This window comes from Dermacentor albipictus, chromosome 4, assembly GCF_038994185.2.
Source record: "Dermacentor albipictus isolate Rhodes 1998 colony chromosome 4, USDA_Dalb.pri_finalv2, whole genome shotgun sequence".
In the NCBI taxonomy this organism is placed as follows: Eukaryota; Metazoa; Arthropoda; class Arachnida; order Ixodida; family Ixodidae; genus Dermacentor; species Dermacentor albipictus.
Genome location: NC_091824.1, coordinates 132184051 through 132328229, shown reverse-complemented (window position 1 = coordinate 132328229; position 144179 = coordinate 132184051). Strand labels below are relative to the sequence as shown.

General features: G+C 46.4%; 1 protein-coding gene across 1 annotated transcript; it reads left to right on the top strand.

Annotated features, from left to right (window-relative positions):
- Window positions 1-31063: 31063 nt before the first annotated feature.
- On the top strand, window positions 31064-138148 carry LOC135898412 (uncharacterized). The gene is made up of 6 exons (XM_065427331.2): window positions 31064-31804; window positions 111268-111624; window positions 128840-129253; window positions 131831-131848; window positions 135883-135987; window positions 137665-138148. The coding sequence occupies exons 1-5, from the start codon at window positions 31708-31710 to the stop codon at window positions 135972-135974; spliced, it is 978 nt and encodes a 325-aa protein (XP_065283403.1). The 5' UTR covers window positions 31064-31707; the 3' UTR covers window positions 135975-135987; window positions 137665-138148.
- Window positions 138149-144179: the final 6031 nt, after the last annotated feature.

Sequence of the window (144179 nt, the reverse complement as noted above, 5' to 3'; positions counted from 1 at the left end):
ATGAGGAGGCGCACTGGGTAGCCCGAGGTCTAATCAACCGGGAGATGTGCCCCTCAGACTCGGATCCCATTGATGAGGCACCGACGACATACCACGAAATAACAAGCTATTACAAGCAAAAAAGGCGAATCTACCCGCCTCCAAACGCAAGCCTCACGCGAGCGCAAGCCTCGATCCTGCGTCGAATCCAAACTAAATCGTTCCCCAGCCCACATTGCCTAGCCATAATTACCAACGGGCAATGGAACCCCATATGTCAAAATTGCACAAATCAAACATTGGCTACCCAAAATCACATTCTATGGGGGTGCGAGGGCTCACCCCATCCCAGGTCGCTCCTGCCAGCTCCCTCACAACAGACGAGGGAAGAGTTGCTCAGAACGCCGGACGTAAAAGTACAAGAAGCCCTCGTTGCCTGGGCCGAAAGGGTCGCTCCTCGTGAGGGGCCATCCTAGGACTCGGGCCTGCCAGAACATAACTGAGCAGAATCTCAAGTTGTTACCACCACCTGAAGCCGGCTACTCTATGATGTGACGAACTTGGCAACAGAAGCAGCCGCTTGAGAAGAAAGAAGTGAGCAAAACTGAACAAAAAAATAATATTATGGGGGTTTTCGTGATAAAACCATCATCTATTTATGAGGCACGCCGTAGTGGAGGACTCTGAAATTATTTGGACCACCTGGGACTTTTTAGCATGCACCTAAACCTAAGTGCGCGGGTGTTTTCGCATTTTGCCGCCATCCAAATTTTGGCCGCCGTGTCCGGGATTCAATCCTGCAACCTCGTGCTTACCAGCCCAACACTATAACCATTAAACAACCACGGCGGGTGAGAACTCAACAATAATCCTAACGAAAACGCGTGCTGAAATGACCTGCTTGTTGGCCAATCCTCCGAAGTGGGTATGAACCAGCGTTTCGGCACAAGAACAAGAAAGAACCCTATAGTGGCGATTGGATGAGAAGCGTAGAGGTGTGCGCACAATTCAAGAAGTAGAACTGAAGACATTTCAATAAATATCAAAAAATTATTCACTTACAACTTATTCCCTCATATGCATGGGATACGCAGAAATTTCCCTTTTCTTTGTTAATTTCCTTTTCTCGTTCTTTTTTTTTATTTTTTGAAGACTCGGAGGCATGACTTTTTTCCGCACATGACGCTTTTATATTTCGCTTCGATCCCTAAGGCGTTTCGACGAGGGCGTTGCGAAACTACTCATCAAAGAGGCACTTATTCATCGAACATATCCATACGCTGGCGCTGGTAGCTTAGGCAGTAGCGTTGCGTGCACGGGGCTTTCGGGCCCATTCGCCCCTTCTATTCGCTCACTCTTCGCCCAATGCGTAACCGCTCCATTCGCAGAGTGCTCGTTTAATCCATCTGGGATAAAGTGGTCCGTGTCTCTCCTTTGAGAGCGCGTCCTTTCGCGTTCACCGCCTCTTCGCTGCTTTTGAAAGCGCACTGCCGCACCGCACCCTTGGCACTTGCGCAAGTCGCTAAAGGTTTCCTTCGGGCCTATATATAGACGTCTGATGTAGAACTGCGCTTTACAGCCACCCGCCAAAACTACCGAGTGACTTTGGCCTAATGTGTGACATAGTTTTGACATTTGAGACGACTCGAAAGCAAGCGTTCGTCGAGTAACCCGAACTAAGAGAGTGCTGCTAAAGATATGCAAGTTTTGGCTTCCAAGCATAGTCAGCCCGATGCCCGTATCAGGCACCAGGGATACACATTTTACCGTTACATCCTGCATATATGTATATATATAATAAAGGAGCCATCCTGGCGATTTAGTTTTCTGGAAGGGCGGTAGAATGGTGATGCGGCTTGAGACGCTGAACATGAACGACTTCGCGGCTACGACGCCGCATGTCGGACGGCGGCGTTAGCGGTTCAATCAGGTAATTCACGGGTGATGTTCTCTCGAGAACGTGGTATGGCCCGTCGTACTTCGGAAGGAGTTTTGAAGCTAGCCCAGGCGTGCGGTGGGGCACTAACAACCAGACGAAAGCGCCCGGGAGAAAAGTGGGAGTCGAGTTCTGGGCATCGTGAACGGCTTTTTGACGGTTCTGGTGGTCCGAGGTGAATCGACGGGCAAGCTGGCGACATTCCTCGGCGTGTCTGGCGGCTTCCGAGATCGGCAGGCATTCGGATGGGTCTGGCCGGTAGGGCAGAATGGTGTCGATTGTGTGCGAAGGAGGACGGCCGTAAAGAAGGTAAAAGGGTGAGAATCTGGTAGTGGCCTGAGTCGCGGTGTTGTAGGCATAGGTGACAAACGGAAGAACCGGGTCCCAATTAGAGTGATCAGGTGAAACATACATGGCAAGCATGTCACCAAGAGTTCGATTAAAGCGTTCCGTGGTACCGTTAGTCTGTGGGTGATAAGCAGTGCATTTACGATGAACAATAGCGCATTCAGCAAGCAGTTGTTCGATGACTTCAGATATGAAGGCGTGGCCTCTGTCGCTTAAAAGTTCACGTGGACCACCATGACGAAGGAGAAAGCGGTGAAGTATGAAATTGGCGACCTCCTGCGCTGTAGCATTTGGTAGAGCAGCGGTCTCCGAATAACGGGTTAAGTGGTCTACCGCAACCATTATCCACCTGTTGCCGGTAGGAGTCAACGGAAGCGGCCCGTAGAGATCTATGCCCACGCGATCAAAGGGTCGGGATGGGCATTGTAAAGGCTGGAGTTCACCGGCGGAGTTGTGCGGTGGCGCTTTCCGGCGTTGGCACTCATGACAAGAGCGGACGAATGTTCGAACGAAATTATACATTCCCCGCCAGTAATAGCGGTGTCGAAGTCTTTCGTAGGTCTTGAAGACTCCCGCATGGCCACACTGAGGGTCGACGTGGAATGAGGAGCAGAGCTCTGCTCGCAAGATTCTCGGAATGACGAGTAACCAGGTGCGTCCCTCTGGGGCATAGTTGCGTCGATACAGTAGCTGGTCGCGAATCGCAAAATGAGGCACTTGAGCACTGGCTGTGCGGAGGGACAGTCCAGAAAGAGGCGTCGTGGCTTTCCGAAGTAAGCTGCAATACTTAGTGTTCATAACATATTCGGCAGTGCCAGTGTCTACGAGTGCAGATGTGCGAACACCGTCAACAAACACTTCGATTACGTTCGAGGGACTGCAGCGAGAATTCACATTTCGACGTTGTCGCAGCGCTTGCCTCTTGGACTGCGACGATTAGTTTTCTTTGTCCCGAGTTACGGGGCCAGTACGCATCGGCGACAGTGAGCGACGGCGTCGAGAAGGTGAACGGAGGGTAGCTGCGGTCGGGCGCAATGTCGGCGGCTCAGCCGACGGGGGACCGCAATATGGACGGTTGGATTGGCTTGTCACGGACATTGCGGCGCTAAGCGGCTGCACACGATTAACAAAACGTACGACGTAACCGGCGTAACCGCACGCAAAGCATATTGGCGGGTTGTCGGGAGTACGCCAACGACTCACCGGGGCAGCTGACGTACATGCCACAGGACGCGTTGTACGGGGCGGCTGCTGACAATACTGCAAGGCGGGTGGCAGTCGGGGTCTAGGCACGAATCGGCAGGACGGAGAGGCACACTTGAAGGGAGTGGCTGGGTCCTTGCGACGACTTCAGCGTAGCTGAGTGGTGCAGTCGTTGGGACCTGTTGGGGCGACGCAACAACGTCAGCTTGGCTTCGTGGTGCAGCCGCACAAAGATGTTGGCTCTGGCCTAGCAAGACCTCGGCGATTTCCTGCTCGATTGCGCGACGGAGCACAGGCATAAAATTCGATGCGGGCTGTTGGAGATGCGACGGCTGAGCGAAGGATATCAAGGAGAGCTGGCGTGCAACTTCCTCCCTAACGAACGCTTTCCCATAGAGAAAGGAATATGGCTTTCCTTTCTGCAAGCAACGCCGACTGGTCGGAGATGGTAGCCAAACCAGCCATGAGGTGGTCACGCGAGGAATGGCGGCGTGTCAACGAACGCTGCCTGCGTCGCTTCTCGTAGCTTGGGCATAGAGTGATAATGTCTGTCACGGACTGAGGATTCTTGGCCAGTGGCATGCTGAAAGAATCGTCGTCTATCCCTTTTAAGACATCTCTGATCTTGTCGGACTCCTACATAGTCGCATTGACTTTCTTACAAAAGTCTAGTACATCTTCATTGTATCTAGTAAATGATTCAGTGGGCTGCTGTGCACGTTCTCGCAAACGCGATTCCACTCGTAGCTTGCGTGCAGCAGGGCGACCAAACACATCCATTAAAAAGGTCTTGAATGAGGATCACGTCAGAAAGTCGGTCTCGTGGTTGTTGTACCAGCGACTGGCGATACCCGCGATAGAAGAGCACGTTGCTCAGTTTGGTGGATCGTGCCATTTGTCATGGGCGCTTGCCCTTTCATATCTCGTCAGCCAGTCCTCGGCGTTGGTGTCGTCCGCACCGCTGAAAACGGCAGTGTTCCTGTGGCGAGGCACACCAGAGCACAGGACGGACTGAGGAGCCGCTTGATTGGATGGAGTAGGAGGCCTTTGCTGGGATGCGTCTTCAGGCATGGTTGAGCGTAGGGTGCCGGATCAAAGTTTCAGGGTTGATGTTGTAGGCCGAAGCAACCTCCATCACTTGCAAAGGCGTTGCTTATTCGCCGGCGTTTGGGATTGACCGTTAGCGCAGAGGACGAACTCTCAGCACGGGCGACATTCACGAGCAAAAAAGCACTGAAGAGGACGACTTGCTATATCGTTCCAATCCTCTACAATAGAAAGACTTGTTTGCGTTTCCCAGTGAGGTTCACCACTTGCCGTCCCGGGGATGTTGAATTCAACTGAATCGTGGGGTATCATATGCCAAAACCAGTTTCATTACGAGGCACGCCGTAGTGGGGGACTGCGGATTAATTTTGACCATCATATTTAATAGGCCCCTAATTCACGGGACACGGGCGTTTCTGAATTTGGCCCCATTTAAATGCGGTCGCCGCGGCTGGGATTTGATCGTGCGACCTTGTGCTTAGTAGCGCAACACCATAGCCGCTAAGCCACTTGGCAGATCGTCCCAGGGACGTTAGTTCCCTTGCTTATGTCTCTATGGCGACACTTCATCTGCACTTGATACTTGTGTTTTGAGTGTCTATTGTTTCTTGCTACTTCAGTCTTGCCTTTTCTTGCTTTGTGGGTACTTTATTTGAAATTCTGTAGTGGCTGACTCCTAAAAAGCCTACCTTCGCGTCTTCTTTCATTTAAATAAGAAAGCATAATCAAGAGCTCAAAAAGAAAAAAATACCGCAGTGGTGCGGTTATTGTAGCCTATATCTATCGAAAGAAACACTCTAGCGCCCCCTAGATTGCGCCAGGTCTATGAAGAAATAGTACCCTACAGCTGAACCATGTCACACAGGGCTGACAGCGTGTCAACCATCTCCGAGGTACAAGATTTTTTTTTATGGAACACCACTGCATGTTGAGCACAATAGCGACCGCTTCGATGAAGCCGTAAAATTCACCAGCAGCCGAAGTTGACCAGAGGCGCTTAAGAAAAACGCGCAGGCGAAACTAAACGGCTGACGTGATTCTTATTCAAGCGCTATCATTTTATTACAATGGTTATTATTATTTTTTGTTGTTGTGGCGGTGGTAGTCGTGGTCGTCGTAGTAGTAGTAGTATAAGCTGCAGTCATCATCGTCATGAATTTTCCTCATTGCCGAGATTTACGCTCACATATCATTCCTTCCAAGACACACAATCCGTCGTTAGGCCGAGTGTTTGGGAATGGAAAAAAATGTTTGGCGCGATTATTGGAGTGGGGATGGACGTGGTTCTCATTATCGCATACGGTGCTCACTCGACTCACTCGAGTCGCATCGACAAAAGAACAATCCAAATTCCCGTTGAGTTACGGATGACAACGTGGGTGCGAACGTGGGTACGTCGGAGAGGGTACGTAAGCGGGCGGTTCTGTACGGAACTGGGAGAAGGCGAGGGGTTATTTCTTGTGTTTTTTTTTAGAAGGAAAGCGATGGAGCCTTAATAGGATTAAAGCTCTGGAATGACCCGCCGTTAAGCTGACGGCTGCGGATAGTTGCAGCAGTCATTCCTATAACATTTGGCCCTGCTGTAAGCTGTATGTGTGCGTGTTTTTTGTATCTCTGCGTTTGTAGCGCGCCACCATTGTAAAGAAAGTGACGTAGAATGCACCATGGAAGCAGCCCAGGAGAATGGCGGCACCTAATCGAATTATGCTATGTATTGCCGCAGGGCACGAGACGAGGTCTGGAGTTTGGACATCGCTGTTCAAAGATTCAACTGTTTTTGTTTTGTTTTGCTTTTTACTTTCTGCTCACCATGGCATCGGGGCAGATACGTAGCGTTTAGAAAGGGCCGTGAATTGCTGGCCACTGGAAAACGTTATGGCCTATTGTGAGAATCTGATCGATGTCGCCCTAAGTCAAGCGCATCAGGATGACGAGAAGTAAAACAACAAAGACAAACATAGGCCCATATTATTCGCCAGTTAGGCATGGGCTCTTCCGCTAGTCTAATGAATGGCTTCAGAGCTTATTAGCTAGGAGCCATCGGGTGGGCTTTGGCCCATGGCCAACAGACACGTTACAAAGACGATTGCCACTGTCACTTAAAAGATTTATGGAGCGGAGCAATGTTGTTGGGGATTATTTGTTACAGTTTGTATAATGACGTGCAATCTGTGTGGGAATCTTTTTATTATGTGTTCCTCTCTGCGCTTAAATTCATGTACCTTGCCTTTCTCCCAGATGAGTTCTTTCTTTTTATCTATGCTTTGTGGATGCGAGCTGGCTTTAGGTTCCAGTGTGTTTAATGTGACCTGTGTTGTGAGCTTTCTTTAGTGCGTTATGTCACCTGGCTTTAGGAGTGAACATATACGTTAGTGAACGTTCATCTGCGGGTGCGCGCACTATGACTATCTTTCTCTTCTCCTTAAATTTCTTTCATCCTTTCCCCTTCTTCAAGTGTAGGGTAGCCAACCAGGCGAAACCTTGCCCTGCCTTTCCATCTTCTCTCTCTCTCTCTCTCTCTCTCTCTCTCTCTCCGGCTTCAAGTTTGATTTTTTTTCATTGTTTTCACCTTTTTGTTGTTCACTCGTGGCTTGTTCTATCATTCTTAGTATGAACTTTGTGTATATGAAAAGTAGTTGGCAGTGCTTAAAGGCCCTACCATCTTCGAAATATCACACATTAAAAAGAAAGGGCTCATCATCGTGACTTGCCATGCCATTCTATTCTAGTATTTTCAGACGGTGTAATGATTTCAAACATTCAGCTTGAGATATCTGACGAAGGCTGGCATGCGCAATGTAGTGATACATGTAACAATGCGCTCGAGCCGCATTGTTGCCATGTGGCTTGAGCATAGAGTATCCGTCAAACAAATCAGCGATCTAAGTTTTCAAGTTGTTCAGCTGTATAACTACAGTTTATGTGTTGTAGGGGCTTTTATACTTGCTGCAAAATACCAGAACGGCGAATACAAGTTTTACTAATGTACGTGGCAGAATTTTCGGCTCATGAAAACAGAAGTGCCATAAACAACGACCACTCCAGTGAGGATCTATTCATTTATTTATTTATTTATTTATTTATTTATTTATTTTACCCTCAGCGTTTACACATTACTGAGGGGAGGGGCACATCACAAACCAAAATTGGAAAGAACAACTGTTGATACAATAACAACGAGGAGCAGGAACAATCGACAAATAAATACAATATATGTACAGTTGCAAATAAGAAAAAACAGAGTAATTTCAAGATATAAAAATTAAAGAAAGACAGGCTAAACAGAAAGAACAATTTGAATACAAATAATTAGCCAATGTTAAGCATGTTATTCAAAACAGTCTTAAAGCGTGATGTATCCGTAATAGCAGCAGCTACTTCTGGCAGCTGATTCCATTCGGAGGTGGTCTGAGGTAAAAATGCATGTGAATAGGTCACAGTTCTGCAACAAGGAACATCAACTTTTTGCAGATGGTCAGTTCTAGCTGATATGAAAGGAGGAGTTTTAATGAACTGTTCACGAAGATGATGAGGCGACGAATGTGAGTACGAATTATACCGTACAATGTTAGGAAAGTTGAAATAACCTAACAGAATGACCGGCGCTCCGGGAAACATGATGTTCACTTGATTAAGGCAATCATGAAGGTCGCCACAAAAATTGTAACACCCAGAAGGTGGTCGATAACATACACAATTGATTATATTTTACACTGTGTTGGCTCCAAACTAGACTTTATAACAACAACGTAGCTTCGTAGCTTTCAATTTCCATGTTTATAGCAAGAAGAGCACCACCACCACATCAATTAGGTATATCACAGCGAAGTATTTTATGTTTCATTTTACAGCAAAACAGCTCTTCGTTTAGTATTTTATCAGAGAGCCAGTTTTCGGTTAACTCGACAATATCAGCGTTAAAATCGTTAATCACTGCCCACACGTCATGTTTCTTTGACAAAAGGCTGCGAACGCTTGTGGTGGCATGCCCTGCTGAAACGCGATGCCATCGTAAGACATTACTTTCTGGAGTGTATTGACTGCACACAAAATGCAAAAGCAATTTAGCAATGCTGCGATTATCGTGATTTTACCAAATTTATATCATCATCATCATCATCATCATCATTATCAGCCTGGTTACGCCCATTGCAGGACAAAGGCCTCTCCCATATTTCTCCAACAACCCCGGTCATGTACTAATTGTGGCCATGCCATCCCTGCAAACTTCTTAATTTCATCCGCCCACCTAACTTTCTGCTGCCCCCTGTTACGCTTCCCTTCCCTTGGAATCCAGTCCGTAACCCTTAATGACCATCGGTTATCTTCCCTCCTCATTATATGTCCTGCCCATGCTCATTTCTTTTTCTTGATTTCAACTAAGATATTATTAACTCGCGTTTGTTCCCTCAGCCAATCTGCTCTTTTCTTATCCCTTAACGTTACACCTATCATTCTTCTTTCCATAGTTCGTTGCGTCGCCCTCAATTTGAGTACAACCCTTTTCGTAAGCCTCCAGGTTTCTGCCCCGTAAGTGAGTACTGGTAAGACACAGCTATCATACACTTTTCTCTTGAGGGATAATGGCAACCTGCTGTTCATGATCTGAGAATGCCGGCCAAACGCACCCCAGCCCATTCTTATTCTTCTGATTATTTCCGTCACATGATCCGGATCCGCAGTGACTACCTGCCCTAAGTACATGTTTTCCCTTACGACTTCCAGTCCCTCGCTGCCTATTGTAAATTGCAGTTCTCTTCCGAGACTGTTAAACATTACTTTAGTTTTCTGTAGATTACTTTTTAGAACCACTCTTCTGCTTTGCCTCTCCAGGTCAGTGAGCATGCATTGCAGTTGGTCCCCTGAGTTACTAAGCAAGGCAATATCATCAGCGAATCGCAAGTTACTAAGGTATTCTCCATTAACTTTTATCCCCATTTCTTCCCAATCCAGGTCTCTGAATACCTCCTGTAAACACGCTGTGAATAGCATTGGAGAGATCGTATCTCCCTGCCTGACGCTGTTCTTTATTGGGATTTTGTTACTTTCTTTATGGAGGACTATGGTGGCTGTGGAGCCGCTATAGATATCTTTCAGTATTTTTACATACGGCTCGTCTACACCCTGATTCCGTAATGCCTCCATGACTGCTGAGGTTTCGACAGAATCAAATGTTTTCTCGTAATCAATGAAAGCTATATATAAGGGTTGGTTATATTCCGCACATTTCTCTATCACCTGATTGATAGTGTGAATATGATCTATGGTTGAGTACCCTTTACGGAATCCTGCCTGGTCCTTTGCTTGACAGAAGGCTAAGGTGTTCCTGATTCTATTTGCGATTACCTTAGTAAATAGTTTGTAGGCAATGGACAGTAAGCTGATCGGTCTAAAATTTTTTCAAGTCTTTGGCGTCCCCTTTCTTATGGATTAGGATTATGTTTAGGATTATGTTAGCGTTTTTCCAAGATTCCGGTACGCTCGACGTTACGAGGCATTGCGTATACAGGGTGGCCAGTTTCTCTAGAGCAATTTGCCCACCATCCTTCAACAAATCTGCTGTTACCTGATCCTCCCCAGCTGCCTTCCCCCTTTGCATATCTCCCAAGGCTTTATTTACTTATTCCGGCGTTACCTGTGGGATTTCAAATTCCTCTAGACTATTTTCTCTTCCATTGTCGTCGTGGGTGCCACTGGTACTGTATAAATCTCTATAGAACTCCTCAGCCACTTGAACTATCTCATCCATATTAGTAATGATATTGCCGGCTTTGTCTCTTAACGCATACATCTGATTCTTGCCAATTCCTAGTTTCTTCTTCACTGTTTTTAGGCTTCCTCCGTTCCTGAGAGCATGTTCAATTCTATCCATATTATACTTCCTTATGTCAGCTGTCTTACGCTTGTTGATTAACTTCGAAAGTTCTGCCAGTTCTAATCTAGCTGTAGGGTTGGAGGCTTTCATACATTGGCGTTTCTTGATCAGATCTTTCGTCTCCTGTGATAGTTTACTGGTATCCTGCCTAACAGAGTTGCCACACTTCCACTGCACACTCCTTAATGATGCCCACAAGATTGTCGTTCATTGCTTCAACTCTAAGGTCCTTTTCCTGAGTTAAAGGCGAATACCTGTTCTGTAGCTTGATCTGGAATTCCTCTATTTTCCCTCTTACCACTAACTCATTGATCGGCTTCTTTTGTACCGGTATCTTCCGTTCCCTTCTCAGGTCTAGGCTAATTCGAGTTCTTACCATCCTGTGGTCACTGCAGCGCACCTTGCCGAGCACGTCCACATCTTGTATGATGCCAGGGTTAGCGCAGAGTATGAAGTCTATTTCATTTCTAGTCTCGCCGTTCGGGCTCCTCCACGTCCACTTTCGGCTATCCCGCTTGCGGAAGAAGGTATTCATTATCCTCATATTATTCTGTTCCGCAAACTCTACTAATAACTCTCCCCTGATATTCCTAGTGCCTATGCCATATTCCCCACTGCCTTGTCTCCAGCCTGCTTCTTGCCTACCTTGGCATTAAAGTCGCCCATTAGTATAGTGTATTTAGTTTTCACTCTACTCATCGCCGATTCCACGTCTTCATAGAAGTTTTCGACTTCCTGGTCATCATGACTGGATGTAGGAGCGTACACCTGTACAATCTTCATTTTGTACCTCTTATTAAGTTTCACAACAAGACCTGCCACCCTCTCGTTAATGCTGTAGAATTCCTGTATATTACCTGCTATATTCTTATTAATCAGGAATCCAACGCCTAGTTCTCTTCTCTCCGCTAAGCCCCGGCAGCACAGGACGTGCCCGCTTTTTAGCACTGTATATGCTTCTTTTGGCCTCCTAACTTCACTGAGCCCTATTCTATCCCATTTACTACCCTCTAATTCCTCCAATAGCACTGCTAGATTTACAATGCACTGCAAATTTATAATGAGGCCTCAAATAATCTGTTCGCGGGACTGCGAAGGTCGTGCAGACATCTGTAATCCTGTGAGGGCCAGTACGCGGAATGATGCGGTATCCACGGGATTCACTGTTCACACAGCACTGTGGTCTGTTCGCAAGACTGAATCATGCCTTTCGTTTTTTTTTTCCCTCGTATTTATTTTGATTGCCTGGTGGGCGCTCCTATATTAGCCAGTACATTTGCAGTGTGGTATGCACTGGACGGACCCTAGCAGAGTGGGTCCTGTGAGGGTTCCCTCTTTCTCTCTCTCCCTCTCTCGCTCTCTCACTCAGACACCGGAGTCTTCGAGAGGCACTTCCGCTCGATGGCGCAATGGCTGATATGTCTGTCAGGGCCCCGCCGAATCTGTCGTCTCCACTGCCCAATACAGCAGAAAGGTGCCATAGTCTAGTGGTTGGGGACCCGCATTAGGCGTGGGTGCTTTTCCTGCTCTCCATCATCCAATATTGGGAAAAGCAGGGATACCCGGTCGTTCAGAACCATTATCATCGCACCATTAGCTGAAGGATGACTTAAAGCAAGATAATGCAAGCAAAAATGTCACTTCGAATGCTTAGTGTTTTGTGTGTGTCAATTCGGGGGATTTGCGCTGAGTATTTGAAGCTATGTTTGTATAAACAAAAGTGTAGCGGTTGCGGTTTGCTAGTGTTAGAGGGACCAAGATGAATAAATGATGAAATTAAAGAGAAAGGTCATTCTAGAGTGGGGTTTGGGACTTTAGAATGGCCAGCCATAAAGAGGCCTGTCTTCCCGATTTTATGTCAGCCGAATCTGACATGAAATTTATTACTTCCCGCTTTGACGTGTGTCCTATCACAGAGAAATTCATGCCAGTATGTAAGTTCGAGGGACATAAGACCAGTCCATAGAAATGCATATGATTGTTTAGGCTGCCTTTACCGGGCGACAATGGTTAAGTGTTATGCACCGCTAGCCTACAGCCTCAAATTTTAGCAACAAGCAGGAACTTCCCCAATCATCCACAACCTTTTCACTGAGTGTAGACAGCGGGAAGCTGAAAGCTTGCAATGAGTTGCCACGCTGGCACGTCCTCGGAAAGTAATAACTTCCACTCTGAAAGTGCGCTGCTGAAGGAAACATAATGCATTTTTCTTTTATTTTCATACAGCTACTTAAACTGATGGCAATAACGCTCCGCGCCTACAGATCGTTGTTGGACACCATTTCCAATTTCATGTTCAACTATATGAACGCTTCTCATGTAAACGGGTCCCGACATCACATTCCTGACTCTTTATATTTTATAGCGTTAAATGAAGGTCTTAGGTCTCTAAACCCTATAAAAACCGTGACAAGCCTCAGAGAGCCTAAATAATGTAATATGATAGCTTTTCTGCAGCCGGTTTCGGTATCACTTCCCACGGGGATACTCCGTGGTGACGTCACGACATAGTATGTGGTCACGTGGGACCAGGACATCACGAGGTTTCGACACTTGCTCTGACTCGCTCGATCTTCTGTTATGCTGCTACATTGGCGCTCACAACGAGTAGCAGAATACGAGGCGACAGAGAGAGCCGAAGTGAGCGTCAAAAAGTCCCAATGTTGAGCTCCCATATACTGTGTCGTGACGTTACAACAGAGTATCCTTCTAGAAACGAAATCGACACTGGCTGTAGTATAGCTGCCATCTTAGTTACGGCGCTGTGAGGCATGTCACTATTTTGGTAACATTTAGAGGTCCAAGACTTTCATTCGTTGCATCAAATAAATAGTCAAAAATATCACGTCCGCACCCCTTCAAGTTTAGCCCAATGTTGAATACCGCTTTCATTCGAAAACGTTAATTTTCTTACGATTATTCTGGTGAAAAGAGTAGTCAGCAGTTGCGTTCGCTATTAGAGAAGAGTAATTATTTTCACAACTAATCTTTGAATTGAGGATGCCACTACAAGTTCTCGGCAATGCCCCACGACATTACCCTGATCTTTGCTTAACTATATGATGCAGCAAAATTCAGTGTTTACTCTCAGGGCAACTCCGCATGCATTTGATTGGTCGTGATTCAAGAAACCTTTCATATGTGGTTCTATGGCACAGAAACCCTGCCAATTGCGGATGGCGCCCCGCTTCCGTGCTATCAAAAGGCGACGCTATTTTAGGCGAAATCTTCACATTCAACGCATGGCATGCAGGATGGATGAGGTCTGAAAGAACGGTGCCGTCAATTTCTCATTTTCATTTGGGATGGCACGTACGCTGTCGATACTGCATTTGATTCGCCAACGTCTACTCAAGGGGAAAGCTTCTTCCATTAGTCATCCACTGTTCGAGCTTCCGAAAAGAAAGGAGTGGATGTGAAACGAATTGCTAACTGCTATCCTTTAGTCCAGCTGTACTTGAATCCAGATGACATTTCTTTAGCGTGAGACGTATATGCGCCGAACACGTTGCATCTATAACTCAGTCTTCCCACTTTTTCATAGTTCTTGTTGGTGTGATATGCGACGCTCGAAGGACGCAAGCGAGGCCATAAAATGTGCTTATTTTAAAGTGGCCCTTATCGTGGCAATTCTTTTTTCCTTTTAAGTGACAGAAACACATTTACGACGCCTGTTGGATCTGACTTCGTCCGGAATCGACACGTCCATTCTGCGCCGCGAGATCACCACGCTCTTATTTCCGGCCATTTGTTGCATCGAGTTACCAATTAAGAGCCGCGATACACCATGAAGCCAATGGTATCGAGTGCTTCAAGGATGCCTCCACACAAGCCGGGACACACGACGCCGAGAAGGATTAAGGAATGCGTTCCATGTGGTGGCCACTTCAAGCATAGCCAGCGCACTACTTTTCATTAAAAGGCTATAGTATCCAATATGAGCGCACACTGACAGCTAATATCGCGGCTGTGAGGCGCGATACCTAGCATCTTTACCAATATGTTACGGAGGTGAAGATATATATTTACAGTATATTTACAGGCTATGTACGTCTGTACTGTACTCAAGATTCGAGTTCCAGGCCGTGTCCTAGATCGACCTCTCCTTCTTTCAGTGAGCGCAGAATATAATATAATATAATGTTCTACAATCGCAACTTCACCACACTCTATATATAGGCGTACGTTGAATATCAAAGCGTTCAACGCAGCCTGTACTTAATTTCACGAACTCTCTCGGGCGATCACGTTTCATTTTTCATCTCTCTTGTGCGAGTTGACTGGCTAATTTCATGCCGGGAGAACGAACGTCTACGATGAGACTGACCACACCAACGACACGGTCAGCGAGCTTTCTGACCTTGTTCCTCGCTAATACAATCAGGCGTTGCACAGAAACATAAGCAGGTTATTAAACTAGACCGGCGCATTACTCATCTGTGCCTGAGGTAAACGCGTAACAAGAGAGGCTCCTTTCACCAATGCTTTAGAGGTTTCGCATAGCGCTTGCTTGCATCAAGCCAACGACGTCAGAAATCTAATCCACCAATCATGCGCCAGTCGTGCGCATTAGCAGTCAAGGTACAATGTCTTCGTTACAACAGGCCCTCTCTAAGCCCACATACACGGCGTATCGTTCACATAAGAAAAGTATTGTGAGCATAGATTCGACCATCATCAGCCCAGAAAGCTACCAGGCCCCTGTTGATTTTTTTAAAAGACGATTGAGCCATGTGACCACCTTACAATGAACAGCGAACACTGTTATGTGTGCGCTCGCGTCGCTTCTCCTTTATTCGCATTTTCCTCTTTTTTTTCTTTTTGTCTTATCCCCCTCCCTCAGTGTAGGATGCCAAACCACGTGCTACCTGTTTACTCACACATGCCTTTTCTACTCTTTATCTCTCTCTCTCAAGGTACGATCGTTTCTGCATGTGTCGTTTCTCTACTACGACCGTCACACCATGCGATGTTGTTTATGTTCCTTGAAGAAATAGTGGCAAAGTAAAAATGCCTCGTGCATACAGACTTCATGTCCAAAGTCACGCTGGCCACGGTCGTTATAAATGATGCAAGTAAGCGTGTTTCACCGCAGGCGGCGCCAAACCGTGGTTGTAGAAAACAGTGCTACGCCGAATACTTTGCAAGGCGCTGCACGAAAAGAAGTATTATAAGAAGTCTTCCATTAATTTGATGCTGTTTACTCCCTTGTGTATATTGCGATGGCAAAACCATTCATATGTCAGTAACGGCCTTTGTCTTAATTATGTGACCTGTATAAACCGGTACTACCATTCAAAGCCAGCAATGGGAGTTACGTGGCTTCACTCAGGCTCTGAGCACTCCATTCGTCTTTTTTTTCTGTCGTGTTGTTTTTTTCGCGCTGCTTGCCTCAAGTAGAGGTTCTCGATCTTCCCGTTTGACAACACGGCTCAAAATGTGCCAGCCCTTTAATATCTAGGACCTGGTGATCTGACATGACGCGACTGACACGACATTCAGAGAAGGCGGGAGTGGTAGGCAGCAACCTTCACGCCTTGCCGCAGCGCCTTTCACCAGCTGTCTACTGACAAGCCGCAAGCTTACAGAGTGAATGAAGCTAACACAGCCTACCACTGCTGAAGGAAACATTTTCTAACTTCTTGATACTCGTGTTCAAAGGATCCTAGTTACCGATCTGTCGTAGAAAGCAGACGTGCAATAAGCAAGGAGCTTGAAAAGATGACGCACCGAAGTTCGATAGGAATATATAGAAAAAAGAGCAATTCATGCACTTTATAGCCAAACGAAATTTATATAACAAAACGGACACATATTTCAAAATCATAGCAGATGAAAGGGTGCTAAACCAAAATGAGATTTTTTTTTAACGCTGCTTCTTGTTCTAAATAGAGTAGGTATATATAATGAATGCGAAAAACGATGTGTGCAAAAGCAGAACGTGTAAATAAACCACCAGTTTAGTAGCTTGCACGTCAATGTGAGAGGAATGAAACACTCCGTCCAGCGTGTCTCCCTGATTTCGAATCCCTTGACAAGGGCGTAGCAAAATAAAACAAGAAACAGAAAACTGAGACCACTGCGTTGTTCCCCGCACGTCAGATAGAGGCATCCTTGTTGAGCGAAGCGAGCCACCCAGCTGGATGTCCCGACGAATGCTCCCGGCAGGGTGACGACGAAATCAGTGGTGGTTGTGAAGGAGGGCTGTGGTAGATGGAATAAGTTGCCTTAGTGTTCTTTTCTTTTTCCTTAATCTCTATTAGGCTTGAGCGCATGCTCCCCCACTACAGACAGGGGTCACTTCATTTTAGCTTGAATTCTTGTTTTTCCCGGCACCGTCTTGAATCTTTTGTCTTTCCTTCTTTGTTTCTCTTGCTCAATGGCCCAATGCCACTGATGTCCAACAGGGGATGGGGAGGACATAATCGGGGTGAGAGGAGAGTAAGTGTGTCCGGGTCGAGGAGAACTTATTCATCTGCGAAAGTGAACCACGGGGTGCAGGGCCGCTTCCTCGATTACGAGACCGCTCGGCGACCAACGAGTCTGCACCCAGCCTTCTCTCATAGAATACTTTATTCTCTCTCTTTTTCTTTATTTTTGATTATGTATTGCGCAGTGTGACTTCCGGGAGTGTCAAAATTACTTTCTCTATCTGGCTCCCCGTTATAGCTAAGGCCAGTAACGAAAATGACGTGCAGGAGCATTTCGAAATCTCGTGTGCAAAAGTTGTTTGCTCCACCAGTTACATGTAGCAGCTAAAAAGAAAGAAGAAAACAAAAACAAGACATCCGCATCAACAAAAAATAATAACAGCAGCAGAAGAACAAGACGCAATGGACAATATCGCGTCTGGTTTCTATTTCGCGCCTGTCGTGGTTGGTGAATTTAATAGTGATTTTCTCGTCGGTACCCGTACATCCTTAATTCTTTCTCTTTGGACCTTCCTTTTTCTACCAAGAAGTACAGAGTTTATTATGAACATAAGGGTCAGTTGGCATAGCCAGCCCTTCCCATTTCTCTCGCTTAATCATAGATAATATGAAGTTCAGCAGAACTCACAGGACTTGAAAATCAGCGGGAGAACAAAGAAAAACAATAGGGAGCACAGGCATATTTTAAAATTTCTATTTCAGGCATGTCAAGACGCTAAAACTCAAAGAATCTGATCGCTTAGTCCGAAGCACATGTAATATTGGGACTCGCTCAATTATCATGCTGAATGCCTTGCACTAAAAATAGATAGGCAGCTATGACGTGTATAAACGTTCCTGTACGTGCTTCGAGCTTTTTATTCACAAACTTTGCACATGAAATCTTGTTTGAATCACTTAACGATTACTCACGCACAAGCACTCTAGAAAGAACACTTAACTAAAAACGTTCACGCTCTTGCTTGGCGAATATCCGGCTACACTTTACTCTCATCTTTTGACGGCGCCACTTTAAGCCATCGGGCGTTGTAACAAATAAGAGGAAAGGTCATGGCATAGCTGAAGTTAATCCAGCGGATTAACTATATCAAGTGGTTAGGGGAAGGAAAGAAAACGGAGACGTACAAAAGCAAAGTTCGCAATATGTGGTCAGAAAATTTGGGTGTGGGAGTTCATACTGGATTTTTTTTCTTTTATTTCTTTTTTAACCTAGGTAGGATATTAGGCAGTATAATAGCAAGAGCTTGGTGGCGCAACCCACCGCCCCGTTCCAATGGGGACGCTCATAACATCCGTCCATCCATCCACCCATCCATCCATTAGCACATTCCAGTATCCGAAGTGCAAGATATTGGTATAATCGGAGTAAGGGCAATAAATCATCGAGTGAGACTATGCTAATGGCCTTACACTGTGCAACAACCTTTTTATATTTCGAACGTCCACCCATCTATTTCCGTTTAATGTAATTGTTAGTGCGGCCCGCTTGCATGCACGCTTATGTTCGATTTGCACCAATGCACTCGCGTCGGTGTGCCAGAGTATAGTGACTGATGCCTCATAGATATCTCACTATATTTGACAGCGAGTACGGGCTCTTGGCAGAATACGGTGAAACATTTAAGGTAAACCGCCTGAGCAACTCTCGGAAAGGCATATGTAGACACCTATTTGGCTAAGTTCAGTTAATGGTGACGTGAAAGGAAATAGGCCAGTATGCCTTTCTAGCGTGTCAGTTACTTGACCGCAAAAACTAGGGACGCAGGCCTGGCTGGTGACCTCTAAACGCAGTGACGTCATATATGCGTGCTGCATGGGTGAAGCGATGCCCACTCTGGGCTCTTGCTTATTTTCTAAAAACGCTGAGAAAGGGCAAATGAGCAGTAAAAAAAACTGCTACACCTTTGCGACATTATGTTCTTTTATTCCTCACTAGCTATTGCGTCCTCATTGCCCTAGTTTACCATGCAACCACACGCATATTTCGTTTATCCATTGCCCAACATACATGCTGTTTTATAATTGTACGCCACTCAGTGGTGCCCTGTAAGTGCTGCCAATCATTCAAAACATACATGTGCCAGACGGACAAATACATGTGTCCGTCCGTCAAGTGCCCCTCTATGCAAAAGTATTCTCTGCTCAGTATTTAACAGCGTCTCGAAAACAGTGCCTAGCACAAGTGCACGTCTCATAGCTGGCGCTCTGGCGCAATGGAATTCTGGAATAGTGTAGAAGCATCTGCAGCTCTTAGAGCCTGCATATTGGTCAGACATGGCCGAATTATTAATTCATTTTCAGTTCATAAAATCATTGCCGTGAGCACGTTTCCTATCTCTTACATGTCATCAGAATACTGAATTCATAATCAAAAAATATACATAACGTTTTAAGCACATTCAGAAACATAGTCAGCAATAAGTCTGTAGGAACGACGCCAAAAACAAAACAACCAAAAGAAAACTTCAGATTCGGTATTGCAGTTGTGGTGTTTGAGGAATAGAATAGAGTTATATATAAACCAAACCTAGAATGAAGAAGAGTGAATTTTAGTTGAAGAAATTTTTTTAGGGCGGAGAAAGAAATGACAGTCAATTGACCAGTGACAGTGAGTTGGGAGCCACATCAAGGAAGATTTATGGTCAGTCTGGTAAAATAAACTCTGGATCTGCAATCGTCAAAAAACCTTCCAAAAATTTTAACTGGCTGTTTCCCTTAAGGACGCTCATAATCTTCCAGCGTCGCTTCGGCTCAAGCGCTAAGTACATTCCAATGCACTCGCATGCCGTCTTTACGAGAAGCAACTCTTTCTCTGTTTACGTCGTCTCCTACATCAGCATTATTGTGTACCCCATCCCTGCATTCCGTGAGCAATGAAACAATGTGGCATTTACTACATCACACCCCTCATTCTTTGGACGGTTTCGAGTTTCCAAGGTATTGTCTTCCTTGTACAGTAAGCACAAATTTTACGAAGTGTCTAAGAGTATGCATCCCTGCTCCCTCCCCTCCACCCCCCCCCCCCCCCCCCACCTCGACGCGCGAACATTTTTGATGCGAAATCATCAAGTGGCCCATTGAGCTGAACAGCCGGCGTCTGTCGCCTTGGGCTGTGAAACGGCACATAAATTCTCATTGGCTGAGATTTCACGTCACGTGCGCGCCTCGATAGAGCAGAGCAGGCGGAAGAGAACACCTGCTGCCGCGCTGGCGCACCAGGTGTTGAGCGAAGGGAAATGGCATCGCCGCGACGCCACGTCACCCTCGCTCTCGGAAGCCCATGTTGCTTGAGCGTTCGTTGTCCGTGCAAGCTCTAGCCGGCATTCTAACTTCGCCTTGGTAATCGCTAATCAGAAATTAATGTATAAAAATTGAATGAATTCGAAAACAATATCATTGGCAATAGTGAGTTTCAAATCTGCAACCCTACGCTGAGAAGCCGAGTGTCTTACCCACTGGGCTAAATCAGCGCCTCCTAGGCAGCAGGCCTGTGCACTGTGCTTTATCAAATCGTGCTACTTGGACCGAAATTTGCATTACCAAGCCGGACGTGGCGAAACCTGCGACGTCAAAATCACCGCGGCTTGCTAAGGAGTGTCCCCATTAGGGTAACTGGCAATCGGGCAAGGTAACATGACGTCAAGAGGGAAGTGCACCCGCCTTGTGCTCTCTAGAGGCGTTGGCCAAGAGTCTCAACGCGCTTGATTGCTCGCGAGGAGTTCATAACTCTAAGAACAGCTCAGCGGCGTTCAATTGGACATTAATGGTTTCGCATTCGCAATTCACAAGTGCTTAGGTGCGCTCAAAATTATTTTAAACATATGTCCTACTATCCATTAATATTGCTTTTTGGCTATTTCCGGCGTGTTCAGTTGATCTTCCTAACGATACGGTGTATCCCTAAGGAAGCTCTCCTCAAAGCTGAATCTCGCAAAGCTTCGCATTAGCTTCAGAGTGCAGTGCTCAGAAATCGTACAGAGCTATCTGTCTGTATTTATGTGCACGTTTGCACGGGCGCGTGCGTATGACTCATTGGCATGACGTATGCCCTCACGCGTTGCTGTCATCGCATGTGCTAGGTATAATTCTGCGCAAACAAGAAGGAGAATCTGTAGTACGCGCAATAGCTCACTTCGATGGCAGTCAGTACGAGGGACGTGAATCCCATACTTAGCCTTCATTTCATTTCTCTCTCTCTCTCTCTCTCTCTCTCTGTACGCACGTACGTGCGTATGTGTGGGCACTTGCCGATGCTGACCAGTTTAGTTACCATTGAAGTTTCTCTCTCTCTCTCTCCCTCTCTCTCTCTCTCTCTCTCTCTCTATCTCATTAACTTATTTTTGTAAGCTGAAGGAGTGACATATGCTATAGGAGTGAATATGTGAATGAAGGTGTGAATACACTATAGGATTAAGCAATCTAACATTACAGTTTTAGTATGCTGCACGCTACGGAAGGGGGGTTAGAAACAACATTAAACAATACAGGTTGGCTTGTGTTAATAATGTTAACGTTAAGGTAGTACAAACCACCGGTTCGATGTCAAGGGTAGTTTTGTAAGTTTCCTGAAATTCTTGACATCAGAGCAAATTCTCGTCTATTGAAAGAATGCAAAATATCGTGCCATCCAGTATTTAAATATGGCGGTGAGAACCTTGTTCAAACTGCTGCTCAATTTCAATAATTGTTAAGATGCCGGAACGCATAATGACACCTCGTTTTTATTATATAATAACGTTTTAGTCACCAGAATAGTCAAGAAACGTTTCTCTCATGCCATATAAAACGAAAACACCAGAACTCCATAGGGAACTGACGTGCGCATTACTACATATGACAACCTTTATATGAAATTTTTATTTCTCAATTTACCACAAGCTTTAGACCATGCATGCAGTCCAGCTTCACGTTATCTCGAAATTATCGACTAACATTACAGTCTTGCACCATATATTGGCTCCGTAAGTTTTGAACTCATGATCAGTAATTCATGGTAAATAACGTATTTTACTTCCCCCTACCCTATGCTGCACCCCTTCCCATAACATAGGACAGTGTTTCGTGCTTGTTTCTTTTCCCACTGCGAAATTTTGACCTACGCAGCAACATAGTGTATGCAAGGCATTGCTGACCATTAACACCCAGACAATTAACAGCCTTCTGATTCTACACAGTGGCATTTAACACATTATTAATTTAACAATTCGAAATAGGAAGGCTCAAGGACTCGAGGAGTCAAAGAGACAAGGGCGCAGTAATGCTAAAAACACGACGGCCATGGCTAACCTCTTTACACAGCCGTTTTGTCTTCATTTGTTTTACAAGGGATTGCCCCCACTTTCTATTTCTTTGTCTCGCCATCTTTCATTTGTTGTCATCGTAGCACAACACACTTACCGCTATACCACTGCTGGTTTGCATTGTTATCCACTTTCCACAGAATTGCGCAGTTACTACGTCCCACGCACTTTTCAATATTGCTCCATGAATGTCAGTCGTAAAATGAGGTTCATGAAACTTGGCACTAGAGCCTTTGGCTCCTTTTCCGACTGAAAGGAGCTCTGCAGCATGAATTACTGAGATGTCAATTTCAAATTTATTATGAAAGTTTTTCTTCGTCCGCTCCTACGCTAGACGTTCAACGCCCTCTGGTTTTTATTATTTCTAAACTATGTATTAGCTCTAAAAGCTCTATTTAACGTATTAGTGCATAAAGGCGCAAAATTAGCCTGAAAGTTTTATATTAAGAATTTATTAAAATACGCATCTAATGGCACTTAATTAACCAAAGCCACAAGTAAAGTCCTTTGTGGGTAAATATTTACTCTACCTTCCATTCTTATTAGATAAACAAGGATCTTGTGTATCAGTGATCATTATACAGGTACGTGTTTGTTGTTGTTTTGCTAACCATTTACTACGTGTTTAGAATAGGCACCATACGTGCCACCGCTTGTGAATAATTCGGATATTATTCCTGAAAGTTACGTAATTCCTCATGTAGTATCCTCAGAATGGCATTACTAACAGTTTTCATTCGCATCTCGAGTTTACTTCCCCGATGTAGTCCCCTCTATGACTACTTATTCGACATGTTTCAAGCAAGTGAAATGAGAACCGGTTCGTTCACTGCTCAAAAACCCAACTCGTTGTCAAACATAACTCAAATCAAGCTCCATCTTACACTTTAACAATCGTCACCTTGACAAAGCACACCAGGGGATCTTCCTTAACCCCCCAATACGCAGCATTCTCGCCCCGACGGCTTAATGACCACTTCAGCTTCATACACCTCTATGCTAACACGGACTGATTTAATTACTCCGCCGTTCCACGTGTGATTCGCATGTGCCCGATGCGCTTCCCGACAATACCACCGAAGGGTTGAACAAAAGATCCTTCCAGCTCATAAACTATGATAATTTTGCCTTTCCCATTACTTCGTTTTTTCTGAAGCATTATTTCCCATAAACCTGAGCGGGTGTTCTTTGTAGCTTCGTGCATGATGCGGTCGGATGGCAATTCCTTTCATTGGACCTCCTGCGCCTTGTGGATTTTAGGAAAATTCATTTGCTTATTCAACGTCCACGTTTAGGAGCACTCTACTCAAATAACACAAAAAAGAAACGATAACAAGAAAACAAAATGCATTAGGGCTGGAATACGCAATCTAAGGACGACGGGAGACGAGCTAAACGCACTCTGAACCCGACGAAAGAAAGCGTGCCCGATCGCAAACATCTGCCCAGCATACGTTAATGTGAAATTACAGATGCTTGTTTTACGACTCATATACTTTATGTCGTGTCCTCTTTTAAGGCAAAAGCCTTAAGTGGCTCATTGCAGTGCCTCACACCTGATAAAAATCAGCGTCTAGCCCAGTGATGCAAAAAATCAGTGATGCAAAAAATAACATAAGTATTGGCTCATACCCCCTTAAGCAAGAAAAGATGCAATGGCTGAATATGAATGAAGAAACAAAAGAAAGAAAAAACGAAATAAAGAAAGAACTAACGAAATAACAAAGAAAAATGAAGAATTAGAGAAGGAACGAGAGAAAGAAAGTAAGAAGAAAAAGAGATTGAAAGAACGAAAGAAACTTTAGGTGGAGCATTAGGTACTCGCATGTGTCGTTGAAGAGATCGACCTATAGCGCTATATGTTTACTTCACACTGCGGCTCGTTGTGTCTTGCGAGAAGTATGACCCCATCTACCGTATAACTTAATGCATTACCATGAGTACAGCAGGCTTTGGCCTTCACGTGTTTCAGGACTGTAACATGCTGCCGAATTTTCATTATCCCACCCACCCGCCTCCCTCCCCACTTTTCTCTTTTATTTCCTATTTCTCGCTTCTCCCGCTGGCAGCATTCCCTTGTCCAAGTATACATGTGTACGTACAGTCTAGAGACCACAGAATTCTGCTCATGACTGCACATACCCTTTGACGGTGTTCCTAACGGCTCCCTCGTCCGAGCTTTTGGTGTTTTCCAGCTATACCACTCTGAGCTATCTTGTATCAGAACCGAGCAATATGAAGAAATCAGAACAAAAAAAGAACGAAGCCGGGAACTAATGGCACTTCACTGGAGTTGGTAAGCTTTCATGTCAGCCCCATAATACTAGACGGTCAACCAACTCAGACGTAACTTATGCCCTTCGAGCACACGCATCGAGTCGAGAAAAAAGTTATATTAGACATTTATCTGGCAACTTCTAACGTCAGCTTCTAGGGACAATACGAAGCAGGCATTGATACGCCTACAGAAATGCCTCCTCCGGGAACCATGGTCGGTCTTTTACAGATGGCTGGTGTCACCCGGGCAACGACATCGCTGCTATATAAATCAGCATCACAACGGCTTTAAAGCAGACGTTAGTGAGCCGTACTTTGATCGTTGTTCTGTCTTTGCTGAGCAGACATAATGTGGCTGCGTCTGTCTTTTTTTTTAAGCGAAATGCGCACCAAAGTAATGGAGGGAAAAAAAAGCGCGACGTTTGATCCCTTTCCAGATGAAAGCTACGTCGTCTGGTTCTGAGACAGTTCCCAGGAAACGTATATGAGGTCACGCACTTTAAAACATCGAGAGCAGAAGATCCGAACAGAATGTGTTCCTTTTGTGTGCGTGCGTGCGTGCGTGTGTGCTTGTGTGCGTGTGTGCGTGTGTGTGAGCGTGTGTGCGTGTGCGTGCGTGCGTGCGCGCGTGCGTGTTATCTCTACGAATCACGTTCATATCTACAAACAGCTGTCTGCCGTCGGGAAGGTTTTGGTATGAGCTCTTGACGGCAAAAACAAATTAAACAGATGAAGCTATTTTTGAAATGTCAAACTAAGGTACTGGATTAGGGTGGGTACGCTGGGAGTGAAGAAGACAACGAATACAGCTAATTTTCGCAGCAGCGTCATGGCGACGAAAGTGCATGACTTGAGAAGCGCAGGAATTGTGTCATGTGTTAGCTTTGTCGCATGTGAGATCCAGTGAACAACAATACGACGGCAAACGGAGACGGTACGCACTTCGCGGGACATATTGTTTACAGGCTTCTCGCACATTGTTCCGCATTGCGCTTATTGCCTTATAGGCACAAAACCTCTCAGTTCATTTGCTATCGGGGAATATTTGCAAGAAAAAAATAGGGAGCACAACATTTTTGCAGCAAACTTATTTGGTCTAGAATCACACTTACATACAGTGTTCAGTACACCATCTACATTTCATGGAGATTTTAAGCCTGTGGGATGCACGCTTCAAAGGCTCATGGCACTCCGAAATAACCCTTTCGAACATACCTTGTGAATACCGCACCTGCGTCCCAACATCTCCGTAAATCCTATACCTTCCTTTGTAACAGTTACGCACGCTACCGTATACGTCCGTGCGTCTCCTGGCCATGTTGTTTCACGCAAAAGCAAACTGTGGAACTTAGTTGGGACTCTGTCAATATTACGAGCTTGTAAGCAAACGTACTGGCTCAGTAATTAGGAAAGCACAGAGAACGCGCGCTGTTTACTTGAGCAAACCATCACTACTCACACAGAGACTGTACGGGCGTGCAAGTTTATTCAACGCGAACGCTAATTATACCAGAGTATAGAAGCACGCGTGAGGCCTGACTCGCCACATCTATAGGTGCGTGGCGTAATCAGAAGTTTCGAAATCAGACTCCCGCCCGCGCGCAGAGTCCGAGTTGAAATCACGCAGTAAAAAGCACCGCATGCCGCGGCAAATTGCCGGCCGTGCGTCGCGAAGTCTCCAGTCGGATGGCATAGAACATTTAAACCTGACAATCCTATAGCAAGAGTCAGGTTCCCTGAACGTGATTCGTCAATGCTATTGAAATCACGTCCTTTATACGTTTCTCTTTACTAGAAAAGAAATTTAAAAAGAAAAAGGATGAAGACTGGGCCGCTGTCGGCTTTCGAAGCGCGGTCTGCTGGAATACGACGCGGGAGCTTAACTCACCTCACGTTTTTAAAAATTGTTTCCAAGGTGAAAGGACCACTAACGTACAGAGCATGCCCGTTTGGGATTTTCTCTGCGTCTGCAGTGAAGAGAAATATTGGACGGCGAGTGCTATTTAATTTGCTGAAGATAAATATAGAGAACGCCGAAAAAAATGTGTCTTGGCAGAGAGAGTGACATTGTGAAAAAGACAAACGGCCTCTCGCCGCTAACTGTACATAGGGATGAAATTTCAGTTTTAAAAGCGGCCGCACCTCGAATTACATTTGCTTTCTTTCTTCCTTACTTTCTTTTCTTTTCTGTCTCTTTTTTTTTTCTGCTTTCCAGTGAAAGGGCGCAGAGCAGAACGGAAAGACAAATGTCTCACGGAGCCTTTCCCCATTTTTTTCGGGCGCGACGCGCTACCGCTCGCCTCGCAGATTCAAATATCTCCAAATCCGCCTCCCTGCTGTGCCATAGGTGCCGAAACGATGCCGAGGGGAGGGAGCGGTGAAAACTATGCGACGTAGTTGCCACCAATGTACTGAGAGCACCGCAGTTGCATCTGCAGCAACTCGCGCGATATTTCTCTCTCTCTCTCTCTCTCTCTCTCTCTCGACGCCGGTGGTGAGAAATCGTCTCTCAAACAACCTTGTCGCCACCAACACCTTCACGGCACGCGCAATCGGAAATGCTTTTGGTGTTTCAACGGGTCGGAAGAAATGGCATCCTACCCTCTTTTCTCTTTTTCCGAAAAGGCGAGAGAGGCATACTGGGAAGTAAGGAAGAAGGGGAAAAAAAGGAATGACAAGACAGGTAGTACGAGCACACGAACAAACAAAGATTCTATAGAAGATTGGAGACGAAGGAACGAAGCCCTCGCGCAAGTGGCTTATGGCGTGACTCGCATGATGAGAGGCTGCGCGCTTTTCGAGCGGCTTAAGGAGCTCAGAAATCGCGGCGCGCGCGCCAAATTAAGGCGACCCGAAAGCGCGCACTTCCTCTGCTTCCTGCTCTTCCTCGATGCTCTTCGAATTCTCGCCCGCCGTGTCATATTATACGCCGTATGCGCCGTCTCTTGTCGTAAGACGTAAAAGAAAAAGAGCGGTATTGAAAATTACCGCCGCGCGACAAATATATGAGCAAGAGGCTGGTGAATGCCGAAACGCGGTGGCGTAAAGACTTGATGAAAAGTCGCGCTCCCGGCGAGACTCTCGGGTTGCACAGGCAGGAAGGCAGGCAGGCGTGCCATTGCCGTTTCGCTTCACAGACGCTGCTTTGCTTTGTCGGGGAGCGGCGTCTCAGGTTTCGGTCGTCCCCTGCGATTCGGCGCATAGCGGAGGATGCAAATGACAGCGAAAAGGAAATGGAATACATGGACGAAAGCATCGAAGACACACACACGCACATACACACTGCACAGTTGTTCGGGCCCGCAAATTGAGAACGCGAAATCGGAGACGCGGAGAACGCACGAAAACCCAAGAGCGGGAAAGGAAGCGCGGGTGCATTGTACGAGATGCGTGGATGGGGTTGTAGTGGTGTAAAGGGAAATGGAACGGGGAGATTACAGGGGTGGGGGGGAAAGCGCTCATAGGCACATGGGTGTATACAAATGTGCACACATACCGCGTAGTAAAGTTTTGCTTTTATTTTTCACTTCCTTTTTGCGGAAGCGAAAGTAATCATTCTGCCGGCATGTGACAGCCCCGAAAACGTGCAGAGCCGCTGGCCAAAAAAAAAAAAGAAAGGAGACAAACGAGAGTCGGCAAAATAAAATGTAGTGAAAGAAAGATCTGAAGCTAGATGGGAAGAAATGCGGTGGGAGGCTTCATCGAAAGAAAAAGAAAACGCACAAATGAAATGTTTAAAAAAAAACTGTCACTTAGGTCTCCGAGCGCGTCTGCCTCTGTGCCCGGCTACAAAACTACGGCAGCCTTCTCCTGTATCCTGGGCCCTGTATTCGTCATCGTCATCGCAGTCGCATCGCTTCAAGAGAGACTTTCGTTTTCCGTTCCAGATGGCGTACCCCCGCCTTGCGGTGCGCGATGTTTCTTTGGCCTCCCCGTACCGTCGCAGCGCTGAAAAATCTTCGCTGTCGCGCGCACTGCAACCCAGAGGATTTATCGATTCCGAAACGCTCTGGGACAAAACAAAAAGTGCGTTGGAACAAACTCTGGAAACGAAGAAATGCCAGGAGCTATAGATGGGGAAGCTTAGTCCTTCGGAGAAGAGCTGCGGTGCGTGCATATATGTAGGGAAGAGGAAGAATAACGTGAAAGTACGTAGACCAAAGTGTACATGCAAGCGACGTGCGCGAAGTAAACTTGTAAAACGGGTGCGCGGTAATATAAAGGGACTGATACCGAAGTTCGCGGTACAAGGTGACCCTTCGAGGAATGCAGCAAATAGGCATGCTTCTTCGGGCAACACACGGAAGACCATCTGGGGACACGTAAAAAGAAGACGGTAGGCCGCAGGCCTCGACACAAAAGACTAATTGTGGGGTTTTACGCGGAAGAAACCGAAGGCTCGACTTGTTGAGGTTGAAGTTCATGTACAGCCACATGAGGAATCATGATTGTGATTTCACTGTAGCTAAATACGAAATACGCTTATCAGTCGTCTTTCTGGGCTCGTATCTCTACGAGCACAGTGAGCGAGCGAGCAACAGCAGAATAATTGTTATTTCTTTTTACTTCAAGAACGTTATTTTCTTTTTTAAAGAAAAAGCATACAAAAATTAGTCGAATCACGTGAAACAGTATATTTATGTGCCCAAGGAGACATAATTTGCAAGAAAAACCAAAGCACTTACATCACTAATTAAAATAATTTGGTTAACTTATTCGTTGCAAGAATTACCGCACGTGTTTGTATTGCAAAGTTGAAGGAAATCGTCATCAATATCTGGTCCCGTGTTTCGAAATTTTAGAACGTTCACGTACGCAAAATAAATTGGGCTCAAATTATTTGTCGAATTCTCCCGATTACGCAGGCAGCATTGCGAAGTTCGGGTCGCGGAGCAACCCTCCTCTGACGTAGCAGACGGGCATGAATCGAAAAACCGCGAACAATTAATTTGAGGCCAATTATTTCGGTTTACGTGGTCTTGTTGAAATGTTGAAACACGAAACTAGACGTTCGTGACGATATCGTTCAGCTTTCCAATATAAGCACGTGCTCTATAGTTTGCAACTATTAAGTAATTAATGATAATCAGTTTAATTACTGATGTGATGGCTTTCGCTTTTCTTGCAAGTTATGCTCGCCTGGGCCAATATTTAATCTGTAGCGGCATAATTCGAGAAACTTTTGTGGGCTTCTTAAAAAGACGTCTTCGATAAATAAAAGCACACTCTATATGAATGACATTAATATCATGGCAGATATATTGCTCTGTATAAGAGCAGTTTCAGCCGGAAAATCTTTAGCAATCGAAACAATGCTTCACTACATATACTGCAAAAAGGATGAGTAGGCAGTTTCATGTGTTTTACGAGATAAAAAAAGAATTATTGTGCCTCTGTTAACGTGCATTCCGGTCTGATTTGTATTAAGGCCGGCTGATTCGAACTTCTCAATGGCTGGCGTGTGGCGATAAGTGGCGAAAGAGATAGCAGCGGTCCGCCAGTTGGCCTCAGCGGAGTAGCTGTCCTAAGGAGCAATTGATCAGTGGGGGTCGGGTTGCAACGCTTTATGAAAATTAAGCGATCTGAAGGAAGGATTCATCTCACTTGCGGTGAAGTGTAAGGTGCGGGGTTATATTTCATCCGGGAAATAAGAAGACCGCCGGAGGTTCCACATTTATTTTGATCTCTGTTCCAAGCTTCGGTCCGAGAAGTGTAGCTAGGGGCTTTGATTTCTTTGCGTTTAGCGCAAGTATAAACCTAAAGCGCCCACACTGTCCACGTAAACGCAACCATTATTGCGCAGTCATACAAGACGTCTTTGTAACAGCTAAGGAAGGGATACTTCATAGCTGTCAGCAGCAGCGAAAATCAATAGGTTAAAAATATAACTTACATTTAGAGGAAAAAATTTATTTTATGATACCTTCTAGTTCATTTTACCTCTGCACGTCTAGACACGTCTAGAAATATACAGATTATTCTATATTTTTCTTTAGCCAGTACTGCAGGTCTACGTTTAAAAAGAAAAGGCCTCTAGAGCTAGCACTTTTTATTAAAAACATTTATCGCATTTTAAAGAAACAACGCTTGCGATTGCTGCTGCGCCGACAGCCCTTCATCATTCTTTATAATTTCATAATTTTCTAAACAGTTCTTTATGGATTTTCTTTTTACTTTGGTATATAATTAACGCGCGGAGTCGTCGAAAGAATACAACCAATGCTGTTCTCTGGGTAGCTACATTCTCCCTGTACCAAAGTAACTAAGGTCATCTTTCGGAACGAAATTGGTGGTTTGTGCAGCACGTAGCCCTTGCCCTCCCGTAGATGGCGCCAGGCGCCGGCGTGATCGGCTTTCTCTTCGCGTCCTTTACCCTCCTCAACTCAGCCCCGTGTCAGCTCGCGGCGCCAACGGCCGACGCTAACGGATTTCGCTGGCGGCGTTCGGCGGCCTACCATCTCAACGGAGCAGTCGGAGCGAAAAGCCCTTGGTCGAAGCGCGCTGCTCCGGAAACTTAGCTGCCGACGCGATGCCTCCTTTCGCATCTCCCGACGACGACGCTTTCACTGAAGTCGGCGTTGGTTCGGCCATGCTCTGTCCTCGGCGCTCGCTCGCAGCCTGAAATTCACGCGCGTTCAAGTTTTGCTGCCAAAAAAACGTTTCTAGTCAGCCCTTCGAACTCACTAAACCGGTGCATTGACTTTTTTTTTCTTCTCCTGCCTCAGCTTTTCTCGCTGCTGAAATACTACGCGCAAACTATTCAGTAATCGGGTGTTGCCGGAAGACATTCCGTGAAGCTTGACAGATCCAGGCGTCGGAGTTTCGACACTTCATCGAAGGGCACATCGTGCCATAATTTTTCTTCCCTTTCCGGTTGGTGTTTCTTCTACAATAGGAACACTTCCTTTAGTGCATCACCGGACCTTGTGGACGGTTCAAGGCTTTCTTCCGCTACGTTCCCACCACTAAACGCGCACTCTTACTACGTTTTCGGAAGCAACGCTGTATCTCCTGCTGATCACCGTGATTTTCTTTTGTTCTTGGTGAACGAGTACTTGAAATCGAAACTGCTTCCTCAGTTCGTTCCCCGCGATCATCGATTTCGGACGTGACGCTTCGTTGAACAACATTGTGAAGTGAGCCTTTCCTTCGCGCGGATACCCCTGCGCGGCTGTGTTGTGCCCTTGCAGTCGAACCTCGTGCGAGCCGTTGTTCCACGTGGACTGTCGCCGCAGCGTGGAGCTTTAGTCACCGTGTCGAGGATATTGCGCTCTGTGCAGTCACTGGAGTGGTGTGCGTTGTTCTGCGTAGATGCAAAAGACCTCCACCTGTGCACGGCAGGTTATGTCCGAGTCAAGGGCACTCTGGTGGCTTCTTTGCTGGACTATCAGCTGCTTGTCGCTCCAAGGTAAGAGCCTTTACGCGACTCGGTCGCGGTGTTCGCTTTCAACCCAAGGCGAAGCGGTACGGAGTAGTCGCCGTATTTTTGTACTTTGGTGATTTCAAGTTCAAACGGAGAGAAAACATATTCCGTTTCAAGTTATTCATGAGAAAACAATTAGAAGCAGCAAATCGCATACCGCATGATCCTGCATTATGTTGTTAAAACAGATGGTAAAATATCAGCTGCAGGAAAGTGTAATTTCATTCGTTGTTTTACCGCGAGTGAGGGGTAACCTCGGGCGCTGGAGGAGCGGAACTTCCCCCACGTTCCATCTTCTGGGACGCACACATTCACGCTGTATGAAGGAGCGCTTGCAGTCGCGCCCTATGTTGTAACCAATGCAAGAAAGAGCTTCGGTGATTACATGCCAAATTACTTTTTTTCGCCCTTGTTGCACTTTCTTCCCCTCCTTTTAAGACTCTTTTTCATACTTTCAGACTCCTCGTAGATGCGCATTTGCTGCTCCATAGTACGCTGTTCGGAAAACGCTTACCGAGGAGTTACATTGAGAGTCGTGCCCTGTGATTGCTTCGATTGCTCGCTGTCTCCTTTTATGCACTCATTTATTATTTTATCTGCGCTTAAACACGCGAACTTCGATTTCTTTCGGCACATGCAGTTCAGCAGAAAAGGCTGATTCCTGCTGGGCACTCATAGTGTGATTCCTTCTTTTTTCTTTGCCTGGCATTACCACTTTGATTTCAACCAGTTAGCATTCGAGTACGATATAGTGCTTCCTGCAGCGAGTAAAAGTTATTCATCTGTGTCTTTCTTTTTTCCTGCTCTTTCTCATTGAGATTCACTATACATGGTACATATGCTGATAAAGAGGAAACAGTGACAGAATCGTCGCTATTTGAATACCGCTGAAATACCAGCGCACGTGTCGAATTGAGCTCGTTTGTATGTTTCGATATATAAGTGAACTGCTTTAAACAGTATCACGTAAAACAAAAGCACAAGAAGGCCAGCGATGATGTTCAACTGAAATTCCATGCGCACTGCACACACTAAATACAAGCGGAAGTGCATTGGTGCCAAACTATTTTGTGAACTCCTCAGAATACCTGAAAATTGTTCAAATACAACACAGGACACGCACAAAGCGAGCGGACATACTTGCTTCGAAGTCTGTGTTTCCCACTGCAATTCCTAAACAGCGGAGCTTGAGATGTGACACTTACTTTGGACACCATCTTCTATGGCGGCTATGGAATCGTCGCTTAATTTGGTTGCTGCACTCACCACAAATGAAGCACAATGACCTATCCTCAACTATCCTCAACAGCGACTGTGCACGAAACCAGTCTCCCAATTACAGTAATTTCATCCGGTCGTAAAACAAAACCAATCGTGTTGCTTTGCTACCAGGCTGAAGATGAAATAATTTATTCTCATTACAATGATCTCGCTCTACGGTCCCAGGGTCGCCATTAACATCTCAAGTTTATCTGTCGTGATATACTCCGCATGGGGCCGCAAAGTACGAGAATGCGGTGTGATTCTTAATTAACAAAAGGATCCCGAGACATGAATGTATTGCGCGTGAAGGAGTTTCCGTAAACTTTTTGTCTATGTCAGAATGACTGAAGGCAACTCCAGCTAATGGGTTACGTATGAATGAACGACATCTGTCGCCGTACGGCACGATTAACGAGCTTTCCTTATTTAGCTTTTCGGGAACTTCTACAACGGCCAGTCGTCGTCATTCGAATCCAGTGGCCCACGCTTACTGCACTCGCTGCCACGAGTGGTCCTGTGGTGGCTGCGTTGCGGAAACCATGAAAACGTTGTCACCCACGGTGCTTCTGCTAACACTTTGTCGGACTCCTGCGCGAGGTCGACGCCCCGGGCAGTGAGCGCTCAGCGACACTCAGACAGGAAGGCAGAGGCCAAGCAAGAAGGCATGCAGCCTTGCTGGAGAACGGTGCGCCTAAAAAAACTTTCGTGATCCTCACGTGACTTTTTCTCGCTTGTCAATCACGATCGTATCAAACCAGCGGTCACTGAAACCATATGGATAATTTCCTTTGGTTAAAATAGAAATTTAGAGTATAATGAAGAAAAGGGGAAACTAAAGTGGATGAAAGGATGCCTTGTCACTTTTTTTATGCTCCTTTTAGACGAAGTCCATTGGAGCTTCGCCTGCTATTGAACCATATATGTATACTTGTGAACTAATTTTAAGAAATCGTGCAGGAAGCAAATCTATAGAGAAGCGCACTTTGCCTGCAAAGGATCACTCGATATTTTGTTGTCAGCTCCCAGTACTGTCAAAGTTAAATAAGGCTCGATGTGCCGCCGAAGAAGGTGTTAGAGTTCAAGCTCAAGTGCAGGAATCACCAGCATTCCTTTTACATTCTTCTTTCCTTATTTTTGGAAGGTTACATCCGCACGTACGAGTAACGTCCTCCTCTTCCTATTCACGCCGCAGCGTAGGATGAAAATGCGGCAGAACATTCTTATGCGCTTGAATTGCACTGGAGATCTGTCCATACAGTGTGACTGCTCTTTTGTGTCAAACCGACAGGCTCATAAAGTGAAGGTAGGTTTCCTGAATACGAAGACCTTCAGCCGTAGGCTCACTTGCTGCGCCTAATGACAGTGCTGAAGTGTTTGCGTGGCATAGCAAGCATTAAACTGTGCGATATTCTTGTAGTCGAGCGTTGGCAGCATTCCAACGCTATATCGCTTATCGAGCAACACCCGCGCATTTATCCTTTGCATGCATGGTAATCGTACTTAAAAAAAAAAGACAGAAACAGAAAAATTTTCTTGAGATGAAATTCCATGTTTCCTGTGCAGCTACACCCAGCATTTTGTTATCCATGCGTCATGTAAGTCTAGTATCTTAGTGCACAACCAGAACCGTATTTGCATGTTATTAAAGCACACGGAGTCGCTGTAAAGGGCTGAAAAATGAATAACATAAATATAAAAACACGGTGACTGAGCTGACGTACTGAACGTATGTGAAGTATTTTCAAAGCCATCACAAGGTCTCTTTGGTTACACGGTCAAATTGACGTCTCCACGGGCTCAACTCAAGCGGCTGGTGTTGACATAGTGGTACGCTCAATACAAGACGTTCTCACACTAATGGAGACGGGCGTGCCTATATCGCAGTAACTACCGCTGTCGCTCTCATTTACAGTCACTGATACCATGAAAACATTTACATGGAATTTCACTCGGCACGAATGCAATACAGTGTGGATGTTCTAGGAAACATTTCTAAGCAGATGTAGGAACCTCTTTAACCAGTACTTTAATTTAGTCTGCTTAACTTGTGCCAGTTCCCCGAAATATGTATGCTAGGATATCTAAGAGGTCTATGCTGAACTCTCGAAAGAGCTATTTTGAGCAGTATTCAGAAACACGCTACACTTCAAAGACTCCCGATTGCGTCAGCCTCTGCTATAGCAAGAAGTTAGCTGCAAGGTGCGTGATATCATGCAACGTGGTGGCGAACCCTTCGCACTGTTCGTTATTGCCATATTTGATGGTTAAAAATGAATACAACAATGTGAGGTTTGGACATTGAACGACAATGAGTGTCCTTAAACTTGTGTGGTTGTCACTGTTCTTGTCGCTTACCACTCTGCGCTGCTTGAAACTGAGCACAAAAGGTTATTTTTTTTCTTTAATCCCTGATATTTGGACCCTTATATACCTATCCAAATACACTGCGCTACAACGGCGTCGTGCTTGAGAAAACACTTTTGCTTTACAGTTAGAAGAGGATGAGTATTGAATATGGTGAACACAGTGTAACGGCGCGCTGCCTGCTCTGAAGGAGTTGAGGGAGGTTAGCAACTATGTTGATAACCTCCCTGAACTCCTTCAGCAACATACATGGCTAGCAACATAGCAACATACATGGCTAGACTCGTAAAACTCTTTCAAGATGGTATGCGAATTCATTGAACGTAACGGTATGGGTGTGTGAAAGAAGTGAGATCAAAGTTACATTGTAGGCTTTCTTTTTCGTATTGGGAATACTGATACTTCATGAGGATTTTTCCTTTTCTCTGTTGCATTTTCCATATTTATTGATGTTTTAACTCTTGTTAGTAATTGTCGAGCACCTGTAGTATATTTCCATTTTTGCCATCGCCCGCCGTGGTTGCTTAGTGAATTTGCTGTTGCGCTGCTAATCCCGAGGCCACGGGATCGAATCCTGGCCATGGTGTGTGCATTTCGATAGGTGCGAAATGCGAGAACGCCAGTGTACCGTGCATTCGGTGCACTATAAAAAACCCCAGGTAGTCAAAATTATTCCTGAGACCCCCAATACACTGTGCCTCGTGATCATATCGCTTTTTTGGCAAGTAAAACCCCAGAATTTATTTTTTAAATATTAATTTTTGCCTTCTGACACGTAATACCCAGCACCGTTTTTTGCTAAGTTTTCTGGTATATTTGTGTCATAAAATAATAGGAGCTATTGAGTACGACGCCAGCGTTTCGACCCGAGAACTGGTCTTCGAAGTAAGGAAGGAGCTATTACGGATGAAAACACTCATGCATAATAAATGTTAGCCCTCGCCGCTGACTATATACAAGATTATCCAGATCTCACATATGCTTTCAACGAAACGTATTTCTCAAAACAAATTTGGTGGCTATATCAAGTACGCGCCAGGACTTGATGCATTCAGTGGGCAAGATAATGCTAGCTACACCGAGCGTGGCGCACTGACCATCGCGGGCAATAAATTGTGCACACCGACACAGAACGACTTCAGCGGGACGCAAAGAAGGATATGCAAAATGGCGTGTTGTTCAGCCTTGCGTTGCGGAAAATGCAGCTGGAGTGCTCTGCAAATCGTTCCGGCTAAAGCGACTCAGCAGCTCTATCGGTGCGCTCCACGTGATGCCCCGCTGGGAGACAGGAGCGACGTGACTTCACCAGGTACCAGAAAGCGTGCAGTGGGTGCTGAGCGTAAAGTCAGCTGCGCATATCAGGCGCGCCTGGCTGACGCTCGCCAGTGATAAATTGTATGTGCCGACACGAAACGTTTCCAACGCCCCTAAGCCCAGAGGAGACTGGACAGAAAAGCGAGTTGTGGAACCCTTTGTCGCGAAAAAAGATTGAAGAAATGCTGGAATGTACTACAGACTTAAAATATCAAACAGTGCCAGCCCCGCCTCCCTTTAACACTCTCTCATCAATCCCTTGAGTGACAGCCTGGATCAACAGTGATAAAAAAAGTGTAATAATGGCTGTCATTTTAGCGCAAGGTAGTCGTCAGGCTCTTCAATACGGCTGATAAATGTTGACGCTGCTATTCACCAGAGGTACTACGCGTGAAGCTGAAAATTCTTGCTTTATTTAGTGAAATGTCCGAATCGCAGAATATGAGTCGACATCATAGTTTGGATGCCACTTCCCACTCCTGTTGATGGCGGTGGTATCAGGGTGAAGGACACTAAACGTGAACAATAATTTTTAAAATTCTAACATGCAATTAGCTGTTGATGTGGGCGTTTTGTCATTTGGTACAACTGAAAAAACAAGAAAGTCGTCAACGTATATAAACACTTTTAAAGCATGTATATTTTTTTCTCAAGTTCTGGTTGCAGCTGGCAGCCACTTTGGCTAGGCTTAAAGAATCTCGCAAAGCAGCTAATATCAGCAGCTAATAGCGTGCTAGAATGTTTTAATTGTTTTTCACGTTCATTGTCTTTTACTCTTGAACTTCCCGCCAATGACGTGTTGCAGTTCTTAGACATTGCTTTGTACTATAAATGGGAAGACCTTTTTTATTAGGGATACTTACCACGCTCTAAGAAAATCCTTTTGCCATATGACTCTTCACAGATAAAGCTCGTCGAGCGAGCGATAGCTCTGCCATGCCACAATTTGACATTGAGAAAGTCTTGTTTGCACAAGGTAGAGCACAGCTTTAGAGTGTAGGTGTCACGTCTAGAAAGCTCGGGTTTCCCTTCCAGTCTGTTAGTGGCCGTAGGAGGTTCGCTTTTAAAGAAGCGCGAAAACCGAAAAAGGTTGTGGGGATGCGAAACACACTCGCAGTTTCGCACAACCTGAAGAAAGTCGAACGTAAGCATGGGGTGGACATAGCTTTCACAGCCCCTTGTAAACTCTATAGGTTGTGCTCAAGCGCAAAAAAAAAGAGGCACCTGAGAAGAGACATGGAAAGCCCTTTGTGACTTGCGCCACTGAGGTCGTTTAGAAGATTCCACTAATCTGCGGTAAAGTTCGCATTGGCCAAACGGGTTGATGTATAAACGGACTCTCTGAGAGCACTCATCGTCTTTGAAGGCGGTAGCAGGTGGTATGCACCTACCAGCGCACATCAGTGAATGCAGTTGCCCACCGCTCTTCAACGACGCAACGTTTCTGAAAAGGTCTAATGACAGACTGGTGAGATAAATTATTGAGGCCGACCAGATATGTGCACAATCAGCCACGTGTGTTAGTATCGCGTGAGTGGCGCTGATGGAAAAAGAAATTAGTTTTCCCGATAGGCAATAATATTTTTACAGCTTTTTCACGTAAATATGTATGAGCCCTGTACCTTCCTTCTAAGTGTGCGTGCGCGCCCCCTCCGCTTCCTTGGAAACTATTCATTAAACTTAAGTTGTAAGTGAGCGTCTGTGTGTCCCACATCGTTTCTTCCCGCCCTCATTCCGATCAACGACACTACATCTTCTTTTTCTCGTTCTGAAGTTCATCATCTTTCAGACGTGCTTCATTTCGCAATTATCTTTTACTTATACATCATAATTTTACGAAGCGGCTCTAATTAACATCCTCCTTGTCGACAGTGCCAGCTCAAAGAAAATAAACTACCTCAAGTTTTTTTTTTTTTTGCATCCCCAAGGTTTATATCTTGCCTCTTGGCTGGAAGCGGCTCATTTTTCAGTGAGACAGTTGTGCGGATGACGCGTAATGAAAAATTAAATAAAAGCAGGGGGTGTTAGGAGCCTTACTTCTGATCAGAATGAAGTTTAAGACTTGAAGAGCGAGCGCGCCCATTTGAGTCTTATGTTAGGCGCCCCCTAAAGTAGGGCAGCCACTCTGCTATAGCCCTGTTATCGATCGTCGCTTTTCACCGAGCCCTGTGTTATTCATGCCGTCCCATCTTTATATTGGTCAATATTAGTTTTGTTTCGGCGCGACGGCAAAGAAAATGATCTCCGCGATCTTTATGCGTTGCTCCCGCGCTACTCCCAAAGCAATCTTCATGACAGGAGCCATTGATGCGAAACTGTCGCCTGCGCCTCTCATTTTTATCTTTCTCCTTTCTTTCTTTATTTTCTTTATTCTTGTACTTGCTGCGCGCGCACTCGCATTTCATTGCTCTCTGTACTTCTTTTTTTCGATTTTTATTGTTTTACGCTTGTGCCACGTTTACCAGCTGCCTGGGGTGCCTTTATGTACTATGAACAAGACCAGGATGTTTTTTACGTTGAGACCTCGTAATGTGCTAAAAGTTTCTGCGGTATATTTTATAGGCTAAATAAACATTAAACTTGTGACTTCTTTTTGTTTTTGTCTTTTCCACCGACCCTCACATGCTCGTCAAGTAATCTAATGTCATACTTAACTTTTATGCTCTTTTTAAAAGAAGAGAGAGAGAGAAAGAGATTTACAAAAAGGCAGGGAGGTCGGCCTGAGCTATAATTTACTCTGGCCTGCTTGCTATTCTAGACTGGGTGAAAGGAATGCGGAGGAAAAGGGCTGAGGAATGATGATGATAATGATATGAAGAAGAGACGCGTACATGCAAGTTCACAGAGTTGTAGCATCTCTAAAGCCGTGCGTCCAGCCCAGTGGCTTGGAGAAAGGCTATAGCGGCACTTTTTATCAGGGCTGCGCTGTTTGCATTAGGCCAAGGAACTAAAAGAAACTCGTCTGATAGCGGCCTCTTATCGACGTTTGCAATTGAAGTGACCAGTTGCTGTCGTTCTTGAGCGCACGCGGAACAAACGCAAATAAATAAAAAAAGAAGCAATAGGTTTTGCATAAGTAGAGAGGTAAGTAGGGTTTGATATAGTAGTACGTTGCCCCTTTTTGTGAATTCATGAACATGTGAACTCAAACTGCCACCTTTCCTTTCTTTCAAGTTGCGCTGCATCTTCATGCTTTTTATAAATTCTACCAATCTGCTCTGAATTTATTAATTACGTCTTCGACGGCTCACTCTGTTAGAGCAGTAGGCCTGAAGTGTATTTATTTATTTATTTATTTATTTATTTATTTATTTATTTATTTATTTATTTATTTATTGTATTCGTGAGTGCGTAAACTCGTCTGGCTAATAACAAGGCAGATTCACTGCTCTCAGGCAATTTTTGCAGCCGTAATCCCTTAGCACCACTCCAGTAACAGTGCATGATGTGAAAACTATGTAAATGCGACGTCTCGTGTCTTAATTCCATCTTAATTCCATCTTAATTCCAGTCTTAATTCCTTTAAAATCCATAATTTGTTAATAAACAACAATGATGAATGCATTCGCATTCTATACCTTGTTTGGCGAAATGCCATGAAGCCATCAAATCATACTGCGACACAAACATGCTGACCGTGGGCGCCCTTCTCATTATTTTCGAGCATAGAGGGTACGCAGGTGCATTTAAAATACCAAGCAGATTTGCGTTTTGCTCATTTTATACAAGGTTTTAGTCGTAAGGATGTTACGATACATTCTCGATAGATTTTGCCTTGCACAGGTACAATACTTGTCGGCGCCCACTGAAATCGGTCCGTACGCATCAAATAAATTGCTTTTGTAATTTCCATAGATGCACTTCATTATTACGCAGGCTAAATCTGGGCCTGCATAAGTGTTCTTGAAGAAAATGTTTTGAATTCAATGGTAATGCCTGCCAGCTCTGCACGCTGAACAATGAATAGCTAAGACTTATTTTACTTAAGTTGTAGCAGTTCAACCTCCACATAAAGGATGCAGGGAGGAAGAAAGCGAAGAAAAGATCCAGAGAGCACTTTTATCTAAAGAACTATATTTATGAGACAGTCTTCAAGAAGGCGACGTTAGCCAAAGCTGGCGGTGTCATCGGTATGACATTCAAAAACAGATGTTTACTGCTACGACAAAGCTGAGGAGCCGCTTTGTTGCTTTCTCTACCATGAGCAGAAAAGAGCCGCTGAATTAGCGGAAACTGTATGCGATAATGTGCTAGCCGGTTGGTGTCAACACTCCATCGCTTCGTGCATTATCACTTCAGCTGCTTGTTAGTATTTTATTCTGTCGAGGAGTGAGAGACTTCACAAGCTATATTGAAACTCTCGTTGCACCATGAATAACAAATACCACCTATAACATGCGCGATAATTGCCGTAACCATGATGTATTGCTCATGGCGCCGATATGAATGTCCTGTTGCATGTCATGACGCCCCTAATTTTTTGCAGTGAGATGTCACAGGCGAATTAAATCAGTTTTGTGGAAGCAATCCGGGTCGCACTTGCGCGCTTCCATGGGACTTAGCAGCCATCGGGGTTGTAATATAACTTTGCAGATTCAAGTTTAACTAAAAATTTCTTTCCGTCGGACTACTTTCTTGGTTCGTTGGGTGCTTCTTCTCCCTGCTGGTTACCGTTGTTACCATCCTTGTTCTTTTCCTGCCTTGTTGCCTACTCACGGTTTCTCTTCTCGGTAAGTATACTTCAACATATACTTGGACTTGTCACGAAACGATTCAGCCGCGGTGGTGGCTAAGGGGCTATGACGTTCCGCTGCTAAGCACGATACCACAGGCTCGAATCCAGGCTTCAGTGGCCGCATTCTTGCGGATTGCGACAAGCAAAACACACGTAACCTTAGATTTAAGTGTGCTCTAAAAAAAAATAAGTAGTCAAATTTAATGCGGAGTCCCCCACTACTACGTGCATAGTAATCAGATCATGTGTTTGCGCGTAAAATATTATCGTTCATTTATATGTTGTCAAACATGATCTTTCAGCACGTTATTGGAGCTCATACAGGCGCTGATGAACACTCATGCAGTCTTTACAGCGCTCAATAGGAACCATGAACTTATTGTTTGTTTTCCAGGTCGGCCAGCTATGCAGGCCAAAATTTATTTGCATTATATATCAACACGGGTTACGTTACAAATTGGTTAGAGCACGTCTAACTCTGTGATACCTGCGACACTGAGTGAGATTGTGTTAAGTAGGGTGCTTTGCTGGGCGAGTTGGGGCACAGTGAAAGTATGATGGTGTCAGTAAAAGCAAAAGACGCGACCGCAAGTAGAAGGAGTAGTCCTCGCGTCTTTTCACCTTGCTGAAACCATCCTACTTTGATGGAGTCAAAGCTCGTTCGTTGCAACCTGTTCTATGCAGCCTGTAAGCCTTGCATTCTTAATAATCCACTCGCACATCGCAAACGGGCTTTGCTGCAATTGGTAAATGCTTGCGGTGGAGCCAGCTTGCAGGTCGCGCAAGCTAGGTGCATTAGTGAAGCATGCCCGCATCTATACTCCGTATCGCAATAATTTGGGGATGAAGTGGAAGCTTTCAAGCACGCTCTGACTTTCGAGGTGCTGCGTTCGAAACTCAACTGTCGAATTCAACGTTTCCCGCGGAGAACAATATGCTAATTAGCTTGTTCATTTTGCTGATTCACGGACGCCAGCAGTAACTTACGCTACCGTTGCGCAGTCTTGTAAACCGAGCGCGCGCTTAACTTATCGAACCTTGTCCTTTTTGATGTGAATACGTTTAATGGCTCATTAAACAAAAAAAATCTGCGTCCCGCGTCTGTAGCAGTGAAACGGCACCTAAATTCCCATTGGCTACGACGACAGGGCACAAGCACGCCTCGACGGAGCAGAGCGGGTGAAATCGAACACCTGCTGCCACAGTCTTATGCCAGATGGGGAGAGGGCATCGACGTGACGTCGAATCCTCCTCGCTCTCGCTCTCGGAAGCTTGTGTTATCCGCGCGTTCCTTCTCCGCGCAAGCTATTGCCTGCGTTCTAACTGCGCCTCAGTAAGGCCAAATCAGAAGTCTTCAAGTGCTTGAACGCGCTCGCTTGCCAGTGAAAAGCTCATAACTCAAAGAACCGCTCAGGGGTGTGCAAATGGAAATTAATGCTTTCGCGTCCACAACTAGTACGAAGTGCGCATGGGTCCTCGGATATTTCTTTTCTCTCTCTCTCTCTCTCTCTCTCTCTTGAAACTAAGTAGAAGATAAGGGCCGAGAACAAAAACACACTCGGCAGGACTAGGACTGCAGGGATAGCAGAAAATTTTGTTATTACGCTGAATTCAGCAGTGAGGAACAATGAAAACTGAGAGATGGTTGAATACTGCTTGAGAGCCGGCTTCCATGTAGTATGTGCGGAAACGAAAGGAGTAGATTGTGGTCGATGCGCGAAGGACTAAATGTCACAATGTACATCTTCCTTTCATGGGGGACCTGTAACAAGCATATGCGGACGTTTCCAAAGTTTAAAACGTACAAGCACATATATAAGTTTCCATTGATGTTCATGAAAAAGAGGGGGGGGGGGGGGGGGGCGAGTGACAGGGAGTCCAAGAATGAGCCCGGTTGGCAAGCGACAGTCATGGCAATAACGCGCCTTGTGGGCTGAAGCATGTCTGTTGGTTGTGCAGACATCGGTTGTGCAGACAGTAGCTAGTACACTGAGGCATTTATACGTAATGTTTGGGTAACCAAGACCTTTACCTATACACAGACAACGTTCTCTGTAAATAAATAAATGAGCTAGTTATGGCACTTAAGGAAGGACAAAAGCTTCGCCCTTTGGTTTCTGGAGCTGATACTCAAGTGACTGCGTCACCAACGCATCAGCTATCTGCTTGCGCTTAATGTAATACGTTATGTTAAGTTAAGTATGCTTCCTTAAGTTAAGGAAGCAGTTTCACCTTTCGCTCGTTTCATGCTGAATGCTCAAGGCAAGAGAGGTAAATTAGATGCCAAAGGCAGCGAGATTAATTGAAAGGTAGAGATCCAGTTTGCTACCCTGCACTGGGGAAGGGGTAAGGAGAGAAATAAATATAAAGGAGAAATACTCACACAGAGAAAGAGAGGGAGGCAAAACATTATTTGTACTGTCCATTATTAAGGTGGTGGTCCGAGAAATTGGACCCACGGAATGCATTGCAAGCAATGCAATAAGTTATGATAAGACAAGGTATTCAAAGGGTATGTAACACATGTAAATTAGTGCGGAGAAAAGTAAAAGGAGTGTCTGATGTGCTAATTTGCGCTTCAGACCAACGGAAACAAATTGGAATCCTTACGAAAATGAAATGATGGGGCAGGCGAGGAAATTATTGAAACACCGGAAGAGACCACCAATGTGCACGGCCAGCTGCTGCGAAGTTTGAAAAAGTTGTTGAATCAGCGGTGTTTCATATCGCAATGTTTTACGGAGAAGTCCAAGACACTTCTAACTTTTCGTTAGAATTGTTTGTGTAAGACTTCACTCGTAACGCGAACTTGGACGGCTTAACCTGCTCCATCCGCAACTCTTGGTCATACGTTTCTGGTGTTTCACAATTCAGCCTTATGCATATGGTTTGTGTTCTACCGAACACAGGAACTGAACAATGCTTTCGACGCAGCTTTACGCAGCTGAGAGAAGCCCGCAACAGCTGCTTGCGCTTAATGTGGGGCGAAAAGTGATAGTTGGCGGAAAGGAAGAGAACTTCAGAGCTAGACACGCTACACGGACGTGAAAACATGGCACTGTTAAGCGAACGCGTAGAAACTGTAACGCGCTAAACTTGTTTTGTATGTGTGAGCTTGCAGAGCGCCAGCACGGAGTGGGCAACTCTCCTGCAGCTCTTAAACTCCTGCAGGTCATTTTTGGTTAAAACATACAAACCAAAAACTTTAGGACGAACTTTAGACTTTCCTCACTAGGAACCATACGTTACAGTGCGAAGTACCAGAACGCGATGTATGGCAAACTTCTACTCTCTGAAAACACGATGATGAACGATGCATATTATACGCTCCCAAAAATCACTTCAGCACGCCGACCAGTAAGGACAGTATTCTACAAGGTGCGCTTAAAGATTGCAAATCACCGGCTTTGTAATGGAAATTATGCATGTCATGATAGGTATCACTGTATGGAAGGCGAGAAAGTAGCGAGGCAATTGATGACTGCCTGGTTATATGTTTATCTTAGATAATTCGAAATCATGGTTCTTAAATGTATTTTTTGACAATTTCTCCAAATAATTAGCATGTACATAGTAGGTCTTGACGCAAGACTATCTCAGCCTAGATATATTTAGTATAGATGTAGTTGCAGGGGTAAAGATTTAGTGATCTCTAAACTAAAATAGTTCTTCTCCTGGTTTGGTGTGTTTTGTTTTTGCACTTATTCGAGCATTTACGCACACTGTAGGGAAAGCAGACAACAGTGGGTAAATGTTTCCTTAAATGTCGAAAGCAGCTGCTTTAACATATATGGCTTTAATAGCAGATCAGCTCAAAACTAGCAAGCAAACTTGTAGTTTCAAAGTTTTATGCATGGCACATACATTCACGGATTTCAACGTCATCACCATTTGACTTCCCACCCAACCACATTTCTTATTGCGTCATATTTTGGAGATGTAGCTTCAGTTCCCGCTTGTGGCAAGTTTTCTTTTCGTCCACTTTCATTTTATGCCTTATTATTTCTACATTGCAATTAAACATTACAATCAACTTCCCCTATGCTTTCTGTTAGTTCATTTACTCTCACTTTGTATCTGTGGCTCACAACAGAGATCGCACAAAGCACACTTAGTAAAGAAGAAAAACTAGCTAGATTTGTAGTCCGAAAATATTCTGTTATTCTCTCTTTTACGGATCTCAACCATACCACCACCTCCCGCCACCCTTATTAGAAAGAACTATTATTCCTTTCAGTCTCTGCCTTTATGAGCAGACGTTGCAGACACAATCACAGGCGCAAGGAAAATAGCACGCCGCTCGAAGAAGTCAGTCGCGGCGTCTTATAGATTTGATTCTAGCCAAACGTATTTCTGCATCGTCATCGTCATCAGCCTGGTTGCGCTCACTGCAGGGCAAAGGCCCCTCCCATAATTCTCCAACTACTTCGGTATTTCTGCATTTTTCCTATTATAAAGCCTAGATATGCAATGTGATAGCAAATTATTGCTCTACCTCGTAGCTCTGCCATAGTTTGTCCGCCAAAGACGCGTAAGATGTTTCCGTCTTTGCGCTACACGATTTTGGACCCTTGATAGAGAATTCTTGTCTCTTTTCTGTACTCAGGATGCCTCCGAATGTTGTAATGGCGCAAACATTTCACTAGATGTCAGATGTCTTTCAAGGTTATAACAGCGGACGAAAAGGAGCTACATCAAAAATGCAGCAAGAGGGAACAGCGAGAAATGAACGGCTGTTTATCTTTTACTTGGTGCGTGCGCTTTCCCAGTGGCACTCCCCGCGGAGCGCTCAGCTGTCGTGGAAATGGCACCGCCAAAGGGAAGAGCGGGAACGCGAACGAAAAAGAACCACAAGCAGAGGTACCCATATGCTTCCGGCTTATTTCTTAGACGAGGTTTTCCAAGGCGCGCATAGGGGGCACCATGGGTCGAGGGCGCCTCGGGGCTTTCCGCTCGTCTTTGAAAGCCGCTGGAACAAAACAGCCAAGCACAACAGCGGGGTCAACCTCTCTCTCTCTCTCTCTCTCTCTCTCTCTCTCTCTCTCTCTCTCTCTCATTATTTCTCTTTCTCCCTCTCATACGACTCAATATCTGGTACTTGCTCAGTCTTCTCGCGGGCGCAGCCACCGCCTCGCCATTCGTAAGAGCCGCAAAACAAAATCAACGATACGAGCAAGGCCTGAAGCTGTGCACTACGAGGCCAACTTTTTCGCGTGCAGCTTTTAACAAAGCTCTGATTTCGGAAGCGCTTACACGGATAAATCTGCGTGAAAGCATCAACGTTAGCCGTACAAGCTTAACGAGTGAAAGGGAAGCGTACAAGGTTGCTGCAGCGACAAGGTGGATGCGGGTGGATGGAAGGCAGGATGTTTCGGGAAAGAATAGTTCCCTTTACCATGACAGTGGTGGAAGAGGGGCATGCACAGCCGTCTAGTCTGTGCCTCAGGGAACGTTGTTCATGACATCAAAAACAAGGTCATGTATTCGGCAACGCCCTTTGACCGGTCCGTCAAAATACGTGGCCTTTTCGAATGGCTGTCCTTTGAAGTAAAAAAAAACTGTCCGGTCAAAGCACTGCACTGTTCTCTAACCTATACCCCTCGAGCATCTCAGTTGCATTCGCGTTGGTGTTCAACAGCAACTACCAGATGTTCTAGGATTTCTCAAAACAACCACACTTAAGGAGCTAACGTATATAGAGTTATCAAACGTGTGATCTTCTTAATTTAGTTGACTTCTGCTTCGTCTGTTCCTTTGCAACATCATGTTCTACATGTGTTTTTCACATTGAATTGTCTAACTTGACCTGTAGACGCAGAGTAAGTTACTGCTAAATTTTGCATATTCATAGTCATTGTGGCCCAGTGCTTAGTGTTTTTTTCTCCATATTTTGAAGCCGCTTGAATTGTACATTACCGAAAAATAAATTTAGCCCTGTCCTTTTTTTGTTTACCTTCCTTCTTTTTTCTGAATCAATATTCAAAAGCTAATTTTACATTCTGCACGAATTTTGCAAATTATTGCCAGAAACCTTGTTTCCCAAAGCTCTAAGTGCTGCTTTCCGTGCATCTCACAATGCTTGGCATAATTTCCGATCTTTCGAGCACTGTCGTGTCTTTATTGCACTCATTTTAACTTGGCATTCGGCGCATTTGACAAACGACGGAGTGCATTTCATTTGCAGCGCTCCGTGCACTTTAGTTGCGGCCACATTGATGTCCTCAGGTTCGTCAATACGGTGGTAATTTCCATCACACGGAGTTTTCTCTTTTGTAAACCAGCCAGCGACCGTTCAGAGGACGAATGGCATCAAAAAATGACGGGTGATACGAAAAGCATGGGTATACTACCACTACAAGGAGCTGCGAGATTGCTTGGAGTGAAAGGCCATCAAAGACAAACATTTGCAAAAAAAAAAGGAGGGGAAGGGTGGAGGAGGGGAGGGGTTAGTATTGAATGTGCACGGTTCGGAGACAAAAGCACCGACTACTAGAGAGGGATCTTGAGAAACACTCCGCCGTGACTTCACATTTTCTTTCTCTTTTCATGGACAGGCGTGCAGCAGCGATCAATCTCGAACCCCGCAAACGCACTGTTCGACCGTCTTTCGCCGTTTGTGCAGTTGCATGTTTTTCGTTCTTCTTTCTCCCCATAGTACTGCAGTTTAGCATGTGTGGCGAATTCGTCGGCAAGATTTCTTTTCGCTCCCAGCCCTATATATTTTATTAAGGAAAGCGTAACGAACGACCAGAGGGGAGATAAGCGCAAACACGTGACTGTAAAGCGAATAGCACGCGTCGAACGGGGTCTAGGTGTTCGCCGTCTTTTCTAAGAGTACAACACAATGTCGCAGCTATGGCTTTAATGGGGTAACGTCGACGAAGGCAATGTCTAATGGCTGGGGCGTAGCGAACGCTTTATTGATGGCTTCTTTTTCTTTTTCTTTTGGAGCGGGGAGGAGTTGGTCTGTTATCTTCCACCTCTCCTTGCTCATTCCGGCTGTCTTGCGTAACGGACAATGTGAAAGAAAGGTCAGCGCATGACAGTGTTTGTGTACCTATATATGTATTTGTTCTGTAGATTTATAAGACGGGCGGGCAAACGGTCGATGATCGCGCCCTCCTACAGATTTCTAGAGACTGTTGGAGGCACGCGAATGCTCCATCGTGTCCGACAAAGAAAGCATTAAACGGCAAGGCTTTCCAATGAGACAAAGTAAAGTACGACAACGGTGAACATGCGCATGAACTAATAATACAAAAGCACTAGAAGTAGGAAGAAGGCCCACGAAAAGCACACGCACAACTGTTTTGTCAATATTAGTGGCTTGTTTTTTTTTTTCTGTGTGGTACGTGCTAGAGTTCTAGGACTCGATGATATTATTTTTGTTCGCGCCGTTGCTTTAAGTTATTTTTTGACATAGTTATCTTGTTTTGACTGTTACATTGGGATGTAGTTGTGTCCTGTGTTGATTGCGAGAAAGTCGTCCTTCTGTGTAAAATGCATAGGAGTATATAAAAGTATTCTTGCCGATGGAATGGCACTTTCTTTGCAAAAGTCGTAAGGAATTTCATGCGGCACTTTGATTTAGCTTTCGTTTTGTTCAGTATATTTCTCGCTGAAATGCAGTTGAACGCCATGCATTATTTTTATAAGTGTTCCTGCTTGTACGGCAATGAATACTCGCTGCCGCATTCGTAAGTTAGCACACCCTTATAGTTTCAACAAACAAAACAGAAACAAGAGAAAGAGAGACATGATAAGGAAGAGGCTATGGGAGTAGGCGGGGGGGGGGGGAGGGGGGGGTCTGCGTTGATAAGGCTGAGCCTGGTTAGCTAACCAGTGCTGGGGAATGGGGAAAGGAGACTGAAAGCTGCGAAGGAGAGAAGTTCATGCTATGCACAGACACACACACAAAGTAAAGCGTTTATCGTTGAGTTATTTACAAACGACCACACAGGCTAGTGTATATTGAAGCTGCGCAGCAGTGCTTTTGTGGCTTTGCAAGTCGCATACGCTCCAGGCGACGGTCTCAGAATCTTTCCTTTCATAAAAGGCCTGTCATCTAATCGCCCTAAAGCTGTTCGAAGGGAAAGCCCGAGCAAAGAACGCATTCGGTAATGTGTCATTTTTTTTTCGCTTTTGTTGCCGTCGTTCCCGCGTTGCTAACCATTTCGTTATGTAGTACCAGCTCATCAGTATATGCCCGTCCTGTATAGAAAGAAAGCTCAAGTCGCGTGGCAGCCAGACGCTTTCCTCGTCTCTTCCTACAGATCCGACGCCACTCTCTTCTCTCCGACACGTCCGTCTATACATTCGCCTTTCCTTAGTTTTTTATTCGTCTTCTTCGGGACAAAAGAAGTACCAGCGCGACAGGGAGGATATGGGCACTGAGGCGTGCCTTCCTTCATATATATACGGCTGGCACGATCGAAGGGATCTGCCTCGATACGCGACCGACGTAGGCAATTTTGCTCATCGATTAATCCCTCATTCCCTCGTTCTTTCTCTTCTCGCACGCACCCGCCCGCAAGCGCTTCTTGCTTTCCGCATGTGCTTTTGTGAACAATGGAATGCCGCTGTGCACGGTGCAACATGCAGAACGGTGTATCGGAAAAGAAGAAGGGCGTGGTTGTGTATGTGTGGGGTGAAGAAGGGGGTTGGGGATGAGAAAGAAAGAGGAAGAAGACTTAGTATGAAGGTACAGGGAGAGGGCGATGGAGTTTTGTTTTTTCAATGTGTCTCGCTGTTGACTCCACCACCCGTCGTCGACTTTGTTGCAGCGAGAGTGCCTTTCTTCCTCGGTGCTTCATTCCATGTTACCGCTCAGTCTGCAGCAGAGAACCGTCACTCCGGAGGACTTTTCAACGATTTGTCCCGGAGAATGCTGGAAGTGAAGGGCTTTTGTTTTAACGATTGTGACAAGAAGGGCGGCTGCTCCGACCCATGATTGCGTTTGCGTGTCGCCGGTTGCTGCTAAGTGTAGTTGAAATAGAAGGACGACAGCAAAAGGCGTAGAGATGAAGGGTGCACTTAATATCCTCCGAGAGATCGGTGAGCTATAGTTAAGATTGTTTACTTAGTCTAACTTCTACAAAAATTGCAAATGTTTGCTCTTTATTTAAGGATACTATTAGCAACCCTTTCCCAAACTCAGCTAAGCAGCAGCGGTAACTTAATCTCTACAGCTCGCCATTCTTTCTGTTTTTTCCTTTCTTGACTAAACAATACTTCTAGAAGTATGTGATGTCAGACATACAGCAGACATTGCGGTGTCATGCATATATTTGTAACCACAAAGTTCATTGTGTAAGCTAATGATTCGTGCTTGATATCGTCAAAATAATTTTCACGCATAAAGAATGCTAAAAATTTGCGATAGCAGTTGTGTTAAATATAAAACTTGCATTCTTGCACACGTAATGCGTTTATACATTCTCCCTGACTGATACGTATCGCATCGACCCCACTACGTTCATTATCAACACCAGTACCGTGCACAAGTCGCAACTGTGTTCCAAGCGTCAACGACAATTGCAACAGGCATGACTGCCCCGAACTGTGCTGACCACAGGGTAAAAATTCATACCGGCGTCTGGTATCCAGTACAGCACAGACTTCCACGTGCTTTAAGAAACACACAGCAGCTACCACCGGGAAACATCCGTACACACAAAGGACAGTAAGAAAACATGCTGGCGGCCGAAGGCAAGAACATCCTGCATACATAACGAATGACAAAAGAGAAGGCATATGAGCAGCTGTAATTCATACGCGTACGTACATAAATTTACTGTAATTTATGCAGCGTTAAAACGGACGTTTGGGCGAGTTGGTAAGCCATTTTAAACAAAACAGCGCGTATTTTGACAGGCACTAGGGGGGAGACACGACACGGACACGTTGAGTTGCAAGTCAGCGCTGTCTGTGTCCTGTCTCCCTCCTATAGTGCCTGTCAAAATACGCGCTGTTCTGTTTAAAATATTATGTAGGGTGCGCCTTACCTCTGTAGCCCTCATGGCGCGATAGTGAATATTATATTATCTATTTTGCAAATTCTGCTATCCTTGCGCTTGCATTTTGCTCTAAACGTATGAAGACCGCGAGGCGTGCGTGCGTGCGGGGTGCTTTTGCATTTGGTAACGCATGGTTATTTCTTATAGCGCATTTGTGGCACAGATACATGGCGCTTGAAAGCAATCTGATTGTACCAACGTTATTGTCTCTATGTCGTGAGAATGCTATGTATTTATTGTTCCGTGACACGCTACAAATATCGGCAGGACATCTTCCTTGTACAAAAGTTCCAGGCAATCTAGGTTAAATGATTTAGAGCAAAAATAGGACGCGTTCTTGCTACTGACAACCACCACTGTCTACGCCGCTCTGATGGCCACGCCTTTAGGTAGTGGTGGTTTCTTGTCGAGTAAAAGCATTTCCAAGTACTTATTGAAGAGACGCAGAGAGGTTGGCCTAAATAACTTACCCTAACCTACTACTCTGCTCAAAGGGGAAGGGAAGAGGTGAAAAAGAGGTGTAGGAGGAGCGATAATGAGGACAGGTAGTAGGGTGGGGATTGAAGCGGCGGGGTCACTCCAGTGTTCCGGCGACGACCGCGGTGGCGTTCCTGGCAAAGCATCGTTCTTGCATCCGGCGCGATTCGCTGAATGCGACAAAGCGTCAGTTCTGCGTGCTGACGCCGCACGCTGAGTGAGGGGAGAGAATGCTAATGAAGTCAGTCTGCCGGAGCCGAAGACATGCTTACGCTGTTTTCCTCCGTCTCGAGAAGAAACGACTTCGGCGGAAGAAGGAGGGGGGCGTCGGGCCACCGTGTTCATTCCGCACTGGCGAGCACCAGACGCTGACTAATCGCTCCTGTCGCGAACGCCGCCGTTCCGACAGACGCGAGGATTTCACAGCCTGGCGAATCAGTAGGAAAAGGGCGAGCAGTCAGAATTCAGAGCCCTGTAGCGTATTTCACGGCCACCAGAGCACTAGTGGTTGTATGCGTAAGTCTGAAAGTGCCTCGTTGCTCACACACTGCGAAATTCGCGGTTCACCGCGCTCTCACGTGAAAACCGAGTTCATGAGGTCGGGTATCATACGAGAACGCGTTGAAGGGGCGATGATTATCCGGAAGGCAGTGCTTTGGGTGGGAGCAGAACTTGACTTCTGGAAAAAGAAATTCGAAAGAGAGCAAAAGACCGCTAGCAACTGAGAACGACAGCACTTTTTTTTATTATTCACTGGCCAATGAATACATTAAACCTGCATCCTCTGTGTGAGTTCTGCGCACCTCCCTCTTAATTATATTTCCATAAAATTTAGCTTGGTGAGGAGAATATTTTAGTAGTGCTCACATCGGGCATAGACATTGGCTGAAGTAGTGTTGCTGTATTTGCTCCAACATACAGTCACTCTAGGCTAGGAGGCCAAATGCAAGCAAAAGGCTGAAATGGTATGTTTCAATTCTCGATATTAGGCCTCGTAAGTCCACTCTGGGTAGCAGGGCACTCGAGGTGAAAAAAATTGCGAGAACACCATTGCTGAAAGTTCTTTTGGGCGCACTCTAACTCGCGCGACTCATATGGTGAATTTCTTGTACAGTTCCGCGCACATTTGAAATTCTGATTCTGTGCTCATCAGCGTTTCGCTCTTGCTTTGCAGATCATTCCTCGTGCAGCCGTATTACTCGCGATGTGAGCTTTTCAGAAAGAGCGTATGTCATTGGAAATAAGAGGGGAGGGTGGGGAGGGGGTATCAAAGCAAGAGTTGAATGATTCCCGCTTTCTCGAATCTGATGGCAACAGGTTCCATTACAGAGCGAACCTGCGTGAAAGCTGCCAATTCGGCTTCAGTGTTTATGCACCGGCGCTTTGAAAGGTGGGCTGCCGTCCCGAGTGTTTGATAGATGAACAAACTCGTCTTATTCAAGAAAATGACTTGGTAAATATACTTCCAGAATGGGAGAGGTGAGAGCCTTTTTGTTTGTTTCACAAACGGGCTTAATTTCCGGTACGTCTAAAGTTCATTATGGCCCTAGTGTAATGGTCCACACGGGCGCCTACTTTGAAGGCTTCAAAGACAGTGCGCAGCTTGCAATGTTGTCGGGCAATGCGGTAAGTCGTGAAAGCATAGTGCGACACATCACGCAAACGAACACTCCTATATTTTGTTTTCTTCTCGTCATTTTTCTTTTTCCATGATCTAATCCATGTCTCTTCTGCAGTGTGACTAACAAGAAACATATGTCTCTGACCCCACGGCAATACATTTCGTTTCGCCTGTTCGTTGGGAAAGCTCACTGCTTCTCAGCGTGCTTGTCAAGCAAAATTCTTCTTTTACTTATTTAGCACTGAACTCTTGCAGTAAGAGAGCTCTCGAGCGTACGGTTTGGTTAGGAGCTTTCTGACAGGCCGGTGTCACCCTGTTTGTGCAGCTTAAGAAATCCGTAAGATCAACGCCATCCACAGAGGCTCTTGTGCATCGTTGGGACACTCACCTTGTTACTTACCAAGGAAATTTCGCTTGATTTTTACAGCGAAGCTGTATATGGCCAGTGTTCCATGCATTTTTCTTTGCCGTAAACACAAACTATCATCATCAATGGCTCATGCCTCCGTAAGCATTTTATCCTCCCGTAAGCAAGCAAGAAATGCAGTGGCTCTTAGCCCTGCAAGGCGTAGGCTACAATTACTCAGCGAAATGAAGCGAACAGTGCTTAAATTCTTTCTAATCACGCATACAATATACAGAACAGCATGTCAAAAACTGTCATCAATGGCTCATACCCTCGCGAACAATGGCTCATACCCTCGTGAACAATGGCTCATACCCCCGTGAGTAATGGCTCATACCCCCGTAAGCAAGCAAAAAAATACAATTACTCATAGTCGCGTAATGTTCATGGCTACTCACTTTGCGTGAATTAGCTGCGCTGACGCTACCTCTGTTGTCGTTGTCGGCGAGTTCAATGTCGATGTGTCGGTACCGAAAAGGGAGCGGTTTACGCGTTCCGTGTTGCATACGTACCTCTTGCGATGCCACACCGATCTGACCTAACCGACCACCCAGCGGCGGCGTATATGTATGGATTTAAGGTTATCAAAGAATGTGATTGCATTTGCGAATGAAATAATGACCGCTGATCAAGACAATAAATGAGTGTGCGTACTTTTTATCACGATGACCACCGATGAAGACAATAAATGAGTTCGTACCTTTGTTCGAAATTATTTGTCACCTCCGTGTCATGTGCTAAACAGCTTCTCTAGTCAACCACCTTCCCAGAGTGGAATGGCTCATAACTTTTTCTTTCCTATTTTCTTTCTTCCTCTCTTTCTTTTCCTTTCTTTCTTTATTTTTTAGTATACCCTCGTGGTCCCTAGGCGAATAAAGGAACCGCCTCAGACGGCCTAGAGTTGTCCTCATGCTTACAAGAAGACACGAAAGAAAAAAAGAACTACAACGTTCTTCCCTCTTTATTTTCTCCTACAAGCACTTCAAAAAATAAACGTGCATCTTATTAAACTTGTTTCACGACTTCCTTTTTTCATGGTCATGGCATTTCATTCTGAGTTTGTAAAACACGCTAACAAAGTGGCGCAGAGGTAACTCGAGCCTGTTTGGCCTAGCACGTTACTCAGCACTGTCGATTTCACTTTGCATGAGTCGAACTATCCGCCCCAGGTTCACCACTCCTCCCGCTAAAAACAGCATACCTAATCGGCGGCAGCGCACAAAAGAACGGAAGCCTAGATCGCGCGTTTCAAGCAAGACCATCCACGCGGTTTTGATAGGTCAAGAGCCGATGATTCGGGGTCATGAAAGATGACGTCCTGTCCCGGCCTCGCTTTCTATTTTCCCCGGAGTACCGAAGGTACTCGGTGGGAGGGGAAGCGCGTCCCGCAGTGAGAAGGCGCCGACGGAATGCATTCTAGCATTTAAAGCACTGCGTGCAATTACTACTGATCGACCCACTAAAAACACAGGCAAGTAAGCAACCTCTCACTGCTTACTTTTGAGAACGTGGTGATAGAGAATGTCTGGAGTGTAGGAGAAAATAGAAAACTGATGTGCACCACGCTTCTCTCCGGCTGTCGGAAGGATCTCTGGATGATCTACTTAAGATATCAATTCTTTACAGCAAAGCTGTCAGTCTCCAGCTGGTCGGGATATTTCGTCAGTTCATGCTCATCCAGAAACAGTACCGCCACCTAATGGCCGCGGGAACTCAAACAGGCATATAACGGCAGCTGGAAAAGGGCGTTGTCTTTCACTTTCCGTGTAACAGAACTATATTTTCTCGTATATTCGTATTACAATCCGAAGATACTATGGGCGCTAAACATAAAAACGTAAACGTAAACGCTAAACGTAAACGTAAACGTAAACGTAAACGTAAAACTATAAAACTATTCCAAACTTTTCTATTCCAATTCTGCAATGAGCCCTCCGCGATTGACCACAAACCTTTTTGGACCCCCCCCCCCCTTCGCCTGTCAGTCACGCGACGTCACGAAAATCGTGATAGCTCCCATCTGATACGACATGTACACACTGATTATGCATGATTAGACCAAACAAAAAATTAGTTATTTCTGATTCAACCCCCATTTCACCATTAGCTCTCTGCTATTTGTCAAAAAATTTTGGGCTGCATCCACTTCACCTGCCTGTCACGCGACGTCACAAAACCGCAGAAATTCACCGCGTCAAAGTAACGTGTACGCGTTAAAGATGTATTAATAGGCTGGACAAAACGGAATTTTCTTCTGAATAGCTGCAGGCTGCCCCGTTCTGAAAGGAATAAAAGATGGCTGCCGCCGATCGCTCAGGCACTGGCGACTCGCACCTGTTTGAGAGCATGGGTTTATTTGCGTATAATAAAGCTTTTTGCGTGGTCGTGTAACATTTTCGAGCACTTTCGGAACGTTTATGACCTCGTTATGCCAACTCCGCTTTGCTGAGGACCCGTTTCAGCGTCATTCTTAAGCTTTCGTTGCATGCCGCAATGATTTTCGACCAGCCACCAGAAGCTAAGTAAGGGAAACCGGACGAATTGCAGACGCCGGCATGATGCTCTTGATCCGGTTATCTATTTTCAGTGCAGTGGCTTGACCCAATCGAAACACTCCCCACTTGAGCGTGCTCCTCGCCTCTTTTCACCCAATTAGATAAGACAAACCGCTCAGTGTAGGCGATTTTATGCGTTTTTCAAGGAAACAAAAGTGACCTCCTATGAACGAGGAGAGCGTTTGATTGGTCTGCTCAGGCAACCCTGCGGGTGACCGCCCGATGCTTGCGTCGGCGGTTGCGCAAATATGACGTCAGGAGATTGGAATGAAAACATACTGGAATAGTTTTACGTTATGGGGCCTCATGCATGTCTGCAGCTTGTGTGTTAGTCGTACTTTACAACCTCGTCGTACCTGACGCAACTTACTTTGAAAATTTCAGTTAGTTCAATAAGGCACTTCCGCTTGGTGGAGGGCCTAGAAGAATAAGGATGTTTGCTGCGCTTCCGTAGACGTGCGTGCACGCGCGATATACGTGTGCACATAATATAGCTGTTCTTGATTTGTGGGCGCTGTGCCCGTTGCATCTGTCGCACAGCGTGTGTTGCAGCCGTAATCAACATTATGGCGAACACTGTTCAAAAATAGTACCGCCACCTAGCCGCCGAGGTCAATCAGACAGACCTCAAGTGGCAGCTGGAGAATGGGGCATAAAGGCTCATGCCCCTGGTCAGAGCACACCTGCAGTTGGCGGCGTGTGGATTGACGTCTATCAGCGCAACCCAATCGCAGATGGCGGGGGCCTTTTCAAGGAGAAGTAGCGACCACAAGCAAGGCTATCGTCCCAATGATAACGAAATAGAAGTATCACACCAGCAGTTTGTGATTGTCTAATGTGTCGTGTGCTGGTGGTGCTTGTCTAACGTTGCCTAATGTCAAGTGGGGTGGTGGTACTTGTCTAACGTCAGCTGTGCTTGTCTAACGGTGGCATACAGCTTCGGTGTACATCCACTTTAATAGAGTGGAATGGAGGCGGATTTTATGCGAAGCATATTACTAGAGTTCAACCCAGCTCCTCAGGCGCGGTGGTGTCGCCTTCAATACCACGTGACACCGTGACGTCACGACAGAGGAAAAACGGGGCTCCAACTCGCGCCGTCGCTCGCGGCGTCGCGGCGGTATATAAGCAGCTGCGCTTGCCTCTGCTAGACACTCACGAGGTGAGATGCCTCCTGGAGACAGAGCTGCTCGTTGGAATGAGAAGCGAAGGTTGCGGCATGCTACAGAGACTGTTTCTAGGTGGCTTTGCTACGGCGCAGCGAATACGCGCCCCGCATCGGACGCGGTGAGCGTCGAGCAACGCAGCGTTCGGCGCGACAACAAAATGTGCGCCTGAGCAAGCGCCGCACGCCTGAGCCGACGCCGACGACACCGGCTTTTCTGCGACACGAGCTCCTTAACGCTGTCGCGTTAAAATAAAGGCTAGTATGCTTCGCATCCTGGGCTTAACCTTAGCTAAGCCACAGCCATTTTTTTTTATTGAAGTCTTCTGTCTCCCTGCAAAACTGTCTTTTCTTCTCCGCTCTGACACGTCACCTAACCCAAGACTCAGTTGCCCACGTGGGGTCACTATGGTAACAAGCCCCAACAGCGACGTCGTAAGCACTGCAGTGACCTTTGGAGACGATGTCGACATTGGCAGGTACGCAAACTTCAGTCCATCTGATTCCGAGCGGCTCAGATTCACCCCTGCTTAGCCTATTGGTTTGGCAGTAAAGTTTGAACACTCAGTTGGCAGAACGTTGTAACGATGAGTGTGGCCCAACTGCAGATGAGAAAGAGTGTCCTGTCTTGTTTTCGCACACGTGCACGACTTAACAGGCTCGCAAGCCTTGTCTTCAGGGATAAACGCCCACCCTCTGTCGATGTGAACAAAGCACATGTGCAATAAACAAAAGCATTCAGCAGTGTTCGGTAATGTAACCGCTGACTCGTTAGTCCAGAGAAGATCGATGTTTCTTGGCCTAGTTAGGAAAGAGCACACGTCTCTCTGAATCGACCGTTTGTGCCCGTTTCATTATATGGTTTCTTTTTTTCTTTTTTTTGAGAGATTATAATTTTAGACTTTAACATGTGCAAAGTTCCGTCCCTGTGCCATCAAATCCACAAACCGGAACCAGGCTGCCCTTTCAATGCTCTACTACAAGTAAATGTAGTACGCAAAGCTTTATTTTTCTTCCAAAGTTATCATGTTGGTGAAGAATCGGCTTACTTTGGAGTGGACAGCAGTTATTTTTGGTACATATGGCTTGCGGCAAGTCTCTCAAGTAAAATTTTTTAAACAAATTAAAGCGCTCGTGGAAACGCTGAAAGCTACACTAAGCTAAGTGAAACGTGGCAAATTATTTGTCTAGAAGCGCTGTCATGAACATTTAGGAGAAATGTTTAGAATCTCATAGAGAGAGAGAGAATGGAGAGGAAAGGCAGGGAGGTTAACTAGATATGAGTCTCCGGTTTGCTACCCTACACTAGGGGTGAGAAAGATGACAGAGAGGAAAACGCAAAAAAAAAAGAAACCGAACGCGCACACGTGGAGACACACACACAAAAGGCGTTCCAGTTAAAGCCGTTCACACAGGCCGGTAGATCGCAAGAAGCGCAAAAGCGCTTGCACGGCCTTCTTCTGTGACGGTAGGTCCTTTCGATGTTGCAGCATTCTTTTTTCGGATAGCGGTTGGTCGTCCAGTTGGCCAAGTTCCTGGCAGAGGCATGCCCTCTGTGGACTGTACTGCGGGCAGGTGCACAAAATATGGCTAATTGATTCTTCATGGCCGCAGTGGTCACAGGTTGGGGTGTCGGTCATCCCTATGCGGAAGGCATAGGCTTTAGTAAAGGCAACGCCCAACCAAAGTCGATATAAAAGCGTGGCGTCTCTACGGCGAAGCTGTGATGGCGCTCGAAGACTTAATGTTGGATCAAGTGAGTATAGTCGCGGATTCCTTAAATGTGGCTCATTCCATTGCGACACGGTGCACTGCCGAGCAAGTAGGCGGAGCTTCCGTGCCACGTCAGTTCTAGAAAGAGGAATTGGGACGTGGCGCTCCTCAGTATGGGCTGAGCGGGCAGCGTGATCCGCCCGTTCATTGCCGACAATCCCAAAGTGACTTGGAAGCCACTGAAAGGTTATTTCGTGGCCTGCATCACTTATATGGTGTAATGTCTCTGTAATATGGAATATTAGCTGTTCGTGCGGTCCGCGTCGTAAAGGTGACAGTAGAGACTGCAGTGCCGCCTTCGAGTCGCAGAATATTGTCCATTTGTGTGGTGGTTCATCACCAATGTGATGAAGAGCAGTAAAGAGAGCGGCGAGCTCTGCTGCCGTCGATGTTGTCGCGTGGGTCGTCTTAAATTTGATGGTTGTAGCTTTCGCTGGTATGACGATTGCCGCCGCGGAGCTGCTTGGAAGGACAGATCCATCAGTGTAAATATGCGTAGAGTCACGGTAGTTCTCGTACAAATATAGAGAGAGAGAAGAATACAGGAAGGCAGGGATGTTAACCAGTCAATAGTCTGGTTGGCTACCCTACTCTGGGGGAAGGGAGAAGGGGAAGAGAAAGAAGGGAGAGAGAAGGTGTAGGTACGCGTACGCGACAGCACTTCAGTTAAAGTCGCTCGAGCAAACCAGAAGTTCTGAGAAAACACAAAAGTGCCTTCACTGCCTTCTGAGCCGATGATCGGTCGGGACGGTGCTCTAATATTGTCTGTTCACTCAGAGGACGATCGTCTAGTTTCCTCAATGTGTCGGACAAATACTGTCTTTGGGCTTGAAATTGAGGACAATGGCACAATATGTGGTCAATGTTCTCCTCGCATGCGCAAACATCACATGCAGGACTATCAGCCATTCCAATTAGTGCTGAGTAGGCATTCGTGAAGGCCACTCCAAGCCATAACCGACACAGAAGAGACGTTTCACGCCGGTGCACACCGGCTGGTGGTCTGAGTTGAAGTGATGGGTTCAGTCGGTGCAGTCTTGTGCGTCTTGTATGTACATTATTCCACTCTGCTAAGGAGATCGTGCGTGCCAGAATGCCAAGTTGTAGTATAGTAGCGTGAGCTGTCTAAGGGCTGGTGATGACAGATCAGCTTTTTTCGAGATACCAGGTATTGCGAGGTTGATTTTTGGCTGAGCGAGGCACCATGGAGGGATCGAAGGTCTCGCAGCCGGAGTGAAACAAGTTGGCAATGATTCATCATATGCAGTTATCGTTTGGCTGAAAGATGTGTGTGGCCTGTCCGCTGGTAGAGAGGCTAAATGGTGACGAGGAGTCCTGGCTAGATGCCTTATATGGGTCCTGAGTACTTCAATTTCAATGTGGGTCTTGACAAGGTGGTCTCTAGCGATTGCTATCGTAGCCACTGTTGAAGCACTCTGAGGCAGGCCTAGACAGATCCGGAGCACTTCACCCTGAAGACTTTGTATTGTGCGTAGATTCGTTTTGCCTGTGTTGTTTATTGCTGGCAAGCTGTATCGCAGAAATCCCAGAAAAAGCACCCTGTACAGTTGTAACATGGCACTAGGCGACATTCCCCAGGTCTTGCCAGCGAAAAATTTGAACAGGTGGCATATGCCTGTCAACCGTTTTTTCACGTAAGATATGTGTGGGCTCCACGACAAGTCCCTGTCGATTATGACTCCTAGAAACTTGTACGATCGGACCCGTCGTATTACTTGGCCATTTATCGTTAGACTGTAGTTTGCCATGGGTTTGCGCGTAAATGGCACTAGTGCGCATTTCTCGGAGGAAATTTCCAGGCCTCGATTACGGAGGTAGACAGCAGTTTGTGTCGCGGCTTTCTGAATTCTCGCTCGCAGCTGTAGGCGTGTTACTGCAGATGTCCATATGCAGATGTCATCCGCGTACATTGATAGCCTGACTGTGGTTGGCACGTGCTCAAGGAGAGCAATTAGTGTTAGATTAAATAACACGGGGCTAAGTACACCGCCCTGGGGGACGCCGCGGTAGCTATAATGTAGAGAAGTATGGCCTTCCTCGGTGCTTACAAAGAAGGATCGCATAGATAGATAGCTCCGTATCCATTGAAATATCCGACCACCCATTCCTACCTCTGCGAGAGCAGAGAGGATGGCTTCATGCGTAACGTTGTCATACGCCCCTTTAACGTCGAGGAATAAGGATGCGCAGAGACGCTTACGGCGTTTCTCATGTTGAATGTAGGTCACCAGGTCGATGACGTTATCGATCGATGATCGACCGCGTCGGAAGCCCGCCATGGCATCTGGGTAGGTGTTGTGGTACTCCAAGTACCACTCCAGGCGTCCTAGGATCATCCTCTCCATTACTTTGCCCACACAGCTCGCCAAAGCGATCGGGCGATATGAAGAGAGCTCCAACGGCGACTTGCCAGGCTTCAGCAGTGGAACAAGGCGACTTGTCTTCCAGGTTGTTGGTAGCGTGCCATTCCTCCAAGATTCATTGTACACCTCAAGAAGAACCCCTCTCGCTCGCTCCCCCAGGTGACACAGAGCTCGGTAGGAAATTCCGTCAGGTCCTGGCGCTGATGTGCGGCTACACAAAGCTAATGCTGCCTTAAGTTCGTGGATCGAGAATGGTAGATCCAACCGGTGATCACGTGGTAGCGGACAGCTGCTCGAAGGCGATGGAATGTTGGCAGCTGTGAGTTGGCCGGATAATCTGGCGCAGAAATCTTCTGCCACGTCAATCTCCGATCTCTTTTGAGAGAGGGCAAGTGCCTTGAATGGGAATCGCTGTACGGGAAGTGTCCGCAGTCCGCGCACCGTTCTCCATAGTTGCGATAGAGGCTTGCGTGGATCTAGCGACTCACAGAAGGCAGCCCAACGTTGCGATTCGAGCTTGTCTAACCGGCGCTGTATCTTCTTTTGCGTGCGCCTGGCGGTCCGTAGATCCTCCATTGTTTTCGTACGTCGGTATCTTCGTTCAGCACGTCGTCGGATTGCTCGAAGCCGTTCTAGTTCCACATCAAAATCATTAAGTTTCGAGGAGCATGTTAGAGTACGCATAGTGTCTTGCACCACGCTCTTGATTGCCTCTTCCAAGTCGAAAGATGGATTGGCGTCGCAGTGTTCTTCCATAATAGACTGAAATTTAGGCCAGTCCACTCTTTGGATCGTATCCCGTATTTTGGAAGCGGTCAATCCTCTGATCTTGATGTACGTGGGGATATGGTCGCTTCCGTGCGTCTCTATGTCCGCAAACCACCCTGCACGTCTGACTAGGCTTCGTGAGACGAAAGCCAAGTCAAGACAGCTGCTGTACTTGGAGCCACGTAAGAACGTAGGACTTCCATCATTCAGCAGCCAAAGTTCATAACTGGAGGCGAAAGATACCAGAGCTCTGCCTCTTGCGTTGGTGATCGGACTTCCCCAGAGTGTATGATGGGCGTTGAAATCTCCAGTGATGACCCAGGGATTGGAAGTTGAGGAAAGGATGTCTCGTAGTCTTTTGTAATCAAATCGACTTGACGGAGATAGGTAGGCGCCTACAAAAGTGAAGGCCAGATTCTTTTTCCTTACGTTTAGGCATATATATTGATTACTGTCATTAGGTGGTACAGGCTGATGAGTGTAGGTGAGGTCACGGCGAATGAACACCAAAACCTTACTGTTTTCATAAACAGCTGACGACATAAATGATTCATATCCAGAAAGCCTGATTTTGTTCGATAAGTTCGGCTCGCAAATGACGATAATGGGAAACATATTGGCGAGCACGAAGCGACAGAAATCCGAAAGGCGCGCTCTGAGTCCGCGGGCATTCCACTGAAAAATAGCTGCTTCTCGGACCTCTTCCCTAAAAGACCGTGGCTGTGGAGCCATGATCTACTCAAGGGTTGCAAGCACCGGACTCAGAGCGTCCAGTACTTGAAGCGCACTTCTGGCAGACGGTGTGTGCATGTTGCTTAGCAGCACGCGAATGGCATTCATTAGAGGCCTAATAAGTGCTATCACTTGCGCATCTGTTTTGCGCGACTCCTCGGATACAGCACCTTGCTGTACTGAGGGCGGCTTCTTCTGCGGCTCTTCTGGCGGTCGTGTACGCGGAAGTGGCGGCCATTCCTTTGTGGAGAGAGATCTGGCAGTTTGCTCCCTTCCAACATTGGTGTTCGGAGTGCTGGAAACGTCCGCTGATCATGATGCTTGACGAGGGGACTTTTCCTGAAAGCTTGATGTTTTCCGCCGTGAAGACCTTTGTCGGTGACGTCGTCTTCGCCGTACTTTCACAGCGGCCTCTTTGTGGGTAGAGTTGTCTCTCACCATTTGCTTAAGAATGGTGAACTCTTTCTTGATCTGGGGACAGTCTTTGGAAGAGGCGCAGTGATCACCTTGACAGTTAGGACACTTGAACGTGGTTGCGCTGCAGTTGTCTTCTGAGTGGGGTTCGGCACATCGAGGGCACACGGCCGAATTTCTGCAAACACCCTTCACATGTCCAATCTTCTGACAATTGAAGCATTGCATTGGTCTTGGAATAAAAGGTCGAACCTGGTGGCGAAAGTGGCCGACCTTCACGTAGGGTGGAAGGCAGTCGCCTTTGAAGGTTATCTTCACACAACGTGTGTCGCCGAGGCGACCAACATGCACAATCACGTTGTGTTCGCTTGCTGGTTTTATGAGAATTGGGAGGTCTGCATTAGATATTTCATTGTCAATGTCATAGATGACTCCAGTTATTGTGGCACCATTCGTTGGCACGATGGATCGGACCTTGATGTTTCCCAGCTGCGTTACATGTTGTAGTATGGTCAGTGCACTCGGGTTCATCACATCGATTGCCAGGATGTTTCGTCTAGTATTTATCCTAACATCCTTGATCTCATTTGGCACGGTGTTTTCTAGATACACGGAGAGTGCTTGCCTGTTGAGGACGCGCAGGTTGTCGGTAGCGTTCTGTGGCACAAACAGGATGGAGTGAGGCCATCGTTGAGGAGCTGTTTTCAGAGTGTTCGAGCTGGACGCCGAAGATGAGTTGATAATTCTTCGTTTGGCCTTGCGGTACTGGACAAGTCGAAAGCTGTCTTCCGAGGACTCGTCACCTGATGCGCAGTACAGCTCTGTGTCCTCGCTACCACTCGACGTACTTCCTCGCTTCCTCGAACCGATGTCCGCGGGTGAACGGGAACCGGGAGGATCCTCGGGGTGTTGTACATCCATCACCGCGATGGAGGGGGCGGTAGACCCCACAGGTGCAGTAAGAAGTCCAGAAAAACACAGAGACGGGCGAGATGTGTTCCGCAAGAGAAGCTCATAAATGTCATTAGAATCTCATAAATGTCCATTGCGGCTATTTAGCGCAGGACAAATAATATACTTTTACTGAAGCGAATTGAAAGTCTTCTAGGCCACTGTAGATACTATGTATCGACACATTGCCGTTTGGCCTTTACATATTAATAAGACGCCCTCTTTGAATGCATAAGAGATGAACTTATGCAAAAGCAGTTAACTCATATTCCCTATAGCGGTATGTGTGTGAAGCACATCATATAAAATTTACAGAGCTCTTCAAAATATCATCACAGAAGGCAAAACATTCACTCTCCGAAATGATAAGTTTCATGCGAATACCTCAACAAGCAAGAAAGATGAAAGCATGTGTCAAAGCCTCCAGTGATGGCATTATTCGCAACGTTCTTCAAACCTAGAGCAACTCAAATGTTGAAGCTACTTTTTTGTTATAATTCACGCTTTCCTCTTTTCAATGCCGGTAAATAAAAATGAAGGAAATAAATTTTTGAGCAAACTCATGTGGCCTCTAGACGACTAAAGAAAGTGCCCCAGGCAGCTTAGGTTGTCCTCACGCTAACAAGAAGAAGAAGAAAAGCACTACAATGTTCTACAAGTAAAATAATGTCTAATAATGTAAAAAAAACTAATGTGACGTAGATTATTACATGCCGATGCTTTTGTAGGCTGAAGCAACAACTACAGGTACGAAGTGGGGTGGAACTCAGCAATTGCCCGCCAGAAAAAATGCTTACTCCGCCCTTGTATTGCACAAACTATCTGCTACGCCCCTTCACCGACTGCAGCTATTCAGGATCGGAGTTTACGAGTATGTCTGAGAGTCCCGAAAGCTACATCTATAGTTACCTCACCGTAATTCACAGCCTGGAAACATGCCGGCATTTCTTCAGAATTTGTACCTTGCATTCTGCGCACCTATTTCTTTCAATGATAGAGAACCGTCCGGGTGCACAGATACGCGCCACGTTTCAAGAGCCTAAATCATGACTTCCACAATCGGTTTTTTGGCGTTCAGACCTTGCTACCCACCATGGCTACTACAAGTACCGAAAATAGAAACGTCAATTGAAGGTCTTAAAAGTAAACGCGACGTTTCCACATTAGCAGCGTCATAATTAGCCTTGCATCAGCTATTTCACAAGTACCAGGAGTCTATTTGCGTGTACACGGATGGCTCTGTAATCAAAGAAAGTGCGACTGCGGCTTATGCTATACCATCTTTACAGGTAGAATATGCGTGTCATCTAGGACGCACGTCGTCACCATCAACAGCGGAATTAGTGGCAATTGTCCAAGCCACTTATTTTATCAAAACATATAAGATACTAAAAAAAACTGGGTAATTTGTACGGACAGAATCCTTATCGGCTTTAGCATGTCTTGAAAATATTCCTGACAACCAACCACACGCACGAATAACATACGCAGTACTGCAGAGTTTAACTAAGGCTACTGAAGGAAACAAAATCAACAAAATCAACAAAATCTCAATAAAGAAAGGCGTCAGGCAGGGAGATGCGATCTCTCCAATGCTATTCACAACGTGTATACAGGAGGTATTCAGAGACCTGGATTGGGAAGAATTGGGGATAAGAGTTAATGGAGAATACCTTACTAACTTGCGATTCGCTGATGATATCGCCTTGCTTAGGAACTCAGGGAACCAACTGCAATGCATGCTCACTGACTTGTAGAGGCAAAGCAGAAGGGTGGATCTAAAAATTAATCTGCAGAAAACTAAAGTAATGTTTAAGAGCCTCGGAAGAGAACAGCAGTTTACGATAGGTAGCGAGGCACTGCAAGTGGTGAGGGAATACATCTACTTAGGACAGGTAGTAATCGCGGATCCGGATCATGAGACTGAAATAATCAGAAGAATAAGAATAAGGGCTGGGGTGCGTTTGGCAGGCATTCTCAGATCATGAACAGCAGGTTGCCATTATTCCTAAAAAAAAGTGTATAGCAGCTGTGTATTACCAGTACTTACGTACGGGGCAGAGACCTGGAGGCTTACGAAAAGGGTTGTACTTAAATTGAGGAAGACGCAACGAGCTATGGAAAGAAGAATGATAGCTGTAACGTTAAGGGATAAGAAAACAGCAGATTGTGTGAGAGAACAAACGCGAGTTAATGACAGCTTAATTGAAATCAAGAAAAAGAAATGGGCATGGGCAGGACATGTAATGAGGAGGGAAGATAACCGATGGTCATTAAGGGTTACGGACTGGATTCCAAGGGAAGGGAAGCGTAACAGGGGGCGGCAGAACGTTAGGTGGGCGGATGAGATTAAGAAGTTTGCAGGGACAACATGGCAACACTTATATATATATATATATATATATATATATGTATATAATATAACCAACCCTTATATATAGCTTTCATTGATTACGAGAAAGCGTTTGATTCAGTCGAAACCTCAGCAGTCATGGAGGCATTACGGAATCAGGGTGTAGATGAGCCATATGTAAAAATACTGGAAGATATCTATAGCGGCTCCACAGCCACCGTAGTCCTCCACAAAGAAAGCAACACAATCCCTATAAAGAACGGCGTCAGACAGGGAGATACGATCTCTCCAATGCTATTCACAGCATGTTTACAGGAGGTATTCAGAGGCCTGGAGTGGGAAGAATTGGGGATAAAAGTTGATGGAGAACACCTTGGCAACTTGCGATTCGCTGATGCTATTGCCTTGCTTAGTAACTCAGGAGACCAATTGCAATGCATGCTCACTGACCTGGAGAGGCAAAGCAGAAGGGTGGGTCTGAGAATTAACCTGCAGAAAACTAAAGTAATGTTTAACAGTCTCGGAAGAGAACAGCAGTTTACGATAGGTAGCGAAGCACTGGAAGTGGTAAGGGAATACATCTACCTAGGGCAGGTAATGACCACGGATCCGGATCATAAGACTGAAATTACCAGAAGAATAAGAATGGGCTGGGGTGCGTTTGGCAGGCATTCTCAAATCATGAACAGCAGGTTGCCACTATCCCTCAAAAGGAAAGTGTATAACAGCTGTGTGTTACCAGTACTCACATATGGGGCAGAAACCTGGAGGCTTACGAAAAGGGTTCTGCTGAAATTGAGGACGATGCAACGAGCTATGGAAAGAAGAATGATGGGTGTAACGTTAAGGGATAAGAAAAGAGCAGATTGGGTGAGGCAACAAATGCGGGTAAACGACATCTTAGTTGAAATCAAGAAAAAGAAATGGGCATGGGCCGGACATGTAATGAGGAGGGAAGATAACCGATGGTCATTAAGGGTTACGGACTTGATTCCAAGGGAAGGGAAGCGCAGCCGGGGGCGGCAGAAAGTTAGGTGGGCGGATGACATTAAGACGTTTGCAGGGACAACATGACCACAATTAGTACATGACCGGGGTAGTTGGAGAAGTATGGGAGAGGCCTTTGCCCTGCAGTGGGCGTAACTAGGCTGATGATGATGATAATATATATATATATATATATATATATATATATATATATATATATATATATATATATATATATATATATATATATATATATATATATATATATATATATAGAGTCTTAATAATTGATGTCGTTGTGACGTCGTTTGACCATGTGACGTCGTTTCTTTTCATTTTCCTAGTACATACTTCTTTATATATATATATATATATAAAACATTGACTGCAAAATTCTGTTGAAAGCGTGAGAGGGTAAGTCACCAATGAATGTTACAAAATACTACGCGCAAAACGTCTTAAGCATGGAGCCATTAGCCAAGGTATTTGAAGTAGCACAACAACAACAACATAACAACAACAATAACAACAACAACAACAAAACATGTGACCATACTGCTTTTGCTCGAAAGTAGTATTAGCACTTCTCACAAGACTTTCCCATTGTGCGGTGGAATCGGAACTTTAAAATATGGTTTTCTGCTGCGCTTGCTTTTTGTTGCAGATCCACTAACGTTAATAGAAACAGATCGGTGAACGTCGCCTGCAATAAAATCAAATTCGAAGTTCATTGTATCAGTCCATCCATGCACGTAATAGGTTTCAAAACATTAAACAGTCGGGTCACTGAAGAGTCTTAATAATTGATGTCGTTGTGACGTCGTTTGACCATGTGACGTCGTTTCTTTTCATTTTCCTAGTACATACTTCTTTATATATTGTTATTTCTGCTAGGAGAAAAGGAGTAGCCGTCGCTATTATAGGGTGTCTACATCTCTTTCTTTTAGTTTCATTTCAAATAAAATAAACAACTACACAAAGTGGGAAATGCCGCGGGTAGGCTGCGATAAGGTCGACAGGAAAGCATGACGGGCTCAAGGGGCGCAAAAAATAAAAGGATATTGCTACTGCTGATAAAATTTGGAGACGTAACCTTATGCTCCCATACACCATCTTGCTTGTTCGCGAAGAACAGCGGGAGACACAGGCGTCCGACTTAAAAATATTAGCCAATCTGTAAATGTCTGTGCTGAAGCCACCACGCTTTAGTGGCATTAAAGATTTTGAACAGGAGTTATCAATCCTACATATTAAAGTGAATAAAGCGAGCTAAACGTACACGATGCGCGTATGACGATCAAGAAACTCTATATGGGCGCTGCCCTTGAATCACGAGTACAAGGCTGCTTCTGTACTAAATTGTCGAGATTGAACAGTGGAGGCCGTATCAGTGCATACCAGCGACAAAGCACGCTCTGCATATAACGATTTGCGTTCAGCAGGCCGACTTCAATATAAGCACAAAACCATTTAAAATCACGGTAGCAATATATGTCTGAAGGTTCTAAAAAACAAAAGTGGACGGAAGAAAAAATTCGGCACAAGCAGGAGCTTTATCTAAGAACTGGAAAGGACGCACCAGTTGAGAAACAAGAGATCACGCTCACGATAAAACATACTACAAAGATGCGAAGACGAGTCTGCTTGAGAGAGAGAGAGAGAGATAAAGAAAATAAGGTAAAGTCAGTGAGGTTAACCAGGCTGAGCCCGGTAGCCTACCCTGCACTTATGAAGGGGGAAAGGGGATTGAAATAGGAGAAGGAAGAGAGAAGTTCTGAAGTGCCGTTAAAGCAACGCTAGACTGGTTTCAGAGAAGCAACGATGTTTGAAAGGTCGAGGATGAAGTGGTCTGCGACTCTACTCGGGAAGTTCAAGAAGAAAAAAAAATCGTGGGCACGTGTGTGTTAGTTTAGTTGCCTCTTATTCGATATCTACGGGCTGTCGAGATCGTAAAAGATTAATAGAATGACGTCTTGCGGCAAAAAAAAAGTTATCACAGTGCATCGCGAAGTTGTGCACAGATAAAAACAAAATCTACAGCCAGCTCGGCCGCATCGGTTCATAAATCGGTTAATTAATTAGCGCGGTTAATCGAAACTGGAGCCGTACCAGTTTCTTCGTTCTGTTTGCATGTCCGACGGTTTGCCTCGATTCTTGCACTTCAGTAGTGACCTCTCTTCGCTTGTTTCGTGTCTATTTTGTCCTTGCTTTCGTTATCACTAAGCAAATGTGGATAAGAACAGCAGCTCGTTGTAGTTCCTCGCTGCTTTCTTAGTTGAGACATGGAGTCTAACCGTTTTCTTGGAATGGGGCTGGTGCTGGATTCGCCGCATTGGGGAATTCTCTAGGAAGAGGTGAGCGGTCAGTTCATGCTTTCGTTAGGGAGATGGAAAACAAAGTGGAAGATGTAGATGAAAGCTTTTCCCTAGACGCAGCCTGGGCTCGTCTTCTTGTGTACAGGAGCGACCAAATTGTATCCTACTACGCCCGCCGGTGTTATTGAGTAATTGTGGGAGTGGGGCCAGTTAAATGATCTTCACTACACGCGCCATTTATTGTTCAGGCTTCGGAATTCTTAGTGTCAGCAACACGCTAGCGCATTGTTACAAAAAGTAGTGGGTGTCATAAAGGGTTTTTCGAACTCCTATTGGAACACATCAACAAAACACTGCTTTAGGGCATAAATATGTAACGCTAAATTGAACGAATTCATGTACTCTACTCAGGAGCTCCAGAAGCAGCGCATAGGCATGCTACTATTGGCGGTTCTGAGCGCTATACGGGAGCGGGATCTGTGCACTACAATGGGCAGCCACTCGCAAGCACTCACTGTCAGCTGTTTATGCGCATGAGTCTGCGCACGCGTGATTGATTGACTGTATTTTGATTGACTGATTGATTATTTGATTGATTGATTGATTGATTGATTGATTGATTGATTGATTGATTGATTGATTGATTGGTTGATTGATTGATTGATTGATTGATTGATTGATTGATTGATTGATTGATTGATTGATTGATTGATTGATTGATTGATTGATTGATTGATTGATTGTAACTGCTTTCTGATTTCACAAGGTGCAAATATACCGCTGTAAATATTTCTTGTTTAGCATTGGGGATAATATCTTGAAAATTACAGTAATTTAAATTGAAGTACCTCGTCTTTTGCCTATAGCTGTAAAAAAGTGGAAATCACCCGTACGTGCAGCTTTGTGCTACATATTTGCAAGATGCGCTATTGTGATGTTGGAGGAGACGAAGTATCCAGCAGTTCACGCATTCTCTGTAGCTGTGCTGCTGAGCCCATCTACGTAATTAAGAAAGCATAGGTTGAGAAAATGAGTTCAAGAGCAAAGAAAATATAAAAAACGGTTTCTTTGTTCTTGCACTTGTACTCTGACGCAAACTTCCAGCCAAGTAAAGCATCAGCCCAAGGGCGGTGACGTGTTTCTCGGTGAAATGTTTAACCCTCTTTCACGTGCTGTGTTCTTTTCTGTACAACACCCAAGCAACAAAAGACAAATAAGGGCGAATGCCTTGCAGAAGGAATAACGTACTAAGTCGTAATGAGCTTGTCATGATGGCGTAAAATCAACGACATAGTGTTCTTGTTATAAGTTACCCTATCCAGCGCTCATCCTGCTTTCTTTGAGACAGTTCGCTTTCTGCGAATCTCTGAATGTTCACCTATGTGATTTTCTCCATTATTATTTTTTGTTGATGCACACGGTGTTTGCCTCAGTTCGACACCTTAGAATTGAATACGTCCCAGCCATACACCAGCCATAGACGGAATTTTAAAAAAAAAGACTTCGTGTGTATTGTATTCGACGCTGGTACTATGGTCTTCAGGAACCACATTTCACAACAGTCAGTCAGTCAGTTGCTTCGCCGTCTAACTGACGGATTTCGCAAACTTATTGTGGCAGTTACCATGGCGACCTTCATTGCACGTCATTGTGTGGAAAGATTGCAGGACGAAAACAGAGAACCTATAAAGACACAAAGCGATGAAAACAAAAACAATAGCAGGTGAGGGCATGCGGTGTGAGTAGGTGTCATTGAGCAAGATTGAGTCACGCAAATTTCTGAAACATTAAGTTAGAAGCGTCGTTCATGCTTCAGAAGTGAAAGACGGGTGCATACGTTGGCAGCCGTAAAAATTTCGTACTACGGCACGGTTTTGTTTTGGTTATTCACAGTTCCGAACTGACGTTCGTATCGCAATCTCGCTTTCGCAAGATTGCGAACGTAGCAGTTATGTATTGTCAGAGGTGGAGAGCAGCGACCTAGGCTCGCATCAAAAGGGCACCGTGCGCGTGCGTTTACGGAGAGATGGAGGCCACGAGACTGCAATGCGACAAGCGATGGCAGCCCTCATTTTCTTTTCATTTTTCACTATTCCGTTAGTTCTTACGCTTCGAGTGGTTTCTTGCGCTTAATAAAAACATATTAAGGTCATAAGTATTTCTGTACAATAACCCGTAAAAGTGGGTCACGTGATGTGGAAATTACGCCCGCTACTCTTAAAAAATGCGTCGACAGCACTAGGAGTAATTTCGGAGAAAAACGTAGACGTGACGTAATGACAGTTCTTCATTGTGGCAGCCACGAGCACGCTAGTGCGAAGCGCGGGGAGTAGTTTGCCACAAAGCACACAGCCACGCCACCGACCGCATGCCAGCGTGTCTCGACAACTTCCCTCTCAGCGAGCGGCACCTGATAGAAAGACCTCCGTTAGCTGCGCTGACCTCTGTGCACTGAGGACAAACACTGCAGCTGGTGACAGACCACGCGAACACGATCGTTTTCGCAATCCGCGTCCAATGGAACGGGGCCGCCGAGATGGTGAGTCGAACTCATCACAGTCACTGAGCTTAATAAGGCTTTTAAGTAAGGAAATGCGAGGGTAAAGAAGAGAAAGAAAGAAAGAAAGATAGAAAAAGCGTAGGGAATATCTTTGTTTTGCTTCTATTATAAATCAGAAACGGTCCGAATGCCGCAAATAAATAGAAAATAACTTTATGCTGTGAAAATGGACAGACAAATATAATTTGGATAAGCGTTCTTGTTCACGAACGATTAACATTGCAATGGTCGCAAGACCTTCCCTTGGGGAGAAAATGAATCACGGGACAGCTTCAACTTTCCCATTCAGGCCATCGGCAATTTCTTCCGCGGTATAGAATTTCCAAACAAGCGTGCCATGTCCTCACGCGGCGCCCCCTAAGCGGCTTGACAACTTTCCTGTGGACCCCCGCTCACGCGGCTGTGCCCGGCAACACGTCGGCTCACAGTTTGGCTCGAGATCTCGCGCGCCTAGCCTCGTCCGCGGATGGGAACGTCGTGAATGAGGAGGAGAGACACGAGGATCCCTGCGAGACTTATCATGAAATAGCCCATAGGTATCGCTTGAGGCGTCGCGTGCCCCCACCACCGGCCAAGCAACTCGATAAAACGCAAGCGGTCGCGTTTAGGCGACTCCAGACAAACACATACTGTAGGGGTTGGAGGACGGACTTCGGGATGAAAACCCAAACTTGGGAGGGATTTATTTTACATTCTATACAGGGAGGTCAGCGTCAAGTACCAGTCGTACAGTCATTACGGGCCGGCAGCAACTCGCACGCTGCGGCCCGCGGCAAGAAGTTCGAGAGAGCTGAATCAGGGAATATCCAGCATGCTCAGGTCTCTCTGGAAGGCTTCTTATAAACCCTTCGAGCACTGTAAGTCACGTCATGTTTGACCAATGGGAGAGTCCGCTCCGATGACGCCACTTTCAGCCAATGGTAGGCGCCCGTGTCTCGGTGTCACACCTGGCGGCTCTCTGCGGTCTTGCCTCGCAGACTGGCAATGCACTTCTTCTAACGAGGAGAAGGGGAGGGCTGCTCATGCTCCATTGTCCGAGGCCCACTTCTAATCCCGCCGGCGCACGACCTGGGGGCCGCAAACTTGTTTGCACTGGTCGGGTGCTCCTCTGGAATGTGCTTTCCTGCTTCTGCATTCCTCGATTAGCTGTGCGGCGTTTCGAAGTGGTTTGGGGAACTCGAAGTAATCGCAGGAAACAGCTCCATATCTAACAGCTCGTCCTCGCCCCGGTTGTTCTGAATGGCCGGTGAACTCAATTCGCTGGCCATGAGGAACGCTGAAAGAAGCTGCAGGGTACTGGGGTCGAGCCTCGTTTGACGAACTTCGGGATCCTAGGCCCTGGAGAACAAACGTCAAACAAACCAAACAACACAGCGCTGCCCCACGTGTAAGCGCAGGCTCTTCACCCCTGACTCGCCAGGCTATTACTGAGTCAAAATGAACCCTGATCTTTTATTTCCCCAATTTTGACTAAACAGTTCCAACCACCCTTCCAAACAGCTATCCATTTCTCCTCGATTGCCGACAAGACCAGAGTACTATTGTTGTTGCAAAACAAAAGGGTCGTTGACGATGCAAACAACAAATGAAAACAGCCGAACATAACTTAAGTGGCCTAACTACACGAACAGCATGTTTCCAATCTATCGCAGTGGCGTACTTATCGCACGTATTGGTGCCACTGAACGATCTGGTCAACCTCACAAGCACGTAATCACAAGCGCGCTAGCCTTGCGGTCACTAAACAGAACGCGTACTTGCGTTGTAGGCAAACTTTGCATTCACGCTTACTCACGTTTCTTCCCTGAAAGTCCTACAGGACACGTGACGTAAACGAACGATTAAACTCGCGGGACTTACACACTCCGCAGAACCCTTAAAATAATGCGTCTTTTAATAACTCGTTCCACGCATACTTATTAGAGAAGTCAGAATACGGCTGCCCTCAACACACACTAGCAACCCAGTCATAAAGTCTGCTTCCTTCCGTCCACACAGGACACGCGCTAATGGAACTAAGAACGCTTCTCCGTGCAATTCATGCACTCACTGAAAATCTACGCGCTTAACCTTAGAAAATTCAACACTTAAAAAGAAAGAAGGTTAACTAACACACACGCGCGTTACGATAGGCCTCTCAACGAGAACCTTGACCTTCAGGTTACTCACACACACACACAAAAAAAACCTATCTACTTATTAATGAGCATCTCGCGAGACTACATGTTTACTTAAAACGCATCTTTCAAATCTCGGAGCTTTCTCAAACCAAAACATAAACAAAGCTCAAACCTTACACATTGAAAGAAATCCCAGTCTCAATTCGCGAAAACTTTCCGATGCTCAAAATAAAAAACAAAATAACACGTTTTACTTCTACGGAAGCTCTCTTGGCTTCCCGTTCCCGATTGCTTACGACTGACTCATACATTCAGCCTGACCCGAGGTGGGCGTGTTCTCAAAGCTACTCTGTCTGCCGAGAGACAACAAAAGGGCTGATTCACTATCCCCAAGACGTTACGGTCTCCTGCCAATTTGCGTCCTCGCGCCCCGCTTTCAACACAAACTCGATTGACCGCGTCGCCACCCCCCACCTGGTCTCGTCCTGCCACCTTGCGTTTCTTCGAACTGCACGCTGAGCTGTGAAAAGAACTACGGAACGACGAGGAGCTTAACTGCCTCGTGCCCTTTGTCCGCGTCCGTGCAGAACATTCTTCGCGGTCCCCCTTGGACCTGTGGCTCGAACGTTTAGGATGCGTCAACATCGTCAGTGACGACCGCACCTTTCTACTCCTCGCGCCCTGCCCATTTGGGTTTCTCGCCATTTTTGGCGGCGCTACATTATTTACCGACTTTCGGTCTTTACCGCGCTTCTTTTTACGGCGCTTTCTCTTTGCACTCGCTTTCATGTCGCCTCGTGCCTCGTGCTGGCCGGTACACATTTCGTCGGCCCGGATCGGTCTCTTACCCGCACAGTCTGAGTGATTTACATTTAAATCTACTCTCACTTTGCCTCGACTGGCGGACAGCCCAACCGACTCTGGAACAATGCAGCAGGCTTTACTCGAGTTAGACAACTCGCACTCTTGCGAACTGCCCTCTACTACATTGCCCAGCTCACGCTGTGCATCGGCACACAACCCGTCGGTATCGATCGCTGTCTCACGCGCACAGTCCGAATGATTAATAACTGAACCATCCCTATCTAGGCTATCTAGAGTGGCGGAGAGCCGCACCGATCCCTGAACAATGCAGTTGTATTCTCTTGAGCTACGCAGCTCGCGATCCTGAGAATTACCCTCAACTGCACCGCTCAGCTCGTACTTCACTTCTGCACGCACATCTGGCTCTACATGGGTGCTCGCGTCCCTCGGGTGAGCAGTACCCTTTCCTTCGCTAGCAACCTCGCTAACATTACCAGCGACGCACACGCGCGGTAACTGTGCCAATTTGTTCGCAGCTGGCCTAGCTGTCTCTACAGTCATCTGTTGGCACAGCACCTCGTCGCTCTCCTTGCGGCCTTTAACGGCCTCTGTTGCCACTAAGGCATCGTTAGCAGCTAGCCTTTCCCCTTCACTTATGAATCTGCAGCTAATCTCACAGGCACTACTCTTCTCGTCGGCTTCTGGCGAAAATCCGCTCGATGCTGCCTCATTCTTTCGCTCTGTATTACCTACAGAATTCTCAGACAGCCGTTGTCTCTGTGCCAATAACTGATCACAATACTGTATCTCTTTGATCAGTGCTGCCTTCTCTATCTCATACTTTTGCTCACGCTCAAGCTTTCGTTCCTGATACCCACGTTCGCGTTCCTTCTCACGTTCGTGACGCTGACACCTAAGAGTAAGTTCTTGAAGCTCCTGCTTCCGTTCATTCTCGCGTTCTTCACGCTTACTCTGACTCTTAAGTTCACGACGCTCTCGCAAACGTACACGACGCACACGCTCCCGTGGCTCCTGTATCACCTCCCAAGCAAGCTCAATGCTTTTGTCATCATTGCCACTATCATTAATCGCCTTTATGATAGCTGGCGTTTTCATCCGTTCGTCCGCCTCAACTCCCAAATCGTCGCACACCAACAACAAGTCCAACCTCGTCAACCTTCTAAGATCCATGGCAGCTGCCCCGACAGGTGGTTAGAACTGTTTTCCTTAATTAATTTGTGCAAACACACAATGCAACAAACTCCCGATTCCCAGAACTATCAAAATTGAACACACAACCTTTGAGTCTGGCGAATCATAAGGAAAAAAAACACGCGCTCACTTACGGTTGCAGCACCCTGCCATCCGGTTCATTTGTCCGCTGTTCCCGGTTCCTCCGGACTCCCTGGGTCGAAGGCTCGCTCCTTCTTCGCTACTCCCAGTTTCTTCGGACCTCTTTCAACGAAGGCTCTCTCTTCTTCGCTCTTCCCGGTTCCTTAGGGTCTCTCACGACGAAGGTTTATCCGTAGCGCTGCCACCAGCTGATGCATTCGGAGGCGATCCTACCGCTGCCAACCAGATGTAGGGGTTGGAGGACGGACTTCGGGATGAAAACCCAAACTTGGGAGGGATTTATTTTACATTCTATACAGGGAGGTCAGCGTCAAGTACCAGTCGTACAGTCATTACGGGCCGGCAGCAACTCGCACGCTGCGGCCCGCGGCAAGAAGTTCGAGAGAGCTGAATCAGGGAATATCCAGCATGCTCAGGTCTCTCTGGAAGGCTTCTTATAAACCCTTCGAGCACTGTAAGTCACGTCATGTTTGACCAATGGGAGAGTCCGCTCCGATGACGCCACTTTCAGCCAATGGTAGGCGCCCGTGTCGCGGTGTCACACCTGGCGGCTCTCTGCGGTCTTGACTCGCAGACTGGCAATGCACTTCTTCTAACGAGGAGAAGGGGAGGGCTGCTCATGCTCCATTGTCCGAGGCCCACTTCTAATCCCGGCGGCGCACGACCTGGGGGCCGCAAACTTGTTTGCACTGGTCGGGTGCTCCTCTGGAATGTGCTTTCCTGCTTCTGCATTCCTCAATTAGCTGTGCGGCGTTTCGAAGTGGTTTGGGGAACTCGAAGTAATCGCAGGAAACAGCTCCATATCTAACAATACCCACACCCAAAGTACATTAACAAAATCACAGGGGGCAAGGAAAGCAACCAATGTAGGCTCTGTTTGGAAACAGGGACCTCCACACACATAATGTGGGAATGCACCTCACTCCCGTCTTCTCATCCTCCCGTCAGCAGCGAGACTGACTGGACAGCCTGGCTCAGTTCCGAGGACGTCGACCGACAGCTTGAACTGGCGGACAGGGCGGAGAAGGCCAAGCAGGCCCAGGGCCTTACTTGAGCCCGATCCATCAGCCACGTTCCCCTTTACCATTCCCCCTTTCAATAAAGTTTACCACCATCATCCTGATTGTATGGCAAAAACAAAAAACTGCGCCAAAATAAACACATAAGACTTATTGGGCCGGCGCACTCGAGGCTTCGTTCTTTGCCATTGATCTTTGTACACTGATTGCTACACCTGAAGATAATTTGCATAACGTGCGCCTAAAATCGCTAGAAAAGTTTTTCTCAGGGTAGTCATCAATAACGGAGGTTAACGGGCGATAAGACATATACACTCGGCGCAATTTGCACAGACTAAGGCCATGAACGTTCTTACTATTGGCTGTAAAAATCCTGTAGAGGGAGCTCGTAAGTTTGCCGTAAACACGGCATCGACGTAGAAACGAAATTCTGCTGTAAAATTCATATAGATGTATAACTGAAACAAGAAATGCGCAAGATAAAAACATACAATGTGCCAACGCGAAGTGCGCACTTGGGCTCTTATTTCACGCAACGAAACTGCTTTCGTCCGAAGGAAAGAAACACGCTCGCTTTTTTCACACCCGACTAAACACTAGGTCGAAGGAAGGCACAAAAGATTTCATCATTCGTGTACGATTCCCGAGCTAGCTCTTTCGCGTTCTTATTCACTTCGCTGCCTTTGCAGTTATATTTCGTGGCTTGGTCGATAGGGCACTTTCGCTGTTTCACAGTAACTTCCTCGAGCGTAAGCCCTTGAGTGTATGCCTATGCAAGCGCAGCTCACAAGCCGCCGATTCGAAGCGCACTCTTTGCAAAATGTAAAGCCGGCATCTTGGTCGAAGCTCCTCTTTTAGAAACTATAAGGGCTCCTGTTTCTTTCTTTCTTCTTTCTTTCTTTTTTATGGAGGGGGGCGAGGTCTTTGTCTTTTTTGTGGGCGCCCGCTCGTTGTCCTTGCCTACAGCGCAATAAGATTGCATACATATAAGAGCGCACTCTACATGTATGCCTCCCATTGGCGGCGATATGCATTTCCGGTCACGGTCTCGCAGTTTCTGGCTCAAATCCGCTCTACGCCTCGCCATGCCGCTATAGCACTCAACGTTCGCGTCTCGCCTCGAGAGTAGCGCTTCGGTCATTTTGCGGCAGCCGCGGGGGGAAGATCACGCCGTCGCTAGCTGCAACTGCTATATAGGAGGCTTTCTGCATTCTGCCGGTATTCCTCCGATACTGCCATTGGTTGGCTGCCTCGCCGTTTGTACGCGGCGCCAAGCCTTGCGTTCATGTTGTTGTTCTCTTTGCTTCCAGTCGTTGCTTCCTGATCATGGTGCTTCGTTTTAGCCTAGTGTTGTTTTAGCTGATTTCTTCACCCGAGTATGGGACAGGCAACGCCGCTTTCAATGGCTTCGATGCTCGCTCACCAAATTGAATAGTTCGTGTCGATGCGTGCGTTTTTGAACGCTTGCAGGCGATGTTACAACGCTAGCTTCTATATTCGCTTTGATATGCGAACCTGCCATCTGGTTTGTCTTGTGGCAGTTAACATTTTGTTCACCTTCTTGAATGCGGCAGAGCGGCTCGAAGCTTACTTGGGATCTCATTCACAATCTGTACTCCCCGCTTCTGAAGATACCAGGGAGGGCCTCGCTGGTGTCTGGAGTGTAAGAGGATAGCATCAAGCTTCGATTTCTGGACCACCACGACGTTGTCCCCGTTTATTGGGAGTAGCTGTCTGTCATTTACTTTCAGTACAGTCTTGTGAATAAAAAGCTCTGGGGTATCTGCCATTTGTTATACCGCTTTTAACGGTTCTCATGTCTTTCTTGAAGTCTCTTGCGTTAGAGCAGATCCTCCTTGTTCTGTTGACCAGCAAGGTCATGACCTCACGCTTGTGGTTAGGGGTGAATGGATTGGAAATTCACAAATATTGCGGTGTGCATCGATTATCGCTACACGCTTTGTAACAGAGAAAGGTGGGCTAGTTGGTGGTCGATATTAGAATGCATAATGTAACCGCGCAAATGAAGTCCAGTGTGTTTTCTTCTTCGTCCGTTGTCGTTTGCGCGGTTCCATTATGCATTCTTACACGCTTTGACTTGGTCAGTAACTCAATCTTCCAATTGTGGTGCACTTATGTAGCCAAGGTGAGTAAAAAATGCAACATAACTTCTATTTTATAAAAGGTTGTTGAAACGTGGGCAAAACAAGGCAAGTAAACTAGAGACAGCAGAATACTATCAGCTCTTCCTACTCAGTGTTTGCTACTATAAAAAAGCAGGCGTAGAAATTTATTCCCCTAAAAAGCATCAGTAAGATTCACTGCCACTCTTACAGCACTTTGTATCACAGCGTTCGGCCGGTGTTATAAATCATGCTGAGCCATCGTCTCATTAGTAGCAACATCTTCGACTGCACTACATGTTATACAGCACGTGCATGCAATGGACGAATTACAGGAACGCAGGACAATGCAGGACATATCCTGTGCTCTTTCCTGCCGTCTATTGTCTGCAGTATGCGCTGTACACCACTCACGTGCATCCAAGAAGTGTTTGGTACCTATGGTTGCATTTATCACGAGACTATATTTTCAGGCGTACAGGCAATAGGATTGATCTAGTATGCATGGGGGCAGAATCGGTGTTATTTCTCGCTGCGTTCTGTCTTGCAGACAAAAGCAACTGCCCAGAGTAAAGGTTTTCTAACCATGCAAAACGAGAACATTGTACAAATCATGCACAAAATGGATCTTCGCAAGAAATTTGTTAATAAATAAGGACGCCAGCCAATCTGTTTTTATCCTCTCATCAAATGATAGTCAACGCGGTCACCAATAACAAAGCGATTCTTTGGAACCAAGCGCATTGGCTAGTCGGGCCTCGAGACGTTTCATTCGGAACTACACATCAAGCCAGTTTTGACTCAAGGCTTCTACATCTCTTTCGGGCTTTGCCACACTATGCGCTTCATTAAAATTTCAGGCACACTGACCATTTTTTTTTCCAAGTGGTCGATCTGACCGACGCAAACGAGCCGGTCACGCCCTTAGTATCTCGCCATCAGGGTGCGATGTACACGGTACTGGCCGTAATCTTCGCTGCGCGTAGCTTCAACGGGCCTGAGTGCAATCTCTGACGCTCGCGTCCAACAGGAAAGGAGATCCCGGGGGTATCCCATAAGAGGAACGCACCACTGTTCCGGTGAAGCGAGGCCAGTCAATCAACGCAAACCCTTTTATGTACCCCTGGCTCCATGTGTCGTTTACGCGAGGAAGAAGAAAGAGAGGGCAGGTGGCTCTTTTCAGGCTGTCACCATCGACTTTAGTCGTGGTCCCTCTATTCGGTTATCTGAGCGCGTGTGATCATCGCCTACTATTTCTCGCTCTCATAAATCATGCATGGCGGTTCAATTAAGATACGCGCACTTATAATCGCCTGGCCGTCTTCGCGAGGGGGGGGGGGGGGGGGGGGGGTTCTTATCTGCAACAGCTTTGTTGCAAGTGCAGGTGGCCTCAGCATGAATGCGCTCAATAACGACACAGAAGCGAAGCGACGTTCTTTATGGAGTTGTCTGCGGCCATATATTATGCATTCTGTGTTATTTTTTCTTTAATTATTGCATTGACAGTGCACACCACTGCTTTAGGTGCTGAGTTTCAAGTTTCTCACATCACAGCAACTTCGCTCCATGATTTTTACAGCAACTCCGGTGCTATTTTCAAATTCGGAAGCGATCGTGAAATTAACTCAAACTATATCGTACTTAGTCATCTATACCTCTCTTAGGCAAATGGACAAAGCTGGGGGGGGGGGGAGGCGAATAATTTTAACTGTCTCTATAATTTATAGAGACAGTTATAACTTATAATTTATAGTTCAGAAGTAAAAGAAACTTATTACCTAAACCTGGTCACCACGTGTTTAGTTAGGTTGGTGCGCTGTATATTTCTTGATCGGGGGATGCTGCCTCAGCGACTGCCATAGAAAGGACGCCGTCAGCGCTCCATCGATCGTTTATGCCCTGTGGTCATTACTAACCTTGTGCTCTCTCCAGCTCGCTAACTACCCACGGCGACCCTGTGTAGCAAAAGTTTGCAACGGCTGCTAACCGACTAGAGCACAGAAAAATGTGATTGCTCGTCAATCTAGATTGCAGACCACTGGCTCTTTTTGATTAATTTACATACGCCAGAATTTTTAGATACACCTCGGTTGGAGTATGTTAGCAAGAAACAAAAAAAGCAAAGATTAAGGTATTTTTGTTTCGGTGATAGAAAGGACCGCCAAAATTGTTTGGTCATTTCTTTTTTTCATGCATAGACACTAATGAACCCTGAAGTTTGCTGCTACGTGCGAGTGAGAATTACACGGATCGTGCCTTGGTGTGTGAAAGAAACGTCCAATCAGCCGTCATGTATTTAGTTATGGAGAATCTTTATTGCGATAAATTGCGTAGCACCACTGAAAACACACCGACATCAAGATCAATATTGGCAACATTGTTGACGGTGATCTTGTTTTCTGGCAATCATGGTGAAGCATATTTTTACATATATGTTCTGAAAATGTGTATCTACGCAATGGTCGTTTAACGCAGAACGTTATATGATGTGTGCTAACTTCTCGTTCTTCTGCGCTCTCATGACAGTGAGTACAACTCTTCTATGGTACATTTAATGGCATGGGTGAATGGGCAAACTTCATAATTAAACGAATGCTAATACACCAAAAATAAGTGACGCAGGGTGTGCAAAATGTACCTATAGCTTTCTACCACATTCAAATGACAGTTCAGGGAAGGCAAAATGTACAATGCTATAAATAAAGTTGTATGGTTTCTTTTAGTTTTTGCATATCTTGTGGTTGGCGCAGATGGCCTTAGTCGCTTTTGCGCCATTAAACCCGAATTAGCTATATTTTAGCTTTTGCAATACTATTTAGGCCTTCTGGCGATTATGCCGTCAATGAGACACATTACAAATAAAGTACGAGATAAATATGATCACAATTACTTCTCTTAACAATGACATCAATAAACGAAGAGAAGTTCGAGCAGCTGCACGTACTGCAACATAGAAAAATAGAAGGATAAATGAAGGGCAGAGCGTTTAACCACGCAGGACTCAACGCGGTTTACTACCTTGCATTAAAAAAGAAAAAATGGGAGGGAAAATTAAGAGAAGTAAATTATTCAGTGTTGTCACCGACCTAGTGAAAATTCTCTGTGCTGCATCGAAAGACGGTTGTTCAGTTCGATTGCGTTCAGAAATCGCAGCAGCGATTTTTAAGCCTTCTGCAGCTGTGATACGCGAGACTATGGTCCCAAGATATTATACAACCCGAATGTTTTTCTGTCTAGCTGGTTTAGGCTGGTGTGGAGGGCAAATCTTTCATTTTCGAAGGACGCGGGCTGTAGCAAACAAGGTGTTCTGTACAGCTTCTTCGCCACCAAAGGCATACCGCTCGGTGCTGGCTTTCATTGCAGTCAATGATGAGTATGCTTCAGTTACGTGACAAAGCAGACCAAAAATTAAAAATATGATATGTCAAGCTAGTACTTGGTCAGACTTGATGAGATGGACAAAAATGCGTCAACGGTTCAAAATTAGGTGTCAGGTTCATATCGAATGAATACTTGATGGCTTAGAATCTTAGTACGAGTTAGCAAATGCAGGAGCTGAAGCTAATGAGCGTTTTTAGGACACCTAGAGATAGTTAGTGCGCCTAACTTATCAATTTCAAAGCTTCAAATGTGTGCTAGCGATGGCGCTGGTTCCTTCAAAGTTGTTTGTCAGGAAACTGCTGTTGGGTCTAGACAGAAAAATGGTTTTGTATTAAAAGCTGAACGCCACGAGGTACGCCGCAGTCTAGGAGGCCGTTGTATATCCGCGTTCGTACGCTGGGTAAGGAAGCATCCAGTATGACGGACTCCCAGATGACCTCAGTGATGCGTGATGATCCTGGTCATTATTGGCGACTCCTTAATGAGTCGCCAACTCGAGGCATCGTTAGCAGCAGGGCTCGAGGATATTTCTCGCTCAAGGTGAGCGTCTGGTGCTGCCTGGGCCATCCGGCTGCAGCTATTTCCGGTTCCGGTGTATTTGCAAGCCAGAGACAATGCCATTCGGCGCTAAAAGTCCCTACGTTTGATGTCGCCTTGTGGTTATCGTTGAGGCTATCCCTAGGTTTACACATGCAAAAGGAAATGAAAAACTGTTTCGAAGTATTCTTTAGCGTGGGATTTTTTTTTTATTTGTGATTTTCGTCAGAGCAAATGCGGTACGTTTCTGGACGGCTTGCTTTTGTCAATTTTCGTGAAACTTATAGCCTCGATTGCGTAGGCCATGTCGCGGCGCCGACAGGATAGTATGACGTGAGCTTTTAAGAGGAAGCTTTATCTCGGGAGCGTCAACCTAAATACATGGGAACGGAGAAATCATTTTTCTGAGCGACCGCTGTACCAATTATTTATTATGTATATTTCATTTAAAAGTAAGAACTTATACTCTAATCACAGTGAGCCCAAATACTTTAATTCGGCCATAAGTGTTTTTATAAACAACATAGAAAGTTCACAATTTAAAGGAACTTAGCTATCAAGTTTACAACTCGGTAACTCAGCAATAAAAAACGGTATCACAATTTTTCGAAACGCACCTAATAATAAATAGAACGCGGACAAAATTAATATGTTACACTTAGCTCTGAACTATACCACTAATTTATGTGTCGGGCTTTTGCAATACTCTCGTAAACATCGTAACAATTCCATGTAAGCTGTCAGTTCATAAATCAAATTTGACCACTTTAGCTGCTCTAACGGATGCATTTTAAAGAACTGTGATACCCGTTTTGCTTCGTAGTTAGGATTTTTTAAACTCCGGCCTGGAATTTTTTCTTTTTTTTTAAACTTCACAACTTTGAAAAATTTTCGGAAAATATTTTAACGTCTAAATCAAACCACGGCTTTCTACAGTCAGTATAATTTATCTTTCTCTCTCAACTGCAACAAATTCTATTCAAACAGCTTTATAACTGCGCAAACAAACGAAACGACGAGAGAGAGAGAGAGAGAGAGAGAGAGCACACAAGGACATGCGCAGGGCTGCGCTTGTCCTTGTGTGCTTTCTCTCTGTGGTCGTTTGTTTACGCAGTTATAAAACTGTTTGCTAATATGCACCAACTCACCCAACAAGAAATTATTCTAAGCTACATAAATTCTATTTAAATCGGCCCAGCGGCTTTCTTGTAAAATAATTTCCGCGTGCATTTCAATGGGCCGCATCAGAGTTGGTCCCGAGCTAGAGCTTCCTCTTAAGTCGTTCTCCTGGCCACTCAGCAAAGTCTAAAATGCTTAATGAAATGGAGACTGATGGTGGCACTACACTTACAGTGGTACTCTCGGTGGTACGGCGGATCGCACGTCGTGGACCGGGATGAAATTCTATGGGGCAGGTGGGGATTTGAGTTTTCTCGTGAAATGTTCTTCTTTCGCTAAGAAAAACATTGTGATGGCAAACATATTGATTATAGTGGAGGCATATACTACAGAAGCTGCAAAAAAATATGCCAACAGTCATCTTTGTAGTATTTTATCAATCCGAGGAGTCAAATTGAGCGCAGTGACGTTCACAACATAAGAAGGAGCGTAACATTGTATAGTGCTCTCCTGGCAAATAAACGGGTTTCTGCGCAGTTTTCAGTCATCCTAAGGGAACTGCCATTTCCATTCCGTCTTTTTTTCTTTAAACAGATATTTTCAAGCTCAGTCAGATATCTCTGTTTTGTTTTTCTTCACTTGGAATGTAGTTTTTACGCCTTCTTCTCTGTATGGGAGGTGGCGGGTTCGGACACCTTGTAGTGTATATTGTGAACCGGTGATTACGTGCAGGTGATTACGTGAAACGGTGATTACGTGCAGCTTTACTTGGCGTCTCATCGTGGAGAACACAATCAGCCGCATAGCGAACTAGCCATGGACGTGGTTGATAATTGTGGAGGCTGTTCGACGCTGCCTCACTTTAATTCCGGCTGCAGAGTTGCACTTTAGTCTTTAGATTTGTCCTGTTGCAGTGTTCTACTTTGGTCTTTAGATTTGTCCTGTTGCTCTCCTTTCCTTTTTCCTTTTTCCTCCCCTCCTTCCTATCTTCCATTCCTGTGTTGCTGTCGCCTCCCTTCAGAAGAGTAGGTAGGCGTTGTGCCCCTTCCGGTGGCAGTTGCCAGCCTGCTCCTCGCTTTCCCTTTCCTGTTACCTGTGTATATGTGTATATGTGTGCAAAACAAATAATAATAATAATAATAACTGTATCCATAGTTATCTGTAATGCTAGAACTTGAAGAGTTTCCAGCCTCCCTTATCGTTCAAAAATGGTCTCCAAGGCTTCATCGCACGGTCATGTATTAACGGTAAAAGCGCATAAGCTGTGTGGCTTCAGGGAGAAGGCTGGTTTCTTTCGTTTCCGCTATCCATGGCTTCATCGAGCCTGAACAAATCCTGTTACTTGACTGCGCTCCACACACATCCTAACCTCCATTTCCTGTCGGTGAGGGTCAATCCGCGGCTGGCTCAACGACGTGCCCTTTGCCTGCGCGCTGCTTTCCTTCTTGCTTCTCCCCCAGACTTCCTTTCCCGACCCATTATGACGCTTCTCCAGTTTAGCCGTCTATATCTGTAGGACCACGTAGGTCCTTCCACGAAGAGGCCGGGTGCGTGAAAAAGCGAGGCGGTGTAAAGTCGTTTTGACACCTTCGCTACTGATCACAGAGCACTCGTATACCGAGAAGTTGCCTTAGGCACAAAAAAAATGAAGCCAATGAGTGTGTCGACGTTTACCGGAAGAGAGTCAGCTTTCCTACCAAATTATAATAACCAAGTTTTGTGGCAGTAGCAATCGGCGGCGCAAAAGCCGCGAGATCGGATGAGAAAAAGAATTGGCAGCAACTTATACGCCAAAAGAAGCATGCGCACTAGCTGCCAATAGCAGTAGTCAGATTGGTCAATCGTCAAGGAAAAGAGGAGCTGCATATTAATAGCCTTGGAACTCGACCAGCGGTTATTGATTGATTGATTGATTGATTGATTGATTGATTGATTGATTGATTGATTGATTGATTGATTGATTGATTGATTGATTGATTGATTGACTGATTGATTGATTGATTGATTGATTGATTGATTGATTGATTGATTGATTGATTGATTGATTGATTGATTGACCGCTCTAGTGTTCGCAGTGGCACATGGAGCAACGGCCATGTAAGAATGATGAGCAGCATGAACTATGCTCCAGAATTTGTGTTCCCGCCACTGCGCGCAGTGTTGAAGATGTGCTTGGAGTTCGCAGTGTGTCTGCCTATGTGTCAGCTAGGATGTGTCTACACTACAGTTTTCGTATGCGCTTGTCATAGAATGCGGCAGTGAATGTGAATGAGGCTGCGAGAAAAATAGAGAAGTTGCGCCCCCATCGTTAGTTTGCCGCCGCTCGACACCGCTTGTCAGGTACTGTCGAAGAAAAGAACAAAACGTGGAGGAAAATTGTGTATTTGCAGAATGATGAAAGCAGTGCGGAATCAAAAAGATGGCGGTGTGAAGGGGACCGTTCGAAGGAGCCTGGTGTGAATTATTAAAACTTAGATGAACTTCTCTTGAATTTTTTTTTCCTTGCGTGAATTCAGCGCGCCCCTCGCCCCCGCTCCTTCGGTCACATTTCTGGGGCTGATTCTATGCGGCTAACTAAGCGCGAATCAGTACATTTGGCTAGCTTTAACGTAGACCACGGCCCATGCGGCACTCCTGGTAGTTCACGACAGGAACACGCGCACCACGAGTGTCGGGACACTCACCGACGATAAACGCTAGAAAAGTAGACAATGAGTAAAACGAGAAAAAGGTGAAAGCAGGAGCCAACGTTTCGACATGTGGACTTGTCTTCTTGTTGTCCACTTGTCGAAACGTTGGCTCCTATTTTCACCTTGTTCTCGTTTTGCTCATCGTCTTGAATTTCCCCATCTACCGCCTTCCCCGTGCTTTCCCTAAAAAGTAGGCAGTGACTAGAGCACATTGTGCGTGTATGCCTGCTCCCCAGCTGCTTATGTGCAAGTCCCTACGATTTACGACTAAGGGAAAGCTAAGCTTTGTGGAGGTGTTAGCAGATTTGAACAGTGTCCGATGGGGGTGCAATGCAAGAACTCTCATGTGTCGTGCATTGGCTGCACGCTGATGAACCGCTGGTGCTCAAAATTATTCCGGAGACCCCCGCCCCTCATACAGACCAAACTATGGCATGCCTCATAATCAGGTCATGGTTTTGGGACGCTTACCACATATGTCTTGCGGTAAATATAGCAAAAGAAACGAAATAATTAATTAATTTTATTTCCTTCTTAGAAACAGTCTGATGCAACCATACTTTGCCCTGAAAAACTATCGGGCTCAATGTGAAAAAAACGAGCAAGCCGCTGTCTTTCGATGTAGATTCAAGTAAGCGCCGCGGTGTTTCCCTCTTCATTTTGGCCAAAAAAACTACGTAACACTGATGTTTACGGGAGAAGTTTAAAATATTTAAATGTGATAAAACTAAGGCTTATCGTTTATATTTACCAATTTATTGAAGTAGAGTGTTGCGTGAACGCGGCTGGCATTGCGCACACACGTGTACATAAGCTCAGCTTTTCTAAACACGTACGAAATTTCTGAATCCCGTGCTGTTAAGTAAACGTAATAGCCTTTTTTTTTTTTGCTGTAAAGGGAACCAATATCACTGTGACCGTCGTCTGCCAGGGTTCACAGCGATGGCTCGGGCATTAACGCGTCAAATCTCTTTCAGCGAAGCTGCAAGTACGCAAAAGAGCTTGAGTGACTACATAAGCGAATAGAGTCACAAAGACAAGAGCAATATAAACATGTAAGGTAAACTAGCCGATACGGAGTTGACAGATCTGGCCACGAGCCGGCGCGACAAATTACGAAGCAAGACGGGACTGAAAGCTGCGCTTGCTAGAAGAAGAAGAAAAAACAGTAAAAAAAGAACGCGTCATGCAGATCTCATTCAGCTTAGGGTATTAAGAACGACGTGAAAGCTTAATTTCGAAACGCCTCTTTTCTTACTCATTTCTCTTTTATCTTAATTCTGATTATTATCCGTGCTTTGCTTTACAGATGTTTTCAGTTTGATTTCTATAATTAAAGCAGACGCAATCTCAGGTCCAATCCCCTTTACAGCAATTCTGGCCAGAGAAATCAGGGGCTGCCAGGGGGAGAGCTGTTTTAACTTCTTGTTTGTTTGCGGCGTTAATTTCTAACCGTACGCGTTGGAATAAGGCGTCGGGAGGTAAAGAGCGTCGGCTGGCGTCCCAGTCATTGGAAAACGGAGGTGGCAGGGATTGGAAAAGCTGGAATGGCTGCCTTCTGCTTAACGACCTGAGCGAGCCATCTTTCGCCCTTACCGTTCACCGCGCGCTCCTTTCCTTGCCGGCCGAACTCGAAGCCGGTCTCTCATCGGCAGCGAAAGGCCATTAACCGAAACGCGCTGCACGCGCGTGCGTGCGTTGTCCCTGCGGCGCACTTCGAGGCGTGTGCTGAGGTGTGCGCCTAACGTACAAAACCAGCCCGTGTGCAAGCCGAGCCAACACGCCGGCTCGTCCGGCTCAGTTACTTCCAGTTCGTTCTTTATATACCTGCAGCCATTTGCGGCTCTGGTGGCCGGGGCAAACACCGGTGTGTATACATGGCGTACACGCGTGCGAAGTTTTTGTACGTGCGCCGAGTTCTCTTATTCCGCGTTGTGAGAACACGGAAAGCCGGTTAGTGGAAACCGCTTCGCGCATGCCGAGGCGAGCGTTTAGTCAGCAAATGTATTTTGCTGTTGTGTTTGTGCGTACGAGTTGATGTGCAGTTCAGCCCCGGTGCAAGAGTCGTCGAAATGAAGGCACGGTGTTATCAGCCGTCTGCGTACTAGCGGGGTCGGTGAGCTCGCACGCCATTATGCTAAAGGAGCCTGACGGGTGAGCGAGCGGCTTGTTATGAAATGCATGGCTCGGCGAAGCGTGCGACCGGCGCCTTGTCGCAACATTGTGAGCGAAGTGAGGGGCGACAATCTCGCTTGTAATAAAAAGCGAGCCGGTTTCGTTTTATATATTGACCGTTTTTTTTTGCGCTTAAACGTAGCTCGTGATCCGCGAAGCGTGCTTTGCGTGGAGTGTAAGGAAGGACATGCAAGGGATCTGTACATATGTAACTACTATTAGTTCAAGCGCGGTCAAGTTTTCTTTAGGACACCTTTAACAATGAGAAATTAAAACGTTTAGCTATGTTCGTCAGTTATTTGCTTTCTGGTCCTAATGTAGATTTTAAAACATTCGCTGTGTTGACCGATTGCAAAGCCCAATTTGCGGCTGCCTTGTGAAATTGCTTTTTTAACCATGATCATATTTGGGATTATCCAGACTCGATAAGTATTTGCTTCTTTTCTTATTTTTTAGTGCAATCCCTACTAAATATCTCATATTTCACTTACTTTAATCCTGTGTGGTCATATGGTTTTAAATGGAATGCACATGTTTTCATGCAGAGTTCTGTTTGATGATATATGTCATCAAATTGCATTAATATTGTAAATAAAACTATATAGTATTATGTATATATATACATACCATATAGGGCCAACGTTTTTTGGTTGCTGTTGCTGCTATTTTTTTTTATACTGGCAAGACATGTTCGTAGTAACTGCGAGACGAGAGGTAACAGACAGTCTCTCCTTTCCTTGTTAGCGCATGCGCAAGGTGGAATACCTGAAGTATTTAATAGATATTTTAGCAGATCGCTCAGAACACCTGAGGCATGGTTGAAGGAACCTTTAATGTGAGGCAGTAAGTAAGGTCGATGCATATCATTACTTGTGGCTGGTGATCTCGGCGTCGGAAAGCATGTTAGGGATACGTGGTGTAGCACAGAGAAAAAGTACAAATTCAGGAACAGCAAAGACCTTTTGGTCTCATTGCACCTTCACCGCATTTCTCACCAAGGTATAAAGATACAGCGCCCGGTGTTCATTTAAGGTAGGGCTCGTCATTCTCCCGGCGTTCGTCCTTCAGGTATTGTTGGATAAAACTACTTCTAACGTTCATATAGTTCGTGGAACATTTCGCGGAAGGATAGCTTGAAAGAAGTTCTACCGTACATCTGTACTTCAATGGAAAACATCGCTCTTTTAAACAGGCATTGTCCTAACAGATGCAATAACGGGTCGTCGGACACTCTAGGGACAGAGCAAGCGACATTTCAGTGATTGCCAATTTCGTTTTGTCTATCCCCTAATGGTGATATCCCATGATGCTCAGCAGGCATCTGTGCAGGAATCCGTGCAGAGCACTATCCACCGTAAAATATAGTTTACCGCCATTCGAGTTTAGCGCAATACAAGTTGATCTGAAAAGGTCGTTTCTGGGAGCGAGTGCGTCCCCGCTTAGTCGGGCACAGTTGACTTGCTGTAAGATAACGACGAAAGACAACGAGGCCCCACGATTCTACGCACTGCTTCACTCCAGCAGTTTTATCGCTTTTAGGCTCTTCGTCTGTTGCTGTATAAGGGCGCCATGAAACCACCGTGATCCTATACTTCCAAACATTATCACACCACCGTAAACGGTAAAGGCTCTCTCTCCTTTGCGAGTTTTATCGCAGAAAGCCGAGAAACCGGGTCGCAGAGGATCACAGTGATGTCCGGAGAATCGCAGACCTCCTTTTTTTTCCTTCCCATTCAACGGCGACGAGAAAGAGCGGCGAGTTGGCGCGATGGTCCCTTCCTTCCCGTCGTATATTGAGACATCTCCCCGTGTTTGAACCTGGCGCTATCGGCACCACCCGCGATGGCGCGCTGCTAATCCGAGCGCCGAAGCGTAAGCCCAGACCTCCAGGCGAAGCCGGAAGGCTCTCGCACTGTGCTCGTGAGTAATGATCGGCGTGGAACGAAATCAGATTCGGGGATCGCGCCCATTCGCCGGGGACAGTGTACGGGGGACAAGGAGCGCCCGCGCGGAATTCCTTCGAATGGAGAGTCGGAAAGTCAGAAGAAAGCCGGTCTCGCGAGTTCTCCAAGTACATTTTCTTTTTCTGCTTCCAATCATATATCCCTTTATCCGGCGGAATAATTCGGCGCTATTCGATTTCAACTTTGCGCCTACATATATAAGAACTTTTCATACTTCCTTTACCGTCTTACATTATCTCAGCGAAATTTATCCGCTGTGGGAGCGGAAGAGAAAAAATAAAGGACAAGAGACATCGAGAGCACAATCGTAAGAGCCCGTCTAGAGTGAAAAAAAGAAAAGCTCTCTTTTCGGAAGCTGCGCTTCATGGCCGGCGCGCGGAAATATTTCCACAGCGATTGGCGAGGCTTGGAGAAAAGGGCATTTCCAGAACGCTCCGGCTGGCGGGGGGGGGGGGGGGGGGGGGGGCGAGCTTCAGCAGAAAACGAGGACGCGCGGAAATGGAGGACAGACACGACCGGGAAGAGTGGATTCTTCTCCAGCGCGCATTCTCTGGCCACACTCATTCGCGTACAGCTCAGTGCACTGCGAAAGAAAACCGGGAAGATGAATTGACGCGGCGCAGCGTCAGCACTCGCCCGCTTTTCATTTCGGTCGCGGGGACCGCGAACATTGCGAACTGTTAAAGGAGAGACCGCTGCACGCCAGCGGACACGCTATATAGCCGAGAGCACAAAGGCGCCCTCTGCAGGCAGTTCAGAAAAAAAAAAAGAATAAACGTACGGGAGCTTCAGATACGCATACCTGTTGAACGAATGTCGCACGATAGCCTCAGTGGCTGAGGCCAGGAACAGTGCTTGCTGGCCTCAGGCTGGCGGGCCTTTCTCTGCTTATGGACCGCGGTTCTCTGGTTTGCTTTAAATTCTATCTGCCCCGAAAGTTGGCAAGTAGGCATTTTGACTTTCAGTGATCGATTTCTTCGCACATCGGAGCAGTTCGCTCTTGCAACAATCGACACTTCTTTTTTGTTGTCCTTGTCGAAAATTGTTTCTGAAAATGACTCCTCAGAGCAGACTCCTTGAGTCGTCTTCCCTAACCCCTTTTCATACCACCGCACATTTTAAATGCGCAAGCGTTTTTATGCCTACCCAACGAGGAAACCCATCCGTCCGCAACAAAGACGATCGCTTCGGAGATAGCGCCCGCAGCAGCCAGCGAATTCACGTTCATGTTGCCGCTCGCTTCAGCATGAACTAAGCGGCTAGAGCACAGCGCTCACGAAGCTAGCACCACTGTGCGCACCCAGTCGCCATCGCAGATCGCTTTCAAGATAGGGTCCGCGCGACCGCGCCAAAGGCAGCTGCCGCAGGAGTACGGTTGATCACGGTTGATAATGGTTCGTATCGAGAGAAGGCCGCCTCATCGATCACATCTGCGTGCGAGATCTACCAAACGTGACACTGTTCATTTACGTAATGCACTACAGCACGAATTGGCCAGTGCTCAACTCCCACGAAGCAACGGCTTCATACAAACGCACCATCATATGACATCACTTAACACTGCTACTACTAGCCTCTTTTTCTTCATCTCATGCAGGTCTCAGTTAACATTTCGGTGTTTCAAGCGCACTTCACCGCTTCACGATTCTTTCGCGGTGTTTCTCGCAGTTATAGCAAACGATGACGAAACAGCAGGTGATTAGTAGCAAATACTTACGCGTCATTTAGAAAAATTTCATATGAGATCCTTCGTGCACATTTCTGTTCTTTTATTTTTAGAAATATTTAGGTCATACCAATACGAGGCCAACCGAGATATGGTGACACGTAAAATATTGCTGAAACATCATAGGGTCCTCAAATCCCTTTCGCAGTAGCGCTGTACGCTCCGCCTACGTATCAAAGTATAGGCTGCAGTCACAAGAATACGATGGTTTCCTGCTACGTGCGGCTGAGCACACACTTTCAATGCGCTATCCAGTTTTTCCAGTTCACAATTTCAGTTTCTTTGCATGTTGGTCGTTTCATTGCACTTAAGGGAACCGAAGCATCAGTAGCACTGAACCGTACATTTCCCAAGCACTTTCTTTGACCAAGACAAGACAGACTTTTACCAGCAAGCTGGTCGCAATTCAGGAAGTGTTCACTTCGAAAATCAGCGCAGCTTTGCTTTTTATGGATTAGCTGTCAATCTCGTTATTGTTATCCCTCTCACAAAAAGAGTTTGAGAAGAAGACTCATCAGGTGCCGTGACAGAAACAGAAAAAGCGTAAGAGAAAGATGTATTGCGATACATGTTATACGAAACTGACATACGGAATACTTTATTGTTTGTTAGTGGATGGTGATATACGGTTTCGCAGAAAATGTAAACTGGCTTTATTTTATTTTAGACTGCTTCGTGTGTCATTTGATGTTAAACTACGCTGTAAATGCCTGAGAAAGGCTTGCAAGGAAAAGCACAGCATGGGTGACGTGAAAAGACGTTGACGCGTACACAGACACCAGAATGTTGCAATATCAACCAACCAGATGATGCAATAAGGCGAGGCAGGAAGTTGCAGACGCTGGCCATTTAGGCGGTACTCAGGTGCACTCATTGCGCCGCTGATGGAAATGGCAGCGACACGGTGTACTGCCGGTTCAATCAGAGGGCCTCCGGAGGAAAGGCATCGTTACAAGGCACGCACATCGTGTGCTTCGTTATATGGGAAATGAAGACGCGAAGCGGTGCTTGCTCATCTTCTCTTGAGGCAACAAACAAGGCGCAACTTTAGCAAGGCGCTAGGCGAGTAGCGCAAGTGGCAGGAAGAAGGTGATTGGCCAGACTATGTGTTGTCGCTATATAGGCACGAGAAGAACAAGGTCCTGACGTGAAAAAAGAAAGTTAGAGCCACGCTTGTGTTTATTATCTCATGCTCAAAATCACCTCTGCGGTCATATAGAAAACAAGTTTCACTCTTTCGATTAACGTCGGCGATGAAGATGCCATGGTGTATTATCTTTTTCATCAGCGAATTCGTCTTTGTCGACTCATTGCCGACTATCTGTTTCGTCACGTCCTTGCTGGCGAAGAAAGTGGCTCAGTCGTGCAATGACAACGGAGTTTTGCTGATGAGTACGATGTCACGCGATTAAAGCCGCCACGTATTTCTAGAGAGGTAGATTGAAAAAAAAAGCGCGTAGTAATTCAAGTTTGATGCCCATTGAATATCTCCGGCTGTTTAAAGGGGGGCCCGTCGTTATAACGTCTCATAGGGCCTAGAATCGCGGTTGGATGCTAAATATAGTATGCTGACGTGACAGATGAGACGTTTCATTTTGTTGCATTATATTAACATGCACACCCTTTGAACTTTAGAAGAATGCTTGCAAGCGTCAGAGTGTCCTAAAAGAATAGTGCGCTAATTTTTTTCTCCAAACCAGAGCCCGTGTTTCCCCAAAAAAAATCTTACGCTTGAACTGTTCGAAAATACATATTCAAGCGAATCCTGATGCTCGACATATTAATGGTGAAAGTGTCTAGCCAATGAGATACACCACTTACGAATGAAAAGCTTTGTTAATTCGGTCCAGGGTCGAATGCACGAATCTTTTCCTACGTAATGAATGTTGCACATTGGCTGGCAACTTTAGCTGTAATATGGCCGTCCTCCCGGTTGGCTGGCATTTACTCTTGTTTTGTGAATATGGGGTGCTATAACGTAAGGCTATTCCAAACTTTTCTATTCGCATTCTGTGATCAGCCCTCAACGACTTGCGAAAAAATTTTCTGGTCAACACCCACTGCATCTCTGCCACGCAGCGTCACGAAAACTGCGAAAATGCCCCATCTGATATAATATGTGCACATTGATTATGCATGATTGGAACGGAAAAAAGAAAAATAATAATTTTTGATTCGACGTCTTTTTCGCCAATAGTGAAAAAGGCATCGTCTGACCAAGTGATATCGGTGAAATGTTTTTGGGCTACGCCCACTTTACCTGTCTCTCACGAGACGTCACAAAACCACGAAAGCTCACCCCATCAAAGTAACATGTACGCGTTAAAGACGCATTTATATGCCGAGCAAAACTGAAAAATTTCTGCCCCGTTCCAAAATGAATAGAAGAAGGCTGCCGCCGATCGCTTTGGGACTGGCTACTCGGAGCTGCCGGGGAACATGGATTTATTTGCGCTTAAGATATTGCGTGGCAGTATAACGTTAGCGAGACCTTTCGGCATATGTACGGCATCGCTCTGCCAACTCTATTTTGCTGAGCATCCGTTTTAATGGCATGTTTAACCTGCCATTTCACGCCGCCGCGGTATTCGACCGGCCACCTCAAGCTAATTTAGTAAGGAGAAGCGTACCAATCGCAAACGCCGGCACCCCCCCCCCTCCCCCAACCCTCCTTATCCGGCTGTCTACTTTCACTGCGCTGGCTAGGCCCCATCGAACCTCTCTCCCTTTGAGCGTGCTCCTCGCCAACCAGATAAGAACAACTGCTCAATGTAGACAATGCTATTCGCTTTTAATGCAAAAGAAAGTGACATCCTATAAACGAGAAGCGCGTTTGATTGGGCTTTTCAAACAACGCTGCGTGTTACCGCCCGATGCTTGCGTCGGTGGTTACGTAAGACGTCAGCGGATTGGAATAAGAACAGATTGGGATAGTTTTACGTTATAGGGCTCATGGTTCCAGCTTAGATTTAGCTACTGAGTCGGTGGACGCGTCGCGACGTCGAGATATATTGGTTCGCTCCTCGTCGGGAATCGCGGCGAGCGGCCCTCGCGGGCACAGCCTGGAGACACGCGTTCAGCAAGCACTTTTGTCTACATTTTATGAGCAACGTCATCATACCTAGCCATGTTGCTACACGATGTCAGCAATTTTTGCTTTTTCATGGTGTCGCAATGATGTCGATTACTCCAGGTTGGTGTCTGAAGATGAATTTTACAACCTAAGCAAAATTTACAACCTTTGGGGCCCATCTTGTCCCCAAACAATAATCTTCATCTGTCTGGTCAGCGTTTCCTTCCTGAAAACAAGAAAGCTATTTTATGCTGATAATGAGCATGCTCTTCGCGAAGTAAAAGTACCTGGCGCACAGCGTTACATAAAGACACGCAATTTAGGTAGACAAGATAAGACATGCATAACTACAAAGTGTGCCAACACTTTTTAGCCTTTGTAATAAACTTCTTGATAAGTGTTTCTACAGCTTGCATACTTGCTAGGTGTCATTCTCTTGCAGGCGAGAAGCGTGTGATACCACTTACGAAATGTGGGTCAGTATTGCATTAAGCCATATCAATTATTATTTGTTGGCAGAGAAAGACCTTTACGAAGAACGCACTTCTCTGTTTTGTAGACTTTCTTAAGGCCCCCTGGAGGCGGGCTGGCACGTTATGATGCACTAAAGCGGAATGTGTTACGCAATCACGAGCTCGCTTTGCTGGATTCTCATTTCACTGCCGTAACTGCTGCGACGCGACCAGGGAGCGCTTTGCACAACCAGCCGAGTCGGGTCTGGATTGTAATCAAGATTGTAATCTTGATTACAATCATTGTAATAATCAAGATTGCATCTTGATTTTTTAGAGCGCAGCTAGGCGCCCGTTCCTGCGTTGAGCGTTGGCGTCGGCGTAACCGAGCGAAAGAGCACAGCGAAGGATCAAAGAGCGTGCGCGGAGCGCAGCGGGAGATGAAAGATGGTGATAGCGAAGAGAGCGCGAGAAGCAGAGCGGAGGAGGAGGCTACAGTGAAAGCATGAGGCGGAAAGCGGAGGAGGAGAGTATGGCTAAACGGTGAGGAAGGAAGAAGAGCGCCGCACGACACTACGAGATTGCGCCATAGTAGCGTGCTCCGTAGTACGCCGATGGCGGCATTACTAAAGCATGCGGCGAGCGCTGGGCGAGGGCGTCCACCGATACCATATATGGAAACAGAGCGCTGGCATGTGCTGTGGACCCACATCGGATGCACTACTTCGCCCGCACCGCCGCCGATAGAGAGCAGGCACGAGAATGCGCTCGGCGCGAGAAACTCGTTCCCGTGTTAGCGCTTTCTTTCTGAACAATGGGCGACGCAACCGATGGAATTCAAAACGCCTAAAGAGCTGCACTCAAATTTCGCATTAGGGACAATCGTAATTGTCGGTGAATTTTTTGTTGTTGCTATTTTACATTGACAGACGTGTTCCTAAGGTTTTTTTTTGGCTTTGTGCTATTTTACTCCCACCCATAGCCTTATTTCACGGGTAGTTTATTTATAAAATACGTAACCGCATACACTTTGTTTCACTGAGTCCCGCCTCCCTGGCATAAAATTATGTATCACCCCTTCGCAGTTCTACCCGCGTGAAGTGTGAACAAATGTCAAATTCTGAGCTGCACACTTGCCTTCTTGAGAACTGAAGTATCTCCTGGCTGAAAGATGCAGATAATGTGCAAATCTTGTTTACCTTTCCGCATACGTCGCTGCTTTGCAAACACTATAAAGCACACCAGCAGCGTCTTTCAAACCTGCGAAAACGGACGACCGCACTTAGACAAGTAGTTCCTTCTTCGCTGAACTGAGGAAGACAGCCCGCTCTGTGCACCGGCATTTAAGTAATTCTTGCAGACACGTCTTTTCTCCTGCGACCGTGGTGACACCTATCGAGAAGCACAAGTTGGAGAAAGTAAACGATGTAAACACTACAATAACCTTAAAATGTACTACGCATGGCGTTAAATAAAGTAAAAAAATTGCAATTTTTCTTTTTCTTTTTTTGCAGTGCTGCGTCCAATGCTGAAAATAACAAGACACGATGAACGCTTTCGAAGCGCGCTTGAATGTGCCATATTCTGTGAAAGGCATGCAGAAATACCTGAGCATAAAAACGACGAAGTTCCTCTAATTAACGCAGCGAAGTGATAACGGCAGCTTTCGGGAAAGTTGAAAGTATGCGCCAGGAAAGCACGAAACAGAATCATTTAAAGAATTCTCTTCGCGCTTACCGTACGGGCATGTTAACGATGAGCAAATTTACTCGCGTGCTTAACATTCTTTCCTGCAACGCAGAGGATGGGAAAAGTTAGTGTTCCCGTCACCGCTTCAATCTTCCTGCCACAGGACTAACAGTAAAAAATTAGTTTTTACTTTTAATCTGAAGGTTTTTAAGCTCCATCACCCGCCGCGGTAGCTTAGCAGCTATGGTGTTACGCTGCTAAGCGCCAGGTCCAGGGATCACATCCCGGCCGCGGGGGCACATATTAGTGGGGGCGAAATGTAAAAGCGCCCGATTCCCGTGCATTAGGGGTACGTAAAAGATCCCCTTGAGGTCAAAATTTATTTCGATATTCCTACTACGCCATGCATCATAATTAAACCTTGGTTTTGGCACGTAAAACTCCTAAATTCAATTAAATTCAGTTCCATCGCATTTTTTTAACATGTTCTGTTCCAATTTCGCAAACGCTATGTAATTGCAAAGGGCTACGCGTGACGTGGTCTGTGATTCTCGGCTTTTTGTAACTTGCAAAAGTATAGCTTTTCAAAAGTTTTGGAGTAGTTACGGCATATAAGACGTGGAAGGAGTTGTCTTTAACACCAAGAACAGATGTCATCTTATGCGAATTAATTCCTTCCTCTTTCATTTGCCGGAAACACTTGTCACCCAGTAGCGAAACACAATTCACTCACACAAACTAACTTTCTCGATCCTTTATATTTCTTTCGTTTTACTGGTGTACACCCCTAGGAAAATTATTGGCGCCGTAAACAGCTTTAAAAGTATATAACGAAACTTTTAGTGTTACTAGCGTTAGAGAATAACACAGCGGCCTACTGGAGGAGCCATCTTTGAAATGATGCGTTTAAATTTTTGGGCATATGTAGAATAAAGATATGATACAAAAAATTTGGACCTCTTTAAGTACACGCAAATAACCAATTGCTGAGGAGCAACCTTACCTATATTTTTAAAGAATATGTTATTATCCGCGAGTATTCATGGATACAAACAAGCCTTTCTTCAGGCTTGCAGCAGCCTGGGCCCGAAGCCATAAAGCTTTTTGTTGACAAGTGCTGTTGGTCATTTGCCGGCTGGCAGCTACCCTGACGAACAGTTGCAGTGTAAAAATTTTCGTCTGAGAACACAGACCCTGCTTTTCTGGAACCATACAAAAAGCAATATTTCATCTTTTTCATCACTAATGCAGTTTTTCCCGAGATTTCCCGCAGACTTCCATTTCACGGAAACTGCGTCATCGTCCGACGAAGCCCCACAAAAGACAGTACATATATAACGTATAGCCATCTGTACTGCTGTCAGAGATTCACAGGTCACGAGCTCTCTTCTGCATTAAATTACGCAGTGAAATAAAACATGCTACCTCAATATCATCACTTAAACATGTGCACACCGGAAAACTTATCCTTCCTTTAATACACCAAATCGATTTCTTTGACTCTCTCTTCCTTTTTAAAAAGAGTTGTTTTCTTTGGCTCTTTCACACGTTTTTCACACCCGGGCTTTCACCGCTAAGGGCACTTGCTGTAGCGCAACCAAGTTGCCGGGCACGTTCATTAACAAACGCCATCTCTTTCAGGCGCACGTGGTGTCGTGCGAGAACTTCGCAACTGCCGCTTCAGTGGTAACGCAGTTTTATTCAGAAATGAAATAGCACATTTTTCTTTTTTCGCTCCATGCCCGGCCTTTCTTTTATGAGACATCACCGTGCGTGTTGTCTTCCGTTATAGTTACTGTGGTCACAGGATCGCAAGAAAAACCACAGTGCATTTTCTTGGATGAAAGCAGGCAATGCGAGCTTCATAGTTTCGAGGCAAAGGTGCACATGTCGAGCGAGTTGGCAACTTATCGCGGCAAGGAACCAGCGCAAATACAGAAAAACAGCTAAAGGGTCCTATGACACAACGCTAATTGCTAGAGGACAATTTACTGCACGAGCTGGAAATGGGCAAGACAAAGTTTAATAGAAAATTGGACAAAGATAAACTTAAGTGCGTAGTTTAATCAATAAAACTTCCTTGGGATTACCGTCCCGAAAGTGCATAGTGGGTGATGAGGAACACTGTATGGTGAAAAGCTTGGAATTACTTTTTGCCACATGTGGTTCTTTAACGCGCGAATACACCCACGTACGCGAGGGTTTTCACATTTTCCTCTGATCAAAGCAAGGCTCCAAAACTGGGCATTCAACCCGCGACCTCTGCGCTCAGCAGCAGAGCGCCCTCTCTACGAAACCACAACGGCGGGTAAAAGTGGACAGAAAGAAGCTAGTACTGACTGCATGGACCAATCAGGTCCCTCATCGCTTAAAGAGAAACGACGCAGATCTAGCGCGCAAGTTTGAATCTGTGTGAAGGGAAGCTTCAGTGGTGTGTTTAATTAAATGCTACACAATTAAATGCGACATGTAAATTTTTATTATATGAAAGGCGCTCTCTGGGGTAAAGCTTGTTTAACCACCGCACACGCCCAAACTTTCACCTGACGCAATGCTTAAATTTATGCGCTATACGTCGTTCACGGGCTATGCTGAAATGCAAACACCGAATTAAGTGAACGCGCCGCGTGAAATGCCGATTCAGCGACGTAGACAGGCAAAGAAAACTTCCCTTTGCAGCTGATCTCGTAGGAGTGCCGAATATCTTCACTATGTGTGGCAAGCTCTGCTCCTAGTGTCAATGTCGGGGCTTCTCTATAGCAATGTCTTGTTTGATCCGCACCGATGGCACCGGCTGTTGGAATCTCAGCGCGGCCACCAGCTGTTGGAACCTCAGTGCTGACACCCGTTGTTGCAAATGGGTCGCAAGCCCCAAGGGTAGCGTTGGCCTGGCGGCCTGGGGCACACTGGAAGCATCCGAAGGTTCCAGCAAAGCATGAGGCGACTGCTAACAGAACAACTTGTTTATTCTAGCATCGCAAAGAGCGGGCGGTCAGGTCGACCGAAGTAGAGAGACGGGAGAGCACGTTACTCAACAGTAGAAATCGGAGCCTCTCTCCTGGCGTCCGGGGGCAGCTGCTCTTATACTCTCGGAGTTGAGAGCAAGAGGGAAGGTCACGGGACTACACCACGTGACAGCGGCGACGGACGGACTGATAGACACGTTGGGACAAGGAGGTGACGCATCAGCCGGGCCGGCGCCGGTCAGACCTCCTCGCTTCACACTGGGGGAGCTCCTCTCCCCGGCTGCCGCGCTTTGACAAGCGTGGGCACACACACACACACGCACACACAAAGACACGTGGCACTGAACATGCCGGGACGCGCTCGGCGGGGATGCGTCGCGGCCGCTCCGAACGGGCCAAAATGTCCGCCGCTTTGAACGAAGCCCCGCCGTCCGTTGAATCCGCGCCGGCTACACCGCGCGTCATAGGCGAATCGTAACAGTCTGCAACTAGAATCGCTTGCAAATCCCCGTTTCATGCGAGATCCGCGATGTACGTTAGGTGCCTATATCCTGCAGTAGGTCGCAGTACAGTGTGCAGAGACGATCGCTTTCCGTCGTGCTGAACCAGTTGGAGCACCAGGGTTTGTCGGAAGAAAAAATTTTACATCGACACGACTTAACATCGCATCAAAAGGCCGTGCAAGCGCTACTGCGCTTCTTGAGATCGATCGGCCCGTGTGAACGTCTGTGATTGGAACGTCTTTTCTGTTACTCGTTTTTTTTCTCTCCTCTAGCTCTTTGTCGTCTTTACAACCCCTGTAATCCTCCACCCCAGCGCAGGGTAGCAAACTGGAAACTCGCCTCTGCTTAACCTCCCTGTCTTTCCCCTCTCTCTCTCTCAAATACACATGTCAAGAAATAGCATGTTGAATTCAGTACAATTTATTCAAATTTTCCCTCACAGTGAATATATTTTCATACAGTGTGCAGGATTCACAGCGATCAGATCTATCAGCTGCCGTATGTTAAAAAAATGTGATGACAAACACAGAGTAGCCTTTCAATATCATGCCCCCACCCCCCATTGATAGGTACAGAAAAATAATAATGACTAACAATTTGGCATATGTACAAACAAGTGCAAATGAGAAGTACGCCTTGAGAAGAGTTATGTTGGTAACAAAATAGATTTCACAAGAAACAAAAGAAAGAGCACCTTACACTGCAAGAAAAATAGACCAGATTAAGCTGCATAACCTGTTCACAACTATCCACAGAGTTGGTCTGCGCCAGCATTACAGGTACGTTGCGCCAGCGACCACCAGCGCAAAAATATAAACTTGCAGATTTCATGAAGAGGTAGCAATTCGGCAGTGCATTGTGCCATGGTTGGGAGTCAGCCGTTTTTAACGTTAAGTGTCCTTTACAGCTAATTACGGGGATCAGCAATCACGATAGACTAAAGAGGCGTTTGATATTAATCAGAGAGGGGCGTCATGCGTAAGCGTGCTATCACTTTCTTTTTTTTAAAGTTTTTTTGCCTGGACAATGGAGAGCAGACGCTCATGCTGATGAGTTCTCTTAGGGACGCTACTTAGAACATTGATTGGCAAAATAAATTCTGTTGATGGCTGGATGGACGAAACCCGCATGGCTCTTCTGCTATAGTCTGGTGGATATCAACCTGTCGTTTTCTTTTCTTCAATATCCACCAATTGTGTTCAGGTACCAAGAAGGCTCAAAACATCTGCAGCAGACGGCCAAGCATCTTCTTAAAGAAATTTTCTGGCAGACAAATTCTTAGATCAGCGTTGGTGGCAACTGCGTTTGTATAGCGATTTATACAGTTGTGCCGTCTGTCTTATATACAGTGGGCTCAGCTACAAATCATTCAACGACTGCGAAGTCTATCCCCGTCCAACCTAGAGGGCAGCAGCTGTAGCTGAATAAAAGCTCAATCTGGGCATCATTAAGGTGATCTTTCGCTTCGTTGTGACTTACTTTACCTATTTCAAACTCTTTTAAAAGCGAAGCAATTTCTTTGCAAACGTCGCCGGGTTTTGTGACCCGGGTCGCCGCGACTTGGCTGTTCTTTTGCTGAATACACTCTTAAAAAGTTTTCACTTTTCAGGGCTTATCTTGTTCCACAACGATGATCGTCATCTGCCTTGCTTGACTTTCCTTTCTTGAAAACTCAGCGTTCGCTACTTTCCTGTCGAGAATGCTGTGTCACGATGGCAACGCGCAAGCCGTTTCTGACTTGGAAGTAGCGGGCTCATAGCTTTAAAGAAAGGACATGTGGGCAAGACAGATGACGATTATTGTTGTGGGACAAGATACGGCCCAAAGGTGGTAAACTTAAGAGTGTCGGCGAACCAATCACAGCTGAGAACGCGCGCAGCGCGCCGCTGGGTTCCTTGAACCACCACCAGATGGCGCTCGCCTCCACGCATCCGCGGCAGCGGCGGCGACATTGCATTACCCTCTCTACAATGCCCGAATAAAGCTTCCAGTGTAACTTTGTGCTCACATTTAGTGAACTCAAATTCGTGTGTCTACTCTTTACGTACTCACACAAAGGTTCGCTTTATAGATTACAACTCGCCGGATCTGCTGCACTTTTTGTATGATTATTATATGCTCTATCGCGAAGTTAAATTTAGCACAATCGAACTATTTTCAACCAGAGCCTCTCCACAGCAACCCACTTATAACAGAAGCTGCTTTAGCTGCCGACTGCGGGAGATCTTAGTCCCGACTTTGGAGCGTCTCGGGAGATCTCCCGAGACGCTTAGTCACGGGAGATCCCGTGACTAAGCGTGTTCCTTCGCAGGTATCTGTGCCTAAAGTACCTGGAAATAACAGCGACCTCGAAAACAAAATAATACTTTGTAAGCTACTTAGTTTGCGGTTTTACAGCGTTTGCCAAAACTACAGGCATTTATAATGTCCATGAATATTCGGCAATGCGAACGGAAATGAAATTACCATAAGGTATTGCATGAGTTGTTCTTTTTTTTTCTTCTTTAATATATATATATATATATATATCCTCGTTTCCAGCTATTCTACAGCCGTATCTCCGAGTGCTCTCAATAAATTTATTCCGTAAACTTTTGTTTCTAAAAACGCATTCACTGCCTTTTTATGCGGAATGCTGTGTAGGCTCATGCCGAACATACTGTAGAGCATAACGCTTGCGTGTACATTGCTTTTTTGTGAGCGCCCTCGTTTCAACCCGCAAAGAGCAGCCATCTCAGCCACCGCAAACAAACTGGACAAGCGCCCAATAACAGAAGACAACATCCTTGGAAACTGGCCTACACGAAGATCAGCGCGATCTGCTATCAAAATCAGAAATGGTTTTTTTATTGAGATGATTATAACGTTTAGAAGATGTTAATATGCAGAAGGAGGTCCCGAAGCCAGCGACTGCAATGAGACCTCGTGTACAATGTAAACGTAATAAAACACAAATTGCAGCAGTTATGAAGGCAGTTATGAAGACGCTGCTGCGGTGCTTAAAATACATGGGACTTTCTGACAAATTGTGACTGTACACTGTGTGACGTAGGATTGGACGGTGACACTGCGTAACACTAGGAACGCGTTCGCAGACTGCGTGACAGCGCCCACAAAAACAGTTCGTGTGTATCGTGTGTACGCGTGTGTGTGTGTATATATATGTGTGTATATATGTGTATATATGTGTTCTTTTTTGTTTGTTTTTTGTTTCTTTTTCTTTATCCTTTTCTCTTTCACCTATCACATCTCTTTGTCCTTCCCCCAGTACAGGGTAGCCAACCGGAGATAATCTCTGGTTGACCTCCCTGTCTTTCCTTTGCCTCTCTCTCTCTCTCTCTCTGTCTTTCTCTTGCGCAATGCGAAAATGTTTTGCTGCAAAGCTCACGGCGCTTTTGTCGACCAAACCTGCCAATGGCAGAAGTTACCTACGTGATGATGTCGCAGCACAAAGTGTCAAATACGAGGCACCATTCGCATGTGGCTGGTCTCACCTGCAACGACGAGATCGTGCGTCACTTGAGGCCGCTGCCGCGAACGATGCTTCAGGCATTGAGTTCAAGCGATGGAGCCGACACAGCAACGCGCAGCTGCCGGGTGATCGGCTCAATTCCTATGTAGCGAAGTCTGCTCTGTCTGTCAGTGAGTCTGTTTTTTTTTTTTTTTTTTTTTTCTCGCGGGCGAAGCACTCAGCGCGCCATGATGGATGGTGGACGGCCTCGCTTCCGGAGCCGATGCTTGCACTTCCTCGCCGGGATCCAGGAAGAACAGAAAGAGCTCGCGCCATGTTCTTTCTCCTTTTTTCTTTTTTTTTCTTCTTTGTCGGGCAGTGTCTAAGCGAGAGCAACCAGAGACTCTTAAACAAAGGTAGTGTGCTGCGAAGGAGCGTTGTGTTGGAAAGAAAGAAAGAGCAAAGGCGAGGAATTGGCAGTGAGGCTCACTGTACGCGCGTCTGGCTTGCTACCCTACACAAGATAAGAGAGGGTAGGAGAAAAGAGAGAAAGAAAGAAAGAAAGAAAGAAAGAAAGAAAGAAAGAAAGAAAGAAAGAAAGAAAGAAAGAAAGAAAGAAAGAAAGAAAGAAAGAAAGAAAGAAAGAAAGAAAGACACTGAGGGTATTGCTTCGTTCGGAAGTGCACATCGAAACTATGCGCAATCGCTCACTGAGGTATGTCGACTTCATGTTGTGCAGTAATTCATATGTCACTTTCTGGGCTTGTGAGGCATGTGCCCATAGTCCAAGTACTTGTGTCACCCTCAGCGATCTTGAATCAAGGTCATATAACATGGTGTAGATTAGAAGACGAAGGTCGTCATAGCGCGGGCAGATATAGAGGAGGTGTTCAATACATTCACAAAGACCTATTCGTTCCGCATTGTGATGAGTGGCACATCGTGCGGCATTTGTGGGTTTTGAAGAATCTACCGAATTGTTTTTGAAACAGAGCAGAAGTATCAGTATCATCTCATTTACGATAAGACTGTCAGTTTCAGTTACGTGATTTAAGTAATTAGCTGTTTCGAAAGCGGAATTTTCGGCTTTTCGGACTTCTCATTGATCGCTTCACAGTTTTAGACACTCCGTCGAACAAGAAGCAACGTTAGAGACATTTTCATATTAAAAATTGTGTATACTCCGCTATTAGTAGTCTGGAACCACAAGCAGCCACTCTCTATGCCGAATCATACAACCTCACATTCTTTTAACGAAGCGAAAGTTTCATTAGATGTGGTTTCTCATGACTGAGAGATGCGCAGTCACATTACACACGCAGCATAGTAATTTCCAATATTACCCGTGCCACTCTTTATGGATTTCATAGTGATTTCGTGTAAACTCTCGACGACTTCGGAACAAACAATATCGAAAACATTTAGCACTGCAGGATTGAATCTGGAACGTTTTACTGGGGACAGGTATCAGAGGCGCAGAGCAATCAACGCAATAATGTGAGGGCTGGAAACCTGGCGAGAATTTACTGGTGTCACTGTCGCCTGGAAGAACCGTTACCGTGTATTACTCCAGTCACAAGGTGCGCTTTCTATGGAGATCGATCCACCTCCGCGTTTGATCGCGATCGAAAGCGCCCCCTGTGAGATGTATTATCGACCTGCCAGCGCTCTTGCGAAAATTGGCACCGTGTCAAACGATCGTGGTTAACATTCTTCACCTAAGTCATCATCGCGAATTTCCCTTTTGATTGGAGGCTGTCGTTCTAACCACTTAAATTGGTATCGAAAATCTATTACTTGCGGTCCTTTCATCACCGACCACTGAATTACACGCGAGAACGCGCAGGAAGCCCTTCTCAATGCTGAGAGAGTGTCCCCCTCATTGTGAGTGGAGCGCCAACATAAAGAACTACATCCTGTGTGCATGGAGGAGTACATTCCCGATGCAGAGGCACCGCGTACGCGTACATGTATAGGGCCCCCGTTTCTCGTCTGGAATGAAAACGAGATGTGCGATTTCTGCGGTCTTCTATTTCACAGGCCACAGCAGCTCTATGCAGCAAACGCCGCCTCGCTCGCTCTATTTGGTCTCCGGGCTTTTCCCTTGGGTATCGCGCACATATATTCTACGTTTATTTGCATAGCACCCGTTCGGACGAGCAGTTCAGAGAAGGCACCGAGCTCCGTATTTGCAAACGGGATGCGGGCGCGGAAGAGTTCGCATACGGCTCCTCGTTCTCAGCTTGATCGCAGGGCCGCACACTTCTTGATTGCACGAGATAAACTGAAAGGGGTGAGCTGCCGGAACGTTTTATGCAGGCCTGCCTACCAAGGCTTTTGCGAAAGAAAGTATGGACGACGAAGAAAGAAAAGCAAGCCATTGCAGAAGTAAAATAGGGGTAATACGGACCATCATGATGGATACGCAGCAGGGCTAATACAGGGCAAGTACGTATGAGAAGGAAAATTCAACTGGGAGGAGTGCACAAGTGCATTGTGCGTCGTACAAAGGAGATTGTCTACCAAAACAGAAGGCTTGTTTTCTTTAGCACTGCCTTCTCTTCTTTATTTATCTGTTCTTTAAACCATGTATGGTAACGCTTTCCTGGCATAACCCTTTCGACGCCGCAACAGTCCAAGAAACCCGAGCTTCCCTGAGACACAGGAAGACGAAGGTAATTCAGAGTAACCCGTAGCCCGTCATTCGAGCTGCGCGTGCAGTATGAACTTAACAGTCCTGATAGGGTATGTCTACATCGTACTCGACTAAATGCCACATATATTAGGTGCCTCCTATTTAAAACCAACGGATGTGTTTGCAACTCTGCTCTGTGCGCTACGTAGGGACAGACATACCTCACTGATTCTGCATTTGCAGGCTATCCACATTTATTTATGTGTGTTCAAAGAAATCAACGAAGAGAAAGAAGAAACATCCCTAATAACGGAAATAGAAAAAGCACAGCGCGGTTGGATGGAGCGAGTCTTCAACACCGACTACTGAAAAGCAATGAATATTCATCAATGATTCTCACTCCTTGAGTACAACACGTACTTGGCCCGCGGACCAACGCTACTTGTGCATCTCGCTCAACGAAGCCACTTATAACTCTTCTTAGAGACACTGGTCTCAATGAGGTACTTTAGTGTTGAGTTTAGGGGTGTGATATGTGCGTGTTGTACATCCATGATGCGCACCGTGTATATCATTTCATTTTTCACCACACCAATTGTTATTATTATTATTATTATTATTATTATTATTATTATTATTATTATTATTATTATTATTATTATTTGTTTTGAAAACATATACACATATACACAGGTATTAGGAAAGGGAAAGTGAGGAGCAGGCTGGCAACTGCCACCGGAAGGGGCACAACGCCTGCCTATTCTTCTGAAGGGAGGTGACAGCAACGCAGAAATAGAAGATAGGAAGGAGGGGAGGAAAAAGGAAAGAGGAAAGGAGAGCAACAGGACACTGCAACAGGACAAATCTAAAGACACCAATCTAGAGTAGCATGCCAAGTATGCACTCAGGTTCACCTCTCCAGGATTCATTATACAGCGTCTCTCTCTCTCTCTCTCTCTCTCTCTCTCTAATAAATTAATTCTTGCAGCAAAAAGCGCACGAATGCATTTTTTCTTGTTCTTTTTTTTTGCCGTTGTACCTTCCGACTCTCAATGTACAGATGTGTAAGCTTGATCACATGGCGAAAATGTCCGCTAACTTCACATGTGGTCCTCACAGATCAAATATTTATCGCGCTAATCGTACAAGTCACGAGATTGCGAGACTCCAACGTGATTTAGTGATTTCACAGCGACATTTTTGCAAACTTACAGTGAGGAAACCATGGAAAATACCGGGAAGACACTTTAGAATACATATTGAATGTGCTCAGTGTATCAATGCAGCTACTTGGGCGGCATATTTATTAATGCATATGCATTCCCTATAGCACTAGCGACCAGTGCCGCGTGCAATATTTGGGGGTGTGACGAAACAATAGAGCACCTTGTGTGCATCGCTCACCCTTGGACTCTCAACAATGGGCTGGCTATGTCGGATAGTTTCTGGCACTTGGATGACAGACTGTTCCGGGAGCAAAGGATCCTAGGACCTTGGTCTAAGCATACCTGCCAAACTTTCCGAATTTTTCGTAGCTTCGCGAACGTTTTACTCTTTCTACGATTTTGTGAATGTTGGGCAAAGTTTTACAAAAAAAACTTATGCTATCGGCGAGAAAGCTTTAAAGGTGTAGAAAGGTGGGGCTGGGCAAGATTGCAAAAGAAAAGGAATAGGAATAAAGAAGAAAACACACAATAAAGAAACTTTAAAAATTGTATTATGGGCTTTTACGTGCGAAAACCACTTTCTGATTATGAGGCACGCCGTAGTGGAGGACTCCGGAAATTTCAACCCCTTGGGGTTCTTTAACGTGCACCTAAATCTAAGTACACGGGTGTTTTCGCATTTCGCCCCCCCATCGAAATGTGGCTGCAGTGGACGGGAATAAAGAAATTTTATTGGTAGCTTTGTACATTTGTCGCCCTGTTGTGGCATCAGACAACTCTATATACCAGATATCTACTTTCTTCGAGCAAGTTTATTCAGACAAGTTCCTGAAGCAGGCGACAATGTCAACATCAATGTCGCTGAAAAATACACCGTGGTCTAAAAACAGTGGGTTGATTTTCAGTCTCTACTGCTGCTCTTAGTTTTTTGTGGGGCTCAATGCAAACATAACCCTCCCCCTACCCCCTCTTGTCATGTCCACGGGATTTTTAAGAATTTAAAATTCACAGGTTGACAAGTATGGGACTAAGCCCTCTTGAAATCAAAAAGTCACAAAAGTCCCATTGCGCTACTTGAAGGCGACTGAGCCTTACTAACGCTTGTGCCTTTCAGCAAACAATCCTCTGCTAGTGTGTTCGCACTGACTGCATCTTCATAATTTATTATCGTGTCTTTTTCTCATCTATATTTCCTACTTTTACCTGCTCCTAGTGCAGGGTAGTCAACCGGGCACAGCCTTGATTACCCTCCCTGCTCTTCCGTCGTCTTCTTTCTCTTAAACCTCTTTTCCGCTGGCTATCTCGGCTATGCCATATAACATATGCCACATTTCAACTCTATGACGCAGGAGCTCTGTGCGTGGCCATTTGGAAGCTGTCGGTGCCACGCTGGGTGCCTAACGGCACCGAAGAGCCCGTGCTGCTGGACTGCGAGTACGTGTACAACGAGCACGACGTGCGACTCGTGGTCAAGTGGTTCTTCAACGACCTCCTGGAGCCCGTGTACCAGTGGATACCGGAGCTGAACTCCCGGCAGGCGAGCGGCATCCTGGCCGGTCACCTAGACGACTCCTCGTACACCGGGCCCTCGCAGTACCGGGCACTGCGCATCATACGGCCCACCACCGAGATGAGCGGACTCTACACTTGCGTCGTTTCTTCCCTGGCCGGTATAGACTCGAGGCAGCAGTCAATGATGGTCTACGGTGAGTGCTTGCACGTATGTACTTGAGCTGTCCTGAAACTTTATCCTTATGCACTGCCCCTGTTTTAGCGATGAAAGAGAGACATTGCTTGACCCTTTAAGATGACTGGACGGCAAAGCGTTCGCAGAAGAAAGAATACTGGAACCATAGCCTCGACATTCATCCACGCTTTGGGCCACAAAGGCACTGTTGCGCTTTTTGAAGAAGACTGAGCTCTGTGACTGTCTTTTATTGAGGGGAATCCCGGCAACGGCGGCCGCATTTCGATGGGATCTAAATGCGAAAACACCCGCGTACTTAGATTCAGGTTCACGTTAAAGAACTCCAAGTGGTCCAAATTATTCCGGAGCCCTCCATTGTATACAGAATTTAATTAATTTTTTTCTATTGAGTGGGTAACTCTGTCGTGTGTTCGAGCACGTTACTGGTTCTTGTTTTCCTTCTCCTTTTACTTTTCTGCCCGCTTCACTCTCCCCCGTGTAGAGTAGCAAACCAGATGCAACATGGTTAAACTCTCCGCCTTTCTTTCTCCTTCGCTGTTAAAGTTTAAAAGAACGTGTAACTGATTGAGTTGGTTTACACTATACAGGTTTCAATAAGCGCACACATTGGCCAAAAATGAAGAGAAGGCACAGAACTGACTTGGTCTTTTTTACACTGAATTGAAAATACAATAAAGAGATTTACCCACCTACTATGGTGGCGTCTACTTCTTTTCAGGTCATAAATATAACAATATTAAAAACATTCCGAAAACAGAAGTAACGTCACTAGGTTAGGAAAATCTAGAGCTGAGTTAGACAAGAGAGTAAACAAAGTCCACGTATATGAGGACCTATTTTTGTTTTATTATTGTCAAAGCATGCACACCAATAGGAAAAAATTTGCAATGAAGTCTTTTTTCTCGCAAGAGGGCCACTAACATCATAACAGTCTCGTACTCAGAATGTAGCTTCTGATGTGCATGTATTCCCCCACAAAATGAACCAGTCTAAATATAAAGTCTATGCATGAACTGATCACCCTCTGAAGCTCTCATATAGTCCGGCGTTATGCGTCGCGTAGTTCATCTCAATACCCGTCTTTGACTAGTGCGGAGATACCATTTTTTATTCTTCGTTTATTTAAAGATATTGCCACTAACAGATGTTTAATAAGTAAACACAGAAAATTCGCACCTGTTCTCGCCTTGTCCAATCTATTTGGAACCAGAAAACGTCGATTCCCATCCGAGCGGTTAGCTTCCACACACTAAATAAAAATTGTACCCTTAAAGGTGCTCTCTCATGTCTATAACTGACCCACTTACATCCACAGGAAAGGGTATTTAGCGAACTAATACACTCATTTCTAAGGGTAATATTTTGAAAGAACACCCTTTCCCTCAATGTGTCTTTTGCCCAAATGCACACTATGCTTTATTTTTACCACGATATATTTTATTCTATCACTACCCTAGTCTTTAGGACGTCCGCACAAGCAATGCTGAAGTGTTTACCGAGACGTTTATATAAAAAAAAATTAAGCGAAGAGCAGATAATGTCCAACGATTGCGACACTCCCTAATGCGACACTTGAGCGCAGCTCGATACGTGTTTTCATTTCACCATATATTGAGGCAAAGAATTTGACACCCAAATCGCCGCAGCGAGTGCCAGTGGACCGGTGCTCCGAGCGCATTCGAAGAGAGAGGGCAGCTGTATGGGAACGCTGGCATGATGGGCGGCATCGTAGACAGCTGTGGAAGAAGACGATGACGAACGCGGGAGCAGTGGCACAAGCACGTTCGCGCGGTTACGCCGAGGGACGACGACACTCAGCACAGGAACGGGAGCCTAAGGGCTGCGCTCGGAAATCCGCTCAAGCTAGATTGCAACTGCAGACCCAAAGATTATGAGTCGAAAATGTTGCCTCTCGGCTCAACTACCGGGAGCAATACAGCGCCTTAATAATGCAGTTCCACCTCTAACTGCTCTGATAGGCGGTGCTTCGGGGCTTCAGTTTATTTGTAAATTCGCACCGAGGTGAAGCAACTTAAGCGAAGCTAGCAGTAAAATTTGAAAGTCAGGAAGGAGAGATGGCGACAAGGCCAAATGTGTCTTTTCACTTTACTACCGGCGCGCGCCGCCTCCACAATTATTGCTTTGTTCTTAGCGGTGGCAGGTTGCTCCGCACGCATCTGCGAGTGTCTATTCTAACCGATAATTGTATGCAACGGCGCAAGACTTACTGCGCATAATATTGCGCCGGCCCTGATGCTGCGCCAGACAGAACAGGCGCCTGACAGGCTATGATTGACTGACGCCCTATTATTTGTTGACGATTGGAAGCTGATCTATAAGATAACGTCGAGCTGAAACAACCTTAACGACTCCAGTGCTAAAAACAGAAAAGCATAAAATAAAAGAAGCCATGTTTTTCACTTCCCCACCGGACACACCATGTGCATTAAGTAGCAGGTCGACATCCGTAGCCATTACTGTGACTATATGTCGCGCTGTAACGAAAACTTGGCGAAAACCGCTTAAAAATACACGCTTCTGGCTTATTTGTTTGCTCGAAATGTAGAAGTGCCTGAGTACCATTAATATCTGCAAGGTGTATGTTTTGAACAGAACACCCTTTAACCCCCCTGAAATTGCTGAAACGGCGAAATAAGGCAGTTCTGCTAACGAATGCACCTGTTTTCGAAATTTTCAGAGAAAGTAAGGGTACGAAAAGAGTATTTGGACATCCAATCCAGCCTCGAGGGTGTAATTTTCCTTAATGTGCCCCGAGACAAATTCGATGCGGTGAACAGCAAAGTTAGAAGTTGCGCCTAAATGGAAACAATGAGATCCAGAAAGCTGTTAACTCCAGTTAAATTTACTCATCACGTGCCTACTTTCTAGAGAAGATTGTTTTGCGCAGTTCCGGCATGAAGATGTCCGCAAGGAAATAAGGAATAAATGAAGGAATCCAGTTCAAAATCAACACAGGAGCCGGAAGAGTTGGGTTGCGGGATTGGATTCCGGGTGGTAAACGTTTGTTTTAACGCGCAAAACCAATCCGATCTTCCCATTCGGTCACTGGTGACGCCAGAGGCAAAGGAAAAGTAATAAAATGGGAACGTATCCCGGGTGATAAATGTTTGTTCTGACACGCAAAACCAATCCGGCCTTGCCACTCGGCCACAATGCTGATGCCCGATGAGCAAATAAAAATAAAAATGGATAAACAACGAGGAAAACCCCTTAGCAGGGTCCGCGCGAGGCATGCGATCTCAAAGAGTAGGCGGGGCGCAAGAAAATCCAATGCTTTCTCCAGCAGTAAAAACTTTCCGCAAGAAAAATGAAGAGGGCAGAAAAACGACGTATAGGGGGTTCAGACAAGGAAAATCAATCTGATTCCTCCGGGGTTAGGAAGCACACTTAAACAAACTTAGAATAGGGAAGGTGTCAAGCACGTAAGTACAACGGAGTGCAAATGGCGAGTGAAGACAAAGTGTTACGAGCAACGCACAGGGCGGTAACAAGATGGGGGAGTGCCGAGGAAAAGCGAGAAGAGGCAAATAGGATCATCTTTCTATAGAAAATCAAGAAACAAGGACAGTAAGCAACAGAAAAAAAATATAGGCAGTGTAACGCGGGAAACGCATTCCGTATCGCGAAAAAAAGGAGGGAAGAGAGCGTGCCTAGCGATGGAAGGGGTGTGGTGAGGTTTGCCGGCTGGCTCGGCGTGTGGGGGGCAATAAACGCCGCCGTCTTGTGAGAGGCAAGAGAAAGCTGGCCGATGTGGCGACACAGATGGCAAGCTGTCGTTGTAGGGGCGGTGCGGAGCAATTCAAATTCGCAGCATGCCAATGTGGCCGAGGATTTGGACAATGCGTCCGGCTGGTTGTGGAAACAGCTGGTTCCTCAATTTCAGGGCGAGGACTGCGAAGGAAATTTCTTCTTTGAGCGGCACTTTTTTCGGGGCGTTCGGTGGTGGCCAATGTCTGGCCTTGTATGAGAGCCACGTTTTATGCGCCACGTTTTGTACGCAAACGCGTAAATGATGAGGGTGTGGGAGTATATTGGGGGCGATATGAGAGGAATAAATATTTGGTGCGTAATCAACAGCTTTCAATACTTAACAACTGAATAGTTGTTAAGAAGCCTGCATACTTGGCATGTTCCTCATTCTCTACGATGTTTGGGCATTTCGTTACTGCACCAGATTTCTCTTCCTATTTGGTTATCATTTGCATTCTGCCAAAATTTCACTGTGTTGTTTTGCAATGTTAGTACTTCCTCTCATTTGATTTGCGAAAATGTGTCTGATATAAATTTTCTTGCTGACCTTCAAATCAACGTTATAAATAGTAAGTATCGGCATATAAAGACTGTACCTTTAATGCGAATCCCCGCTTTCATTAGGCATTCCGTCCTCATAAACTTCGAAGAAGTTGCAGGCCGCTCCTATAACTTGTGTGGGTTGTACGTTCTACATAGTTATCAGCCTTTTCTGTTTATTTGCTTTCCCCCTTCCTTCCTTGAAGAGCAGCCAGCTAGTACTATCTCCACTTAACCCCCTTTTTGGCGCATTACTACTTTTTTCCCCTTGTGTAGCAGTAGTAGACCGCTTGCCATTTTTTTTTCGTTTTCTTTGGCGCCCACCTAGCCCCACTTGAACGCGTGCCATTGCGATGCTGCTGTTGTTGTTGTTGTTGGTTTTCTGAGCAAAAAGAAAAACGAAAAAAGTTTCCTTAGGCGCCACACCAACGTCTTCTACGTCCAATTTCCCTGAGTAGGTCCATCCACAGCGCTGAATGCTTTCGCACTTTCATGACCTTGCAGTGGCGCTGGCCCCGTTTCTCCACGTGGCGCCATGCTCAATGCTGTTCATGCAATCCAGCTTTCGCGGTCGCGCATAAGACGCAATCAATAGTACAACTTCGCAAATCCACGCTCTCGCGCACAAGTAACACTCTTTGATGCGAAGATATCTGGGCGAACTGTCCCGAACTCTGCTGAGCGTGGCTGCTGCTGGGTACTACTGCTTCTCCTGCGGAACAGCTCACACCCACACGACAGCAGTCGTACAACAAATTGCTTGTATGTAGCCCTATCTGCACTACCACTAGAGTTGTGCCGGTGGTCGGCTTTGTTCTTTGTGGAACCACGCAGCGACACCAAGAACGGTACCTAAATATCTTCAGTGCAATAAATATACGCCTTTGAGCGCATAATTCATTTTAGAGGTAGAGGAGGAGGGGAGGGGTCAGGCTTGTTATTTTGCCAGGAAGGCCCGTAATCGCGGTGTTGATGAACGCGTCGCGGAAGATTAACCCTTTTCTAGCATCCACCTAACCACTTCACAACCATCCCAAAATGTGCGTTGGATCTGTATATTTTTTTCTCGGCATCCGAAATTCGCTGTCATTAACGAATTGTTTGCCCTGAGGCAGCTGTATATAGAAGAAATCGTAAGCAACAAAAACTTATAGCTTCCATCTGTGAGTGTTCATAACCATAATCGTCACCATAATCATCATCTGTTTACTTCAACATCGTATCTGCTGCTGTAGGACACAGTCAAAAACTGGAAAGCTTGAAACTTGAATTCTGGAAAAGAAAAATTAACCGGAATTCATGTGCCTTTGCTGGAACCACGCTTTCATCTATTATCGCTTTCATTTTGTTTTTACAACGCATGAGACATTGTTAACCTCGTCTTTGTACAGATTATCAAACGTCGCACTGTTCATATTCAGGCCCGTATATATCCGTATATACGTATATAGCCGTATCTATCGGTTATACAATGGATTTTTGTTGATAATTTACGCAGAGTTGCCCTTACACAAGAAACAACCGTATAGAAACGAATAAGGCTAAATTGTACGAGCAGTGGTCATGTCATGTGCAGCAAAATATATACAATATGTGCAACCCTTCTTAAGAATTGAATATAAATGTAACATTAAGTTCAGAATTTGGAGGTAGCACACTCACTACGTAAAGTTAATCTCTCGCAACCCTTCTCAATAACTGAATATAAATGTAACATAAAGTTCAGAATTTGGAGGTAGTATGGTCACTACGTAAAGTTAATCTCTTGCCTAGGCAACAGAGTGTTAGTCATTGAAAATAGACACTACTGACAAGCATTCTTCGTCCTCCAGGTCAGGTAAAATGAGTGCCGTGTATTCCTCGTAGAACTTCTTTTTTCTAAATGAGTAATGAGCTTGGTTCAACTGAGCTTGCTTTTCTCGGAGCCTAAACCACGAGTCATCCACATTATTTGTCTTCGTCATGCGCCTCAACCCTTTTACTTGCCCTGCATATTCTATATGCACGACACTGACCCGGGGTGCACTTATTAAACTTATCGACCCGTTGGAAGCCTCTTTCATAGCTCTTTGCGGGCCATTTCCTCGAGAGACGAGCCCACATGATCCCTGCTACGTACGTATAGGGCAATAAGCCATGGTATAAGCTCCCCAATACCGTAAGTCGCTCGACCAATGACGTCAAAATGCAAAATGCAAACAAAAATGGCCAAGACGAACGGGTTCTTCTCGTGAATACCGGAAGTAACTGCACTCCTCGTGTAATCTGCCCTCTCTTTGTGGTTCTATCGGTAACGGAAAAAAAAAGGAAGATAGAAATGTCTGACACGTGGAAGCAACCGGGAAGAGCTTGTGGAAAGCGGGAAAAGCAGGTTGCGTTATTCGGTTCGTCGATGCTGCACACTCGCCATCTATCCCACCGGACTATGATTGGGTGTTTCGAGATGGCTGGTTGTTATGTCGACAGCACGAGCACACACACTATTAAAAAAATGGCTGTGGCTTAGGTAAGGTTAAGCCCAGGATGCGAAGCATACTAGCCTTTATTTTAGTTGTTGAACCACTGTTTAGCCTGGTGAACTGCTGTTGCTTGGCTATATTTGGTTCGGCTAGACGAAGAAACAACTCATGCATTACTGCTTCGCCTTCAAGAGTGGAACGCGACAGCGTTCCCGTCGACCCGCCAAGGGGTGTAAGACAATGGGCTACAGGGCAGCGACTACGCGCCCCGCATTGGACGCGGTGAGCGGCGAGCAAAGCAGCGTTCGGCGCGGCAACGAAATGTGCGCCTGAGCAAGAGACGCACGCCTTAGAAACAGCTCGTTTCTAAGGCAACACCGCATTCACTAGAGGCGCTTTTGTACCGCTTTGAAGCATCGTACTCGTGGCTCAGTGGTAGCGTCTCCGTCCCACACTCCGGAGACCCTGGTTCGATTCCCACCCAGCCCGTCTTGCAAGAGTTGAGCCAAAGCCACTTCTCCTCTGTCGTGACGTCACGGTGTCACGTGGTTTCATGGCGACACCGCCGCGCCTGAGGAGCTGGGTTGAGCTCTCGTAATATGCTTCCCATAAAACGTTTACACCCTTTGGGTCGTATTTTGTCCCACGACGATAATCTTCATCTATCTTGGCCGCATTTCCCCTCTTTAACGCTGTGAGCCCGGTACTTCCAAGTGCCGAACGGCTTGCGCTTTATCAGCGTGGCACAGCATTGTCGACAGGAAAATAGCGAGCGCTGAGTTTTCAAGAAAGGAAAGGCAAGGAAGGCAGATGGCAATTATTCTTGTAAGACAAGATAAGCACCAAAGCATGTGAACCTTTTTTTAAGAGTTCATTTACTCGTCGGAGGTCCGGTTCGCACGCCGTAGATAGAAAATCAAGAGCGCCATGTTGACACATCACAAAAGCTCAATAGGGGGAACAACCACGTGTAAGCCTTAGGGTACTGTAACTTGTAAAAAAATCATTCATGCGCAACTATCTAAAGGGTGGCTGTCGTTCTGTTACAGTAGTTCAATGGCGTTGAAACATAAAGGCGCAGAGGCGCAGGCGTTATGCTAACACCGTTGGACCTGCGCAATAAGCGCAGTTTTTTCACAGTATGTTGTACTCATAACTTCCGATCACACGTCGACGACAGAACAGACAAACCACAATGTTGAATCTTGACTTCCATCAACAAAGAGCAGGATAGTGAGTATGATGAGCCGAGCTCAGATGCATCGGCGATGTTGATAGTGTTCGTGCAGCAGAGCTTAGCTTGGCAGTCAACAGGCACAGCCGTCTACAGTTACTTCCCACTGAGTGTCCGTACTTACGATCATGTATTTACACCTAACTGAGCACGAATTTCAGCCTACTATCATTCAAATTGCACCTAGTTTTCCAGCCAGTAATTGTCTGTCAACTCACGGTCGATGCAGCCAACACTACGACACTGCGCGCACAGTGATAGAGTACGCACGTTTCGAACTAAACCTAGGGATCATATATGTAAGCCAGCGCTGCATGTAGGCTATCTAGCGTAACCTGCATGCTCGCGATAGCTTTCAACACTTGCAGAAGACCACACGTTTCAAATTTTGTACGAACACCTGTTGTCTTCACTTGCCCACAAGCTTCGAACGTTGGATAAACGAGGTTTTTTACGTTGCTTTCAAGTGAGTTCTCTCCCACGTAGGAATTCTAGGAAAATAACTTCCAGGCGACGTCCTCGCCGTAAAAACTATACACCAAAATGTGCCGCACATTTGGCACATGAACTCGTGCGATGTTGCGCGCTTCTCCATAGCTCGCGAACTTGTCGCCCAACTGCGCTGCCGACAGCCACATCGCAGTCGGCAGCGCGCCGCAGCTCCTTCCAAAGCACTGTTTCAGCCGGAAGTGTGTATGGACGATTGAGCACAGGCACAGATTGCACGGGCTTCGAAACCCAAAGTGCAGCACTTGTGCATTCCGGAATCACTGGCCTTTCTGCTGTGTGAATTTCCAGTCCATGAATATGCGGAGGAAGTTCTGCACAGTGCATTCAATAGATTGAGTTTACCCTATTCATTGCTTGAAAACATTCTCGTTTCCAGCGGACCTTCCCATAAACGTAAGTGAGCTCTTCGAAGCCTGCTTGAGTCTGCTGACTCCGCTCAACTCTCCCTACGGTTTTGATCCTCTGTACCTGACCGTGAAGTGGTGCGTCAAACTACGACGACTTGAACTCTCCTTGATCCCCTCTCCACTCTTTCATGTCTTCAATAGCCCTCTTCCCCAAGTACGCTGCTGTTGAGGTGCCAACAGCAGTAACAATTACAAGTGCGAAAATCAAAATCATTTGATGAAAACAAGAATCACATCTCGACAGTGACAAAGGAATATGAACGCGTCATAGAGGAATAAAATTATTACAGCGTTTAATCAAAAAGATTGCGACAAGTTATCACTGCCAATGTACTGTCGGTTGTTCAATGCTACAGGATTTTTTCATGCCTCAAGAAGACCACGCTTCTTGGGCAGCTTCAAGCTCGCCGCCCGCACCAACCTTTGATGAAGCAAAACAACGGAGGCAATAAATGCGGCGTACCTGGGTTCTATAGCCGACTACCTAGCTGCAGTAGACAGCCACTATACATGCATCGCCTCCAGCGCAATACCCTGCCTCCACCAGGCGTCGCGGTTTCCCGAGTCTTACGACCTGCTAACCGCTCCTTGTTCCAACAAGGGACCCGTAAAGTAAGGTCGGGGCGCGGACAAGCGACGAAGTAAAAGACTCCGAGGGACATGGAAAGTCACCCAAGCGTTTCCTGCCTGATGAGGTCAAATAATGCACAAAGAAAGAGCGGACCTGGCATCCGGCAGCGTTGTCGCGTCTAAATAGAAGCAACAGAGGGGAGAGCTCGCGCTCGGGGGTCCCTGCCTTGGGGCGTGTTCACCCTTACCAGGCGTAAGTAAGCACACATGTCTACAGCAGGCTAGGGGTCCCGTTTCCTCATCCGTGTGGAAAGTGCTCGTTCTGTTTTGCTTGTCATTCTATGCAGGCTGCTTCAGAACTTCCATGCTTGTCCAGCTCGACAAGGCCGGTGGCCTGTAGAGACTATCCATACGCCGGGGGCTTACGCGTTACGACACATTCCCGTGTATAGGCAGAGTTCGTACGTGCTCGCGGTTCAAACATGTAGCAGCCCTCTTTCTTGTTCCGTTCCCTTAATTTCTGGGTCGCTTGTCTCTTTTTTTTTTTTGCTTGTTTAAGGCCACAGGTTTCAGCGTGACAGAAGGACGCTCATAGGCGTTCAGATGTGCGAAATAACTCTGCGTCACAGGTGTGCGATGGTGTGAAGTTAGAGCGCCGAAACAGGGCAAGGACGAGAAGAAGGTAAAGGAGGGCATGCGCTGACTTCAAACTAAATTGTATTCCTTGAAAGGACCGCATATATAACCCGAGTCTGCCACGAGAACCACATCTACAAAAATAAACTCTAGCGGTTTTCTGAGATCGCCAGGGGGCGCCGAGAAGTGCGGACGCGCAAACATCGGCTCCCGTTTCCTCAAATGTTTTCGGTGGTGCAGTACGCGAAAACGCTTGAACACTGTGCATCATTCGACGCAGTTTGTTGCGGGGATCAAGCCGATACCGGATTTATATCGGTAGGTGCTTTTCTGGAACGTTTATACGACCTTGAACTTTTCGCCACGCCGGGCGGAGCTAACCCTAACGGGTCAACGCCGGTTAGGAGTACGGGCTAGGCCTTGGCCTAACTCCGGGGTGGTGGGGCATCATGCCCGAAGTCGAGATGGTGGATGGGGTGGAAATCACCCCCGAAGAAGCAAGGTGCCCCGGCTGGACCACGGCAACGGGCAAGACTAAGAAGGCAAGGCAAGAAACTTCCAAGTCGACGCCGAGCCCGGTAAAGCAGGGAGGCGGCAGGGGCGGCCGCCGCACGGCAGCCCCGCGGAACGCGCTGAAGAAGCTAGCCGCAGCCTCAAGGCTCCCGAGACTGCCACGGGACCATATTCGAGTCATCGTTAGGCCAAGGGGTGGCCTCGACGTGAAAAAGATAAGCACTATTAGAGTGGCACAGGCGCTGGCTATGGCGGCGGCGCTTTCACCCGACGAGGTTGGCGAAGACATCGTCTGCCCAAATAGCGTGCAAAACATCTACGTAGTCTCAACACCAGAAGAAAGGAACGCGCGTGCTTACGCGATGGTTCAACAGATACACCTGCGCGAAGGGGTCTTTGAAGTGGCCGCGTACATGGCCGCCTCGGACAATACATGCAAGGGTGTTGTGAGAGGCGTCGACGTCGAGTTCAACGACGCTCAGCTCCGCGCAATGATCGTACACCGGCGGAACCCCACCGCGTTGGAGGTGCGTCGCATCAAGACCACCACTACGGTTATCGTCCTATTCGACGGACTGAGGGTGCCGAACTTTGTCATGTGTGGAGCAGGCATGCTGCCCTGCTCTCTATACAGAAGGCAAGTTGATGTGTGCTACGGTTGTGGGGAACTTGGTCACAGGGCCGATGTATGTCCGACCCCGAGTGTGAAGAAGTGCAGGGGATGCGGAGCCACATCCCCCACTGAAGGCCACCAGTGTGAGGCGAAATGCGGCATATGCGGCGGCCCTCACCCAACGGCTGATCGTAAGTGCGCGCAACGCTTCCAAACGCCGTATGTCGTCAGGCAGAGACGCCGGAGGCGCCGGCGGAAGAAAACTGGCGACGCCAAGAAGGCCGGCAACGCGGCACGCGAGATGAGCCAGGCACTGACGTCAGCGCTACGGAAGAGGAGCTCTTCGAGGGGACGCTCCCGCTCGCGCAGTCTTTCCCGCTCTAGAACGCGCTCCCGCTCACATGAGCGCTCCGTGCAACGAGGGCGCTCTCAATCTAGGGGCCGCTCCAAGTCCAACGTGCGCATCGCAGGAGGTCCCACCTGGGCCGACAAAGTGAAACAGACGAAGCAGACGGGCCGGACGCAACACGCCGCCGCACAGGAGAGCGAGCGGGCGCATGATCCCAGGATCGCGCAGTTGATGAACGAAAACGCCAGCCTCAAGGAGGAAATCCGGAGAATGAAGGCCGACTTTGAGGCCTTCCGAAACGCCAGCGCCGTTCAAGCGGCTGCGCCAAGGCAAATGTCTACGGAAGAAGGGGCCACAGCAAGAGCGGTCAAGCGCAGAGCCACCTCCTCCCAGGGTACTGTTGAGGACGTGAGCACGGCGGAGGCTGACATGCAGAGGTCTTTGGACCACATGCAAAAATCCTTTGCCGAGCTGGTACAGAGTAACCAGGCCCTTCTACTCCGAGTGCAACTGCTTGAGAACGAGCTTGCCAAGCGATGTGACGTACACTACGGCGACGCCGCCAGGCCGGAGGCAGTGTCCAGTGAAATGCTACAAGACAACCAGCAGTCGTGGGCTGACGAGCAAAATGGCATCTCAGCCCAGCTCCGGTCCAACATGCCCAACCATGGCCAGACCGGATAGTAAGCTCATCGTGTGGCAGTGGAACTGCGCCAGCTTTCGGAGGCGCAGGCCTCAACTGGTGCAGTTCATCAAGGCCCGGGAGCCGCAAGCGAGGCGCCACGTCATTTTGCTACAGGAAACGGGAATGGAAACGATTTCCCTCCAGGGGTACCGAGCTGTCTCGTCGTTGGCGGAGAACGGGCTCGGCATCGCGATACTTATTGCAAATAAGTGCGCCTTCCAGGAGCACGATCTCCGTCTTGGCAACACCAAGCTGGAAGCGTTGCTCGTCGAGATCATACCAAACAGTTGGCTCAAGTACAGCGTCCACGTTATCAATGTGTACTGCTCGCCTAGGGACAACCGGCAGACCTTCTACAGCCTAACAACCAAGGCATCGTCCAAGGCGAGGGAGACGCCGCTTGTTCTGGCTGGAGATTTCAACGCGCCGCACGAAGCCTGGGGCTACGTGAGAAGCATTCCCAAAGGCTGCAGACTCCTGCAGGCAGCGACTGACAGCTCCCTAGAACTGATAACCGACCCCCATTACCCCACACGCATGGGAAATTCGGTCTCGAGAGACACCACCCCAGATCTGGCCTTCGTCAAGAACGCGCCGGGAGCAGAGTGGCACAACTTACAAGAGAACCTGGGAAGTGACCACTACATCGTGGAAATCTCCCTACCGGTCAGCGCGGCCCCGCAGAGGTCCTTCAAAATAGTCGACTGGGACGCCTTCCGAAAGAGAAGGAAGGACGACCACGAGAAATACGAGTCGTTTGCGGACCTCGTGGCGCAGCTCAAGAAGGATGTAGCTGCGGTCACCAGGACCGTTGAAACAGACCTCAAGCTCGATCGCATGGATGCTCGATTGGCGCACCTGCTCGAAGCTAAGAATTCCCTCACGGCCAGATGGAAGACGCAGAAGCTGAATCGCAACCTCCGGAGGAGGATTGCGACCCTCAACCGCGAGATCTAATCGCACTGCAAGGAGCTCGGCCAGCAGCTATGGAACGAAGTGTGCGCGTCCGTCGACGGCCAGATGCGTGCGGGAGGCAAGTGGAACCTCCTCAAGCAGTTATTGGACGACACCCAGTCTAAGAGAAACCACACTCTGGCTATCGATAGGCTGGTCCACAAGCTTAACAGCGAAGGCGCATCTATGACCGAAGTGATGGACGAAGTCGCGCGTCGCTACCTCCCCATCGGGCAGTCCGGGCCAGAAGATTACCCGGCCTATGGCGGCAAGGCGGACGAGGAGCTCGACGCCCCCTTCTCCGTCTCGGAAGTCAGAGCGGCCCTTCAAGGCCTCAACGGAAGATCGGCGCCCGGGCCGGATGGAATCTCGAACAGACTCCTTCGAAATTTAGACGAAGGCTCGATCGAACTGCTCACCAAAGAAATAAACAATGTCTGGGAGGCCGGCATCGTACCGGATGCCTGGAAGGAAGCCTCGGTGATCCTAATTCCGAAGCCGGGCAAGACACCAGCCATAGACAGCCTGCGACCCATTTCGCTCACGTCTTGCGTGGGCAAGGTGGCGGAGCATGTCATCCACAACAGAATATCGAGGCATGTCGAGGAACGACACCTCCTCCCGCCGAATATGGTCGGCTTCAGACCCTCCCTGTCCACTCAAGAGGCCATGCTGCTGATCAAGAGGCAGATAGTCGACGTGGTCACGAGAGACGTCCGAGGCATCTTGGCGCTGGACATCGCCAAGGCCTTCGACACGGTCAAGCACAAGCACGTCCTCGACTCTGTGACGAGATTGAACCTCGGCGAACGCTTTCACGCGTTCGTGAGCTCTTTCCTAAGGGATCGCAAGGCCACGATCAAATTGGGCCAGGTCAAGTCGGACGGATACGCGCTGGGAGCCTGCGGCACGCCGCAGGGTGCGGTGTTATCTCCACTGCTTTTCAACATCTCCATGAGAGACCTATCAGTCCGACTCGACCGCATCGGGGCCGTCAATCTCAATCACGCTATCTACGCGGACGACATCACCATCTGGTGCGGCGGTGGGTCGGACGCAGCGGTGGAGCGGGCCCTGCAAGAGGCCTTGCAAGTCACGGAAGAATTCCTCGAGGGCACGGGACTCGTCCTCTCGCCGACTAAGTCGGAACTCTTGCTCTATCGACCCGACAGAAAAGGCCGCAAGTTCGACACGACGCTGGACCAAGTACCGATCGAACTCAGAACGAAGACGGGTCAGCGCATCCAGAGGGTGGATTCTCTCAGAGTGCTCGGACTGGTCCTCAATGCAAAGGGCAACAACGCGCAAACGATCGCGCGCCTGAGTGCGAAGACGGAGAACATGCTCCGACTTGTTTCGCGAGTGACGAGCAGGAGGGGGGGCATCAGCGAAGCCAACCTCATAAGGATCTACCACGCCTTCCTTATGAGCCATATCAACTACGTGGCTTCTGCGCTAAACTGGTCACGTTCGGAGGAGAACAAGATCGACGCACTCATGAGGAAGAGTATCAAACGAGTCCTCGGCATCACCATGACGACCAGCACGGAGAAGTTGATGCAACTCGGGGTCCACAACACCCTGAGCGAAGTCGTCGAAGCGCAGAAAACGGCACAGATCGTTCGCCTCTCTACCACCAAGGCCGGCCGCCGAATACTCGAGATGGCGGGTCTGGCAGCCATGGCCGAGGAGTCGTGCGCCGTCCCGCTTTGCCAGAGCGAAAGGGAAACCTTTCGAGTCTCCCCCTTCCCGAGGAATGTTCATCCACAACACAACGAGGCCCGGCGCGCAGCCAGAGCCCGAGCACTCATCAAGACTGCCCTGCAAACCCCACAGCGCTCGTCCTTTGTCGACGCGGCGCGGTATCCCGGATCAAACTCGTACGTGGCCACGGTGGTTGACCCCCAGGGCAAGATCCTGAATGCGGCGTCTATACAACGTTCGACGGCGTCCGTCGCAGAGCAAGTCGCAGTGGCGCTGGCTCTGTGCGAACCCGGGCGCACGCATATCTTCACGGACTCCAGGTCGGCGGCGATGGCCTTTCTCGCCGGCTCTGTCTCGGCCGAGGCTGCGGCGGTGCTGAGGACCCGCAAGACAGGCACGGCCCGTCATGTCATCACTTGGTTCCCGGCTCACATGGGCCGGAACGTCTCCCCCGGCTCGATCAACCCTAATGAGCTGGCCCACGACCAGGCGCGAGGTCTCATCAACCGCGCCAGTCCGAGGGGCCCGGCTTCGCAGGGGATCGACCGAACCACGGACCCGCTGCTTACTTTCCACGAGATCACTACTCATTACCAGCTGGGACGCAGACAGTATCCGGCTCCTCACCCGAAGCTGGGTAGACCCCAGGCCTCGGTGCTGAGAATGCTGCAGACGGGCTCCTTTCCGTCTCGCTCGAGGCTGAGCCACTACACTCCAGGTGTGGACCCCCGCTGCCCAGACTGCGGCGAGCAACGGTCGACCTTGAACCACATGCTGTGGCAATGTTCTGCTTTGCGCCACTCGCCTTTAAACCGGCAAGAAGACTGGGATGAAGCCGTCAAGAGCAACGAACTTCAAGTCCAGCTTCGGGCTGTCCAAAGGGCCTGCGACAGGGCTGAAGATCACGGTCTTCCGCCCCCGGCGCAGGTGCGGCCCGCGACTACGACACGGTAGTTCCTTAGGACCAATTAAAGTTTCTTGTCTGTCTGTCTGTAGCGGTTTTCTCTTGACAGATTCTTAGCATGAGCGACAGCATATTGATCTCAAGGTTGCTGTTTATAACTCGTTATAAGTTTTAAAGCCAAATTTAGAAAGGGTCTTTTCAACTTAAAGTTGCGAAAGCTTATACGTATTCGGAAACACGTGAAACAGTTCGATGCAAAAAGGCGAACAGCATTACGTTTCGCAACTGGTTCTACTCGTCGACTCATAGTGATTCTCGTGAATAAGTCTCGCCGGACTGCGCTAAACCAGGGTATATCGTGCACTACAACAGTTCGCAATTAGACAGTAGTCCTCCGCCATAATATTGCAAAAAAAGTGCAGTCTGTTCTTTTCTGCTTTTCTTATATGTGTGTATAATAATATGTATAGGTATAATACAATATATTAATAATATGTATGTGTATACTATACCAGCTACCCTTCTTCACTTAACCAAGCTGTGTAAGAAAAATTTAGGCCGTCTAAAACAAGAAGGACATCAAAACAAATAGGAATATATATTATAAAGAAAAGTCGCACCGCGCTCACGCATTGCTCGTGAAAGTTCAAGTAAACAGATTTTAAGTTACAACAAATACACATGACACAGCAAATACTACCAATTTGTAAAAACAAAAGAGAAAGAAATGCAAAATCAGAGCAAGTGAATGTCACTTCATGTACTGTTTGGGTAAGCACCAATGCAGCCCGAGAGTATGTGTGTAAATACAGTTCATGGAGCCCGCTCATCGCTCTAGTAATTCTCTGAAATTCTCCCAGAAAGTATTTTTAAGACACGTTGTTCTACCACCTATGGCTTAGTGTGACATTTACGAAAGCTTACTATTTTCCTCTTGCAATGGCCGATGCACCAACGTTTGACTCCTGCGGGCCTGAAGAAACTACCCAACACCTATATTTGCGCTTACCCTCAATAAGAAGTCCAGCGTACCTCTTTACAGGCCGCACTAAGCCAACTGGACCCTAGGACATTTTCTGAAACAAATGCTTGCACTATGGGCTCATTCGTCAATGGCGCGGAAAGCTATTCGCCTGCCACTGCAGTTTTTTTAGGAATATCGGTCTCAGGGACCGATTGTAGTTTTTCTGTGCGTCCTACTGTGCGTTCGCAGCGCTAATCCTCTGCCTTTTTTTTTTCTGTGTGAAGTAGCAGACCAGACGCTTGACCGGTAGACCCCTGTACCTTTCTTCTGCTTTCTCTCTCTCTCTCTCTTTTACTTCAGAAGATTTGTCTGTTTCCATTCCCGCCTTCCCCTCTCGCAGTGCCGGCAAGAAACTTCACGCTGACGTACGTGACCACGCCAGTGCCAGCCGCGTCAACCGCTCCAGCCTCGTCCCTGGGAGTGCGAGCGCGAGGCGGGGCTCCCGCGGACACCACCTCCGCACCAGGGTCGTCCTCGAGCGGCAACTCGGGCGTCGGCGGGGCGACAGTCGAGGTGCACTGCGACGCCCTCGGGCTGCACCCCCGTCCCACGCTGCGGCTGTTCAGCATCACACCGGACATGCGTCGCACCGAGGTCCAGCGCGGCAGGACGCGCAAGAGTAACGGCACGTACGACATCGAGCTGTGGCGCTCGTTCAGCGCCGAGCAGCTGCCGCCGTCGGTGACCTTCGAGTGCGTGCTCGAGATACCGGGCACCGACTACGAGGTCCGCCGGAGGACTGCGTACAGTCCCGGTGAGTGTGCTACGTACACACTGAGAGGCGCGAGCTTGCATAGGCCAGCTGGTGTAGAATGGGGAAAACATTGCTCAGAAACATAGACTACCAACGACATAGCTAATGCTCTGTATCTCGTGTAGGAGAGCTCGCTTTACGTTCTAATGTGTTATATGTGACCTGTTTTGTGACCTTTCTCTTTTACATTTGCCTGAGATGACTTGACGTTCCAATTCGCTTTATCGATTTTCTGTTGTAAAGTGTGTTAGTGCATTTACGTCGCCTCACTGTCTGACTTTATCATTCTTCTTGTACTTTTCTTTTGTTCAATGGCGGCTCGTTATTGCATATTTAGTATACATTTGTTCTATTCGAAGAGGAGCAGACAGCACCGCCTAAAGGCGCCAACATCTCCTAAATTTCACGTATTGAATGAAATTCGCTGACTCACAACAGACTTTGTTGCATCCTGCTACAAACGAAGCCGACATGCACACGTGATTTTAGCTGCTGGTGGCGGTTCGGAATAAAACCAAACTCAACTAGTGAAATCCGTCTCTTATTTTCATTTCCCGAAGCAGCAAGTGGTCGCTCTCTCTTCGGTACTGCTGTTCGGTAGTTCTATGTCAACGTTATGACATTGTTTTCCGCTCTTCCATAAAAATCAGATTGCACTCCTTTGTAGAGCTACTGAAGTGACGATCGCCAAGTACATACAACCTTAGACTGGCCTAACAATTTATAGCGAACGAAAATAGATAGCGATTCACTATTCTCTACTGGGTGCAACGATTGATTACTATGTACAGCAGGTAACAATAGACTACTCTGTACTGTAGAGAAAATGAGAATGATAAAAATAAACGTCACAAGAATGGAAACGAAGATATGAACAGGGTCGCTCCCCACACACGCGTAGAGGCGCCTGACAATAATCAAAAACTGTCAAGCAGTCCCTATACCTTACGTGTGAACCCCTCGGGCTGACATCTTAATTTGAAGATGAAAAATTTAGCGCAAAACCCCGGACAACCCTTAAAGAAGAGACGAGACAAGCACTGACGCTGACTAACAACTGATTTATTCTGCTTGCGACAACGCATGAGAAATACCCTTAACCACTCAACCACGCATGCGTGTGCTACAAAACACACAGAAATTCATGTCACACTAAAGCCAGTTATCGAAGACGTGCGCACAAGAAATTATATTCGGCTGAGTGCAGAGAGAAGGACGTATGTCTGATACAGTTGTCTGCTTCTCTCTTTATGTGGAAATCCTTCAAGGTCAGACATGCATGTTCATTTGTGCTTCTGCCAATTTTTCACCTTCAAAATACCATGTACCAACCAGCCCGAACCGAAGTTTTACTTGGCTGACATCGGCTGGAACAATATACCAAGATTTATTGAAACGTCAAATATATTCAACGCGATTATAAGTGCATCCAAACCACTCTTCTAACGCATAAATTTTAAGCGCGAAGTAATTGACAATCGGAAAAGCGCTACATGCCTCAGAAGATAGCTTGGCAAGCCTTCTGGCACAATCACAGACTAATCATTGATTTCAATTTGGTATTAGATCTCTAGCATTTACACATATACGCTATGTATGTACTGCGCACAAATTGAACAGGGGATGAATTAGTGTCACGTTGTTTACATATTTCATTATTACGATGTGTCAAAGCTGCGTAGAGCCATCATAATATTTTTTGTCTCCTTGCTTGTGTATAACGCTTTTATTTATTTATGTTTTATTGTGTTCTTACCATAAACTGAAACGACTAGCCGACTTTCGAGGTGACATAGCCAAAGGGACATGATCAAAGTGACATAATCATAGTGTCATAATCAAGGCCAACAACTACGGCACGATAAAAGAATTTACTCTAAATAATGCAACAAAAAATTAAGATGACTGAAAGGACATGTAAAGCTCACGTTAAACTTTCGAAAGCACGACGTTACTTTTTCCGGAGAACTTTAAAGCCTCAATCATTGGCCACTTTCATGAGAATAAATAGAAATGACAAAAGAAAAGAGCGAGCCTAACTGCCTTCGAGATTGGAAATTCCATTTAAAAAATATGACACCTAGAGATTCATAAATGTCAGTTCGATGCCCGCTTCCTGATCAGCGAATCGCTAAAAGGCTATTTCCCGCTTCACGAACTCGTGACCTGACATAATTTCTTTTACAAATTGGAGTTGACAGTGCAATAGATTGGAAGCGCCTATGCGTGAGAGGATTTCTCGAAGATCGGCAATACTGCTGCCCCTATAAGAATCGAAAAAGAAAACAGCAGTAAGTTGCATATTGAAACTCATTTCTTGAATACATTTAGTAAAGGAATTACTGACGGAACCGTTGGCGTATTTTTACTACTTAATATTTGTGCACTCTTAATTCATCAAGCTCAACTGTTCTTTTACTTTACACTGCGGGCAAGTGCAAAGTGTTTCATTTGCCCATCCAAATCATTTTGCCATTGAATTACAGTCTTTGAAGGTAGTTGTAAGCTTATGGTTATTTACACTGTTATCTGCATTTCTAAACACATGTTGCTTGTTTTTCTTTTCTTTTTTTTCAGGATATCTCTACTTAACAGGTACGTATATTCCGCTAATATCTGCACTATTCGTATGAACTTATATGTTGTATCTTAATGACCTCATAAAGACAGTGAATTTTAGGCATCGTTAAAAAAGACCCTAAAGAGCAAAATAATTAATAAAGCGTGAAATCAGGACGCTGGAATTAGCCCTGTTTTGATAACCTTGCAGAGGTAAAAGTACAGCGGTATAATTCTTTTACCAGATTGTCACGTTTGATTCCTTCACTCCCCCATCCCTCACCCTCTCCCAAAGCTAACTACGTTCTTACTTCGGTTATATACCATTACCGATGACACGAAAGACAGCCTGTTCAGCAAATGCAATTCAAATTAAGTGCAAATGGTTTTGCTCAAATATTACTGCCATTTTTACTTTTCATGATTATTTCTTCTTTCTTGAAAAGCAGCCGCATCACCTTTAGATTTGTCGCACTTGCTCAGCAGATACCTATGGCGTTGTTTGCTAGAGAAACGTAATACACGTGTTTTTTGTTTGAAATATTCACTGCACCATCACCTTTTTGCATATGAGTAGTAAAAAATTGTGAAGGAATTTGCTTTTAGAGTAGCAGACTGGTCGGTTCGTAATAAACAAGCGGCTGGTATACGCACCGTTAGGCTTAGTTAGAAGGCGCATTGCAAAAATACTGCAAGTACAGCACAGGGACAAGATTTTTGCAATATTTCAGCAGGAACAAGCTAGAGGGAGAAAAAAGAAAAAAAATGCAGTCTTGTTTAAAAGAAATGCGTCTGATTGTCTACCCTTGCACAGGGGGAAGGGACCAACACCCTCAAATAAAAACTATAGTTCAGTTGTGCGCATATTGGCTTCTTGCCTCTCTTCCTGAAAATGACGTACCTCTTTACAAGGCGCGAATAAAAAAATCTTGGATGAAATTAGACAGAAATGTTCATTTTATTGACTTTTCGTCAGTGCCTATAAGAACCTCGAAAGACTTCTGGAAGACGCTGTCGTCTCTGTAATATAACTACAACCCAATAAATATGAGACAGTAAATTCAGCAATACTCCAATGCTCTTTAGGCTCAGCTTTACGCTTTAGAACTAAGCGCCAGGGCAGCTAAGGAAAAGCTATGAAAAAAAAAAACAGCGTAGCAACAAAGCGCGTAACATCGCCTAAATGCCTCACAAGTTTAAAAGGAGAATGGTGTCAAGGTCGAAGAAGTCATGCCGAGGAAGGCCGCGTTCTCGCCAGGCAGGCTCTCAGCGAGAAAAAACATTAAGTAAAACATGAAAAGCAGGTTCAAAGTCGCGAATGAATAAACGCTATAGCCTCATTATACACAGATATCCACCTTTCAACTAATTATTACTCGCGCCCTTAGAAACAGGGGTACTAAATGCGTTAATTATTCTTTCATTATCTTATTATTATTCTCGAATATCGCTCCTTCTTCGGACACTACGATAGAGCACAATATTAATAAAGAAAAACGCAAGGGATTTGAGGGCTTACGAAAGAAATATCCCCTGGCAGCCAATTAAAGGAACTTGGGAAGCAGCCGCCTTCTCTGTGAGCTTGTTATAAATTTTGGAAGTAAGTGCGCCCAGGAGTTCAGCGGAAGAGAGTTAGTAGTCCTCTTTGTCTAAGTGGGGCGAACACTAATTAACAAAAGGAAAACTATTTCTTTTTTTCTTGCTTTTTTCTGAATTTTGTAAAGGTTCTGTCTGGGGCACCATAACGTGCTAATTTGTGCTTCATTGACGTATTTTATTGGCGTAGGTGGCAACTAAACGCGACATATCACCATGCTATGACATCGCGGACCCTGTTAACTCACTTAACGGTGTGTCGTCATACATGCGGTCCCCTGCTTTGTTTCTTTAGAAAATAAAAGCCTCCAGTTTAGTACAGAGAAAATGGGTTTTTTAACACTAACTTCAATTCCCTTTCGCAGTACCAGAATGTCACAGCCAAGTATGAAACTGCCGAACTCTTTCTCAGCATCAGAACGCCATAGCTGTTTTAGCGCCGTGAGTGGCGATTATTGACAAACTAAAAATATTCTGCTTCTCTCCCCTTTCCGGTATTTTCACGTGATTTTATCGCTGACTATTAGCTTTGAAGCTGCAATATAGTGTTAATTTGGAGCTCAACTTTGTGCTTACAGATATTAACACAGCTATTACAAGCAAAAGACGCATATTATTGTGATTCTCTGGACGCATAATGTTTATACACAACAAAGATTTTAGGGCATCATTTACAAATCGTTTGAGAAGTCTCATGTACCTCTCAGTTATAACCCATCGCAGATAATTTTCTGTCTCGAACGAGTCCGAAGTATGACTGTATACAAAGCGCCAAAACTGGGCTACCTCATGGCCTAGTTGTTCTTTCTTTCTGGGCAATACTCGTCCTCAATCGTCAGCTATTGTACAGTTTAACCATGAAGTTAAACAACGGCACCACTACACAGCACAGACGAGACGCATCTGCAATAAGGTTGCACGTCGTCTCAAAGCTTTCCGGGCGTAGGAATTTAAATAAAGGGTTAAATGCAGAGCACCGCTGTTTAAGAAGAGAGATTAAAGGGAAATACAGAGTTCGGTTTGCTACTCTGCATGGAAGGAAAGTGAAAAGTGATCTAATGAGAAAGGATATGAGAAAAAATCACGTCCCAAGCTCTCCGTACAAATGCTTAACCAGCGAAGCTGAAGCGTGCAGGACCGGTGTTTATCACTGAGTTAATCCTGGTGCTTCATTAAACGACGGCTTGGTAGGCTGCCGGTTCCTTAGTACGTAATTGCTGGTTGCGCTCGGCTGCACGGGCCTGTTCTTGTGCCCGGGCTGAAGAATCGGCATGGCGTAGTCGAGCTCGTTCGCGATTGTGCTCGCGTTGTTGCTGATCGAAAGCTGCCTGCTCTTCAGGAGTACGTATGACCCCTGACCTACTTATTTCGGAGCCAGAGAAAAACTGCCGCGCGTGCGCTGGGCTACGACGGAGAGCAACGACGTCACTACTGACGTAGCCAGTCGCACACCTCTCTTTCTGTTTTCTTTTTTCCGCATGCGCATGAGGTTGAGCCGGATGAGCTTTCGTCGTACAGGTGACACACGGATGGACGGACGAATCGGCCAACCATACACTTCTAGACTCTAAAAACAGGTGGTACTGAAAGTAAATCGGCACATAATCAGAGGTGACACGCATCACTAATGAAGCGTATCCGCAAGCCCATAAAATGCCGGAAGTGAAATAGCACTCGAGCTGCCTTTAGCGCAGAGGTCCATTGAGGGCACTGTTCTACAGTATCATTTGTTTTCAGAGTAGTTTTCTGTCCACTCTCACTAGGGCGATATATTGGACTGGATGTGCCCTGTTCCAACGGGGGCAAATGCAACGCAGCTACACGATAGTATTTGCGGAGATATATCTACTGTCGCGACGGCAGTAGGTCTAGTAAATGTAGAGCAATTCAGTGGGACATTCCAACGTTTTCAGAAAGTTTGAGGAAGCTGCTGGTCATTGCAACAACGAAAAAAGTATGGCCAGCTTAACCCGACACATAGCCATGGATGGTACAGGAGTATGTCTTCACAAGGTGATAGTCCAGTCGGGTCAAAGCACTGTAGACGGTTGTTTGTGAAAGTCATGTGAGTTCTACAGTATCAACGCCAAACTTGACATATACGTGCCAGTGCTTCAACTTTCAAGTCGCATGTTTCCACAATTAATCGATTCATGCTTTCTTGTCTATGTAGTCAACTAGCGTAAGTACCGAAAAACGATCTGGTCGAATTGTAAATATTGGCAAACATTATGCCAGCATCAAGAATTTTCTTCTACAGTGTACCAGCATTATTGCTTCTTGCAATGCGTGACGAGGTTTAGTTAACCTATCAAAGTTTACCAGTCATTCCGTGCTTTTTAGAAAGATGCGTAAAGGTTTATTATCTCAGCAAATTAAGGATGTGGCATTACCTAGCCTGAACAAAACAGCTTCTCGATTATCATTTCATTCGAAATGCGACTTTCTACCTGCATTAACTCCTTTCTTTCCAGATGCTTCTCAAAAACTCACCACGAAAACGACCTTGTTTGTCCTTCCACTTGCCTTCACGCTTCTAAAGACCTCTTACACTGCCGGAACTTGAAGACTAGTCCCAGGTAAGTGGCAGTCTTCCTAAATTAACTTCATGATATTGCTAACTAACTCCAGTTACCTAGAAAGAGTAGGCGAGAAAAGGCATTTCGTAACCTTCCTTAAACCAAAAATTGCAGTTCTAAGAACGTCGAATGTGACACTTTTTTTTTTTTACTTAGCCGCGTTTTCCGCTACCTTATACTGTACATACAGTTCGACACCAAAACAAAAAAGTTCCTGTGTTGTTTCTTGTGCTATTCTAAAGCTTATAAATTACTTGGTGGTGACAAAACGTAGTTTTGCTACATGTGTCTTTAACGGAAGCAGGCCTATATCAACTTTTTTGAATACGAATCGAATACAAATAGTAAGTATCGAATATTGAATTGAATATCGAAAGTGAAACGCGGACGCTTATAATAACAGCAAAAATATTTATTCCGGTATATTTGGGCTATCGACGAAAAAGGATCATTTTTAAACATACGTTCCCTAAGTTTCGTTAATTAAACTGTCTGAATAGTCTATCAGCATCTTGTTACAGACGAGCTTTCCAAGAATAAATGGTTGCTGTTTGCCTAGCTTTTCAAAAACGCTGAATAAAAGATTGCCTAAGAAAGCTCAGAAGTTATCGGGAAAAAAAAGTGGCTGAAGGACTTGTGTGGTGTAGACACATGCTAAACGGTCCGTTGCAAGGAAAACATCACTACCTTTAGCGTAAAAAACGAAACTGCTGCATGACTGCATTGTCAAAAACACTAAACGATAGACTACAAACAAAAATCACAGATTGTCATGTGCGCTTGCACCCAGAAACTGAAAACGAAGCTTACATAACTCATTTTGTTTCTGTATTGCTTCGAAAACTATTGGTGTTTCACTTCTGATATTTTGCGATATTTCAGTTAGCAGACAAAGAACAGAAATAAGGCTATAACAGCTGATTGTCAAGAAATATTTGGTTGGTTCCGGATATGAAATTCCGAATAATTCCTTTTCTAATAGGACTACGAATAGTGAATGTGTAATATCTTACTCGTATTCAATATTTTGACTATTCGCCCACCCATGGTTTTTAATTCCCATTGCGTGGCATCTGGCAAAACCATCATTGCAGTTGCACCATTGGGATACTTGTGATACGTTGTTATTAGCAGCGTGAAAGAAACTTCGCGTTCAACAAACGTGCTTTTGACAAAGTAAGCTTAGTATATATGTGTCTGGCAATTCGTACAGCGGCTGTTTGTGTAGGCTATTATAAGTTTTTGTAGGTAACTATATGTAAATGATGAGATTTTACGTGCGAAAACCACTTTCTCATTATGAGGCACGCCGTAGTAGGGGACTCCGGAAATTTCGACCACCTGGGGTTCTTTAACGTGCACCAAAATCTAAGCACACGGGTGTTCTCGCATTTCGCCCCCATCGAAATGCGGCCACCATGGCCGGGACTCGATCCCACGACCTCGTGCTTAGCAGCCCAACGCCATAGCCACTAATCAACCACGGCGGGTATAGGCAACTATAAAGCGATAATTTTGCAATGTAGCGAAATAAGTATGTGTGTTTGATTTCTGTATAGACAGTTGAGGGAGATACGAATGAACTTAACACAAACTATATCACTTGTTTTTTTTTTTTTTAAATAGCCCATGATCGACTTTCCATGCTCTCTGACACACAATGATACTCTTTTGCAGGTTTGATGGGGAACCTGTTGGAGAACTTCGAAGGATGCCTAGTCGGACGTTCCAATTGTTTGTATCTATGATGTACATACGCACAAATATTTGTAACGAGCCCCTCACCTCCGATAGAGAGCAATGAGACTGAACCGAAAAATGGCACATATTTCAAGTTTTACGTTTCTAAGCCTTTAACTGGGAGCGCAGCAATTATTGTCGCCTTCCTTCGTTGTTATAGTCGATGTACTGTGATACTAATAGGCACTTGTTCACACTCATAATTTCGTCATGGGTGGTACAGTTATTGTTTGCTTGAAATCAGCAGGCCATTTATTTTCGCAGCTGATCAGCTGTACGAACAACTTAATGGGAATCCAAAGCACGGACCAAGAAAGTAAAGCATTGAAAACTGGAGTGGTTGTTTCTCACAGCGTGTGCATGCTAGAACTCTTTACTGGACAGCTCTTACGAGTAGATACGACGTCGGAAAATGATTCGGTCGCCATGGAAGAGGCTGTTCCGGCTTCTCAGACGACAATGATTTTGAGACAGAAATAAAGGGTATTTTTTACAAAAACCAAGCCGTATCTTTGTCCCTTTTTTCGGTACTCCTATGCGGGAAAGTAACGTTCTTTAGAACTTTGCCTCCGCAACAGATTGAGTCAGTTCCTATACTTCAATGAGTCTTTGTACGCACCTTAGTGCCAGGAATGTATTCATGAATGTGCTGCCCCGATTAAACGACAAGTTGTCAGATAGTATGTTTCCTGCAGTCGTGTAAAGATGGCATTCAAAAACCAGGTGAGCAGGTCAGCTCGAATTTTAAGTGTTCTTTGTCAGATTTCAAGCAACGCAAATGTGCAGAAAGGTTCGGACATTATCTTCCCGCACTTTCTCGACATCTGCGAACTACTCGACTCTTACATCGCTTTGGTTTCACACGGGAAGTCACAAAGTAGACTCGCGTAAATGCAAGACTGATTCTGGCATGGTGAAATAAGAAAAGAGAACAAATATTGCCTCAACTTCTCGCGCACGTGGAAAGGAAACCCAGGTGGACAAAGGTAAGTAAAAATGGTCTCTTAACGATGCTTTTTATGGGCATTTCCAGTAGACGAACGGGAGTTGAGGTGTGACCTAACTACGAGTAGAGCCCACACGTAGTAACACGGACAAATATTCTTGTTCTGCCACTGAAATATTTCAGGGGGCCTGGTATAAGGCGAGCGCCGAATAAATAATGGAATATATGTATACCACTATTTTACTTTTATAGCACTTGCTGTCGGGGCCCACAGGTTCCAGTATTCTGCTGCTTACAACGAGGCCAGTGTATTGTATGTCAACCTCGGCGCAAGTGTTGGGATGGGGGTCGAGTGCAAGAACATTCATGTACTTTAATTTCGGGGAGCCTTAAAGGATCCCTCTGAAATCGACATATTTGGATAAATTTTGAGCCCCTGCGGTTCTTTGGCGCGCGCCTAAATCTGAGTATGCAATCGGGTTATTTTTTTTTTTTGCATTCTACTCCTACGGGAATGCGGCCATTGAGACTAGCAATTCCACTCGCTATCTCGCACTCAGCAGCTGTACAACGTATGCAGTGAGTCACTGCAACGGTGCGGATAAGGACAGCGCTTTTTAAGAAAGACATCCAAAGACAATGTGAACAATAAAATTCAGCCGATCAGCCTAATTAATTTTTGCCCAGAAGCTTGCTTTTATAATAAAACTGAACATTATTCTAAAATAATGTGACCGAGACTAACCCCCGTATTTCAAACAATCTTCCACTCGAAGCTCTTCCTCACTGCACCGAGTTGAGCACAGCGCCCCCTATCAATGGAACAAGACACTACGCTTCACAAGAATTGCCGTAGAGCGTCGGTGAAGCGTTGTGACCACTTCTCCCCAGGGGCGTCGCTGCAGTCTACTTTCTCGAGTCGAGATGGGTTTAGTGGAGGAACGTTCTAAAATGCGGGAGTAAGCATAGGTGAATAGAAAGAATGAAAATTTTCCATGGGTATTGTGAAGATGTCTGGAAGGCGCTTTTGTGTTTCTTAAGGACGACGGGCTTCTGCGACCACCTGTGACTATTAATGCAATTTCTGCAAAACCACACGCGTCAGCGAACTTGCCGCAATTTCCTTCTTTTCTTCCCTCCTCTTTCTTCCTGTGATCTTTGCTTTCCCCATTCCCATTCCCCCGGTGTAGGGTAGCCAACCAGACGTTATTCTGGTTAACCTCCCTGCCTTCTTCTTCTCTCTTTCCTCCTCCTCCTGGTGGCGAAAACATGTAAGCGTCTCGATGGAGGGGTTCCTTGAACTCCGGGAAACTCCATAAATATTTTTTATGGTCCATCAAAGAGAGCAACATAAAATGTTTGCGTTTTATGTTTATTTATATGTGAAGGATCGTGCCTTATGTTTTAAGTTAAATGTAAGTGGTGCACAGTCGGCGCATATAGCTGCTATTTCCACCGTAATACAGTAACTATCGGAAGTAGTCTATTGTATTCACAGTAGTAGTACTGTGAATGACGAAACTAACTTTTTTCGGGAGAACCTGTGCCCACAATGACAGGCTACACTTAAAGCACAGCGATAGCGGCGAACACAGTCAGCGATCGTCGAAATCCGATCTGTCGGTCAAGCGCATCGGCTTTTATACGTGAGTCATCGAAGGTTCCAGGACAATCGCTCCAGAAAGTTCTACACAATTCGCGTCGCACATGCAATCAGATTACACAAGCTTCGGTGACAACAGACGGCAGAAAGAACCATCGATAACATTGGAGAAACTTCCGATAAATGCGGGTGCGTCTCGCACTGAGCGATAACATTTTTTAGATGGTGAAAAGCGGTCACCCGGAATAAGTATACTAGTACACGCGTCACCATGTACCTTATGGTACAGTGTGCCGAACTCTTTTGTAGTCAGTTCGGCGTGTATTGGGGGTAAAGTCACCGTTTAGTACTCAAGCTTTCATTTTATATCTCCACTCTCTATGATGTAATATAAATAAAATAAACGACCAAGTAATTGGAAAAATTCACCGGCGATTACGACACTCACTAAGGCGAAATTTGAGCGCGGCTCTACAAGTGTTTTCATTTCGCGATATATTGGCTGGCGCGGACAATCTGCCTTGTGCCGCGCGATCCGAGTGGAGCGAAGTGTGGCGCGCCTGCCTCGCTCATCGGGAGATCGCGAGAGGCAGCGCGGGGTTGACGCGTGAGTACGATTCACAGCAGCCACCGCAGACAGACCTCCGCTCATGCAGCGCTTTGTTTTCATGCAGACGACGTGCGCTACTCTGGTGCCATACTGTATTGTAGTGATCGTCGCCGCACAGCTCGTCTTACCCGCAAATACATAAGCTTTTCTTCTCACGCTTTCGTTCCACGATCGCCTCCTCTATTTCCTCAATGCGAGCGCAACCGCGCGCTCTCCGATGGGTGCCGTTGGTGCACCTTAGTTCAGTGAGAGGCCGCGATGCAACGCTACCCAAATGGTATGACTAGAGTCACTGTATATGGTTCCCGCAGGTAACTCTAGGTACGACTAAAGCGCCTCAATAAAAAACAAAAGTAGCGTCATCATTATAACATTGCCGCCGTCCTCCCCTGCGCGTTCTCTCGACGATCGGCTTTCCCATTGGCCGAACGCCGTCATGCGCTTTTTTTTTCTTGTTTGTTTTTGCCTCCGCCGGCATAGCGGTGCCAAACATTGCGAGCGGCGTACGTTTCGCGCCACGTTTCACGCCTCCTCTGTGCTTTTGTAGCATAGTTTCGTGTTCGCGATGCCGCGTTGCTGTGCCTTCGTATGCGCCACACGTGAAACTGACGGCAAGCGACTCTTCCGGATTCCATCTGCGAAGCGAGACGCGGCGCGGAGGAAGGTCTGGGTCTTCAAAGAATCAGCCGGGCTGATTTAACCCAAAGCAATGATCCCGGCTCTGTGAGGTAAGCGAGCGATTCTTCGTCCATCGCTAATCGCATACGCTGCCACTTGTATGGGGCTTCGTTAGTTTTTCGCTCTCCTAAGTGCCGCATGTTCGCGCTGCGTTTATTCGCCACTTTCGTGGCCGACATCAATCAGTCATACATTCCATGCCATTGTCTTTGTTTGGCCTGAATGTATGCGAACAACACCTTTATGAGTGTATTGCCGAACGTTACGAAGCAGCGACGCTGCGGCGACAGTACTTTGAAAGCGGTCTGCGATGCACGCGAAGAGTGCCGATGCTGATATAGCTTCGCGCTTTGTGTTATCGACGCTTAACACTCTAAGAACATTTACACCCTTTGAGTCCTGTCTTGCCACACAACAATAAACGTCATCTGTCTTGCCCGTATTTCCTTTCTTTAACGCTGCGAGCTCGTTACTTCCCAGTAACGAACGGCATGTGCGTTATTAGCATGACATTTCATTGCCGACAGGAAAGTAGCGGGTGTGGTGTCTGCAAGAAAGGAAACGCAAGCAAGGCAGATGACGATTATTGTTGTGTGGCAGATATACACCCCAAACGGTGCAACTTTTTTTAGTGCATAACATTGAAGGGAGACGCGCGGACCCGTATCTTGAAAAGCGATCTGCGAAAGTGCCTGAGTGCGGCGTTGCTGAGAAGCTGCTGAAAACGCTGTGTTCTCGCCGCTTCGTTGGCGCTGAAACGAGAGAGGCAGCACGAATATCTAGAGCTAACCAAGCCAACCCATTGCAACGACATTCAGACGTCCTCTCTTGATGTTTCCACAGCCTGTAACGATATAACGTACAAAAATTCCGATCAAAATACGGTCTCAAAAGCGCGAGCAACACGCTATGACAGCGTTTGATTCGGAGAGCGTCTGCAAGCAAGTTCGGCACCGCGCAGGGGGAGCCAACGCAGACGCAGGAGGAGGAGAGAGGAGATGGCGCTACTATTTAGGTGCATTAGGTACTCTTCCACGACCGTAAAGCAGGCGCGAACGCTAGCCGACGGGGGAAAGCAGGAAAGGACGATAGGAGAGGGTGGTGAAGGGTTGGATCGCCCGCATCTGGCTGCCATTGAGAAAATAGAGGAGGCGATGGTTCCACAAACGACGAGTGGCCCTTCGTTGCGGTGAAGTCGTGCCACCACTGTCAACGGCGACAACGCCCAAGGGAGCGTCACAGCGAGCGTGCCATCGCCCCTTGCATGAGCAGTGATCCCAGTCACACACGCTGGTACCGCGAACTGACCTCAGCACAAGACGCTGCGGACGAGCGTAACCCTCCCCACCTCACGGCACTCCCCCTCCCACTCGGAAGCGCAGATGAGGTCACCCACGCGGCTGCGGACGCCGTGGCCGCCGGCTACTCAGCGCATGCGCAGACCGTCTCCCCTCCTTTGCCCCTCCGCTTTCCGCCTCATGGTTCCGCTGCGCTCTCCTCCAACGCTTTCCTCCTCCTCTCTTAGCTCCTCCGCGTTCGCTTTCATTTTTCGCGGCAATGGTCGCTCGGTTACACCGCCGATGCCGGCGCTCGCAGCTGGAACAGGATATTAAGAGCTGCGCTCTAATAAATAATAATTAATTCTGCGTGCTATAATGCAGCTGTTGGTGATCACACGATTCACCAACATCTTCCACACCACCTTTACATTTGTAAACTAAGATTTCGTTGCCCTTGTCGCACTAGAAAAATAAAGTTCAGCAGAGCCACTTAAGACTGCTTACGTGTGAGATTGCGAAAGCATTGTAGTCGCTTTGGGGAAATGTGCTCGCTTAGGTATTCATACGTATGTCGTCGTGCACGTTGTGAGCTTGCACGGCATTTCTTCTTGTGTTCCCTTCATCTTCTGCAACGTGCTTCCATGAGCAACCACGCTTCACAGGTGCCGCTGAGGTAGACGCTTCGGAGTGCATCCCAGCAGACGCAACAGAGCAAGCGACGCGCGGGAAGCAGCGACGCGACATGTGTAATGAGGCACGCACTAGGCGCACCCCATTTTATACATTCATGATTTGGCGTCAAGAGTGCATCACAGTAGACACAGCGCCGATGAAATCCGAAGAGAAAGTGACACGTGGGATGCAGTGACGGAGGCAGGGACCTGACGTGTTCAGTGACGCACATATGAGGCACAACATTAGTCAACCATAAGAGAGAGAGAATAAACATTTTTATTAGGTGAAGCAGCTAGGGAGAGGCATCCTCAGTCCAGAATGCCTTGAGCTCGGGCCGCGTCCTGGGCCCTCGCAATCAGCTGTTGCTGATCCTCGAGGTCGGAGCTGGCCAAGGCTCTCTCCCAAAGCTCGTTAGTGGGGTAAGGGTTCGGATGATGTAATGGTGCCGCTCTGCAACCTCCTACTATGTGCCTGAGGGACCCGGGCTCTGCGCAGAAGCGGCATTGCGGAGAGAATTTTGTAGGGTCTATGAGGTGATTCCTGGTTGGGTGGGGGAATGTATTAACCTGTAGAGCTCGGAGGAATCGCTCCTGCTCTCTAGGTAGTGACTTGTGTGGGGGTGCATATGTTCTGCGGGTTAGCTTGTAGTGTTGTGTGATG

What these genes read in the sequence shown, in the direction of transcription:
- LOC135898412 (XM_065427331.2), top strand. Translation starts at nt 31,708, where the DNA reads ATGCAAAAGACCTCCACCTGTGCACGGCAGGTTATGTCCGAGTCAAGG. An exon ending in CAGCTGCTTGTCGCTCCAAG is followed by an intron (nt 31,805 to 111,267) that starts GTAAGAGCCTTT and finishes TCTATGACGCAG; the next exon opens with GAGCTCTGTGCGTGGCCATT. An exon ending in GCAGTCAATGATGGTCTACG is followed by an intron (nt 111,625 to 128,839) that starts GTGAGTGCTTGC and finishes CCCCTCTCGCAG; the next exon opens with TGCCGGCAAGAAACTTCACG.